At 37.2% G+C, this 102,500-nt stretch overlaps 10 protein-coding genes and 2 pseudogenes across 21 annotated transcripts in view; 6 read left to right on the forward strand and 6 right to left on the reverse strand.

Moving 5' to 3' along the window:
* Positions 1 to 1,649, reverse strand: part of si:ch73-242m19.1 — an 18,740-nt gene extending 17,091 nt beyond the window's left edge. For 3 of the 5 annotated variants that reach the window (XM_035532832.1, XM_035532829.1, XM_035532828.1), the window contains exons 1-5: positions 1,176 to 1,649; positions 998 to 1,070; positions 772 to 882; positions 322 to 435; positions 1 to 105 (exon numbers count right to left, since the gene is read on the reverse strand). The exon at positions 1 to 105 is cut by the window's left edge and continues 90 nt beyond it. In XM_035532832.1, coding sequence (XP_035388725.1) covers positions 1 to 105; positions 322 to 435; positions 772 to 882; positions 998 to 1,070; positions 1,176 to 1,330 — 558 coding nt within the window. In that variant the 5' untranslated portion in view covers positions 1,331 to 1,649. The remainder of the gene's footprint in view (positions 106 to 321; positions 436 to 771; positions 883 to 997; positions 1,071 to 1,175) is intronic. The other 2 variants (XM_035532830.1, XM_035532831.1) reach the window with 2 other exon arrangements.
* A 3,711-nt stretch (positions 1,650 to 5,360) lies between these two features.
* foxo3a (forkhead box O3A) lies at positions 5,361 to 15,639 on the reverse strand. The gene is made up of 3 exons (XM_026995571.2): positions 15,555 to 15,639; positions 14,272 to 14,949; positions 5,361 to 8,398 (listed from the first exon to the last, which is right to left on the reverse strand). Exons 2-3 carry the CDS (start codon positions 14,842 to 14,844, stop codon positions 7,055 to 7,057), a joined length of 1,917 nt encoding a protein of 638 aa, XP_026851372.2. The 5' UTR covers positions 14,845 to 14,949; positions 15,555 to 15,639; the 3' UTR covers positions 5,361 to 7,054.
* On the reverse strand, positions 15,142 to 20,485 carry afg1la (AFG1 like ATPase a). 2 transcript variants are annotated; one of them, XM_026995568.2, is made up of 13 exons: positions 20,371 to 20,485; positions 19,734 to 19,954; positions 19,471 to 19,522; positions 19,253 to 19,354; positions 18,938 to 19,068; positions 18,690 to 18,789; positions 18,485 to 18,543; positions 18,178 to 18,260; positions 17,873 to 17,943; positions 17,521 to 17,621; positions 17,291 to 17,431; positions 17,090 to 17,197; positions 15,142 to 16,940 (listed from the first exon to the last, which is right to left on the reverse strand). In XM_026995568.2, exons 1-13 carry the CDS (start codon positions 20,483 to 20,485, stop codon positions 16,812 to 16,814), a joined length of 1,413 nt encoding a protein of 470 aa, XP_026851369.1. In that variant the 3' UTR covers positions 15,142 to 16,811. The 2 variants fall into 2 exon arrangements, with proteins under 2 accessions (XP_026851369.1, XP_026851370.1); XM_026995569.2 differs by having other exon boundaries at positions 19,734 to 19,799; positions 20,371 to 20,456.
* Positions 20,486 to 25,661: 5,176 nt separating this feature from the next.
* Positions 25,662 to 32,360, forward strand: vsnl1b (visinin-like 1b). Its single transcript, XM_026995576.2, has 4 exons — positions 25,662 to 25,926; positions 27,680 to 27,847; positions 28,776 to 28,991; positions 30,380 to 32,360. Exons 2-4 carry the CDS (start codon positions 27,686 to 27,688, stop codon positions 30,575 to 30,577), a joined length of 576 nt encoding a protein of 191 aa, XP_026851377.1. The 5' UTR covers positions 25,662 to 25,926; positions 27,680 to 27,685; the 3' UTR covers positions 30,578 to 32,360.
* A 492-nt stretch (positions 32,361 to 32,852) lies between these two features.
* smc6 (structural maintenance of chromosomes 6) lies at positions 32,853 to 47,223 on the reverse strand. Of its 4 annotated transcripts, none has more exons than XM_026995574.2 (27): positions 47,172 to 47,223; positions 46,484 to 46,640; positions 46,267 to 46,384; positions 45,478 to 45,583; positions 45,256 to 45,392; positions 45,121 to 45,182; positions 44,925 to 45,005; positions 44,553 to 44,654; positions 44,344 to 44,463; positions 44,157 to 44,252; positions 43,299 to 43,445; positions 43,059 to 43,147; positions 42,203 to 42,370; positions 41,204 to 41,382; positions 40,548 to 40,749; positions 36,792 to 36,906; positions 36,440 to 36,603; positions 36,075 to 36,210; positions 35,623 to 35,703; positions 35,353 to 35,523; positions 35,117 to 35,254; positions 34,680 to 34,825; positions 34,451 to 34,576; positions 34,131 to 34,236; positions 33,384 to 33,536; positions 33,147 to 33,244; positions 32,853 to 33,061 (listed from the first exon to the last, which is right to left on the reverse strand). In XM_026995574.2, exons 2-27 carry the CDS (start codon positions 46,619 to 46,621, stop codon positions 32,983 to 32,985), a joined length of 3,258 nt encoding a protein of 1,085 aa, XP_026851375.2. In that variant the 5' UTR covers positions 46,622 to 46,640; positions 47,172 to 47,223; the 3' UTR covers positions 32,853 to 32,982. The 4 variants fall into 4 exon arrangements, with proteins under 4 accessions (XP_026851375.2, XP_026851373.2, XP_026851374.2 ...); XM_026995572.2 differs by having other exon boundaries at positions 32,853 to 33,064; XM_026995573.2 differs by having other exon boundaries at positions 32,853 to 33,064; positions 46,484 to 46,637; positions 47,172 to 47,220.
* Positions 47,224 to 59,058: 11,835 nt separating this feature from the next.
* On the forward strand, positions 59,059 to 61,820 carry LOC113567535 (annotated as a pseudogene).
* Positions 61,821 to 61,833: 13 nt separating this feature from the next.
* Positions 61,834 to 66,218, forward strand: LOC118242342 (annotated as a pseudogene).
* Positions 66,219 to 70,077: 3,859 nt separating this feature from the next.
* On the reverse strand, positions 70,078 to 77,802 carry adgrf3a (adhesion G protein-coupled receptor F3a). The gene is made up of 16 exons (XM_035532909.1): positions 77,726 to 77,802; positions 77,333 to 77,479; positions 77,077 to 77,180; positions 75,610 to 75,668; positions 75,320 to 75,444; positions 74,021 to 74,242; positions 73,643 to 73,873; positions 73,343 to 73,492; positions 72,916 to 73,112; positions 72,405 to 72,590; positions 72,215 to 72,281; positions 70,956 to 71,929; positions 70,806 to 70,847; positions 70,590 to 70,625; positions 70,337 to 70,417; positions 70,078 to 70,162 (listed from the first exon to the last, which is right to left on the reverse strand). The coding sequence occupies exons 1-15, from the start codon at positions 77,778 to 77,780 to the stop codon at positions 70,355 to 70,357; spliced, it is 2,658 nt and encodes an 885-aa protein (XP_035388802.1). The 5' UTR covers positions 77,781 to 77,802; the 3' UTR covers positions 70,078 to 70,162; positions 70,337 to 70,354.
* A 5,328-nt stretch (positions 77,803 to 83,130) lies between these two features.
* Positions 83,131 to 89,252, reverse strand: slc5a6b (solute carrier family 5 member 6). Its single transcript, XM_027002434.2, has 15 exons — positions 88,888 to 89,252; positions 88,579 to 88,644; positions 88,448 to 88,499; positions 88,208 to 88,275; positions 87,956 to 88,110; positions 87,682 to 87,822; positions 87,453 to 87,582; positions 87,231 to 87,319; positions 86,504 to 86,616; positions 86,242 to 86,312; positions 85,986 to 86,072; positions 85,723 to 85,907; positions 84,008 to 84,114; positions 83,750 to 83,868; positions 83,131 to 83,643 (listed from the first exon to the last, which is right to left on the reverse strand). Exons 1-15 carry the CDS (start codon positions 89,233 to 89,235, stop codon positions 83,512 to 83,514), a joined length of 1,863 nt encoding a protein of 620 aa, XP_026858235.2. The 5' UTR covers positions 89,236 to 89,252; the 3' UTR covers positions 83,131 to 83,511.
* Positions 89,253 to 89,310: 58 nt separating this feature from the next.
* Positions 89,311 to 93,058, forward strand: cenpo (centromere protein O). 3 transcript variants are annotated; one of them, XM_027002435.2, is made up of 6 exons: positions 89,311 to 89,359; positions 90,466 to 90,614; positions 90,730 to 90,865; positions 90,989 to 91,257; positions 91,418 to 91,574; positions 91,778 to 93,058. In XM_027002435.2, the coding sequence occupies exons 1-6, from the start codon at positions 89,311 to 89,313 to the stop codon at positions 91,885 to 91,887; spliced, it is 870 nt and encodes a 289-aa protein (XP_026858236.2). In that variant the 3' UTR covers positions 91,888 to 93,058. The 3 variants fall into 3 exon arrangements, with proteins under 3 accessions (XP_026858236.2, XP_026858238.2, XP_026858237.2); XM_027002437.2 differs by lacking the exon at positions 89,311 to 89,359 and adding an exon at positions 89,593 to 89,681; XM_027002436.2 differs by lacking the exon at positions 89,311 to 89,359 and adding an exon at positions 90,192 to 90,299.
* A 440-nt stretch (positions 93,059 to 93,498) lies between these two features.
* tp53i3 (tumor protein p53 inducible protein 3) lies at positions 93,499 to 96,481 on the forward strand. Its single transcript, XM_027002466.2, is given in 7 exon segments — positions 93,499 to 93,668; positions 94,263 to 94,403; positions 94,436 to 94,515; positions 94,517 to 94,668; positions 95,679 to 95,891; positions 96,033 to 96,229; positions 96,334 to 96,481. Coding segments are annotated over 5 exon segments (771 nt in total). The 5' UTR covers positions 93,499 to 93,668; positions 94,263 to 94,265; the 3' UTR covers positions 96,221 to 96,229; positions 96,334 to 96,481.
* A 1,946-nt stretch (positions 96,482 to 98,427) lies between these two features.
* The window catches only part of dnajc5gb (DnaJ (Hsp40) homolog, subfamily C, member 5 gamma b), a 4,442-nt gene continuing 369 nt past the window's right edge, over positions 98,428 to 102,500 (forward strand). The window contains exons 1-8 of one of the 2 annotated variants that reach the window (XM_027002468.2): positions 98,428 to 98,599; positions 98,922 to 98,994; positions 99,089 to 99,210; positions 99,293 to 99,506; positions 99,663 to 99,816; positions 100,140 to 100,193; positions 100,373 to 100,429; positions 100,841 to 102,500. The exon at positions 100,841 to 102,500 is cut by the window's right edge and continues 369 nt beyond it. In XM_027002468.2, the coding sequence (XP_026858269.1) occupies positions 99,098 to 99,210; positions 99,293 to 99,506; positions 99,663 to 99,816; positions 100,140 to 100,193; positions 100,373 to 100,429; positions 100,841 to 100,872 (624 nt within the window). In that variant the 5' untranslated portion in view covers positions 98,428 to 98,599; positions 98,922 to 98,994; positions 99,089 to 99,097 and the 3' untranslated portion in view covers positions 100,873 to 102,500. Of the gene's footprint in view, positions 98,600 to 98,921; positions 98,995 to 99,088; positions 99,211 to 99,292; positions 99,507 to 99,662; positions 99,817 to 100,139; positions 100,194 to 100,369; positions 100,430 to 100,840 lie in introns of both variants that reach the window. The other variant, XM_027002467.2, reaches the window with a different exon arrangement.

Here is a 102,500-nt window from a genome sequence, read left to right on the forward strand (position 1 = left end):
GACAGGCTGGGCAGCATGCATCAAAACCTTTTCTCTGGAAACAGCAAGTCTGTGAGCCCTCTGCACTGCATCCTCAAATTCATTCATCAAATGAGTCATGGTCTCCTACAAAAAGCCATGTTCACAGAATTACATTATATACAGAGTTTTGTCTAAAACATTAACAAATGTACTGTATTATTATGTATACTGACTATACATAATAAATGTATAAAAAAATGTACTATTTCTAATTTATTGTATTACTTGGTATACGAACTATATACAATTACGTGTACAGTTAGTAATGATGTATAAATTGTGTTACACTATGTGAATGACCTTATACTGAGGATATAACTGATCCAGGACAGTGGAATGCCGACCAAATCTCTTCCACCTCAGCATAAGCTGGTATTTACACATTGCCAGCTGATATGATCGATCTGTGAAGAACTGATACAAAACAGGAGTGTGACTAAGAAACAAAAGGCAAAAGACAATTCTTTTGATACTTTTTTTTGGAACAAAACAATTCTAGTGAGTGGTAGCAAATTCTCTGACAAATTATTTATCTTAGAAAAATAAATCACTTGGCATTACATCTTGACATTTGTCTACCTGGCACAATAAGAGAGGTAAGCTCTTAGGTATGTAATCATATGGTTTTCCTGCTTATAATAACAGACAAAAGCTCTCAGGTGTGCCCTAACTGACAAAGTGACAATGTTAAGCTCTTAAGGGCGCCCAACTTAGAGAACTAACAAAGCTAAGCTCTCAGGTGTGCCCTACCTGGTGCAGTAACAGAGGTAAGCTCTCAGGTGTGTACTCGAGTTGCAGGGAGCTCTCTAGCTCTCTCTGAATCACCTCTGCTTGTGACACTATGGGTTTTACAGCTGGAACCTACAGTAAACACTCAGTGTGCACATTATTAACACAAGGCAATAAAGAGTGAAGAAAGTAGACAACAAGCTATAACTAATACATTATTTCTTCTTTCTAAATGATTAAACCGCACTTGCAATCCCCTCTGCAGAACGCGTTGCCTCTCCATGCGAAAATAGACCACGCTTTTTGGAATATGAACAGAGCTATATAAAAAAGCGTGAAACATTAGATAAAACTATCCATGATTATCATATATTACCAAAAATATCCATCTATTCTCATTTTGGGAAAAGCTTTAGTTATCTCACCTGTAAGAATTTGTGGATGTTCCGTGCATAGTTTCATTATTTTCCGTTTCTCTCCTCAGTGCCTGAAGCAGTGAAGTCAACTCAGCCTCGAGCTGCTCCACCTTCGCCGTGGAAGACACTTTGTATACTCTGGGCCTGACCATGTCGTCGCACATTTGAGACTACTGTAGTATTTTAACTAGTTCTTCTCCTGTGTTTATTTTAACAAAAAGCGTGATGTCACGAGGTTTGATAAATCGTCAAAATACTCTGTGGTTTGCACTTGGACCGATCATTCCAATAAGAAGGCGGAGTGTTTTCATATTGTGTCCATGGAGACTTGACGGAGTTGAAATAGTACAATGCAGAGTAACAGACAACCTAACCCCTAACAATGAAAAACAAACACAGCACAGTACCGGATAAGCAGCTAAAATTCAATTTCTCATTCTGTTACTTGCCGTTTGAATAGACATATTTGCAAACGCGCCTGAATTTGACGTTGCACAATTAATATGTCATGTGCTTTCCCAATTATTTCTTTTCTTTATGCTTCTTTGATTTGCTGTACTGTTTTCGAACTGCAGAGGGCGATCAAAAGCTATTTGGTTTAAATTCCTCTGTTCTGTTCACATCCTAGATTTTGCTGACCAGATGAGATTTTAAGAAAAACATTAAGAGAAGGCTATGCAATGTTGTCCTTTGCCTACGCAATACTACAGCGCGGTTCTGGAGTTTCTTGACGACTGTACATTTTTATACACATAGCTCAAGAAGCTGTTAACATGCAAACGCATGAAGGTTAATTAGTTAATCATTTATGACATAACACTTTCTTTTCCTTCTCTCTTCTCTACATTGTAAGTATGTCTAGGTATCTTAATATTTAATGATTATAATCAGTTATTTTAGGAAGTGCTACATAGTGGCTCCATGTATACATGCAAACAAGGAAGAATATTTTGTAATGGCTGGTATGATATAAGCACTTTTTAATTATTTAAACGAAAATGTATCAGTCACTTTTCACCAGTATGGTTTTAAATAGCTCAACACCCCAATTTCACATGGAAACAGAACAACTGATTGGTTCCCAGCAAAGGTAGCCTATATCCAATGAGAAATCATCACCAAGGTGTCAAACCAATGCGTGCACAAAGACATATGGCACACTTTACATCTATTGTCACTGGGGGTAGGGACAGTCCCATCATTTTGTCCCCTATATATATATATATATATATATATATATATGTCAAATTGAAGGAGTCAAAATATCCTTGCATCTGGCATGTCTTCATGCAGATTTGACATTTATAAACCCTGACAGCTAATACTGATCTGAGATGACCTCTAAGGATGCTGCAGAAGGAAACTAATATGCATTACAAAGGATCTGAAATAACCCAAATATTGAAATTGCTGAAACAGAGCAGGTCACATACAGGCCGAAGACCAGAGTGGCAGGACAATAGACTGGAAGACACATAGGTCCTATTCGGCAGAGATAAGATAAACAGCAAGCTCACCTCAGCAATCTAATCAGCAATCCAATTTTCATTACATTCAGTGCACTCATATCCATAAATGTTGACAAAAGGAAAATCACCACTACACTATAAAGTTCAACATGATAATTTAGGACTGTCCAATTGTGTAACGAAGGCACAGATCAGTCAGTGGCACTCAAACTAGTAATTCAAGAGCTGTGAACTCTCAAACAGCAGTGCTCGCTGACTAAAAGGAAGAAAAACTGAACTTATCCTTTTCTGAGTCTTAACAGTGAATATGCATGCCAGCTCTTCTCTGCCTAATGCTAGATGTAGTTCTAGGTTAACTCAAAACTTCAGATACAAAAGAGAGTCTCTGTTCTTAATCATTTGGGACTTTCTAGAGAGCACAGATATAGGCTTTAATGAAGCAAAGCAGTTTCATTCATGTCTTACCTATAGTCAAAGGCAGCCAATCAAATCAACACTATTATGTGGATATTTATCACCCAAAGCCCACATCATAGTTAAAAAGCCTTTAATAAACAAGTTAATCACTCTTAGGACTGTCCAGAGATTCTGATTAAAACATTTAAACCGTCACAGAACAACAATGAGCAATCTCAACTGGACAGTCAGCCCTTTTGGATGTAAACAAAATGCATTTATAAAGTTACACACAGATTATTTTATTTAAAGTGGACTCACACACACCACTGTGTGTGTGTGTTTCCCCTTCCTGATTTTTTTTTTTTTTTTTTTTTGCATGTTTGTCACACTTAAATGTTTCAGATCAAACAAATTTAAATATTAGACAAAGATAACAAGTAAACAAAATGCAGTTTTTAAAAATGAAGGCTTAAGGGGGGAAAAAACCCAAACCTACATGGCCTTGTGCAAAGTAGTGAGTGCCCCCTAAACATAACTGGTTGGGCTACTTTTAGCAGCAACAACCGTAATCAAGCATTTGCGATAACCGGCAATGAGTCTTTTACAGCGCTGTGGAGGAATTTTGGCCCACTCAGCTTTTCAGTATTGTTGTAATTCAGCCACATTGGAGGGTTTTTGAGCATGAACCGTCTTTTTAAGGTCATGCCACAGCATCTCAATCAGATTCAGGTCAGGACTTTGACTAGGCCACTCAAGTCTTCATTTTGTTTGTTTTTCCTAAGCCATTCAGAGGTGGACTTGCTGGTGTTTTTTGGATCATCGTCCTGCTGCAGAACCCAAGTGCGGTTCAGCTTGAGGTCACGAACAGACGGCCAGATATTCTCCTTCAGGATTTTTTGGTAGACAGCAGAATTCATGGTTCCATTTACCACAGCAAGTCTTCCAGGTCCTGAAGCAGCAAAACAGCTCCAGACCATTACATTACCACCACATTTTACTGTTAGAATGATGTTCCTTTTCCAAAATACTGTGTTACTTTTACGCCAGATATAATGGGACAGACACCTTCCAGAAAGGTGTCTCATCAGTCCACAGAGTTATTTCCCAAAAGTCTTGGGGATCATCAAGATGTTTTCTGGCAAAACTGAGACAAGCCTTTATGTTCTTTTTGCTCAGTAGTGGTTTTCATCTTGGAACTCTGCCATGCAGGCCATTTTTGCCCAGTCTCTTTCTTATGGTGGAGTCATGAATACTGACCTTAACTGAGGCAACTGAGGCCTGCAATTCTTTGGCTGTTGTTATCTGGTCTTTTGTGACCTCTTGGATGAGTCCTCACTGCTCTCTTGGGGGTAATTTTGGGCAGCCTGCCACTCCTGGGAAGCCTCAACACTGTTCCATGTTTTCACCATTTGTGGATAATGGTTCTCACCGTGGTTCACTGGGGTCCCAAAGCTTTAGAAATAGCTTTATAACATTTTCCAGACTGATCAAGCTCAATTACTTTGTATCTCATTTGTTCCTGAATTTCTTTGAATCGCAGCATGCTGTCTAGCTTTTGAGGATCTGTTAGTCTACTTCACCTTGCAGGCAGGTTCTATTTAAGTGATTTCTTGCTTGAGAACAGGTGTGGCAGTAATCAGGTCTAGGTGTGGCTAGAGAAATTGAACTCAGCTTTCCAAAGATGTGATAAACCACAGTTAATTTATGTTATAATAAAAACCTTCATTTAAAAACTGCATTTTGTGTTTACTTGTGTTAGCTTTATCTAATATTTACATTTTTTTGATGATCTGAAACATTTAAGTGTGACAAACAGGCAAAAAAAAAAAGATCAGGAAGGGGGCAAACACTTTGTGTATATAGATAGATAGATAGATAGATACACATACACACACACATATATATATATATATATATATATATATATATATATATATATATGTCACACTTAAATGTTTCACATCATCAAACAAATAAATATTAGACAAAGATAACAAGTAAACACAAAATGCAGTTATTAAATGAAGTTTTATTAAGGGGGGAAAAAAATCCAAACCTACATGGCCCTGTGTGAAGAAGTGATTGCCCCCTAAAGCTAATAACTGGTTGGGTCACCATTAGCAGCAAAAACTGCAATCACATGTGCGTGTAATAAATATAAATGTATATAAAGTACAACTGTGGTGAAACACCACAAACAAGACTTTATTTTCACCAATTCAATCAAAGGATTATGACAAATACAAAACTGTATAGAACTATACAGCTTTTTAGTGCTTAAAAAACCCTCCATAATTAAGATACAAAAAGACAAGAACACAAAACAGTGCTGTACAAAGCTTTATTTACATGCACCATATCTTGTACTACCCAAGTTACTCAAAATGGCAATAGAGGGGTATTTCAGCCAACAATCAGTGTATCTATTAGTAAATATGTTAAATACAGCCAGTCATGGCAAACAGGGTATGTGACGCATTAAAATGTTCATTTACATTCATCTGAAGATCCTCTTGATGCGTAAAGTAAAATGAAATCAGGCTACATTTTCAACAGGTTATAATTAATGTGAAATAAATATCAGAGGAAATGACAAATACTTTGTATGGTTTTAATAGCACAACGGAATGTAAACAAGAACACCACTGTAACTCAATGTAAGCTTGTGTAACAGTGCTTGATGTGTTGGTGGAGTTGTGAGTCTGAAAATGGAATCAGACAAAGATGCATTCAACCATCACAATGCAACTGCATCAACATGTGACAGGGTTTCCTGAATGGCACTACCACTGAACATGCAAAAACACTAGCCTCACTGTTGGTGAACTGCTAATTTGATCACTTTGCATGTGTAACAAACTAGTTAAAATACAGTCTGTGTAAGCGTGCTTAAATTTCTTAACATATCGATTGTGACTATTATACTAAAATGGGTCACGTGAAGATCCTTGTTGCATATTGCCTTTAGAACAGAGACGATGCACTTTTTAAAGCACCACCCAGTGTGCAAATATATACAAAGGAACGGCTAAAAGGGTGCCAATGCAGCCTTGCAAGCTTATAAATGGTGTTTCTTCCAACTATTCGCAGTCGTGTAGTAGTCTTTGAGCTCTGAGATCTCACCTGTATAATTTCTTACTTGTGTAATAAATATGCTAAAACATTTCAACAGACATCACAAAAACTACTTTAAGATGGTCAAGTCTTTTAGATAAGCTCAGGATGGAAGTGATGAAATGGACAGACTCAAGTACTTTGAGCTGAATAAAACGCTGCATTAAAAAGTACATCAATGCAGTGCAGTAGAGGGAAAAAAAAACATAATACATCACATGAAATAGTTCAACAACTGGTCAAATTTCACTGCTCTGTGAAAGGAGTAAGGGACATCACAACGGTATTCATTTGTCACCTTTTCTGGTTCTGCAGAACAGACCAAAAAATATCACCCTGTTAATTCTGAAGGGAACAAAAAACATTCTCTAGAGTTTGGGTTGTAAAACAGGAGATCACTAACTGATGTCCAGTTTGGCAGAAGACACCTGTCTCTATTAATGTGAAGACAAAAAATGTGAACATCTCTTCCTAATCTATGGTTAAACGGTAATCTAAACTCAGCAGTGAGATTTACCTAGGCTGAGTTCATTTCTGAGTAGACTAAGGGAAGAAGAGGGTATTAAGGTCTTTATTCAAGAGAAAACATATTTCCAGTTGTGGTAAAGTCCTTCCTTATTTGTGTCTCCTTAAACCTTGTCCTTGACACTGAAGTCAAACAGCAAGCACTTCTAAGTTTCATAAAATTCCATCAAGTTGTCCATCACACACAGGCCTGGACCATGACGAATCACAATATATGGCTACTAAACCAGGACAACACCAAGTGCATGAGTTATTGAATTGATTTAAAATTATTCCAGTTTTCAAACAGCATTTCTACAGCATTCCCATACACTTCCCTTGCACAGGACAGTGTTTAAAGCTTTGTTCTGCCCTGCCACTGCATACCAGCTACTGAGGCAATCAGCCTGGTACCCAGCTTTGGGATGAGGTTTGTTTGGTACTTGAGAGACTCCCTGAATTCAGGTTTAGGTTCTGACTGGAGATGAGATGAGAATCAAAGGTGAACTCTAAGTCATCAGCATCCATCAAGTCATTCCGGATGATGGTGTCCATGTCACAATCAAGGCTACTGCTGAAAGCTTCAAGATCTAGATCGGTAGGGAAACTGAGTCTGTCCTGATTCACTGACTGAACACAGGGAACAATGCTATTGAGACCTGACAGCAAGGAATCCGAACAGCTGAGCTGCATAGATGTGGAGGGAGACTGCTGGAGACGCTGTTTGACTAAGCTTTGATAGTCTGAGTCACCTCCTGACCCCAAGACCCCGTTTGTTCTCCATCCTGCCAGCGAAACCTTCTTGAGTCCAACCTGGCCTCCAGGTCCAGCTTGGAGGGCACCGCGGCGGGAGCTCTGAGAGATGGAGGCACTGGCCTGAGACATCAGCGGGTCAGACTGGGTGAGTAGCACATCGCTGTGGCTGTGTGGCTCTGAGCCTAGCAGATCCTGGAGGCTTGACTTGCCGAAGTGGGAGCCGCAAGTGAACATGGCCGGCTTATTCTCCTGGATGGTCTGCATGGGTAACTGGCGCAGGCCTGTGACGGATGATGGGCTGAACATGGAGCCGGGGCTGTAGCTGCCTGATGGAACCCCAAGACTGCTGCTGGAGCAGCTAAAGGTAAACACGGGGCTCCCTTGAAGGCTGGCACTACCCTCATCCTGGCCTGGAGACTGCGACGCCGTCAAGCTGATGTTGTCAAGCAGGTCATCCATCATGTTGTCAGAGAGGCCATCATTAAGGTTCATAGTACCTGCAAGGTCGGCAAGACGAGGCAGCTCCGTCACACCCGTGGAAGGTGACATGCTGCTGGGATTGGAGTAGAGCATGGGAGAAAGGGGTGCGTCATCATCAGGAATCTCATCCACCTCAAGGTTGGCCAGGATAGGGGACAGGCGCCCGCTCAGTGTGCTGGCATTGGAGTTGGTGCGAGAACGAAAGTCAGTCCAGGCATCAAGCTCGTCGCTGCTGCGGGAGGTGGGACTCCCTGTCCACTTGGACAGGCTTGAGGAACTCTCTGAGTTCCCATCCTGAGCCACCTGGAGAGCAGCCTTCTTCTTGGCTGCACGGCCACGAGCATTCTTGAGGAGCTTGTTGCTGTTATCCATGGAAACAGCACGCCTACGCGGGACCTTCCCACCCTTACCGCCATCTGGGTTGACCATCCACCATGAGCTCTTCCCTGTGCCTTCATTCTGGACCCTGACAAACCGGCTGTGGAGGGACAGATTGTGCCGGATGGAGTTCTGCAAAAACACAAGAGGACAGCTGTTGATCTTTGTACTGAACCTTGAAGCCACAGCAACCTATGAATATGGAAGAAGGTATGGCAGATCTGTGTTTAGGCTTATTTTGTGAGTACAATGAGTATTATATTCTGAAGCCAGTATATTAAACACTGTCCAGGTTTTTGTTTTTTTTTTTGGGGGGGGGGGGGGGGGGGGGGGGTCGGTCAACGTTGCTTGTATGCCTTTTTAAAAACCACTTAAAATACCATAGCTAGAAATTTCATATACAAATGATGTATTATTTAATTTAAATGATTCAGTTTCTCATAAATTATAAATATTCCAAATAAAACAGCAAAAGATTAAGAACCTGAAAAATCAGGATGTCATGCGACACTGTAATAATATCAATTTATTGTACTACAAATAGTCAGTCATATTGTCCAACTCAGTTTTCATTCATATTTTTCAGGCACAGTAAAGAGAGAACACCGTAACATTGACAAATACAAATAAATAAGTAAATAAATAAATTTTACTGCCTGGGGTCACTGAATGTCACCTATATGATTAGTCAGTTGCTAAGCAGGAGTCCTTATGCAGAACAGGGACTGGAGATGATGAGACTCAAATGAGACTTCCTCTTCCATGCACTACCTTTCTTCTTTAATCAGTCAGAGCTTTCCTATACAATGGGGCTGAACTATTGAGGGAAAATATGGAATTCAAAATGTTCTGACAAACTGCAATTGTAATACATGTTCTACAAGATAAACTCCAGGCTCCAGGTGTTCAGGGTCCACATACTTCTAAATATCTACCAAGAATAAGTATAATCAGTTAAGGTAGGGGAATATTAATTAAAAGGTTGCTGGTTCAAGCCCCACCATCACCCAGTTAGCACTGTTTGGCCCCTGATCAAGGCCCTTAACCGTCAATTGCTCAAATTATGCTTGGTAACAATTCTAAGTTGCATTGGATAAAAGTGTCTGCTAAATTCCGTAAATGTATAAATCTGCATCATTCCTACACAATCAGATAAAGAAAAAGAGATGGTTAAAATTACACAGCTGCTGTTACTGTTTATTTAAGCAGCACTATTATAAAATTATTAGTTACTGCCATGACAGAAAAATCTTTTTCTTTGCATTTTTAAAAATGGTAATAACCTGATGAATCTTGTATCAATATTTTCAACATTGTTAAACAGATCCAACTGCCGTGATAACAGCACACAATTTGCATTGGCTCCACTGAGATATCGACCTAATACTTAACTTGATATCAGTTAATTTCTCAGGCCTACTCTAAAACACAGACCCACAATGTATGAATATCACAGTAGCTTATGATTTCTGGAGTTCTGCAGTCATGACTGCTGGCCTGGCTATGCTCATGTTTCTCAGATTGAATGAGCTGGCCTGGAGACTCCTCAACCACAGCCTCTGCTTCAAGCTAATTACTGGATTTTATCCAGAGAGAACTCAAACTCTCTGAGCAGAACAAACATTTTACTCTTAACCTGCATAAGCCATTTTCCGTTTTTACTTACTTAAGTAGGCCAAAAAGCCTGACTGGACTTAATCACTAAACTGGAGTTGCTACCTGTATGAATGGCATTCACAGATCAAGATGGATTGTTAAGTAATTCATTAAAAAAATACTGTCCTGTTTAAAATACATTGCTCATAAAAAAACTTGTGAAAAAAGTGAAAAATTAATCATATATTGGAACTCAATGAACGAAAGATTCAAGTTAAAAATCTTTACTGCTATAAATTGTGTACTTTGTTGAGAACAAAATGATGCAACAACGGTCACTGGAAACTAAAATCTTCAAGCCACTGAGAGCTGTAGTCAAAATTGAAAGTAATCAAAGTAAAAAGAATGGACCCTCCAAGGATATGCCTCCCCAGACCATCACTGACCCACCACCAAACTGGTCATGCTGGATGATGCTGCACTTCACCATAGTTTCCATATACTCTCGTGTCCGTCACATGTGTTCAGTGTAAAGCTGCTCTCATCAGTAAACAGAGTGGGGTATCTGTGGCCGATCTGTCAATTCTGGTGTTCTTTGGCGAATGCCTATTGAGCTGCATGGCGCTGGGATGGTCCCACTAGAGGATATTGGGTGTCCTCTAGGTCCCACTAGAGGACATCGTGCCCCCATTACACCCTCATGTAGTGTGTTTGACAGTTTGGTCAGAAACATGTACACCAGTAGCCTGCTGGAGGTCATTTTGTAGGGCTCTGGCAGATACCAGTCCTGCTGCTGGGTTAATGCCCTTCTATGGCCATGTCCAGCACTCCGTGTGTAATGTGTAATGGACCAGGTATCTTCTCCATGCTCTTCAGACTGTGCTGGAAGACACAGCATACCTTCTTGTGATGGCATCTATGGACGCCTCATCCTGGAGGAGCTGGACTACCTGTGCAACCTCAATGGTTTGCAGGTACTGCCTCATGCTACCAGTAATGGCACTAGCAAAACACAAAACTACAGTACTGTAGAGAAGAATCAGTCAGGAAGGATACAGAGGGAGTCTGTGGCCACAACCTGCAAACCCATTCCCTTTATGGAGGTTGTCTTGCTGTTGCCTCGCCAGTGCACCTGCTGTCACTTTCATTTGCACAAAACAGGTTAAACCGATTCAAAAACATGTAAATGAGGTAATAGTATGCAAAACCTGCTATCCTGGTTCTTCACCTACCACTGTACAGTTTTTGATTTTGATGAGGGAAAAAAAAAAAAAAAAAAAAAAAAAAAAAAAAAAACAACCCCAAATGGTGAACAAATCACTTACTCTGCAATAAAACTGAACAAATCAGCTAGAGATATGGTAAGAGTTGTAGAGCCACTTATCTTATGTTAATAGCATTATTCTCACTGTTCAAAAACAACCGAATATAAGGCCAGGGTTACATATTTTTCAATGTAACTTCAGAAACAGGTAGTGGAATTTTAGCTCAGGTCACTTACTGATGCTCCCACACGTGACACTGTATGTGAATGAAGTTTGAAGAAGATTGTTTTTTCACTATTAAAGACACCCAACAGGAAATAGTCAATTAATTTAAAGTAAATACAGCACAAAAAATGGCTGCTATAAATAAGCAAATCAGTATGGCTTTGAACACCTTCATAATGAAGTCTCCAGATGAGCCTATAAATAATAGGACAATACAGGCAAATGCTCACAAATGTACAACGCAGAAATCTTTCTGCTTTGTGATATTGTTCCTAAATGATTTTAACCAAACAATTTTGGTTTGAATACACATTAGAATTCGAAAATTGTGTGATCTGAGCAATTCTGAAAGAGGCAAGGTCATCAATGCTAGACTAGCTGGGACCATTTATTTCAAAAACTACCAACCTTGTGCGTTTTTCTCGTGAACTGGTTAAGAGTACTGAGAGTGGTGTGATCAAGGAAAAACATCCAACGAAAGGGGTTCTTGTGGACATAAACAACTCGATGAAAGGGGTCAGAGGAGGATGTCAAGAATCAGTTCTGACAAACAGGCGGTTCACAGCCAAGCAAACTGCAGCTGAATACATTGCTGGTGCACCACCTAATGCGTACAAACACAACCCGTCACTCCTTAGCATGGATATGCTATAACAGCAGATGATCAGTTCAAGTGCCATTGCTGTCTAGGAGAAACAGGAAGACAAAACTCCAGTGGACAAGTGCATCCTGTCAAACTATCCTAACAATTTCAACACCTAGGGTAATCTATGCATGACAAATTGCTGTGGTTCTGAAAACCAACGGGATACTACATGGGTGTTTCTAATAAAGTGGCCATTCAGTGTGGGTATATCTCTCTACACTGAATGGCCACTTTATTAGAGATACGCAAGTACATACATACACTTATAAATGTATGTACACGTGCATTTAACATACATACAAATACATACAAGTGGTTTAAAAAGGTGAGAGAACAGACCACCCGTCAAAAAATAAATATAAATAAATATAACTGCCAATTAGACAGACAGATGATATATTTACATTAGGTTTCTCATAGATACTTCACCTAAAATGAACTACAGAGGATTTATAACAGGCTGGGAAAATAAATTTCCAGACAGTTCATTCCTAGAGCAAAACTGACATTTAGATTTACATTGACTTCTTTAATAGGGTGGGACTCTCAGTTCATAAACACAAACACTGATATGACAGAATGTGGTGAAGTTCCTGTCGCATATTTTGTATTGTTGTCTCCCTTTTCATTCTGTTCATCAAAGACTAGTAGCTATAAATAAAATAGCTCCAATAATGGGCTGAAATCTCTAGCGCTTCCCTCCCCCATTCTCCTAAAGCCATGGCGCTGTCCCTTGTCTGCACAGCACCACTCAGAAAAGGGTTGGACTGCTGCCAGTTTACACAAAGCTAGATCTCAGAGTCAAACACCAAGCTCTTCACATTTTGCTACACACTGACCTACATAGTTTCCAGTCAGCTGATTGATTCTTATGCTGAAGCCACAAGCCAATAAGCAGTGGAGGTGGGGACAGAACAGCCAATCATAATGCTTGTACTGATTAAATCCTCAGGGCTTCCCCCCCCCCCCCCCTTTTCTCCTCACTTAGACACAAGCAAGCTCTGTGGCACATGCAGAGAACAAATACTGCATTAACTCGTAAGGCACACATCTCTGCAGCTGAGGCTCAGTTCTTTTACAATTACCTGAGATTGTTACATATAATCACTTTTACAAATCTAAGAAAATAACCAAAAACAAAAAATCTGTTTCATAGTTTCATATTGAGATATATATCCATCCAAAACATTGTCATATCTCTGCATGGACAAACAAATATCATATATAATCAGTAGAATTTAATCTGCTCTAATACATGCGTTTTCCTCTTTCCTACTGTCAAATCTGCAGCACTGCAAACTTATTTCCAGAGGTTTGTTTCCAATTCAAATGCAGAATTCATTAGACTCAATTCCATGTTACACAAGTTGCTTTTCCAGGCCATGATAATCCCCAAAATCTAACAAGAATCAGCATAGCAAGTAGAGTGAAAGCTCTTTGCACATTCATGTGCTTAACAGAAAAAACAAGGCCACCTACAAAACTTGTAAGTTTACACATATAATTGGTTATGATTGGACAGGCATTAACATTTAGATTCACATAAGGGACAATGGCATGTTGGATGCAAGGACGACTTCAGTTTCTGTGGCTCGTCCAGCAGATACGAGACTGACGCAATTTCCATAAAAACATTCCCATTTATATTTGCACACCCTTTTGTTGATTGATGCAAATTATGCATAGAAAACCTTAGGATGGTGACTTGCCTACCTACTTGATAAAAAGAACAGATTTATTTTGCACTGCAGAAGGCCACCTGAGGGATTAAAAAAAATCAGACACCTGCTGTTTAGGTATGCCTTTTAATCCTACACATCATAACTCTTCTCCTCAACCACTGCCCATACTGGTGAGGACATTTGTTGACTCTAGTAAATCTACATTTATGAGGCTTTTCCCTGTAAGCATACCTACCTTGTGTTGGTGCAAGATAGAGGTGTACTGGTCTGATCAAAGAAAACTGGGTGTGAGGAGGGTTTATCATTTGCAGCCTTGCTGTTTATCTGGTGATACTAAAATGTCCACTGGTGTATCGCTGACATCACCCATTTAATCAGTAAACACCACAACCACATTACTAATGTTTCCCATTACTAATGTTTCCCACTTTAGCACCTTTGATAGATCTCAGACAAATTATTAATCTCCTGTCTTAAACAACTACCCAACAATAATGATATTATTATTAATAAACAAAACTAAACATAAATATGTAAATGTTATTTACATATTTCACGTTAGGTATAATCTTCAGTGCTAATGTGTCTTACCTTCCACCCTGCAGAGCTGTTGCTGTCACCTTTGTCCTTGAAGTATGGCACAGATCTGACCATCCAGTCATAAATCTGGGCCAATGTCAACCTTTTCTCAGGCGAGCTCTCGATGGCTTGAGTGATGAGGTCTGCATAAGAGTAGTTGCCCCAAGCATTTCTGCGAGCAGACGATTTTCTGGGTTGCTGGGGTACAACATTGTTTGTGCTCAAGTCACTGCCTGCAGCGACCAGTGGCTGCGAAGTAATGGGAGAACCACGACTGTCTTTGCCATTTGAAACAGCGTTTAGTCCTACTACAGGAGGAGCACCACTGTGATTCTGCTCAAGCTTTGTGGAGCTGACTGCTTTCGATGTGGCTGTGGTGGCGCTGGCCACACGGCGGTCAGTGGCCTTCTCCTCCGCCTCTTCTTCGGGAATAATATCCGCCTCTGTCGGTTCAGGTTTTCCAGCACTGGATTCTGGTCGCGGTAGAGGCCAGGTGCAGGACCTTGGCCTTTTCTGGGGCTCGAAATCTGGATCTGTGTCAACGTCGGCTGCAGAAGCGTTCTCCTCGCAGAATGTGTCTGCCATCTTTTATCCAATGAAAGCTTTACGTGCTGGTCTTTGACACAATTCAGCAGTAGTTGGAGTATCGTTTTGCATTCCATTAATGGATGGATTCCTAAGTCAACATTTCTGTGCGGGACAGATCTAGGTTAACTTTCCTAACAGTCTGGCAAAACGCATACAAGAGAATTGGAGAACAACTTGACGCCTCATGCGCCTTTTAGAACTCCAAGCAGATAATGACTAAAGTTAATTTTTTATGGTCACCGGTTTTCTGTCATACGAGAATTTTTGCTTTCCACCGCTAGCTAGCTAGCTAGCTAGCCATATCCCAGCTCTCAGTATCGGGTGCTAGTACGATTAGCTTTTAATTCTGTAGGTTAGTTAGGTTCACTTTAAAGCGTTGAATTCAACTACAGGAGACCCGTGAGATACTACAGACTGATAAAGAATGCACAGAAGTGATGTAGTTGGCTGGCTATCTAGGATAGCTAGCTAACCTTTATCTAGTGTAGGTGCCGCATTTCAGTACTAACATTACGATATTAGCGACACCGAATAAAGTATTATATTGGTTACATTATCTCCAAATGCAGCTGCCATCCTGACAACGTGTTCAAGCCTTTTAGCTACTACCTAACAAGAAAGGAGAGAAGGCAGCTTATGAGCGCCCAAAAGCGGGGGCGAATTAATTTGTTGGGCAGTCTTTTAAACAGTTATCAAGCCATAATTACCTCTAATGTCTGCACGCGGTAAATAACAACGAACGAGTTCTTGATACATCGTTTCCTCGAATACATTTCCATTATCACAGTTCCGTTTGGAGCAAGACTTCGCGCCCCACATCCTGGGCGAGCCGATGCAACTGAAAAGCTTGGTTAATGCGCCGACTACCAAGTCCTCTGCAGTAACAAGACGGAGCCATCGAGCGAATAGCCCTCCCCCCCCGTATTCCATGGTTGGAATTGCCTCTTAAAGGCACCGCTTCGTGGAACCGGGCCAGCATAAGATGTCAGTCGAATACGCTGCCATCACAAACAGCACAGCGTTATATCTAAGGTCTTTGCTAAACTTACTCACCTTCCACTCTAAAAACAAATAATGTTTTAAATGCAGAGGTAGACAGCTGGAGGCAAATTTGTTCTGAACTAGTGTGAGAGAGGAAAATAACTCATCAAAATTCGATTTTCTCCCCACATACCTATTTAATATCTTTAGCTTCAGTCTAAACTGCAAGCAATAAAAATTAAATCAATTTTTAAAAATAAAATATTATTTAAAGCACTTTCATACAGGGAGGAAACCAGCACTTCCTGTACTTGGTTACAGTGCTGCTATATACACTGCACTTGTTATATAATGGGATATATTGTGGTCTGGGCCACCTTACCTATTTTAATACAATGGCAAGACAGTGTTTCCATCATAATGGCTGACATAACCACACATTTTCCAGACAGCCTGTGTGCTTCAGTTAAAGGGTCTGTTCTGATCTTGTGGCTCACATTAAACCAATAAACATGGAAATGACATGATTCTAAACACCTAGGAAAATTGCCAGAAATTAACATTTGTTTCTGACATATCCACTTAGTAATACAATAAAAAAACAACCTATGGGAGTAAAACAGTTAATTTTTAAAAAATAATTAAATTCAAATTGACATCTTAAATAGAACTGTTATCTATTGCCATTTTAAATATCTGTTATTTGCCCAATACACTGACTACTAGATCTATGAGTTGGTATTGGTAATATAAGAAAGCAATTTATATATTTAAATAATAATTTAAAAAAAATCTCTCTTTGTTAAAACACTTAATAGGCTGAAGTCTTACTCACACTCCCTCACTGGAATACATTTCTATACCACCAATAGAAATATGCCCACAAAGTGCAGCATAAAACTGTACAATTTTGGTTAAAATATTCATAGATATTTCACAGTGAATGCTGATTGAGGAGATCCATTTGTTGCATATGGCACTGGCTAGGAAGTGCTCCGATCACCATGCACCCAGTACTCCTCAGTCTGCATCTCAGAAAGGCGGGACACCGTCCTCTGGAAGGCAAATACTTCCTCCTCACCCGTGAAGATTGACAGTGAACTGGCTGCATCCTGAAGCAAACACAAAGCAATTAAACCACAACAGTCTTAAGCATGAGTAAAACAGTCTATGCTGCACTAGGAAATGTTGCATTAATGCTTTCAGGTTACTTCTAAAGAGGTAACTATAGTTTTCTGTGGTGAGCATTAAAGTTCCTTACCCTTTTTAAGCCCAGATCATCTATTAAAATGTGGCTCTCATCATTGTGGTGTCCTTCATTTATAAACAGCTTCTCCAGTGGCACCTCAGCCTGTAACACCACCCGCACCTGTAAAAGTAGATGACTGAACTGTATGGGGTTTGTTCAGAATATTTGTGAAGAGAAATAAGGTCAGGACAAGCAGATTCATCCATTGTTTACCTTATGGTCGTAGAGCGCATCAATGAGAGTTATGAAGCGCCTGGCCTGGGTCTTCTTATTCAAAGTGAGTAAAGGAATGTTCCGAATGAACACTGTATCAAACACTGTAGAGATTTCTAAGTAGTCACTGGCTCCTAAAGGCTAAAAGGCCAAACAAAAGTAGGCTCAGCAGAACCAAAAGGCAGAATTTCATTTGTGGGTAATAACTTAATTAGAACTGTATTACTCACTCTATCACACAGCTCCTCAAAGGTGCAGTCTGCAATCATCCCACATGCTTTGTTTAGCGTTAATGTCCTCCCATCTACCTTCAGAGACCTACAGCGAGTTACTGCATAAACATTTAATTTATTTACTTCAAATGCAGACATATTAACTTAAGAGGTCATGCACACATTATGTAATTTATGAAAGCAACAGCTACACATTCAAACAGCCCAAATTCTAAAAAATGCAAATTTAAGCTTGAGGCAGAAATACTTCTGCATGCATGGAATAGTCTCATCTTTCTCATTCATAATCATCTTAAACTAAAGACAAGAAACACACATCACACTTAAAAGATTCACTTTGTAAACTTACTGTCATTCTGTTTAAATGCCATTTCATCAAACAGCTTATCCAATTCAGCTTCTACATTGTCTTCACTTGAGCTAATTCAGACAACAAAATTTTGTTCAGAACCTATGGATCTAAGCACTGAAGGTATGCAAAAAACATTTCAAATTATGAAATTGAGGAGTTATGCTTAACTCACTGATGTTTCATGTTTATATGTGTTTTTACATAATACAGCTCAAAATATATTTGTTGGCTTTAGATAGGTGCACAGTCCTATAGACATAAATTACAAATAAAATTTTGGAGCCATATTTTTGATTTCTCACAAATAGAAGAGTTTTCCAGCTGCAGGTCGATTTCTTCTGCGGTAATCTATTCCAGAGTCTAGGCGAAGTGTTCGGCAATACTCCTGTTCAGGAAATGAAGGAGAGAACTTATCGCTCATAGCATTTGAAAGTCTTTAAACTTCATACATCTGCTAATGTCAAAGCAAACTCCAACAGCTAACGACATTTAGAAATTCCCTCAGTTGTTAAGTGTGTGAATATTGCATTGAGTAGAATCCCTCAGCTTTCATTTTTACTCTCTGGTATGAGTATTTAAATATCACAGAATTACTGAGCAAAGACTTACCTTAAGGACAGAGATGAAGGGAACAAAGTTCACCCTCTGTAATCCATTCTTGTACAGATCTGTAAAACAGGACTTTGCACTGAGCACATCTTAAAACCTCATCTGTTTTCATGTGCAACCATTGGCTATTGTTAAAAGAGGGCAAATTCTAAATTTATTAAGTAAATATTTTTAGCTTTTATGCTTTGATCCTTGCATTGCTTACCATCTGGATGCCTGTTAGATGTGGCTACTACTACAACACCACTGAGGAAGAGGTTTTCAAAGAGCTGCTTCAGAATCATAGCATCTGCGATGTCTGTGACCTACTCAGTGCAGAAAGTCAATCAAGTTTGTTCATCCATTAATGCAGGAATCCACCAATACAGGAAACGTTGCCTAAACCTGTGCTGATGAATGAGGGAGGTTGTATCAGCCATGGAAATATAAGGCTAAATGAAAACGTTTATTTACCTGAAACTCATCAAAACATAGCAGGGAGGCCTCCTCACTGATTTCCTCAGCAACTGGTGCAATAGGATCATAGGCCTTTGCCATTTTCCCTGCCTTTCTCTTGGGCATGCTCTGTTTTAGTCGATGGATACCTGACAATCAAAAACATTCTTTATTTTAGTAAGTTTAAATAAACAAATTATGTATCACTTGGATTAATGCAAGAATAATAAAATTTCCTTATTACTGAAAGAAGACTAAATGAATGCAAAAGCAGTCATTACAGATGTAGAATAATTCACAGAACAATAGTCTTTTTAATAAGAAGACACTTACGTTTATGTACATCCAACATAAATCCATGAAAGTGGACCCTCTTTTTCTTTGTTAGCTCTACATGACTGAAAAACATGTCCATCAGCATAGTTTTACCTGTTCCTGCAATATAAGCAGAAGTAACTCATCAAAGAATATGATTTTTTATTTAAAAAATCCTGAATAGGTACAGTAGTTACCAGTTGCTCCAGCTTGTATCACAGGCTTTTACAACTTACCTACATCCCCGTAAATGTAGCAACCTTTTGGAGGCTTTTGTCTGGAGAATACCTGTTAGAGGTTAAACAAAATCTTAATGATAAAAAAAATACATTTCTCAAAGGAAGATGAAATCTCCATTTAAAAATAAACAGCTCTCTTGACAGGCATAAAAACTTTCAATAATGTACTACTAGCCTGTTAAAATTAGTTGGTTTGTTATTTACTTATTTATTTTTTAATTAAAGCATTAATAAAATAATAGAGAAACAAGGGTTCTTACTTTTGAAAGGAAGAATGCAGGTTGGTTGTTATATCCTCTAAGCTTCTTCTGCATGCCATCCAACTCCTGTAAAGCATGTCTTTGCTGTTGGTCCTCTTGTAGCAACCCATTCCGAATTAGATTGTTGTACTGTTCCAAAGGTCCACTGAAACTACTGCTGCACGTATTGTTTCGTGTAATAGGATCTTCAATCGACTGGGATAGTACGTCAGATGCAAACGCTGTGTTTAAGTAGAGGGGTATCTTACAGATGTGTAGAGAGGCGGTGTGTTTGTGATGTGCATTGGGAAATCTTCAGAGAACAAATCCGTTTTATTAATTGAACATGTGGTTGATACATGTTGCAAAAACTCCTTCAATGAGGATTAATAGTTGACCTTTTGCATGAAGTGTTAGTGACAATAAGGAGTGCTTGGTCACACTGTTGTTACGAGAAAGTTAACGTCCCACGTTGTGGGACTGGTGAAGACACGCTTACTGACGCGTATATATACCATCAGGTAAACCTTGACACGATTACAAATGATGAAACCGGTATTTGATCACGTAGTCTGAGCCGAGTTTACTAAGGCCAGTAAAACAGGACTGCATGTTAGCAGAAAACATATATATGAAATGACTAAGTTACAATACTCACCTCGCCTGATAGTGTTGTCAATACTTGAAAGGCCTAATTGTGTCTTCTGTATGAGCTTATTCTGTAAAACGCAAGCAACCCTAACAGCCACCAAGGACGCTTTGCCGGCTGCCATCTTGGCATTCAGGATTTGAAAACTTTATTTGAAGCGTACAACAATTTGGGCGTGGTTTCGCTAAAGGTGTTCCCCCCCCCCCTCTCTCGTGTTCTCCCACACAATCATACATATATTTACATATTAGATTTCCAAATCAATTCCTACAATGTTAATACGCTTTTAAACTATAATATGCAACGCACATGTATACATTCACAATCACAATAATAATTGATTTATTGTATGTTTTATTGACTTTATGTTTAAAAATGCGATGTGTTCTAGATATCTGTTGCCATGACAACTGTAGTGCCTACAGGCGCAATCAAACATACACTTTAACAGACACACAGACAGACACATCATCATACATTTGCAGTTATGTTACATGGAATACATGTTGCTTGGATCTTCAACACCATAGTGAAGATACATGGGTTCTAAGGACATGTGGTCCAGAAACATATTTGCAGAGGACTGATATGTTCCTTCAACTAGGGGTTCTTTGTGATTTATTTTCCCCATGTACTTTGGGTACCAGGGTAAGAGGATTTAGATGTTTTCCATTGTACAGGATAACTGGAGGCTAACAGCTGCCAGAGTCTGTGGGTTTTAATGCATCATCATATTAAAATCTGTGTGTGAGAGATAATTCAACTGGGTCTGTGGTGTAGCTATGGCAAAGCAAGTAACCACCCCTCCCCAACTGCTGAATGCATTAATCTAATGGACATTTGTAGCCTGTGTGCTAAGCAGCAGTGTGGTCACCGTGTGCTACAGCCACAGAGAAATGCCTAGAGAGTATTTTCTGAAGGAGAGCTCCTCTTGGCAAACGTACATAACACAACAATCCAGTATGATCTAGGAGTTAAGGTTAAAGAAACCTTCACTCACTACATACAAACTGACAAGGGGGATTATTGTTTAAAAACAAAATAGAAATGTGATGTATTAAGTTTGTGATTGTAAATGTACCCTGTGGTCAGTTGCTTTACAAACACATTCATACTGTCCTGTTTTTTATTAACCTGCTTGTGCATATGTTGTGTTGAACTTTGTACAAGTCCACTTTGTGAGTACATGGTCTGATGGTATCATAACCAAAATTGCTCACATATGTTCAAAAAAGGCCTCATGTCTTTATTATTATTTTTGCAAAAATGTGATGCAGATGAAATGTACTTTGCATATGTCAGTATTGTCTTTTTTCTGGATTCATTTACATTTACATTATATTTACAACATTTAGCAGATGCTCTTACCCAGAGTCACTTACAAAAGTGCTTTGTCATTTATTCATAGAAAAATCCTAGTACAGTACAGTAGGTTAGAGTTCAACATACCAATGAACTATAATACTGTAGAATACAGGGATCAATGCTGATACCTAGAAGTACAAAATACACAAGGTCTGTCTTAAACAATGATAAGTGCAATAAACAATAAGAGCTAGAGTTTGTTAAACAACATAAACAATACTCTACAATAAGTACTAATTTAGTCATTCAATATGGGAGCAATGTCAGTTGTCCTTTAAATATTCTGCAAATAGATGGGTCTTCAGTGAGTAGTCTTGCAGCATCACTACAAAAGAGAGACAACATCATTTTCTATAGATGCGGACATAATCCACTCCTCAATATTACCAAGATGAAAATATAAATTTTGTAAGACTTTATAATGTTAGCTATGAAACAAAATGGTTCAACACAGTATCACACCCTAATGTGTAATTCACACGTTGGTCAAACTGGCAAGCTGTTTAGGTGTGATACGGGGTTGAGTGGTTACTTATTTTATTTATATCAGTATAATTAGACGTGTACTATGGATTTCATGAGGTGCAATGTTTTTTGGTTCTACAGTTAGTTCACTTCTGGTTGCACATTAACTGGCTACTTTTGCAAAGATGTACTGACATAAAATAATTGCTTAAGCGATTATTTAAAAGTATAATTATTATTTGCATTATTACATATAACTATATGTATTCAAGTGACCCATATGCATACTAATATATGTGTACAATTATAACATGTAGTATTGCTTACGCTCAATGATCATTTGGTCAGTCTGCTTTCTGTCAGTTCATATTTGGATATGAACTTCTTGATGTTCCCAATCTCAGCTAAAACAAAGGATGATGACTTTGGATCTGGGTTTTTCTCTATAATCCCTATAACCTGAGCTGGAACACCTGAGATCAGGATGCAACTACAGTCTATCATTCTGAAGACTGGCAACTCCAAAGGTACCTTGCAACAACAACAAAAAAAATCATGATATGGAAATCAGTCATTTCGTGCATTCAGTACACACAATGCCTCATGTTAGTTACTGATAACTAATTTTAATGCTCTTGATTTTGTCACTCGGTTTGTATTTGTATAAATAAGTAAACATTAATGAATATATATAAGTTCTACAGAAAGCAATATAAGGGAATGCTGGCAGTGATGGAATGTGTTTCCCCTCTCAATTCTTATCAAAGGTTGAAGGATAAGATATTGTGTGTAGTACAATGTCTTCAATTTTAATGCAGGTCAGAACAAAAACTAAGTTTTGAATAATCTTAATTTTGGTATGTGAGGTTTTCTACTTTTAAAACATTGATGGTTTAAGTGTATGCTTATGTTGGCTCAGTTCAATTCTTACTGTTTTATTCTAAGACTTAGTGCTTCTTTCTTTACAGCCAAGGGTTTTCTGCTAAACATCCATCAGTTCTCTCCCATTTCAATTCCTTGTGAGTCTACATATGGTAAACAGCATTGGCTATGTTTTTATGATTCTTGAGAAGGTATTAACCTCAATAGCACAGTACCATCATAGCAAGCCAACAGCATATTCCTAATACAGAAGTCAAAAATTAATGATCTCTCAATTTTTTAGACATTGTTTAAATCAAACTAGTAAAAATTAATACCAAAACATAAAATTGGTACGAATGTAGGTATTTGTTAATAGAGTAGGTATTTGGTGCTAGTGTATGTATTTGGTTTTTGCTTTTAAAAGTCCAAAGTCCACATTTTTCATGGGTTACTCACTGGAATACTTATGAATGATATCTAGTTTTAGGGATTAAACTGCATGTAGACATTATTTAACTCACTGTAACATTTACTGGTATTAAATTAATCTTATATAATTACTAATCTGAACTGTTTTCTGTCACGGTTAGTTCCTACCAGCTTGCATGTTCCATATTTTCCCTGTCGTGTGTATTTTAGCTCCATTCCATGGTTTCGTTTTCTCCGCCCCTGGTTTGATTGCTCACACCTGTCCCTCGTTTCTAGCCTTGTTAAATCCATGTATTTAAACCTTGTCGCGTGACCTGTGTCTGGGCTGTTCATTGTTTGTTTGAATGGCTGTCTGGAGGCACGTTTTGATTTTGCAAGCGCGTATCTGTATAGCCGCAAATTTGTACTCCGTGCCTCCTAGTCTGACTGTTTTTCCTAGCTTTCGTGTTTCCTAACCTTTGTTGTAGCCTGCTTCCCCTGTTTGCCTTCGCGTATTTTGTTTGTTTGATCATGTATCCTTGTACTCTCCGTGCTGGTTCTATGCCCCTGGACTACTCCAACGACTACGACTCTGGATTTGTCCCTAATAAGTCTCGCTCTTCTCCGCACATGCGTCCGCCTCCTTACTGCTCACAGTTACATTTTCCTCCAAATAAAGATTTTTAAATCATTTTAAATCATTTAAATCAACACTAATCATTAATTAAAATGGTACTTAAGATTGTTTAATCAGTGTATGGAAAACTAAGTATAGAGTTTACATAAGATCAGGTAATTTGTGCCAAAGTGCGAAAGTGACCAATGGTAGCAGAGAACGCATAACTCGGTGTGCAGTAGCTACCTTTCTTTCATAATTTCTGTCTCTTCCACTCTAACTCCTGAAGTCCCCATTGGATTATGTGATTCAGCCATAGCCAGTGCCAGTGTGGTTCACGGTGACAGTCTCATCAGTTCATCCGATCTATCTAAATCCTCCTGTGGGTTTTTATGATGCTATCCAGCAACCTCCAGTTCCCAGTGCTTTTAGTGGGCATGCCCCTGGTTTCTCAGAAGGGAATATGCATTGTAAAAATGGAAATGACCCTCCAAAAGTAATGCAATGAAAAGTGCTAAATATTATTCTATTTGTCAGTCAGATTTCTCTTTCTTTTCAGGAAACTTGGAGTACCTTAATTTTTAAGATTGGTATACAGATATCTGTACCTTGAACTGATAATGAAACCTACCATGGAACCACATGAACAGATTAACTCTAATCAAAATATAATAGGCCTTCCCCTAAAATAACAAAGTTAATCAACATCATTAGGTGTACATCAAATAAGTTCACTGTATAACAGTGATCTGATGCAAAAAAAAAAGTTAAGTAAAGGAATGTTCCCTTTGAGCATACTTTAATATGAAGTAATGTGAACATATTTTATGAATGACAGTATAGCAATTAATACCTCCTGTTAGTGATATTGAATTAAATAATGCTTAATAAAGGAAAATGTCTGTGGATTTTCAATTTTAAATGCCAGTATCTTTCTTGTGTAGGTGAATTTTACCCTGCTACATTTTACAAGTCTTCCTCAAATAGCAGTAATATTTCCGTGAGTGTTCACAGTGCTTCAAAATCAATCTAGAAGCAGTTTAAGATGTTTGCTGTGCAGAATAAATTGTGTACCTTGATGTTTGGTTTGGCAAATGAAAAATAACTGTGAAACGTTTACTCATATATATATATATATATATATATATATATATATATATATATATATATAATCTATTAGTGTTTAAAGCCTTAACAAGATCCACTGTGTGACTGTTTGACATTGACACTGACAGCAAACCAAACATTTGTTACGCATAATGTCATTTTAGTTGAATTATTATATATAACGGCTTAATAGGTTCAAAATACTAAATACTACTATAGGTTCTAAATACTAAATAATACTAAATAGGTACAATGTTTATGAACGCAATTACACTGCTTTTTTGAGAATATGACATTTTGTTACCATCCAGAACCCGCAAGTGATAAGTAATACCGCAATTTGTCTCCTCTGCAAATTGTGCCTTAATATTACGTGGTCATATAACAGTTAACGTGGTGTTTGCTGACATGAGGACTTGAGGAAAGGAAACATACAATTTGCGCAAACTCAAACAGCACGCTGAGGCTCGCGGACAAACTGTCGCCTAAGACGCCTGGTCGTTTCGTGATGCTCACTGTATGCCGCATGTCTGGCGTCGCATAGCACAGTCTTGTAAGACGGGAGAGGGATCGGCCCCTGCTGCGTGTCAGCCGGAATTACATTTATAGATTGTTAAGTATTCAATAAAGGCGGCGCATCTGAGGAAGTTGAGTCCGTGCTCACGCAAACCTTAAGGGTTCTGACCGTTTCATTTACCTCCACCATACGCTTCCATTAGCCTCTCCCAAATTACTGTAAGGTAAGAGGCAATTCTCTGTATGAGCTGTGGGGGAATTATCTGCATTCATTTTCTGATTGCAGTTATTTATGAGGAATGCGTTGTTTGTTCGAACGAAGTGATCGGATTTTCTGCTTAAGACGCAGTAAATGGATGAATGAATGAACGGGCGTGTGAATGAATGCGAATTTTCACATGTATGTACATGGCCTGATTTCAGCACACTGCATATATGTTCACTAGGGAGTCGATACGATGATGAATAAATTATGATTTATTATGAGCGCAGACATCGTGATATGCTACAATCGCACACGACTCAAATCGTCTCATATATTATCTGTTGTTCGTATGTGCCTTGTAGCATAGGACTGATTTTTTTTACATAGTATCAAACGTCAGCTGGGACTTTAGCAGGTGTCTTAGCCACAGTCTAGAAGCCCACGGTAATGTTTTGCGATGTCAGTCCAGCGCAGTGCCGTATGTGACAAATGTGATTGCGTCTTTCTTCTGCGGGGTATGTTAGAGAGCTGACAAATAAAAAAAGGAAAAAAAAGAAAATGGAAGACTGCATATATGTGATACATAGCTTGATCATGTTGACATACCTATATTGAATTCGGTATTACCGTAAATCACATCTTTTAATGTGTGACAGAGCTTTTTTAGAATTGTAGGCTATATAATACCTTAACGACACATACGACGCCTGCGTTAGTGGGTATTTAAAATCACCAAGCTTACACTTTTCTTTGGCCAGCCACAAGTAGTCAACTCCGTGTGTTTTTGAATTTATCATTTCCAATCTCTTAATGGTTTCCATTCTCAAGGTCATTCACTGAACGACTGGAGCTTGAAGGAGCTTTCAGAGCTGTTACATAACACGCTGAATTCGTAGTTGACGGCACAGGCTAATTAAATAGACAGTTTTGCGTCTCTTTAATTAGCCTTTTTTTTTTTTTTATCTTTGAAGGTTTTACTGCCATTCCTGTCGTGCACAATGCTCGTCCATGTGTTACATAATATTGCATGCATGATGGCCTGCAAATAACAGTCAAAATGAAATGAAACGATAACGAAGCTCGAAAGCCCTCTTTCCCAGCCCCCGCCCCATGCGTAAACAATGTAAGATACCTTTGTGTATGTTCATTAATAAATTCTGCAATGCAGTGTGAAATTTATCTATTCAGAATAGAATAGAAGGCTGTTTTTTAAACCGATTGTTGTGGCCCAACTCTGTAAATGATAGCGCTGGTCATCATGAGGCCACTATTATAGCCTATTTTCAGAAAAGGCACACAAAGCAAGTCTTTAAACCCAGCTGCATTAAGAGTGCATATTTAAATGTAATACTAATATTAATACTTACTACTACTACTACTAATAGTAGTAGTAGTATTTTTATTTATTTACTTATAAACAGGCCTGTCATAGAATGCACAATGTAGTAACTGCTGCCTATAGACTTTGTTTTGGCTGCCCTACATTTGCTTCTTACTCTGAACTCTTGCAGGGATGCAGGAACATTAGAAAAATGTCTGCAAACTAGTTTATTAATTATAATTCTCCTTGTGAGACTAATTCTGTAACATTTCTAATGTATTCAAGCATTCATTGAAACTTAGATAATATATTTTTGATTAATTGTGCATTGTGTTTCTAGTCAGTAGGCCTATTCTTAATAAAACATTACCAAACAGGCACAGAAGACTGTTTATTGTAATCCGTGAACAACTTTTACTCATGGGTGTAAAAATATTTCTATTTTCTGTAGGCAATCATGGGGAAACAGAACAGCAAGCTAACCCCTGAGGTAATGGAAGACCTGGTGAAGAACACAGAGTTTAACGAACACGAGCTTAAGCAGTGGTACAAGGGCTTCCTGAAAGATTGTCCCAGCGGTAAGCTAAACCTAGATGAGTTCCAGCAGCTATATGTCAAGGTGAGTAAATTCAAATGGTATTTAATCAAGCTCTTTTATTCCTTACATGACAGATTTTCTGGATGCTCTATTTACTCATGCGTGCTTGAGTTTGGAGCCAGCAATAATTTTAAACCAAAGGGAGTGATACCCACGATGTGGGCTGTCCTAATAAAATAGCAGCTCAGTTTATATGCTGGGAAAGTCCAACAAAGATTCAGCTGTAAACTAGAACACTACCCTTAAAGCATCATAGAAGCTCTTAGATACAGCTAAATAATAGACCATCAGTTAGATGTTCTTTTGCATCTCCTACCACATTGCGGGAAAATGAGATGTGTTTCTGATGGGATTACTCATGTCATGCTGCTTTGAGGTTTGTGTACTGAGACATTTAACCACGCAATGGCATTTTGGAAAATGACTTAATTTGTTTCTATGAAAAAGACTTGATTTGTTAGGTTTCCTATAGTTTTGATGTCTTCCAGATTGCAATAAATCTCCCATGTATAATGCAATTTTCTTTATTGACTGAGCAATGAGCTTTCCCTATAAGTTGTTCCTATATACTTTAATACCAGTGTAAATCATCTGTAACTCAATGAATTTGCAGTTGCAGCTGCCTAAAATTAGATGTACATTTACAGGGCTAGTTACTGTGCTTGATGTTCATTAGGGCAGTCTGTTCATGTGCATACCTTTCTGTGGTTGTAACTGTATTCTGTGTATTTAATAGCACAGTATTCCACTATCATGAATACATATGCATCAGTCTTGCTATCGATCTTCAGATCACTGTGGGCAAGTTCTACCAGGAAAAATACTGAGGATAAAGAGACAAGAAAAATAGTTTGCAGTAACCTGAGGCAAAGTTTTTTGTTATGAAATCTTTTGCCTTCAGCAAGTTTTAACTCAAAAATACTTAAATGTGTAAATGTGTTTCTTGCAGTTCTTCCCTTATGGTGATGCATCAAAATTTGCACAGCATGCCTTCAGAACCTTTGATAAGAATGGTGACGGGACTATTGACTTCAGAGAGTTCATTTGTGCCCTGTCCATCACATCACGGGGAAGCTTTGAGCAGAAGCTGAATTGGGCCTTCAACATGTATGACCTAGATGGAGATGGAAAAATCACCCGAGTAGAGATGCTGGAAATCATAGAGGTATGCAGACATTTTACAAAAAATAAAATAAAATGGTGCATCATCTAATACTTTTTTTCTATTGTAGTATTCTATTGTGTAGAGAGTGTGCAGCTAGTAAATTAGGGATTCTTCTCAACTCCCTGTTGGCAGTTATCAAACTTAAAAGGATTTTCAGCAACATATATTCAGTTTAGAAGTTATAATACATTCCGTCCAATTTCACGGACCAAGATGTGTTTTTTCAGTTGGTTTTGAAACTAATTTTTATCAGCAGGCAGCTGCCTTCAGAAGCATTTATTTGCAGTCACAGTAAAACACATTATTGTAATGTTTTATTGTAAGATATTAATCTGGAGATCTACTTTTGGTATTAGGCAACATGATGATCAAATATATAAATGTAACAAACATGCCACGTTGAAAAAAGAGAAGCAGTAAGAAAATCTATCAGTGTTTCCCAGTTCCAGTACAAGTACATCCCTAGCCATTTGTAGCATTACAGCATTATAGGATTTAAACATTCCTGGTCACAAGGTTTAGAAAGCCACTCCATCATCCATCATTTACATCAGCAACTTATTAACTTTATGTTGCATCAGAATGTTTTACAACTGCATGATAAATCGGCATAATTATTGAAGTGTTATGACTTGACCTCGTTCATTGTCACTGGAGTTGGCTTACTTTTGTTTAAGTGATGCTTTTAAATGATTGCTGACAGCCAAGTGCTTATTATAAGTTTCTAGAATACAGAAGGAAGGCATCAAGAGCAGCAGCTATTTGGAATTCGCTTTGTGCCAATGAAACCTTTCGCATGATTCTAGCTACAGTCTGGAAGTGAAAATACCTCTGGTGGTCCATCTGAGCTACTAGTTGCACAGAATTGCCAGGCATCTTAACATGGTTACAGGACAATGCTACCTGCTCGCTTTGCTACGTGAATATGTGGACGTTTTACTCTCCCCTGCACAAGAGAGGACATTTATACTCTCCCTGCACAGAAGGGGATGTTTATACTCTCGCCTGCACGGGAGGAGACGTTTATACTCGCCCCTGCACGGGAGGGGACGTTTACACTCTCGCCTGCACGAGGCACTCCCCTGCACCATCTGCGAAAATTGCCATTGGCATTCCTTCTCTATTCCTGGCCCAGAACAGAACACAGCTCAGCTCATATCCAAGAACAAGAAAAGGGAAAGGGTATTTTTTAAGAACTAGAAAAACTAGGAAAGGGTATATGTAATGCTAAGAATTTCAAATAATATTTTCAGTAATTGAATAAAACAAATCTAAAACTATAAATGTAAAAGCAATGCAATAGATAAAGATTGTATGGCTGCAACATGCCCCTTCTTTTTACTGCAGACTAAATATAAAGGTATAATTTTTCTTCCATTTTTTTAAAGGCTATTTACAAAATGGTTGGCACTGTGATAATGATGAAGATGAATGAGGACGGGCTGACACCAGAGCAAAGGGTGGATCGCATCTTTAGCAAGATGGATAAGAACAACGATGACCAAATAACACTGGATGAGTTTAAAGAGGCAGCAAAGAGCGACCCATCGATTGTACTGCTTTTGCAGTGTGACATGCAAAAGTGAGGGTGTGCCAGTGTGCACTGGACTCAGTATATTGTAATGTTTACTCATATTCAGCCAGTTCCACAAGATTAACACGAAATATATTTGGACCACTCAAATGAACTTGCTTCTTGTGGTTGATGAACAAACAAAAAACAAACAAAAAACAAAAGAAAACTAGTATGCATGAGAATGTCAAATGCTAAGAGTTAAGAATATACAGCACATTTAATTTCAAACCTGCAACAAAGTAAGGTGTGCAAAATGAGTCAGATTGTTTTCACTCTTTCATTCATTGGTAGTTGGTGAAGTGCTCCACAATAGGCTATTTCATTTTTAGCTACAAGACTTAAAGATCATATCACAATAGCTACTGTATTTCGTACGGTGGTTCAGGTATTAAAAGCAAAATGTCTCAATATAATGTAACAATTTCTATTAAAACAGTATGTTGAACTTTGATCTTTAAAATTCAAGGAGGGTAGAGGGGTTAATTTAGCCTACCTCCCAAATGTGCTTGTACTTGATGATAAATGTAAGTATTTGCATGCTTGTCCTAAGTGTAATGCCTAATCTCTCCTATCATTTCTTTTGGCAACCTTGACAAATAACATAAGGAGGCCTTATAAATGATAACAGGATCAGCCCATTAGATATCTTTCCTTGGGTGCATGTCCCCCGACTCTCCACCCCCCCCAAAATATTTACAATGTGTATTTGTAGAATTTATCTGTAAGGACAGCAATATGTTGTGGATATTGTCTTCGACAACTTTAGCTTTGCCTCTGCTATTGGTTTATTCTCTGCAGTGACAAAGGTTACAATACCCATTTCAGGTCCTTTAGTAACGTTGCAGTTGCAGACCAGTAAGTGAAACTGGCTCACAGGTTTTTCCAGCGATTGCCACACAACTGCCCAGCCACTTTTTCCGCCATTCCCTTTTTTTAAGTTATGTGTAAATCATGTCACTGTGCGCATGTTTGGATACCTGTAATTTTGTTTTAAATGGTAAAAATTCTGAGAAAGCAATTAAATCACGTTCTTTCTTTTCCTGGAGGGCTCTAATAATCAAGAAGCAATCCTCTAAAATATGTTTGGTATACAACCTCAGCCTAATGTGGTAAGTTTTTATTGAACTGTTTTTTTGTAAAATATTTCTACACAAGTTCTTGACATTTAATAACCACTGTTTATACAGTAATTTATGCATCTTTGAATGGAAAATGATGAGGGGTTTTGCAAGAGTTTTAAGCCACAACTTAATTTCACTACTTGAAGCAAATATTTGTTATTCACCACATACATTCTTAACAAAGGGATTCTTTGAGGGGTCATGGTAGAGAATTTTGTTTTGTCTGAACAAGGGTTAACAGAACTCTTTACAGCAGGATACATCCATTCCTTATGGTGTTTTACAGAACATCTATGGAGTGTTGTTTTCCTCACACCAATATTCCCTTCCGTTATAGGGGCAAATGAAAGAACCCCAGAATAGCGGCTATATTAACCCCATAGCATCAAGCCCGTGCATGTTCTACAAAGCTCAGGATGCTGTGAAGTATTTTTTTTTCGCTCCTAGGCCCTCCTTGTAGAAAATAATCCCAAACCTGCAGATGTATATCTCTGACATGTAAATATTTGTACCTAATATGGAAAAGAAATACCAAATTTAAATAAGTAATTTGACTGTGTAATATGATGTATGTGTTTTATTTGTGGCATGTCTTCAACTTGGTATGTAACGGTTGCACTGACAACATTGTGATTCAAATAAATAAACTGTCTGTGGGCTGTTTTCAGAAAACAGTGTGTGATTGATTGCGTGATGCTTGACAAAGAATGTAAATATATGTGACTGGTGCTATCTCAGTTTTCCTTCATATATAAATTGTTTTCCAGTATTCTATAAAGGTTTTATTCTGTTAAGAAAAAGGGAACCTGCTTTAAACAAACTGTAATTCTCCCTCATACCCTTGGAAACTTCAGATGAAAGAGTAAGAGGCAAATTGGAAACAATGTTTCTAGGGGATAAAAAAAAAGATGAGCTCCAGTAACAGTAGAGGAATATATATATATATATATATATATATATATATATATATATATATATATATATATATATATATATATATATATATATATATATATATATATATATATATCACACGAACGTACGCACGAACGCACACACACACACACACACACACACACACACACACACACACACACACACACACACACACACACACACACACACACACACACACACACGTAGCTTTAAGATATCAAACCTAGATTTCATAAACTTTGGTTTAATAATAGTTGCTGAGTTTTAAGAAATGGTTCTATGGAGCAGCTCCACAACTAGTAATACAAACAAATGTAATATATACAAAAACCAAAAACAAACTCCTTTTGACAGGGTCCTATAGCAAAACTTCCTCCTCTGTCTCTCTCTCTGGATCTTGAAGCTGGTGTACTTTAATATGAGGACTTTTGGGAAGACTGCTGAAAGAACATGCATTTTATATTAGCATTACAGATAATAGCATTACATGTTATTCCCATGAAGGTTCCTGAGTCTTCTTACCTGGTGGTCTGAGGTGTGATGAAGATGAACTGACGCAAATACTGGCGCTCAGAGAGCTCGAGAAGTAGGTCTAAGGAGATCCTACGATTGTGCATGTCCTTCATAGAAAACATAAAAGTGACAATGCGTTAACGTTGATGTCAATAAATCAGTATACAAATAACAGAATAAAAACATGCATGACGATGAAATTTGTCATCAATGTGCATAATTAATGTTTGACATTATTATGCTTACCATATAGACATCAAACTCATCCAGGCACCTAAAAGGTGACTCTGTGATCTCCCACAGGGACAGGATGAAGCACACTGTGGAAAAGGAGCGTTCTCCACCAGACAGAGATCGCATGTCACTGATGTTGTCATTCTCTTGACCTGGTGGTTTCACCTTAACCGGAAACATGAATTCAAAATACATTATACGTACTTCTCCATGTTTCACAACATACTATACAGAGGTGGGTGGCCATATGTGCGAAAGGCTGTTGTGGCTGAAGGTTTAGGTTCTGATAAAGCAGGAGTACACTTTTTCACTGGTTCAACCAGTTGATCTCAGTATTCAAACAGCTGATAATTGTTAATTATTCTTGTGTTGACTACGCTTTTGTGTGGTTGGAATGAAAACCTTCAATTACGTAGGTCTCTTGCAGATAAGGGTGCCCACACCTGTGCTACACTACAAATTTTTCCATGAGAATTACATGACATTCCACAGCATTGTCAAGCAATCTGCTACTTACAGTTCTTAAAGCAAACAATTTCTATAGGTTTGCCCTCCAACCAGGGTACATAATCAGTGTCTGTCTTTCTCTGAGATAGTCACATTCAAATGTTGTCATAAAGAGGCTTGACTTAATTATCGTGTAATATAGTGTAACTGAAATTACACTGGGTTCAGGTCCTCAGTTAATTAACTGGAATTGTGTCACAAGCCCAATTTGAATGAAAGGGTTGTATATATAAAAAGCAAAGAATAACCCACTGATATTGAGAGTGTTTCATTGTTGTGATCAAACATCATTGACCCACAGCAGTGCAGCTTGAAAAGAAAGTTGATGAAGTACCACTTGCATCTCACAGACAGGGATCTGCCATAAAAGCACACCAGAGGCCTTCTGTAAATTCTCTTTGCATTCAGTGATTAAATCATATTAAAGTATGTCAAGCATATTAAAAAAACTTTCCTTATCTTGTTTAATCATGCAGCCAAAACCATAGACCACACTGTCCACATTACTTAAAACATCTCAGAACATCACAGCATGCCTTAGGGTATTTATAACAATGTGCAACTCAGACTACCTTCGCAGTGTTTTATAACGAGCCTGCCTGTCAGTCATGATGTTGTCCAGACGATCAATAAACTTCTTCAGATCTCTCAGCTGGCTGGACTTGCTTTTGTAATTACTATGAGCCTCTGCATACTCCCTAAAAATAATAATGACTCACTCCAATTAATATATTTATTAGTTTTTTTGATTAATAGAAAGCAAGTCACTCAGTGGTGAAATGTTATGAGTGATGTTACAACCTGATCACTTGCTCCTGGTTGCCATGGCTGCTCTCCTGTGAGCGGATCTTCTGTCGCAGATGTGTTATCTCTGCGTCCAGGCTCTTGGCGCTCCGTTCTGGTCTCTGTGGGACAGGGCAGATTTCTCTGGCTTTCGCTTCAATGTCCTAATGAGAAAGAGGGGAACCAAAAGTTATACTGAGCAGAAGCAGTGTCTCTCAGCAACACTTGGAGTACAACTCCATATGCATTTCTCACTTTGCAGTCATTTAGTTCCTTTGAGGACTGCTGCATGCAGCTGTATTTAAATGTACATTTTCCAGTAATATTTCTACAAACCGCATATTTATTTTTTTAATATGCACATTTACTGCTTTTTAAAATACTTCTTAATAAATAAATAAATCTTAAGACCCACCATAAACGAACTGTAGGACAATGAGATTGCTTGTCATTACCTGTTTCTCCTCTTCTTTCTGGTCATGTTCAGCTTTCATGGCCTCAATATTGTCCTGATGTGCCTTGAGCTTATTTTCCAGAATCCTAAGGCTTCGACTGAATTTACTGCTCTCAGCTTCAGCTTTCACCTGCTCCTCCTGCTCATAACACAACCAAGGACTAATTCATTCACATAACTGGGTTAGAGGGGCACAGGTTGACTTGTTTTACCCACATTTCAGCCATTACTACCAACCTTTAACTGCTCCGTTTCATCTAAAAGTTGATCAATTTTGTTTCTCACATACTGGTGTTTCCGCTCAATTTCTGTGAGAGCATTATTGTGCCTTTCCAGTTCACTCTGTGCCTCCTTTACATTTTTTCTCTCCAACTCGATTTTCTGTTCATTTTCTTGAGCGTCTTCTTCCTATGGATTCCGGGGTTATGACAAGATGTATTCATTCAATTAGTTGATGATCAACAACAATAAATATGCTTGCATGAATGCAAATCATGGACCACACACCAGGGAACTGACGTCTTCCTCCTGTGACTCCTCGATGTTCTCCAGTTCTGTTATAGATGCTTTTACCCGAGTCATACTCTCCTGCATTGTGAAGATATGAGTGTCCGTAAGAATAAAACTGCAGCAATAAATGGTTTAAATGCTCATACCATAGCTTTTTTAAAAGGAACACTGAGGAAACATCTTTGCAGGACACATTAGCACAATAAGTCATATGAATAAGAGCTCTGAACATCAGAATGTTGATCCAAGACAACTTTGTAAGTGGTAACACTAAACTTCCTTAAAAGGAATTCAAGTGCTTATTACTACTTTGAAACACTTCTAGATTTTCATGCATTTATCCACCAAAATGTCCCCAGAAAGTAGTAACAGTGAAAGGACAGAATTTGTTAGCCTGGAGGAGAACAGCATTAGCTGAGATCTGAGGTCCTGGGCCCTGGGCCTTTTACCTGATTTCTTTTGCATGCTATGATAACACTGCGTAACTTCTCTTCCATGCTCTGAATGTCCTGCTTTACAGAGCTTAAGTGGCGCTGGAACCTGCAGAGCTGCGCCTGGTGATTCTCCACCTCCGTCTGAACAAGCCTGCCCAATTACAAAGCAAATATTTAAAGAATGGATGTCTATTTAATCCTAGGAGACATTCATAAATCAGGGTTTAAAATATTAAATGAGAGTAAAAACACATTTAGCTTATATTTAAAACACAACCACAGACATAATATGCATCATCACCGATTTACTCTTATCCATAGAAATGTTATTGGGTAAAATACAAAAAAGAGCATCTTACAACACTGATAATGATACTTGCCGAATTTCTGCCTGTGGATCCCCACCAAGGTATTTCACCATGACCTCTTTTTCGGGAGTGTAATTGCGGTTGGTATATATCTGATCGCCCTCTGCTGTGAAGGCCTCACGGCAGTTTCTGGGGGGCCTTTGTCCTTGCATGATTCTCCTTGCAACAGCGCTCTCCTTTGTTTTAAGATACAAGTAAAACTAATTTTAAGCAACTAACATGTTTTGGCTCTTTAAAAAAATTATATTCATGCATAGATGCAAAATATAACACTAGTTATAATTACTTCAAATTGATCAATAAATACATCAGTTTTAAAGTAATACTGTATGGCTGTGAAACCCAAAGTGTTTAACTGACTTACTCTGATGATAAGAATGCATTCAATGTTCCTCATATCTATAAGACAGTTAGTTATTACAGGGTTCTCAATGATGAGGGTGTCCAAAACTGATGGAAAGTCTGGGTGGTGCACACCTCTAACATCAAAAAATAGAAAAGAAAATACCAGTTATTATTTTCATGCATTATTCTGGATTGATAATTTATTGTTGAGCAGTAACTGACTTGTTACTGATTATTTTAAACCACATCTGTGCAGTACAAGTTCTGCTCCATTAATTCACACTTCACATGTAATGGGTATGTGAAGAAAAAAAAAATATTGGACAACTAATATGTGAAGTCATCTGAACTGAACAGTTGAAATAATCAGGCTGCATTTGGAGACAAGTATGCAAGTCACCAGGTACTAAAAAATTCTTTTTTATTTTCATTGAATGAAATATTAAAGAGGCAGTGCATCTAACAAAGAGGCTCCTCACATTAATATGAGACATCTGACTGAGTGTCTGAGATATTTGACATGGAGTGTCTCAATTCCTGAGGTGAGAAAATGTATTATAAAAAGTAGAAACATCCCCCTTTCAAAATCACACAGTATAGACCAATATCCCACCTACACACATTTCACACCCATGGACTCCCTCCCTCTGGTAAAACAGTGAGAAGCCCATTATGGTACATCCATCCTGTGAAATGCAACCCTGATCCTAAACTGTAGGAAATTTGTGGAGTTTCATTTTCACTAATCACTTTTACATATCTAATACATTACATTGCATGGCATCTATTGCTTTGCACTGTAGTTTTCCATGTAGGTATGAAATGAGAAACTGCTGTGCATCATTAAAAGTACAGGAAATGAGCTGTAGCTGCAGGAAGTACAGGAAATGAGTTTTAAATGATAAAGATCTCACAGCAAAAATACTGTCATGTTACTAGTCCATCCTCCATACAGGCTATCCACATTTTCAACATTTTTCTCTTTCACTCCTGCCAGTCTACACTTATCATTCCATGTTAACTCACATAGGCTTCCCAGTTCATGTAATAGATTTTCTTGAAAAAAGAAATTATATGAAAAACTTCTTTGCAAAACTGTGGCAGTACCTCCCCGCCAGCAGCCTCCATCTGGGGGCGGTGGTGTCCACGTGTACTTTTGTTTATATTGTGTATGTTGGATGTTTTGGTTTTCGGGTCATGTACACCCCACACAGGTGGTGCATACTAAGTCTCATTAACCGTGTCACCTGTGTGTCGTTATGTTGTTATTTTGTTCCTTTATAAGCTCTTTGTGTTTGTATAGCTGGTTGTAGGTGATTAACAATATGTTGGCTTTTTCTGCTTTTGTGTTTATGCATGTTTATGTGTAGCTTCTTTTCATTAAACTCTTAAGTTGGAGAGTTGAGTTTGCTTCCTTCCTTTTTGCACATTCTTCGCCCATGACAAAAATCATTTATCTCTACTACAAATACTTTTTTAGTTATGTATATTTGAACTTTGGCCTACTGGGCTAAATTTCATCACTTTTGCAATGCTTTCAAATGCTCATTCTAAGCCTCCCCAGTTGCTTGTTGTCAATATATTGATTTGGAATTTGTACTGAACATCCAAGAAACTCTTAGAATAATTTACAGTATGTATTCATGTACATATTTATTGCTGCATGGTTTACCATAATCAAACTAATAAACATAAATAATGTTTTATCCAAACTAAGAATCTTTAAATTTCAAAAATATCTCCAGTAGTTTTAATTTTCATACAAGTACATTTTTCTTTCTATTCAGTATTAATATAGTTCTGTCACATCTAGAAGTTATTTATTGCTGCATAAAAAACACAGATCTCACTAAACATAGCTTCAAAGTTGATAAACACTTTCTGAGATGTTTTGACTATATTTTTTCCCCCAAGAAGGATTATTCCAATTTCCTTGAAACGTTTTTATTATAATGTGTTAATATTCTTTGTTGATATACAAAAGATGTTATATTACTCTATTATTTAATCATTCTTTGTAAATGAGCATGTCTTATACTTGTCACAGTAGACAAAGCCAGAGCAACTCCATTGCTCCATGATCTGTCACATTAAACTGTTTAATTACAAAAATTTGGATTGCATTGCAAACTATACTAAATCTGTCCAAACCTGTTTTGGGTGGGGTTAGCCCAGACCTAAGCCTAATGCGACTAGTTAATGACGTGAGAAATTAGTTCAGTCGTACTAATTTACTTCCAAGATCTAACTTTCTTGACCCAAATGAAAAACAGCTCAGCTATCACACAAAGAAAACCCTGAAGAATGTAATATTACAGCCAGTGAAAACCAAAAATTATTCTAATTATTCTAATTAAAATTATTCTAAAATTATTGAATGATAAAGAACTAATATAACCTCTTTAACTCTTTATATACTGACAAAGAATAGTAACACTTTCCCCCAAAAAAGTTTCACCAAAATTGAAATAATCGTTCTTGGGAAAATATACACTCTGTGGTAGTCCATGGTATCTGCAGCACCAAATAATTTGACAGAACTACATTAATTCTACACAGAAAGAAAAATTGGTTTTATGTAAGTGAAAACTAGTGAAGATATTAATTTAGGAAAATTTGTCTTTGTTTTGGTAAAAAAAATATTTATGTTTATTAATTTGATTACTGTAAAATATTCAGTATTAAATATTTACATGAATACATACTGTAAAGTATTCTTAAGGTAATATGGCTTTGTAACGGCATTCCCTGCCATTATCCTCTTTTATGCGGCAATGGTTTTGCACGTGGCTTTTTTAATGTTTTGTCTTTTGTTGCACGTTTTTCTCCGTGTTCATTTGTTGGGGTGTGTTGTGTCTCTGCAACCACATCATTCCAGAATACTTGTTCCAGCTTCCCCTTGTGAGGCAGCTAGGAGGTAGAGACCAGAACACTTCTTGAGGGAGAAGAGCCACTATGAAATCCTTTAGTAGCCTTCCTGGATTACTTAAAGCTGGGGGTTTTGAACCCCCTTGGATCTGGGAAGGGGTCCCCCCTAGAATTTTCTTGAGGGGGAGGGAGTGGCGGGGGGTTAGTGGGCCCCTGGGCCCTGCTCCCCAAGGGCCAACCAATCCATCCCTGACTGTTGTGTGAGCAGGCCTGTTGACTAGTGTGTCTCTGCAGGCAGGAGCATGGTGGAGGTTACCCGTTTGATAGAAGAGCCTCGCTGACGAAAGGGGTTGCCATCTCTGCACCATCAACTAGTGCTCCATTAACAGAGAGGGACAACACTGCCACACGTCCAGTGATGGGGTCCCAGCCGGTAAAAGGGGGTGCTGTCTGTGCACCCGATCAACGTGGGCCCACGTCGTAACAAAACGGGGCAGCAGGCTATTTGAATAATCACGGGTGAAGCACCCAACAGACTGCACCCCTGATGGTTACTCTAAGTGGATAAAACTAGAAAAGGAACTCAAACCCTGTCCCAGTGGTGAGGTACGAAAGAGTAGAGAACTAGAGCACCCTGCTTGTCCTGCTTTGCCACTGATTTAGAGAGAGCTGTATGGATAACAATTTCTGTAGAAAATGAGGTGATGGCATGGGACTAGGGGTGAGAAAATCCCTTCTGAGCAAAAAAGCCAAATGGGAACAAAGCCCACTAGACTAGTGTGATGCAGGTATTGAACCACCTTTACATTACTATTCTTAAAAAAATCCATGACATGAACTGGTAGGTCTAGGGGAGCTGGTATGGAATAACCCTGTGGTAAACTCAGACAAGAAGTGATATGCTTACCGGCTTTGTACATTGTAAACACGGTCTGTGAATGGACACACAATGATCTGGGGACGGCTGCCTTTGGGAAAGTGCTGGGACATAAGCTCCTGCAGGACTTTTTCATCCTTGTAATTGTCACAGCAAAAGGTTTTCATGAAACTCCGCAAGCAACTTTCCACAGCCACAGCTAAACTTGGATCCTTAAGGTTGATGCATGCACCTGAGAATGAAAACAAATTCAAAATTAATTAATTTGGGTTTTTGTCACTCAAACAGAGGCACAAAGGGAATGTTACACATCCCCCCCCAAAAAAAAGTCACACATAAAACAGAAAAAAAACCTCCATCATAAAAATACACTGACCACCAACTTTAGACTTACACATATATCTATTAGACAAACACCTTGTTGAGTGTATAATCAGAGATTATAGCCCATGAGTTGCTATGTGCAACTTGTGTTAACACCTCTTCATTGACAGCTGAACAGTCCAACACCTCATTTGTTATTTAAACAAATATTTTCTAGAAAACATACTCCAAACTGATGGGTACAGCAATTATATCAGGAAGAATATCTCATACATGTCAGAAAGAAAAATAAATTTGGAAAGGGAGAAAAAGACTATAACTGTACACACAACCCAGTGGACAGTAATAAATAAGGGAGTCACCTATTGGTCCCACTGGTTTCTTAATGAAGCGCCCCTGGGCATGTGCTCTGTCAACAGACTCCAACAGTTCCGGCATATGATCCCCAAAACGCCTCAGTCTGTTGGAGGTACTGGCTTGAAGCTGGTTCTTTCTCTTAAGTTTAGACTCCAGAGAGACCTGGATATTCTTTTCTTCCATGCTAAAATTTGAAACAGCAAAATCATTATTTATACAATTATGCTTTATTTATGTGTGGTACCGAAAGCACTCATCACTTATATGTTATGTGGCAATAAAAGTATCTATCTATAACAACTACAAACTTCAACTCCAAAAGGAGAGATATACAAAATAACATACTGAATATGAATATACAAAAGCACTGGGACAGTGAAATCATACACTTCACAGAAAATATTTAGATAGTACATTCGATATTTGTATTTGTACACATGAAACAATCAATAAAAATTTATATATACATATATATATATATATATATATATACATATATATATATATATATATATATATATATATATATATATATATATATATATATATATATATATATATATATATACACATATATACACACACACACACACATATATACACACACGCACACACACGCACACACACGCACACACACGCACGCACACGCACGCACGCACGCGCGCGCACACGCACACACACGCACACACACGCACGCACACGCACGCACACGCACGCACACACACGCACACACACGCACACACACACACACACACACACACACACACACACACACACACACACACACACACACACACACACACACACACACACACACACACACACACACACGCATGACACTATTGCCACCATGTCTCACTCTGGATAAGAGCATCTGCTAAATGCCATAAATGTAAATGTAAATGTCTTAGGAGGCTATGTGTTCCATTACACTTGGTACTTTTTACAGTGTGTTTTTTCAAGTCACTAGTCATAGCCATCTTGTGGAATAAGTCAAGGCTGACCTTAGCTTGTCGTATTCTTCCCTTCCTTTGAAGAGGGCCTGCTGTTTCTCCTTTATTTCCTGATTGAGAGCTGTAGACTCACTCTCAAATTTTTCCAGCTGTTTCTTCAGAGCAGTTGTTTTCTTAAGCTGCTGTGTATGCTCCACCTCGTGATTCCTTCTGCCATTACTGGCAAAAACAATCAGAAACGATCAATTATAAAGGCACAACATTGCATGATAGAATGATAACACTACCCATCATTGGGCAAGGATCTACAGAAAATAACATAGAAAGTAGACATTTTTACACCTAACATACTACATTTTTTGAATTTATTTTGTTGGTATGTTTTGAATGGGTTTTTTTTTTTGATGTGTCAGTCTTGAAGGTACTCATGTTTATTTTTTTTTGCTTTATCATAATGTGCTACAAAGTTTTGTTTTTCTCCCAGATTTTGTATAAATGGTTCAATTGAGCCCTTGCAACAAAAAACCATACATGTCCATTTACTGTTTTTCCACATTCTACAAAATAAAAGCAATAATATAAAGCATTATTGCAAGTTTTATTTTTAAATGCCCATATGAATGAAGTAAGGTAAGCCTAAATAAAGAATACTTAGCATTTTAATTTAATTTTAATGTAAAAGTTACACAAAATCAAAAACTAAAATAACTGATTACACAGAAAGGTGAAATGGCTGATATGTGGTTTTTCCTTGCAAGGGTTCATCAGTTTTGTAAATGTTTGTATGTGGATACTAAACTGAAATGACCAGATTAGCAAAAGACAATTATGATGTAAAAATTACAATGTTTCACAACATTGTGTCAAATATTAATGTCAGAGTTTTGCACCTGACAGTATAACTTACCTGTTACTTATCTTGTGAATTCTCTCTTGGAGAAGACACTGTTCCTTTTCTAATTGTTTCAGTTTATTCTCTGCACGGAAATACACTACCTGAAAAAAAAAAATCTAATCTCTAAACATCTCCAGGTGCAAGTATGCATGTGTCTGCTCTGATACAGCAACTACACATCACCCATAAAACTTTGAATGTAACAGGTAGCTGGAAAACAAAGTTACAATGTAAACTGGGACAATATCTTACTTCCTGGATCTTCTGAGCTTTGCTCTTCAGCTTGTTCTCTTCTTTCATCTTGCGACTCTCTTCTGCTAAACATTCCTCCTCTTCCTTCACCTTTCCGATTTTCTCCTGGATATCCTGCAATCTCTTTTCAGCAAGAGTAACTTTGGTCTGGAAGAGGATGCACAGATCCTTTCAGAAAGAGTCTAGAAATAGCTGTGTAAAAGGTCCAACATGCTCTGTCATTTATTGTACTTATACAATAAACCACAGAAAATAAAATAAACTACAGAATGACTGCTCTGCAGTTTATTTGATAGCTTTTTTACAGCTCCATATGGATACTGAAACATTTTACATTGGTAGAGATAAAATTGATTCCTCTTTAAAGTAGATGTTTTATTTGACTGACAACAAGAAGATTGATATTACATGTTTTCAATGAGCACATTTAAATTAACTGTTGCATATTAATGTCTTTGAACATCTATTTATGAACACTGCAATAGATTCAGATGTGCACTTTCAACCAGTAAACCTTCTGTGAAGCAAAGCAATTTGTTTACATTTGTAATAGTTAAAGATGTTTGGTTGTATTTGAATAATGAACATTTTGCCATTGGAAATTTTTATATATACCTGTAATATTGAAAAATAGATTGAGGTAATAACTAAATTAATTAATTGTTTATTAAAAGTTAATTGCTAATATTTAATTTGGTCAGTATAATCAGGTGCCCAACTGTTATCCTGAGTTTATCTTCTTCATGGAAGATAAGAACATTTGTGGATGAACATAATCAAAGATAGCGATGCAGAGACACCAGTAATTAGTAATGACAAATGCACAGGAAAAAGCAATGATAGTTATTCAATATGTACCTGATAGAGCAGAAGCTCATCTTCATGGCTGGTATCACTCTGTTCTTTTTCAATTTGTTCTTTCAACTGTTGAACTTGCCACTCTTTTTCTCTCACCTGTTAGAAGAAAAGGTCTTACTAAAAAAAAAAGGTTATTGCGTGTAGAGTCTACAGTGACAACAAGGGAACAAGTAATGGAAAAGCATACCAGGCACCACACCATCATTTTCTTCAAATCTTCCAGATTCTGCCTCATATTGTCAAGTAAAGATAAACTTTCATACTTTTCTTTCTTTTGTAAAAACAACTGCCTGAGATCTTTGAGACACTGAAAATACAATGAACAAAAATTAATAAAATAAATGAGCTACAGATTTACAAATATAGTACAATTGTCTTAGAAAAAGGATAGATCACCTCCTCCTGTTTCTCCACTTGGTCTCGGGTGCCAGCTTTGGTCTGCTTGATGTGAATGTAGTCTCTCTTCATCTGCTCAAGCAGAGTAGCCTTCATGAAAAACTTTAACCAGAAGGAAGGGAAACAGAGACTCTGTTAACAAATTTGATTCAATAAGTCTTACTGTAAAGTAAGCCAGATAACCAATAAACTTAATGAAACATCTAATTTTACTGAGGTTAGTCATACATAATGATTTAGATGTCCAATTGTGAATGTGATAAAAGATGTAAATATGAAATAACCAGTAACCTACATGCTGTAAATCATTCAACTATCTCCTTTTTTGTCTGCATATTGTGCACATACGGAAAACTCTCACTAAATGATCACCTTGTATTTATCAGCTTCACTTTTTGAATGCAGGAACTGCTTACTCATTTCCTGATTTAGGATTGAGACCGGATTGTCAACCTGTAGGTAGAAGAAAAAGGACGGTCTAAAATATGAATATAACAAATACAAAATTAATTAACTTAGCTGAAATGAACTCTAATTCTGCACAACCCCCCACCCCCCCAAACATTACCTGTATATTAAAATGATCCAATATTGCAGTTAATTCCTCTTTCTTAGTGGATATAATTTGCCCTGCAAGCAGAGGAAATCTGATCTTATTTTTATTAAGATGAGCATGTGGGACAGTGAATGAACTGAATATTACCAGTTTTGCTTTTTATTTTGCATGTCCTGCAGCCATCACTTGTGATTCTCTGCTCAATGCATATGGAGTCTCTGTATATGTCCCCTTTATATGCATCACTACCTCTGTTTTTCAATTTTACTGTGACTTCTGCAGAGCTGAACACAAAATAGCAAGAATACACAGTATTATACATCTTATTTAAGCAAGGTTTGCAAACCTCAATTTTTTAATTAAACTGACCTCTCCCCATATTTTACAAAACTCTTCAAAGATGCTCCTCGGTTGGTTGTAGTTGCTTTTCCACCAAGACCCACAATGAGAGCTGTGAGGATAGCACTCTTCCCACCTATTGTTGACAAAAATCATATCAAAATCAATCATATTTACCTGACACTCTTGTACAGTGTCTTACATATATTTATCAGTATAACAGTGTGTGGGAATCAAACCCATGACATGCATGTTGCTAGCATCTTGCTCTACCAGCTTTACACTGTAACACTAACACAGTTACTGTTACACTAATACTGTGCAGCCAACAATCTTTAGAACCAAAGTAAAACCTTTCACTGATAATCCATAAAGGAGCCAAGGAATAGTGCTATGTAGTTCTCGCCCCTCTTAGTAAACTTAACAATAAGGGGGGAGGGGGTTACCTCATTTCATGTTTAATACAACTGGAGATTTAGTGTCTTAAGTGCAATAATAATCCAGAGTACACATAACAATCCACTGGGGAAACAAGAGTCAGTGGATCATTGATGTGTTTATTTCTCTAGTGCACCATGAAAGCTCTCAATATGCAGCCTCGTGGTTATGAATGTGAAGTTTCTACTGTGCCACTAAAACAACATGAAAACACTTCCTAAATTTGTTCCATATTACTGATATCACTGATGTGCTAACATGATTCTTCTAAAGCAGAATGGCTGCTCATGGTTATTTCCAGAATCAAATCATTCTGAGTGCACATAAAACGATAAATCAATGTAATAAAATGCAGTAAACAGAAATTCTGCTCATTCTTACTTCCATTGTTTCCAACAATGAAGTTCACATTTGGTCCAAACTGAAAAGGGCCCAGCAAAAGATGACTCATGAAATTCTTCAAAGTGATACTTTCAATTACACCAATATCCCCAGCGTTCTGGGTGAAAAAAAAAAAGTTACTTCAGCACAGAATACTATAGCATTCAGAACTGTGCAATTCTGTTAATCAATCAACTTAATAATTTAATTCTCAGACGGAGGGAGAAGACGAATGATCCTGACGAAGTCTCCCCTCGTCGTCAGCGTCATCATCCTCCACGTGTGTTGTGCCCTCTGTCTTACGGGTTTTACTGGGTTTCGCAGCATTCTGTACATTGGACTTCCTCTTATTCATTGTACAAATATGGTGACTTCTAGAGAGAAAGGGCAGCTTGTTAAGATCTATATCACTCAGTTAAGTCATGCGGGAAAGAAGTCTTCATGTAAGCGAACTTCCTTGTTAACTTTGCTTAAACTCGATGTAAGGGTCTGAGCTGAACTTATTAATTAGTTAGCTATCCTAGATTGTCAGCTCCCGCTGTCAAGACAAGAGCTGAAATCTAGACTGTCGACGTACCAAAAAAGTCTATATCCTACGATGCCTAGTGAACCAGACACGGAACGTTTTTTTTCATTTAGCTATCGAAATGATTAAGTAAATACAGTAAACTTAAAAGTAAAGAGCCAACAGAAATTCGATAGCTAGCTTGCTAACTTAGCTTCAACACTAGATGCGTCGTTATGGCCAAAGACAACACAATTCGTAACCTGCAACCAGTCTCTGACAAGAGTAAGCTTTGTGCCAAATATAGTACTAGACAGCTATGCCACTTATGCATTGATGGAAAAAAAAAAGCTACTATTAGAAAATTACCGAATTGCACAAAATATTAAACTCCACTTACTTTATTTCCCTCTATCTGGAAAAGGACTGTTAAGCTTTATTGTGGCTTCCTGGTTAGTAACTGAGGTTGTAGGTGTGGCTAAAGCAACAGTCCAACTAACTGATCTGGTCGATTCGATTTTCACAGTTGCGCGATCACGATTCTCTAATCTTCACAAGAGCAACTATTCTCGATATTGTTTTATCTTCTCTCTCTCACATGCATAGCTAATGTAATCCAGACTCTTTGCCGAATCAGAAGCAGCAGATGACCAAATATGTTGAGAAATTAACGATAAATAAGTTCAGTACAGAGAGAATTCTGCACTACTATTGTATTTCATTTAAGTAATCTCCAGGAAATCCATAAAATACTCGTTGTAATACTGTAAAGTGATATCTTGATTCCAGGCAGACGTGGGAAGAGTAGCCAAATCTGTACTCAAATAAAAATGGTTTTAGTAAAAGTCCTCATTTAAATTATTACTTAAAGGCCCTGCACAGTATTTTGCCTCCTTACTCAAATGTTATATTAGCAAATTAGTTATATTAGAAGTATATAATTACCTTCATACTTCTGCTTCGGACATTTATTTGGCACTGCAGAGTGTATAAAATAACCCATTTTTTATACTGCCCCTTAACTACCGTTTAGGAACTACACTTTATTTGGTGTTATCGTTTACATAATAGATACCACTCATTGACTAAAGCAAATCATAAGCTACCTTATATTGTATATTCATGAACATTGAAATAAACTGACCCTCCCATACTTCACTCACTCCGCATCGCTCGAGTAACAGAGATGGCACCTGCATATAAATTCTGTTTTTGGATGCAAGTGGGAGAAAAGTTAGTCTTTACATTTTATTCTATGAAACAAACGGCTCAGATTTCTATCTGGGTTTAATTGCCACCAAATACAAGAGCCTGTAGCTGGCAATTCATTGTGAATTCATTTGAAAATTCGGCTCAGTATAGCTCCGGATTTGCCAGCCAATTAAAGCTTAAAGCAACAGGTTTCCAGACAATTACAGGAGGCAATGTGGATGATAAGTTGGTAAGTCTTTATTTTTAATTAATAGTCATAGCTTCTACACTTTAACACGTTAGTCAACAATGTAGCAAACAATGAGAATATAACAAAATGTAATCATATCTTCACTGCCAGCCTCCATGGACCCACTGCAGTTTGCATACCGCCACAACTGATGCAACTGATGATGCAACTGCACATCTGCTCCACACCACACTGACCCACCTGGACAAAGGGAGGGGTAATTATGTTAAAATGCTGTTTGTCTACTACAGTTCAGCATTTAACACTATCATCCCCTCCCTACTCACTACTAAGTTGGAGGATCTAGGACTGCATACATCCCTGTGCGACTGTATCTCCAAATTCCTAACAGACAGACCACAATCAGTACAGTTGGGCAACTGTGTCTCATCCACCTTCACCCTCAGCACTGGAGCTCCTCAGGGTTGTGTCCTAAGCCCCCTGCTCTACTCACTGTACACCTACGACTGCACAGCCACTTCCAGCTCCACCATCATTGTCAAGTTTGCTGACGACACCGTCGTCATGGGCCTGATCTTGGACAATGATGCCTACCTGGAGGAGATTAAACACCTGGAAAAGTGGTGCCAGGAAAATAATCTCCTCCTAAACGTCAGCAAGACAAAGGAGCTAATCGTGGATTGCAGCAAGAAGCAGGAGCGGCACTACCAACCTGTGAGGATCAGTGGAACCACGGTGGAGAGAGTAGATAGTTTCAGGTACCTTGGTGTTCAGATCTCACAGGACCTGTCCTGGTCCCGCCATACCAACTCCTTGACAAAGAAGGCTTGTCAGCGTCTTTACCACCTCAGACGCCTAAGAGACTTCAGACTGCCCTCCAAGGTACTGCGGAACTTCTACACCTGCACTATCGAGAGCATCCTCACGGGGAACATCACAGTCTGGTTTGGGAACAGCACCAAGCAGGACAGACAAGCACTCCAACGGGTGGTGCGTTCAGCAGAGCGCATCACTCATACGGAACTTCCTGACCTGCAGACCATCTAATACAAGCAGTGCCAGACCAAGGCCAGGAGAATTGTGAAGGACCCCACCCATCCCAAAAACAGGCTCTTCTCTCTGTTGAGGTCAGGGAAGCGCTTTCGCTCCCTGAAGACCAAGACAAAGAGACTGAAAAGGAGCTTCTTCCCACAGGCCATTCGGGCCCTGAATCAGGGAAACTGATAAACTGTGGGGACCACCAACACCATGTAACATGTAATTGTAAATATGTTCAATTGTAAGATGGAACTGTACATTGTGTACATACATATATACATATCCATACATACATTGTGTATATAAACATAATATACATATATTGTACATAGATTGTTAATATATTTTGTATATATATAGATATATATTTCTCTATGCACCCCGTTTTTTGTTTTTTTTTCCTCAGTCTGGACAGAGAACTCTCAAACCATTTCACTGCGAGTTATACTGTGTATGACTATATATGTGACAAATAAACCAAACTTGAAACTTGAAAATATGCAGGCTAACATTTGCTAATTTTATGTAATTTAGCTCAGCTACAAATGTATTTTTATAATGTTGTATTATACGACACACTGACATTTTTGAAACTGCCAATAGTCATTGACTTTCCCACATTTATCTCCCACTGTACTTAGTCAAAACCTGTTACGTTTGACACTGAGGCTGTCAGCAGAGTAGTAAAAGACATCGGAGAAAAAAGGAAAATTCAAAACACCCCTTTTTAGGGGAAAGATTTATAACATTCTTTGTGGAAATATTTATTTTTCAAAGTTTTTAACAAACAACTGTGCAAGGCCTTTAACTAAGTAAGTAAGAAAGTACTTAGCAAAAGACCACTCAAGAAGCAAGTTACTTAATCTCATTTAATAACACTGGGCAACAAAATGTGTATGTGTGTGTATATGTATATGTATATATATATATATATATATATATATATATATATATATATATATATATATATATATATATATATATATATATGAAATAGTTGGACCTTATAGTAGTTTTATGCTGAATTTGAATATATTTAAAAAATAATTTTTCTATTAGGTGCCATGTTTGCCCCGCCCTAGCATCACAGTTCTCATGGCAACACCTCTGTTTAGTTACTTCCAGGTTTTGTTTCCTTGTACTTCCTTGTTTTGGTTTGTGTCGGTTCTGCAACCTGGTTAGTATCTCCACCTGTTATTGTAATCACCTGTATCTTGTTTTCCCTTGTTACTCTGTGTATATAAGCCCTGTGTGTTCAGTTTGTTTTTGTGAAGTCTTGTCAACTTGGTTATGTTTCTGAGTAGTTGTTATTGTGTCTGTTTCCCTGGTTATTTGGATTTCTGCATTTTCTTTTTGATTACCCTGTCTGTTTGGTTGCTTCGTGGACAGCTTTTTTGGATTTACTACCTTGGCTTGTACTTTGGATTACATCTGTGGAATTCCTGTGTTCTCTAATAAAGCTGCTATCACCTTACTGCGAGGGATTTTATCTCTGCACATGCTCAGAGCATTACATTAGTCATGGTTTTTGCATTTACATTTTACAAAAAGTATATTATTTATGCATTAATAAGGCTGTTATTACACTTAAGGCATGCACAAACATACTTCTAAAATGTACGTTTATGATTTTCTCCTATATTTGGCTTCAGAAACATCCCTTTTCAGTTTCCAGCATTAGGCAGCTGCATGAGCAACAAGAACAAGAACAAGAAATATGGATGATGGAGAAATTTTGAAAATAAATTTGGATTCAGTATGCAATAATACACAGGTGGGTTTTTTTTCATGGTAAAATCTTTTGTTAACTAGTGTAATAAAAACAGAACTACAAAATTGGCTGGATTTAAGTAGCACATAGAAACACTGACATCAGTATGTCCAAAACATAATTTCACATCCAAATAATTGTAATAAAACATGCTGACAACTTAAAAGGATGTGCCATCTTCTCATTTAAGATACTCGTAATTCCTTTAAAAACAACTTAAATAATGTTACAAGCTACTGAATGTGGTTATGATAACACTATAGTTACTGCAACTGCAGTTTTAAGATAATTCTTTAACGATTTGTACTTGTTCACTTTAACACTAGATATCTGAAATTGTACACATAGCACAATGATCATTCAGGATTCAAATTAAAGTAGACACTTGGGACAAGACATCCATTCACATCCAGGCTTATTTGTCCATCATTTAGGTTCCATTTGAGCTCATCTAATACAGAAGAAAATATTTAATAATAATAAAATATATAATAAAATGCCTTTGATTTTTTGGGTGTATAGTGTGTCTTTTGATGCTGAAGATTTAGTTTCACTCATTCTCTACATTTCCTGATTCACCAGGATCTTGTCTAATAAATTGAACGGTTTTGAGCATATACATGAAATGACTAAGTAGCTATACAGTATTTTCCACTAGGTGTCCTAGACATCTCCAAAGTGTCCAAAAACCTTTCCAAATGTCCACAAAGTCATCAGTCACTATACATCAAGTTTGCCTGTTTCTTTTTGCTAAAACATCACTGTAAGTTACTTTAGTAAGTTCCACATCAATATTAGCTTCATAGCATCATTGTTATTAGGGGAAAATACTGTAGCTAATACTGTAAATGCTGGGGAAAATACTGTAAATGCTGTAATATTGTAAATAAATAGTATACTTTCTTATTTATACTTACATTTTGTAGCAGGATTACGGATTTTTCCAGCAGTGAATGGAACATCAAAGCTAGTCCATGCTAGCAGCCAAGCTAGTCCATGCTAGCAGCACCCAAACAACTCCATATAAACCTCAGCTAAAATAAGCTTCTTCCTTTCCATAATGTCCAAAAGTATTGGCGATCAAATCATTCTTATGGTTGTACAAGTTTCGCCAAACAGCGTCAAACCCATGCGCTATGCTAACAACGCTGAAGCAAGGTTGACAGTATGCAACCTTGCCTAATAAGGCAGAGTGAGGGGTCTACGTTTTCGTTTAAGCATCCTCTATTTGATGAAACAGCTGCCAATCATGCCGCTTGCCCTGGAAACACTTGGGAAGTAACTGATAATCACACCCCTCCCCTTCCCCCTTTATACATTGGTAAGAATTGCTGTCACTCCAAGACAATGGCGCTGCAATGGCTAATAGAAATCAATAAAAAATAGAAAAGGTGGGTCTAATGCTCTATTCAAGTACACCTTTACGTCAGTAACGTGCATTTTGAGGTAACTAAAGACTTGTGTATTTTGTGTTATCTTAGAAAGTGTTTTTACGCAAAGAAGTGAGCACGCAATTAAAGAACTTTATTAACACGCTATATACCATATAAACATGTCACGCAGTTGCTTTGATGGTAATTGAATTTTCTACGACAAAATCTGAAGTTATATTTTTGAAAACTCCATGGGGTGGCTATGAATCTGTTAAAGTGAATCTGGGAATGTATCAGCTCCACGAATAAGATAAGAATGTGTTAAAGGTAACCAACCTCAGTCTTTATAATGGCGTAAAACGTTTTCCAGTTGAAAGAATCTCACAACATGGAGCATGCATGCTGGACGCCATGACTTAGATCAGCTGTTGCATTTGTTAGACTACCTTTTTCTTTTGCTTTCATCTGGCTAGCCATTGTTTTGCTTCTGCAAATGTTCTCTAAGACTATGATGCACCCTCTTTTAAAACAACTCTTAAAGTATGATTTAGTTATTATTTAGTTATTATTTTACTGTATATTGAGCCCACTTTTAAACTAATTATTAAAGTACGTTTCTTTCTGGTTTGTCAGTGATAAAACAGATAAAATGACAGATTTTAAGAGGGATAAGTAGCAAATTGTGACATTTCCGAGGCAGGAGCGATGCGAGAGTGGAGAGCAAACAAAGCTTTATTTAAGCGAACAAACCGAAACTAAAGACGGTAGTAGCGTGAGAATCTCAGGAAGCTTTGTACCGTCATCCTAGCTCTCGGCTTTCAGTACCGTGAAAGCGAAGCGCTAGACTTAGGAACCTGAGGGAAACTAAATAAATGGCAAAAACAAGTTCCAGGTGAGGAGGATAACTACTAAAGCGGTGACTGAGACCGGGGAAAAGTATGAGTTTCGTGACACAAAAGCAATGAATGTGTCGGCAATTTGTCATATCACAGTACTCTATCAGAATTTTTAAAATAATATTTTAGTGTTTCGTAAATTTGGTCATTTTAATTATTAGGAGTAGTCTAGACCTACATGCAGATGTCCACTGGGAAAATCTGTCAAATGTGTTTTGATGGCGTTTGTAATTATATTTTATCATGGCGTCAAATGAAGGGATTAAAAACATTTTTAAAGTGTTCTCATTTTAACATAAAAATACAAAACCCTACCTAAATTCACCTTTAGGTCAAATTTAGATCTCCCAATACAATATATAAATGTAAATTGACCACTTTCACCAGTGGCAGCTTATATTTTTTCTCTCCAAACATCTATTTAATGTCCTGTGGGAAATCATATTTGTACTATAAAAGTCTTATAATGGCCATATCATTTTTATGCATATTTTCAAACTCCAAACTGTATAAACTTGAATGCTTATTGGATTTACGCATATCAGATGATGTGTATTTGTGTACCAAGGGAGGGTGTAGCCTAAGGAGATCAACACCACATATCAAGGTGTGCATAATTATTAGGCATCTTTTTTTCCTTGGGCACAATGGGCCAAAAAAGAGATTTAACTGATTCTGAAAATTCAGAAATTGTAAAAAGTCTTTCAAAGGGATGCAGTACTCTTAAAATTGCTAAGATATTGGGGCTTGAGTACAGAACTATCTCGAACGTTTTGTTCCAAATAGTCAACAGAGTCGCAAGAAACATGTTGAGAAAAAAGATGCAAATTAACTGCCAAAGATTTGAGAAGAATCAAACGTGAAGCATCCAGGAAGCCATTATCCTCCAGTGCTGTCATATTCCTGAACTGCAACCTAGCTGGAGTGCCCAGAAGTACAAGGTATTCAGTACTCAGAGACATGGCCAGGGTAAGTAAGGCTAAAACCCAGCGACCACAGAATAAGACACATAAGGTGAAATGTCCAGACTGGGCCAAGAAATATCTGAAGACAGATTTTTGAAAGGCTTTATGGACCGATGATATGAGAGTGGCTGGATCAGTAATGGATCAGCACAGAGCTCCATTTCAACTCAGAGACAGCAAGGTGGAGGTGGGGTACTGCTATGGGCTGGTATTACTAACCCTATTGAGGACTTGTGAGCCCTTCTTAAACAGGAGATTTACGGTGTAGGAAAACAGTACAGCTCTCTGAACAGTGTCTTGGAAGCTGTGGTTGCTGCAGTACAAAAAGTTGATCGTCAACAGATTAAGAAACTGACAGACTCATAAAGAAGGCTTATGACTGTTATTGAAAAGAAGGGTGGCTATATTGGTACAAATGTTTATTTATACATTTTGAGTTGTTTATTATTCTCACTTTAACAGATGAAAATAAAACAAGTGAGATGGGAAAATGTCCGTTTTTAATTTAGTTGCGTAATAATTCTGCACAGTAATAGTTGCCCAATAATTATGCACACACAGATATTCTCTTAAGAAAGCCAAAACCTCACTTTTACTTTCTTAAATATTTCAGTTTGTAGTTTATGAACATTTTGGATTGACAGAGAGCACTGTAGTTGTTCAATAATAAAATGAATCCACAAAAATACAACTAGCCTAATAATTGTTGACACAGTGTAGAGCCCCTTGCAAAGGAATGCGATTATAAAAATACCACAGGAACACAGAGAGAATGATGCTCTGGTAAACAAAGCATTATGTATTCCCTTCCCATTAGTATCACTTCAGATTCAAATGCATAAGACACAAGGACCTCTCCTTGTGTATAATTAAGCATTTGTTCTTTTGTAACCTTAATAAGATGCCTGTTTGGGAGGAGTAGGCCCAGAAAACAGCATAAAAGAAGAGGCACTTTCCACTCAATAAACTTGCCAAGTATACAAGAAGTGTCTCCTCTTTCTTCAGAAACAGTTCATAAACATTAAACAGGAGAGATATTTAAATAAACACCTAGATGCTGTGATGGCATTGAGTATTGCATTTCAAAAACAATACAACTTATAATGCTAAAGGTAAATGAGAACCTACAGGTGAAAGTGACAAAAGTTGCTATTTCTGTTCATGCTAGTTCTCTAAAATAATCTAAATTTGATTCACACAGTGGTCTACGGGTTACTGAAGAGATGAGAGCAAAAGAGTTAACATAATTATTAATTTTCCATGATTTGAACCGACAACATTAATATGTTTTCATTAGTTGTGTGTGAGCACAACAGCTCGTACTCTGAATATCTTAGACTTTGGTATAGGTGTATATGCAAGCAGGAGAAAAACTTGCAAAGCTATAGTTTTTAACCAATGGTAAGAAATTTTTGGAGTTGATTAGTTAAAAATTTTACAATTATCTATAAATAGCAAGCACTTATATTAATAAATATATATTTATTGGCAAGCATAAATGTCAACTGTTTTTTTTTGTTTGTTTTTTTTTGTATGTGTGTGTTTTAGTCATCTAAACTACAACTACATCAATTCTACATAAGACATACAGTGCCATCTGCTGGACAACCGCTCTGTTAGACAACCTTATCCAGCGTGTACAACAGCGCATACTAGATGCCCATGTTTCAACACTTTTGTGCAGAAAAAAGGTGGAAGCAGACAAATGCATAGATTACTTCTGTTGATCACAGATCCTGAAGGGTGTGATTTTCTGTTACACATACAAACACACAAACTTGTAACTTTGGCTATTTCTGACACTTCTCTCCAGGTCCTTTTTAGAGATCCCTCTTATCGCTATTCCACAGTGACAATTCCCAGTCTCAGTCCTTGTGATATATGGTCCCAGATTTCATGTACATGTGCTCTAACACATCAGATAATTACCAAGCCATTTATAGGCTAAAGCAAGTAAGCGAAGAGCAGGGCTCTCCATTGCTGTGGATGAAGGCTACTGGTCTAAAACTGACACTGATGTGCAGTAATCAATTTTTCCTCCATTGCAATAGGACCTTGCTCACAAGTGTTAGGTTACACATTATATTCGTTAGGTTAACAGTCTTTTTTCATAGAGGAAATTATATAGCCTATATCCATTTATAATTACTTAAGAAAGCCAAGAGATGCTCAAACAACAGATGTTGGCGCCTGATTCCATCCCTGACAGTTTCAATTTGTTTCACAGATATCTGTTTTTACATCTTACCTTTTGCTTTCCCTATGTAGTGTGGAAAACAGGAGACAATTTCATTACAGCAGGCTAATATTTCACCCAATCCAAATCTCCAGTCTTCTCCACAGTTGCAAATTCAGACTCGCATGTTCCCGAGAGAGTCCACAAGGCCGGAGGCCTGTCTAATTCTGGTTTTATCTAGGCCATAATAGGTCTAATGCACACTTTTTGCCAACTGCCAGAGAGTGCGCTTGGGATGCAGACAACAGAAGACCATAACCCAGTCCCAAATACTACACTTGCAGTCCTGTAGTCCACAAATGTGCATGTGTGTGACGATCACAAAGAGGGTGTCCCATTTCTCTTCTTGGTTATTAAAGTGCTCACAAATGCCCCCTATATGCACTTACTGTGTCATTCGTCAAGGACTGCAATGATGTGAGCTCAGAAGTGGCCTTTTACCAAAACTGTGGACAGCAAGGTTTAGGGTGCCATTTAGGACTTACCCAAACATGGATGTAATGACATAAACAAAAGAGGAATTATTTTGATCACAGATTTTTATTTATATTTACTTAAGTAGCATGTTACATGTGGATTGTTTAATTGTAGTTGTTTTAGCTATTATACTATTATACCCTTATACTATTTGAACACTTGCATGCCCACAAGCATGTTCTCAATGAATGAGGGTGAATGGAATTAACAAAAATGTTTTTTCCTTAATGATATCCTTGATTACACTAATCTCACCTGTGACATCCTTAAAATTAGTACCAGTCTCAGTAGATAAACACAAATTTCTGGTCCTTGTCTTTCTGAATTGCTCAGTATGACAAAAGTGAGAGGGTAATGTAAACCTACAATAGTAGCCTATGAGGCATTCCACCACAGCTGATCTCATTTCAGACAGTCTTTTTATAGCTTGCTGCAATAGGCGTGGTTTGGGTATGAAACATTTAATATGAGATAAATGATTCACAAAAGGAAACCCTGACAAATTGTCTAGTAGACCAAAAAAGTCTACTCATCCACTAAGTGGATGGTGTACATTGATCACAATTCAACTGGTGTACATTGAACACAATTTTATCACTTCAACACAGCTTCCAAAACAAACAAGCAAATCATGGGCAAAATGTACCCTTAATTTAGTACTGCCAGGACAGCAGTGAACTGGCATCAGCAACAAAAAACCCCCCACATATATCAGCCATTTACCATTTTTGTATTATCAGTTATTTTAGTTTTTCATTTTCATTTTCATTATGCGTTAATTAGATTTATCTTCATTCATGTGGGCATTTAAAAATAAAACTTGTAATAATGATTTCTAAAGGACATGTATGGACATGTTTCATTGCAAGGGCTCGAATATTAAATGGTCATATAGCTCTGTGTAAGACAATCTTCGAGGACAACAGAGCCAGAGTACAACATGCATTGTGTTAGCTTAGTGGCTTTCCACCAGTCCACCTTAGTCGGGTCTCTTGTTTTGTGTGCAAACTCAACAGGAGTCTAAGAACTGTACAAGGCACCAGGCACCAAACCAACTAACAGAGGGAGACCTAGATTTTTGTTCTAGGTGATGTTCACCAAATACAGCTGCCAAATCAGCTTGTTCTTGTTCTTCCACACACCAGGCTGAGTACTCTCACACCCAGAATAAACCATTTCACATATGAGCTGGCACATCACACACAAAAGCTGAAAAACGTACCTAACGTTTTCTGCCGCAGTACACAATACTTCCTGTCAGAATATATGACAAATCATTTGTAAATTCGTCCAAGAACTCAAACACACTTCCAAGTTTACTTGTTCTGCAGTATACTGACATCAAATGGCGCTCTGGTGTAACCGCAAAGAAGTAAGCAAAGAAGAGGCCAAAACTGCAGCATATCTTTAAACAAATGAAGGCCAATGTTGAACTGCAGTTTTGGTTTGTTGATACCTACAGGCAAAAGAATAGCTCCCCAGACAATTCACAATCTAAAGAGCCATCTCTGCTCTAAACCAAAATAGTAGTACTGAATTTCATTTCAGTGCAATGTAACGTTGATCATACGTCTTCAGTTTTGTAATATATTACGATAAAAGACTTTCCATTATCATAAACTGCCACAACTCGTGTTATCAGAAAGGCATCCACAAATTTGTCCGAGTTATTCGTGTCGTTATAGGGACACAATAATAACAAGCTTTTGTTAAACCTAGCGTGGTGGGAAAATAAGGCAGCGACATGATGGCAAGCCTTATCTATCTGTTCTGCAGCAAAATATCGTGTCTGTTATTGTAAAGGTATTTCCTGTTGATTGTGGAATTTGGGATTTTGTCAGAGAAAAAAAAAATCAGACCATTGTCTGCAAAGTTCTTCAGACTACCTGTTGTCACTTACGCATGTTCCCTGTATGGTATAATGGACAAAGGCAGTGTCTGGACAGCACTGTCAGTCCCAATTCTGCTCTCAGCCCTTCGACGCCTTGAATGCTTAGACTCCTTCTAACCGCCCATTCGACAGCGCTTATGGAGAGAATTAAAACGATTCGGCACTGCGAGTTTCCGTAGTGACATGGGATTTACCGCGCACTGCTGACGTAATCAAAGTGGTAGCGGGTCTTGTATGTTATGGTGCTTATAAACTGTGAAGGCTGACATGGTTTTCAGATGCGTTTTGCTAGTGAAACTTTGGCCTGGCTATATGGATACAAATGGGTGAGTGAGACCGTTTATTAAAATATTTTGTAGAGTTCATCCAAATGTAGAGTAGGCTTATGCTTTGTTTAATCTTATAGTGAGATCTGTCTAGAATCCAAAACAAATACTGATGCTGAGACCTTAATCAGCTCGATGAGATGACTCTGAGTAGCGCCAGAGTTTTAAATAAAGCCTCTAGCTCCCTTTAACCGCTCTGAGTGAGTTAGGCTACATATTAGGTTATCACGTCTTATAAACTAAATTGTTCAGAGTTTCCGACAGTTCCAGTAATTCTCATTCTTACTAATTGTCTTCAAAACATTCATTTTATTTATTCAATTTTTCAGTAAGGACATGTTTTTAGAAATATTTGAACTCCCTTTCTTCAAAAACGTACCCACAATTTAAGACCCAAGGCCAAGTGTCCTATTTTCATAGATAGATCTAGTTAAAAAGAAGAGAAGATTATAATGGGAAATAATACATAAATATAGCTAATCTGATTAGGTATCAAATTACTAATTTTCCATGGAATGCATTTTAAATAATGTGATCTCTCTTTTTTTAATCCTCCCCAGATTCTTCCTGGCACTTACTTTTTGCACAAAAAAATGTTTTTAATTAATGTGCTGCCAAGAGCGGGATCAAATGTTACTTTCACATCACAAGGGTAAATTTGCATCGGAAATGTGGCTTAGTGGTCTTTGGAGGAAATTTCAACCCTGGACAACTGATAAGGAAATATATGGGCAAATGAAAAAATTAATTCAGAACCCTAAATACATAGATTGTGATTTTGAAGGTGGCTCTAGTGATCGATGTCTTGCTGAAGAAAATGTAATCTTGCACCAATCAAGGACACTATCAAGATGTTGGGATACAAGCAGTATTTTCCTAATAGATGATGGTAGAATCCTTTGGGCATCAAACAGTATTTTGGCATGGGGTAAAAGCAGCTTTTTCAGTCTGCCATCCTTGATAGAATTGTTTATCATGTCCAGCGTGTCAGCGTGTCTCTTGAAAACAGATGGTCTCCAACTGCCTTTGAATTTCCCAAGTCTCTGTGTTCTACAACTATCTCTGGATGAGTTCAAGATGTGATGATGCCTTAAAGAGTAAGCCTTCCTAATATTCACTGTGTATTCAAGCAAATGTATGAATTAGGACTTGCTAAAAGAATACCAGCTGAGAAGTTTAAAGTCCTTGTGACTGATTATCTGCAGTTGCAGAGAAACATTGCTTCACTTACAAGATCTGGTTTTACACTGACATATTAAACTGAGAATTCAGTCAACAGTAATGCTGAGAAATTGCACCAATATTTGTACACAAAATTGCTGCCTGGAACCATTGAAACTGTAGAAGTCACACAAGTACTTCATCCAATGAGAGTTTTCTGCAGACTGCACATCTGCTACTGTAATGGCAAGGCCACTGTGATGGGTCTCCGTGTGCCAACAAAGGGACTGATGGCAAGTCTTATCGATCTGTTCTGCAGCAAAACATCGCGTCTTATATTGTAAAGGTATTTCCTGTTGATTGTGGAATTGAGGATTTTGTCAGAGAAGAAAATATCAGACCATTGTCTGCAAAGTTCTTCAGACTACCTGTTGTCACTTACGCATGTTGCCTGTATGGTGTAATGGACAAAAGCAGTGTCTGGACAGCAGGTCTGTCCGGATAGAGAGACTGAAATCATTTTTGTTGAATCAAGTATTTGTTGGAACATTTGAGCAGCAGAACTTGTCTAAAGATAGTATATAGGCCTATGTCCCACTCTTTGGAAATGACAATTTAAACATTAACAACAGTTTTTGTATACAAGATAATTATATGTTTGTGCCTGATAAAGCTGGAGAAAAGATTTATAGAAGAGTGCAATCTGAAGCAGCGCATCTTCTTGATGAACATTTGTGTACAATCGGAACTGTAGCTGAAGTTAATGTTTCATATGTGGAAAGCCACCAGAAATTTTGATGCCAGTTGGCAGGTAGTGTATCAAGTCTAATGATATTAATGCATGATATCCAAAGATACTATTCATAGAGCCAGTTCTGGCTGCCCATAGGATCAGTTTGTGTAGCATGTCATCCAGCTAATAGGATGTGGTACATGGCATAAATAGTACGTCATCACCTGACCTCCCATGTTAATGTGCGTCTTATTGATTATTGGCAACAGTTGGTAGAGAGATTGCAAAATTTGTGGCCTATTGATTCAGTATTTCTCAAGTTGAAGTCCAAAGCTTTCCAGTGCAGCTTGTTCAACAGGTTGAACTCTCCAAATCCTAAAAGTAAAGCTCTGAATGATGACTTCCTCTCAGAGTTCTTGGGGTTAACCTCCCCCAAATGTTTCTGCAACATTGCTTTGAAATGCACTATATGTGCAGTTACATATGACTCCGAAGGTACAGTGGTCAATATGGTAGATATTGAATCACCATCTCAGAATTCATTCACTTTGCTGGCTCAAAAAGTACTGAGCAACTCACCATTGAAACATCCAGTGTTGTGAATAACATGTGTTATCTCAATACCCAGTATCAAGGTAGTTACAAAAGAGAAATTTGGATAATGTGTTAAAGGTGTGGACCACTTCTACGGTCAACTTGAATAGAATGCTGCCATGGTCAAAAAACTGACAGAAGGCATTCAAATGTTTTGTGGGATGGCACAAGTACCAGATATCCATTTTCACCTCATATGATGTGTCTTGAAAGATACAATTATGGCCAGTGGCACAGAGGACAGATCGAATCTAAAAATCCAATAATTACTGTGTACTTTGTAGATTATGGTGATGTCCTTACTTTAGAAGAATATGATGTGTTACCTTTCCCTACTCAGTCCACTGCAGCCATGTCCATCCCATTGCAGGCTGTTGAGTTTAGACTTTTCAATGTAACATTACAGGTATCCAATGAGCTTGATGGCTGGTTTGAAAATTATGCCCCTGATGGTACATGCACTGTGAAGTGGACATCACAGCCTGCTCTTGCAATTAAATCTAAGGTTCCCCAACACCTCTCACAGAAAGTCCCCTTATAAAGATGCTCTGGATTACCAATCCCTGTCGTGTGGACTGGACCTTCACCCCTGGGACACCTCATCACACCCACTCTGAGAGGCTTTGTTTGACAAATACTAGAACACCTTTTGCTCCGCTAAAGGGCTACTTCTTTCACTTATCAGGTCTCCACACCACTTTGTAAAGGTTTATTATCCTGCCAGGACACATGGCCCAAACTTTATGACCCCAGCCCTGAAATGGGGGGCAACAATGTCATAAAACACCTAATGTGGATGATTCACAAACTGGAATACTTGGATCAAGGGAAACTTATAAAAGAACATGTTCCTGAAAGAATACTGGAATTTAATGTTCACCTTGTGAAAGGTCTTCCCGCAAGGATCACAACGAGACCCGGATCATGTATGGAAGATGATTTTTAATTTCTCCATTTGTGTTTTCCCTTTCTTTTAACAAGGTGATATTTAAGATGGATTGTATGGACAATGGATGCAGACTTCTATCTCCCTTAGTAATCAACTGTTTTAAGTTGTATACTTAAAAACAGTTGATTACAGTTGTATATAATTGTGTACAGTTGTATATAATTCTAATACATTTGTATATAATTGTGTGCTTTTGTATACAATTGTATATAATTGTGTTCTTTTTAATACTTCATTATCAGAATGTCTACACTCTTATCTAAAGATGTGGACCAAATGGCTCAGATGGATTAAGGTAACTGATCCCACCTGTTTTAGTTAAAAACATATGTCTCATAACCAAATAACATCACCTATTTGTTTTATTCCCCTTCTTTCTATTCTTTTTGATTAAAGTTCTTTTCTTTTTTATTTTACCCGCCAAAGCTGGAGATGAGACAAAGAGGCATGAATATGCATAAGTGAACCTGAGAACGATTTATCCCCTCCCCGAGTAAGGGATATAAATACCAACACTCAGGAACAAAGAGTTAAGGAGTGGAACACATAAGAAGTTAAGAATAAGGAGTTTTAGGTGTTAGTTTGTGTTAGTTTGTCTTAAGCAGATTAATTTGTTTTCCACTATTCCTTCAAGATAGTCGCATTTTTGTTTTACATCGTTAAAGTTAGAATTAATCTTTTTTTCTGCCAATAGTAATTGGTACTAATTAGCTCACCTTTAGGTTTCTACAAACTACATCCAGTATGCACTCTCGCTTTGACACCAGCGAAGTCAAGGAACCATTCATCTCAACTCTTTACTCTCGATGAAGCTCAGACTCACAGATTCGGGACAACCTTTGGTACGGGGTCATTAGCAGCACACTGGAATATTCAGGATCAGGTGTATTTCCAGCCTACCACAGCCACACCTAAACCTCAGTGATCCCTTTTGCATGGATGGATCGGTCAAATTGACGATTGTCCTGGGAAAGTGACGTAAAAACTACATTCGTTCCATTCATATGCTATCTCAAGGTGTCTATATCAAGTTGCATTTCCTCGAGATAATCCTGTTCAGGTTAATATGTCCTGCCCTCGTTAGTCAATAAAATAATAGGAATGGGAATCTTCTCCTCTTTTAGGCAATCCTCCGGTAGTGACAGTCCACGGTAGTGACGTTCACCGCCAGCTCTGTTCTGGGATAGGCTAGTCCTAGTTAACACCCTAGCTAAACAGTCCTCTGATCCCAGTTATTGTCTTTGTAGTTGGGTTATTATTATTATATTATTATTATTTTCCCCCTTTCTTTCCTAACTCAGTTATCACTCGTTAGGCATTCTGTGTGCCTGAGCCAAGTCCGTCATAGTAGGCTATAGCCCTTTCACAACGTCAATAATGTGTTTACTCATTGTTCAATAAACTTCCAATTTATTCAACAAGTTCTTTGTCATTGCAAATACACTGCCTGGCCTAAAAAAAAGGTCACCACCTGGATTTAACTAAGCAAATAGGTAAGATCTTCTCATAATAATTACTGCATGGATGATTATGTTTCAGCTGGCAACAAGTTATTTAAACCTAACTGATGCAGTAAGTAGCTTCTCATTTGTTAAACAACCATGTCGAAAGACACATCCTGTGGTCATGGAAAAGATGTTAATCTGTTTCAGAAGGGTCAAATTATTGGCATGCATCAAGCAGAGAAAACATCTAAGGAGATTACTGAAACTATTAAAATTGGGTTAAGAACTGTCTAACGCATTATTAAAAAGTGGAAGGACAGTGGGGAAACATCTTTGAGGAAGGAATGTGGTCAGAAAAAAATCTTGAATGATCGGGAGATGTAATCACTTAAACGTGCGGTGAGATCAAATCGTAGAAAAAGAACAGTAGAACTCGGTTATGTTTAATAGTGAAAGTAAGAGCATTTCCACATGCACAATGAGAAGGGAACTCAAGGGATTGGGACTAAACAGCTGTATAGCCTTAAGAAAACCACTTGTCAGTGAGGCAAAAAAAAAAATTTGCTAGTGAGCATAAAGATTGGACCCTGGAACAATAGAAGAAGGTCATGTGGTCTGATGAGTCCAGATTTACACTATTCCAGAGTGATGAGCGCATCAGTGTAAGAAGAGTGGCGACTGAAGTGATGAACCCATCATGCCTAGCGCCTACCAAACAAGCCTGTTGGGGCAGTGCTATGATCTGGGGTTGCTGCAGGTGGTCAGGTCTAGGTTCAGCAATGTTATGTGCCCAAAGAATGAGGTCAGATGACTACCTGAATATACTGAACGACAAGGTTATTCCATCAATGGATTTTATCTTCCCTGATGGCATGGGCATATTCCAATATGACAATGCCAGGATTCATCAGGCTCAAATTGTGAAAGAGTGGTTCACGGAGCATGAGACATCATTTTCACACATGGATTGGGCACCACAGAGTCCAGACCTGAACTCTAGTGAGAATCTTTGAGATGTGCTGGAGAAGACTCTGCGCAGTGGTCCAAATCTCCCATCATCAATACAAGATCTTGGGGAAAAATTAATGCAACTCTGGACAAAAATAAATGTTGTGACATTGCAGAAGCTTGTGGAAATTATGCCACAGCGATTGCATGTCATAATAAAAGCTAAAGGTGGTCCAATAAAATATTAGTGTGTGTGACCTTTTTTTTGGCCAGGCAGTGTATATTTGAAACAATGGTATTCGGACACTGCACAAGATATGAACTAATTTAAAAATGAGACTGATATAACGTTAATAAGCCTTCGTTAATCATTTTCTCAAGTTCCCCAGGTACAGCTTTCACTGTTCTCTTTTTGTAGATCATGGTGAGAGAAAAAGAGAATGGACAAAAGAACAAACAGAAAAATTAAAAAATGCCACCTGTTACAAATGGACAGAAAAAACTGCTTTGCAATCAGGGAGAGTGCATCTGTTTGGCAGGTTAGTGTTGAGAATCAGGGCATAATGTTGGAAGAGAAAATAAAAATAGAGTGTACTCTTGAAGTACATTTTTGCACCATCTCACCAATTCTGCTTACAACATGTCCATTCAAAAGAGTACAAGAAGCCAATAGAGGCATATCTATTACAGGACCTAATTATTTCGGGTGCCAGTATGTGGACTCAGAAAAGCTTGACAAAATATCTGTGATTGCTCAAGAAATTGGAAAATCTAAGCAAACAAATTTGCTTTAGATAGATCATTGGAGCCCCGGAGACCCTTGTATAGCGCTTTTCTCAGATGACAAGGTATGGTACTGTGCCCAGGTTCTTAATACAGCTACCATCTCCTTGTCATTACTTTTTTGTAGATTGTGGAAATGAAACTGACCAAACTTCAGTCAAAGTATACCTTAGGCCATTGGAAACTCCACCTCAGGCATTTCTATGTGAGTTGGAAGGATTTACTCCTGCAGATGGATTCTGGAATGATGATGATGATAAGCCTCTTACAATTATTGTTCAAAATGTGAAGGTATCCTCAGACCACCCCAGCTGTCTTTGGTTTAATGTTTAAGTTGAGTCTGAAATAGGTCTTATAAATGACTTCATGAGAGATTACTGGAATTGTTCCATCTCTGAAGTCTGTGGAAAAAATACAAGCCCAGATGGATGCAAGAAAGAGAGAGAGATTTCAAATTAAATTCACAACGGTATTCCTCATGGAAATAGCTATATGATTTTTCAGAAGGTATCACAAAATGAAGCAGATTTACACTGACTTAATGAAAAGTCACAATCAGAAACTGCTGTGAGCCATACCAATCAGTGTGACTTCAAAAAACGGTTCTTTGAAACCAGGAGTCCAACTGTTATTAAAAGCAGCTGCGACATTCCAAGTGGTTTGGATACATTGATGTGGGTACGCAAAGTTACAGACCTCCCCCTACAAACCTAGAACAACTTCACACTTCGTAAGTTTTGAAAATGAAAACTCTAGTTTCACTCACAGAACAACTGAATTCCTTTTCTGCATCAGAGTGACTAAGTCCAGATCACCTCTATTCACCATGGAAGTTTGGTTAAAGCCATTTTTCCTGATGACAACTCATGGTATCGTTAATTAAGGATACAAATGGAAAAGATAAAATCTTTGTTGAATTCATAGACTTTGGAAATGAGGCCACTGTATCTCCAATGAATGTGTGCAAGCTTGATGAGCAGTTTATGCAATTCTCAAGATTCGGCATTCATTGCCATCTTAATAAAGATCATGTCAGAATTCAAGAGGGAGTTGACCAAAGGCAATGTCTGTTTTGTGATGAGAAACTGTATTGTAAGTTCATCCAAGAGAACAATAATATTTGGGAAGTCAAAATTGCTGAGAAACATTTTGCATAGCCAGATACAAAGTCTTTCTCTTGAAGAAATTTCTCTAGGGATGATTTCAGTTTCAGTTAGCTACAACTTCCATCTCCAAATCTGGTGCTCTCTCAAGTTACAATATCCACAGAGATCTTTTCATTGCCATTCAACAAACCAAAGCTCTATGCAAAGCAATAAGTCTCCTGATCCTGATGGATTCCCTGTTGAGTTAAATAAGAGATTCAGATGGCTGGCTCCTGTTCTTTTAGCAGTTTACAATGAATCCTTGTGAGCTGGGGCTTTCCCCTCAATCCTGACCGAAGTATCTATATCACAAAGGGACAAAGACTCTACTCTGTGCGCTAAGACCCTTGTCTCTTTTAAATATTAAGATGAAAATTTTGGCCAAAGATTTGGCATTACATCTGAATAATGTTATTCCTCATGTAATTTTACAGGACCAAAATGGCTTTGTTAAGGACGGTCAGTTTTTAAAAAAATAGACTTTTAAAATACACTTTTAAATGTTATTTTTACAAAACACTTTTCCTGAGTAACAGAGGTTGTCATCTCTTTGGACATGACAAAGGCATTCGATCAAGTCAAGTGGAATTACCTCCTTGTAGTGTTACAAAGATTTTGATTTGGGGACAAATTTATATCCTGGACAAAATACACTTCGCCTCAATCCAGTATTTATACTAATGGTGTCAGATCAGATTATATTCCTCTGTCCCATGGGACCAGACAGGGATGTCCATTATTTCCTTTGCTGTTTGCCCTTGACATCGAACTCCTGTCAAAAAATCTCTACCCTCTTTCCAAGGAATCACCCATTCTATATCATTTATTTTGCCTAGCTTTGATGGATAGAACCTTTAGAACATGGAAAGGGAGAGGTATTAAGTCTTCATGACCTCTATAAAGACAGTACCTTTTGTAGTTTTGCTCAGCTGTCTGCTGACTTTAATCTGCCCTCTTCACGTTTGCTTCATACCCCCAGTTAGACACTTTGCGTTTTCTTCCTTTTCAAATTATATCAGTTTTCCCACTGGACAGTCTTGGGGTGACCTTTTGGAACTAGATCGTTCCCAAAAAAATTATTCACATTTAGGATATATTCACGGTATATAGCCTTGGATATATGTTCTTTGAATAAGATTAAGAGAACCTGGGAATATGAGTTAGGTATTGTTTCTACTGAACAATGCTGGGACAAAGCGATAAGCATAATACGATCCAGTGCACCTTGTACCAGACTTCAGCTGATACAGTTCATAGTACTACATAGAGTTCACTAGTCCAAGTCTCAGCTATCCAAATTCTATCTTAATGTAATCTATGATCACTGTGATAAATGCTCTGTCTCACTATATGTACTCTGATTTATTTTGGGATAATGTTGAGTGTTTTATGCATTACCATCAACTCATTCTACTCTATTGCTATATTCTGTGTCTCCACTGGAACTAGAGTTCATTTGGATATTCTGGCTTTCAGCGCTCTATTGGTGAGACACCATATTTACCTACTTTTGGAAATCTACAAAACCACCTTCAGTCTCAGTGTGGATTCGAGTTGCTATGTATTCCTTAGATTAGATAATGTAATATTCAGGGTGACAGTGCTGCAATTTATTCCAAGTGGAATTCTTTCTTTTTTCAGTTTTTTCACTGTTAGTGCCCATTTGGGTGTGTGTGCATGTGTAAATGTGAGCTGTGTTTGGGGCTATGAAAAGGGGTCTAATGTAAAAATCTTGAGGAGGTCTATAAATTATGCCCCCTTTGATTGGGGCTTTTAACATCATTCATTAATATTGTTTGCTGCCTTTTTACTAATTTAATCTCTTTGTCAAATTCCTCAAAGAAATCTATATAGTATTACATCCTGCAAACACATTTGATGTGTCTACTTAAATTCACAACTTTACCAAATTAAGCCAATGATTAGCTTATTAAACTCTGAATGAAATTTCATAGATGATTACTATCACCTTTCAACTTTGATCACTGCTGTTCGTCTCACTGAAATGAATATAGATACATTTTTTTGACACAATTTCATGATATGAATCAACAGAATTACCACATAGCTTTCAAAATTGATGTAGCATTCTTGCATATGTATGTTTAAGGCATTGATGGAATCTGACCAGTGAAAATGCTTCCTTACATTTCTAAGTTCATTCTGTTGCTGCCTGCACTGCCATCATATATGATATTGTATTTTTGCCTGCCCCCTTTTTTAGATATTCTGCCTGGATTGTTTGTGTTTGCTCTTCTGGTTTTTTGACTGTTGATTCTTTATGATTTGGATTCTCCCATTACATTCTTGTTTGATCATAATTCTGGATTCTTCTACTCTTGGATTAAGAATAAAGACACCTACTATTTCATTTCCGCAAGTGTCTGATTTTGATCACCACTTAACAGTTACAGATCACATACAGTTCTTAGTTTATATATTTTTATTTATTTATTGTTTACCCTATTAGTATTATAAATTGTAACATTGTAGTTAGTCTTGCAATCTTACAAAAAGCCTCTGAAAATAAAACAAATGATCATTTGCTTATTATAGTTGTAAGATGTAAACTGTAGGCCTACATGTTGTAACAGCTATGCAATTAGGCTACATTGCATGTTTTTTTATTTTTTTTTATTTTGTTGTCGGAAATTGTGTGTAATATTATTTGAGTCACAAGATGCCCTCTGCTTGTGGTTTAAATTTGGTTACCATTGGTTATTGTGGCATTTGACATGTTACCACAAATGGAGAGAAAAGTGGAAGATACAGTAATTTGACTAGGCTATAATAGTAGGTAACTATTATTAAATATAAAATAAGACTATATTTATATGTGCTGCTAAATAAATCAACATTTACTTACTTATTTATTTATTTATTTATTTATTTATTTATTTTTGTAGCCAACATGATGTTACAGATTACATTGTGTAGTCTCAAGGCAATAATGAATAAAATGTGATCAATTAGCTTGGAAAATTATTTTATTTTCCATTATTTTAATTATTGTAATTATTATAAGCTCAGCAATCTAATAAAAAGCCAAGTATAATCTTTTAATGCCATTCTCAACATTCACATAATTCAAATAATTGCATGTTTGATTTTTGTTTTACCTTAAAAAAGCAATAAAGAAAATGAATAAGCAGAAGATTTTTTTCCTTTTTTTGTGCTACTACAGGCAAACTTGTGCAGTCCTTCCATGTATTTTGGCTTCTGTATATAACAAATTTCAGGTCTCAGTAAGAACAGCTCCTGTAAAGTAAAATACAGCAGCCGTTCACATCTAGATGAAAAAGCAGTATTACTTTACACTACATAGATTTTAAAATGTAAATTGGTTTGTACATTAACATTGATGAAAAATGTCCAAGAATTTATAGGTTTAGAGTGTATCTATTGTCAGAAGATCAAAATGATGAATGTTACCTTGTCAGAGTGATCTGGTCATTTCTTTTTAGTTGCTGATGTTATCCTTGTTGAGCTCTCACTTTTATATTGTGCATTTTTCTGAAAGGATAATCATTCAGTAACTTCAGATAAATCTGAAAAACCTTCTGACTCTAGTCTTTGCTGAAATTGTAATCATTCAGTTAGTTCAGCTAAATACTTCTGATAAATTGTCTGGCTGTAGTCTACCTTATAAACACTAAAAATCAATTGTGCCTTTTGTCTAGTTTACCTGTTGTTTAAAACGATTGAGCAGTGCATCTCGAACCTTTGGAGAAAATAAAATTAATTTTTAATGTGCCACATGACAATAGACCATTTGTGACAAAGTGATTTCTTCAGAGTTCAAAAACTAGAAACTCCATAATTGATTAATCATTGGAAAAAAAAGAAGAACCTTGTCTCCTAACACACTAAGAAATTAGTGCATATTTACAGATTAACTTACCCTTTTCTCTCCAAGACATCCCGTAAGAAATATGAAGAAACCCTGCATTTAAATTGAGTTAGAGATTTTTAAAAAAATTTGTTACAGCTAGACATCAAAATGAGAATTATGATTGAGAAAATAATGTAGAATTAAAATGTTAATTCATACCTGGAATGAATTAAAAAGGATAAAACCGTAATTCACAATCTGAGCAAAAGGTGTGGATGTAAAGTCAATTACTAGCACAAAAAGCCCAAGGGCCCATGTTATTCCAAGGGCAGGGGTTAGGAAAACAACTGTTTTAATGATACTTCTTGCAACTTCCTTTTCGTCATGTGTTTTTCCCTCTGATACAGTAGGTTTTAAGATCCTGCTGATAACCACAACCATGGTGAACATGTTCACAATCACAATTATACCAACAGGAATAACAAATGCATGGATTGACCCCTGTAAAGGAGCACTATACATTAACCAGCAAAGTTTAGGGTCATAGTATAAATCAGCAGCACCATTGTCATAAGATATGATGGTAACTGTTACAATAATTAAAGGACAGACATAGCCCAGAGAAAAAGATAATCCCAAATACACTTTCTTTCTCAGGTTAACAAAAACAAATATTAATTGGTGTAAGAGCCCCATGCTCATACACAATGTCCAGAAAAACATAGCCAGGAAGCAGAAATGCTGCATAACTGTAAGAACTAAACACCACTGCTTGGTTGTAGAGGTAAAAGAAACAACTAGTAAACAGCAGTGTGCTATCAACAAGCAAAGCATAATATTTACTAAAACAGTGTGCCTGAAGTGTGAAATATCTGACTTTACCACAGTATTCCATACCAAACACTCTATTATTAAACACAGAGTAAGTGAACTGATTGAGAACCCCAGACCTATATATGTTAAATCACTTGCATATGTTATATTTATAGGAACTACAGCCATTAGAATAGTAAATGCACTGTTATGGGCGCAATCACAGAAACCTGGATTATTTGCACCACCCCATATACAATTAGTGTCAGACCACTGAGATGTATTGTTATTTAAGTACACACAGTACATTTTGTGGTTTCGCGGTCTGCGTACTGAGAATGACATTTTCATGGTAGATTTATTTCCATTCACAGGAATGACTGATATTATAATATTATTTACAATGACATTTCCATTGTTAAAATTAGAAGGTAAATTGTAGTTTAGATTCTTCATCCCCGTTTGTATAACTGTGTTGGAGGTTTCTATGATGCTAGTGTTGAATGCTGTATAGCATGGATTATTTGGAACAGTTTGGTTATTACATAATACTATTTGCACATTTTCTTCTTGAAAATGTAATATTTCCATTGCTGATACATTTATATTTGATTGATGTATTACTTCTTCAAAAGACTTCAAATAATTAATAGCCAAAATTTTGCTCCCATTGTAATGCCAGTAGTCTTTTAGACTCTCATTTAAAAGATTGCTCGAACCTTTCACCAATTGCTGGAAGAAACAAAAGATAATAATATTTTTATTATGATTACTATGTGATTTAGAAGAGTCTGTAATTGCATTATATTACTAAAACATCACTGATTCAGTTTGCAAAGAACTGCCATTACTTACAGGGAAGATAGAGCTATCCCATTTAGATTTCTGGATGGAAGAAGCATTGGTCATGGTTCCCATCACCGCCACAGATGCATTAATATTAGCAAATGTGCTGAAGGTTGGTTTTTCAGTTGATTGCCTCAAACGAGTGAAAATATCATTTGCATTCATTTCAACAATCCCTTGTCCTCTCTGGAGGTTCTGATATTTATTAAGAAGCAGAGATATTTTAGGGTTATTGAGAGAGGAAGCTCTGTTAGACTTTTACAAATTCACACATAATTGTGTTTCATGCATTCTGTCTGGCAATCTATTTATGCATGTGAGTTACGAATAACATAATCTCAAGAACATCTTTAATTTATATGTTTTCCTGCTCAGAACATACTGACTGAAGCCCAAAAAATAGCCTGTCACATGGTCCAGTGCTAAACTGGGCTGAACTTTTTAAAACTTGGGAAATTCAAAATGGTTTTTATTAGTTAATGGTTACTTGTAAATAAAATCCCTTTAAAAAGATTGATACCTGAGCATCATGTAGAAGACTTTGTAGGTCTGTGTTCACACACCGAACTATTGCAGTTTCCCATGCAGTTTCTCCATTGCTTTGTGAACATTTTCTGGTTTGTACTCCAACAGTATCAATACCACATAACATTGTGGCAGTGAAATTAACTATTACTTCTTTCCAATCACCATCTTGTTTACAAACAGGTGAATTATCTGGTCCAAAATATTAGAAAATTATGTGATGTGAGTTACTTTTCGGTGTCTCTGTCTAAAACAAATCTAGCTAATTCAGAAAATATGTGTAAACTTCAACAGTCTATAGTGAAGACAATGCTATCTTTTTAAAAAAGAGCTTTCTGCTCTTGCAATACATGGCTAATTGACAAAATTGTGTTAATTATGTTGTATTTATTATATTTATTGATATTTGATTAAAAACCTACCATAAATTATAGGAATATTTATAGTGGCATTTTGTATCTGATTTAGACTGTTTTTAAATTCACATGTAACATATATGTTTTCAGATCGCTTATCACAAAAGATGTTTGCTGTGGCTTCATATGAAATTTGATTATTCTGTATTTTAGTTCCTGTAGGGACATAAAACATACTAAATATAAATACAGTAGACCTAATTATACACTACTAACAGAACAAGAAATAATTACTAATCCATTAAACTTTAATTCTGAAGTGTGAGCTGAACTGTGTCTACACAGTGTAATATTTATGAAGCTTACCTTCTTGTTTATATGAGATGGTTGAATTCCATGTAATGGCATAGTTTTCTGTACTGTTAGAAATTATGCACAGAACTGTAACATGTACTGGTAAGACAGCACCTTTACAGCTTGGACATGGAGGATCACTGATGATGGTGATTTGGGGAATAAGTGCTACATTCAAAAGTAGAATGCCTCTATGTGTTATGGAAGTAGAATTTTTAGAATTGTAGTCACATATAAATGTTCCTGTATTCAAAGGAACAGAAATTGTTGTATTACCTAATGTGATAATTAAAATAAATTGACCTGCCATTGAGCAAGAAAATTAGGACATTTTAAATGTACAATCTTGCTGTGATGTCACGGTGATCAATCCAACTACCAGAAACATACCTTTCCATACTTCTGAAGCACTAGTAATAAAAACTGTGCTGTTTATGGAACCTGGAACAACTGTAGCTTCAGTCCCATTAGTGATGTCTACTTTCTGTTTCCCATTTTGTTGAAAGGTCCAATTGCATTTTCCTAGTGCCTCTGGTGGCTGACATGTTATGCTAACAGAACTGCCATAAGGAATTTTTTCCTGGGATTGGTTCTTGTAGCTTTTTATAAGTCCTGTAAAATAGGTAATGTGTGAGGTTTCATTAGATCAAATTTGTTATGGGATCACAATTTAATGAAAAGCTCTAGATGTGATGGAACACTGCAATTGTGAACGGACTTCTGCATGAACCCATAGGATTAATCTGCAGTTACAGTTATTGCACCCCCTGCCTTGATTTCTTAGAAAAATATTCACATATCAGTGTCATAAAGGTATACTTCAATTTAGCATATTTATCATTAATTTTACATCATTTAGCTGACACTTTTATCCAAAGCAACTTACAATTATGACTGAGTACAATTGATGGTTAAGGGCCTTGCTCAGGGGCCCAACAGTAGCAACTGGGCAGTGATGCAGCTTGAACGAACAATCCTCTGATTACAAGTCAAGTACCTTAACTACTGAGCTACCACTGCACATTTATTCACTGTTCTAGCTTTTGAAATGATTATGTAGTTCTCTAAAACCAACTGAAACCTTTGGCCTGAAGAGTTCCTAAGAAAGGACCAGGATTTCTAAGGAATCTGCAGGTGATCTGCATGGAGTAGAAATTTTGGATGCCTTGCCATGAGTTCTTTGTTTTTAGCAAACATTTTGGTGACAGACCCAATTCTATCATCTTAGCAGGGAAAATATAACAAAAAATATTGAATAAAATCATTCTTCTGTTATTCTCTAGTGACTAAAATAAGGTTTAAAAAATTGTATCACCTGTGTCTTGTTTAGTTCTCATTATACCATGTATTTAAACCTTGTGTTTTTCCTTGTTAGTTTGCTGTTCATTTGTGAATCCATGCCTCTATTGTGTTTGTGCTTCCTGTGTTTATTGTTCTAGTCATGTTCCATGTAGTGCATTTTTATTTAGTCTGTTGAGCTATTTTCCTGGTTTCATGTTTTGCTTTCTGTTTGTTTTATCATGTCATACAACTTTTTGTGTTGTTAATTTTACACTGGACTGTTCTATCTACTCTGATTTTGGCTTTGCCCCTAATAAATCTCATTCTTCTCAGTAAGTGTGTCTGCCTTGCGTCTGCTCCAAATTACATTCCTAAATAGTGAAAATATGAAATAAAGTTCAAACTTACCTGTCGTTACAATATTAAAAGTGCCTTTGAGGGTAACTTCTGCACCAGTAACTATATTTTCAAGAGCAGTCACATCAACTGGACCCATTATGTTCATCACAAAATTGACGATGACACTACCCTGGCTTGAAAAATTTTTTTTTACTTTGAATCTTTTATATCAAGAACATTGAAGGTTTTACATTTTCATGCAGAAAATAAGATAGTATGTATATGGACAGTGACTATTGTTGTTTTTAATGTATGAAACAAACATGTAGACAATTTCTGGGGCTGTTTATCATGATTACCTGAATCCAGTGACGTTCAATGAGTCAAACCATTCCAGAGAACTGAAGCAAGATTCCAGCTAAAAGAGATGAAATATTATAGTCTGTGACAGTGTGTGAGACATAAAAAAAAAATTTGTGAAAAAATGTTAAGCTCCCATCTCAAAGCTGGCAAGAAAAGTGTGAAAGATAGTAACAGGGTGTTGTTTACCTTAAAATTAAATACATAAATCAATAGGTTTTTATACAACAGAGGACAGATTAAAAAAGGGGTAGCAGTGCTAGTTCAAAAGGTGTATCTTAAAAAAGACTCCAAAGCTGTAGTTTAAAAAGACTAAAGTTAATACTAACTAAAATTGAGCCAGTGGTATGCAGTTACATTATTTGGGTCAACTGTGGAATATACTGTTTTAGCAACTTTTTAGAACACTATTCTACAGGTGAGCAGCTACCTAATATTTTGCCTCATGTTTGAAAATTTAATGATGAAGGGCAATTTTGTGCTTTGTGTAAAAAGATTAATCCTTTGAATAGATTTGCTGGATGTAACTTAGACGTTCAAGAAGTAGTGATATTGTTTCTCTGAAGTCATGGAGGGATGAAAGAAAAATAGAAGGGTTATACAGGTGATTTTTTTCAGGTTTAAATGCAGTTGAAGGACAAACAAAATAAGAGTGTTTTGGATCACTTCACATTTGTTTTGCTTGAATGTACCAATGGTTTTAGAGACTGAATCAGACTGAAACCACAGAGTGAAAAAGTGAAAGGTTTATGAATGGATATATGAGGATAGTCAATTCTGTGAGTTGTATACTATACCTTTCTGTAGGCATGTGGAATATGAAAAAAACTTGAAACTGATTTATTACATTTTAACATTTACATTTTCGGCATTTAGAAAATGCTCTTATCCAGAGCGACTTACAAAAGTGCTTTGTCATTTACTTGTAGAATGTATTATAGCCAGTGCAGTAGGTTAGAGTTCAAGTTACCACTGAACTGGAATACTGTTGAAATACAGGGATCAGTGCTGATACCTAGACTTACCTGATACCTTAACTTCTTGTGGTTTATGATCTTATCACAGTATGTTATAAATGTAAAGAATTGGTGGTGATGAGCTTATGATAAAAATATAATAACAATAACAATAAGTTACACTTTATATACACATTTTATATACCCAAGGTTGCCGTACAAGGTAAATCCACAAAAAAAGAAGCTGCATTAAGCAGGGCAGTTGAAATGCTGAGAAAAAAAGAACTAATATGGAGTTAAGATGTGTAGGGCTTTATATGTAAGTAAGATGAGTTTAAACTTAATGTGCTGTGTGACTGAGAGCCACCATAGCTGAAAAAAAAACAGCAGAAATGTGAACAGGTTTTATCAGAAAAAAAAAAAGAATGAAATACAATAGTCAAAGTGGGAAAAGATTCTGTGTCAGACATGCTAAGCCATATAGCCATTTGTCTGTAGCACAATACACACCTGTTGAGTGTAATTTGTTCTATGGTTTTGATATTGTATATTTTCCCAATCAAAATACTCCAAAGAATATGACGCATTTACAGTAAGTGATCCGTTGATAAAAACTGGAGAAAGACAGATGACATTTTTAGTGTTTACATTTTTATAAATATAACTACATACATGCATGAATGATATTTAGGATACATAAATGAAAAGCAATTTTTATTTCTGTATCATAGCAAAACACAGTTCACATGCTGAGAGAGGGTATTACCTCTGTTGACAGGGACACACATAGCTGTAGCATTTGGAGGGTTAAATGTGCAGTTTTGTTGATTGCAGCATGAGTGCTCCTGGCATACTGCATCACTCCAGGTGTTATTCACTGTGCAGTTACAGCTACCGTGGTCTAAATCACAGTCTGCAGTTGGACAAAAAAGTTACTGCACCTTAGCTCCATGAAGCACTGGACTGCAGGGATAATTAAGAATTAGAATTGATCTCAGCTGGCAAAAAAGAATGCATATAGATTTTGTGTTTATAACTTCCTTAAAAAACAACATACATAGATTGAGATTGTGTGTTTATAACTTAATTAAAAATGATGCTGTACGTTCCTCTTCTTTCCTTGTTTATGTGATCTTTTTGATCCTGGTCATTTAATTACCTGTTGTAATAGTCATGAATTTTAATATTGAGTCAGCGATAGTCATGTTTTGCATATTTATAAGCAGGCCATTGAATTTATCATATGCATCTCTCTCTATTTGAAGTGCTGCATAGTAAACTTTTGTTGAATTCCCTAAAAGACAACACAACAACATGGAAGTCATTTAAATGTATTGTATATTTTAATGTTCTTTTGTGCTATATAGTTATTGTAATGGTTAGAAAAAGTCATTACCTTTTGAATAAGCCTAAGAATAAAAATGGCACACATTAGTAACAGTTGCAGCTCATGAAAACAACAATATTGATATCATAATCAGATGATTATAACACGTTATGTGGTGTTATAGGTATTCCTGCAATCTGGATTAATTCATACATTCTTGGGCCACATGTATAAGGCTGGTCACTGCAACTGCTTGAACTACTCATGTTAACTGGCTCTTAAAATCCAAACATGTGTGAGGACTCTACTACTCAGCTTTGCAAATGCCCTACTAATGACAGGTAATTGACAAACATTGAAAACATTCCAAATGTAATGAAAGCTGATGTTTTAAAAAATGAAAACTGTGGCTCCTCACTATGTGTAAACATATTTTCTAAAATAATCTAACTAACTCTCATACAGTTAATTCTGGAAAGGAAGATAAACCAACCTTGAAAAGCAGTCCCAGTAAGAAGAGAGTCAACACTGTAGAGAATTTCATTTTTTGGCTTCAATGTCTAAGACAGAGAAGACCACAGTCATTGATGAGAGAAGATATGTTGAGCACAAAAAGAGTAATGCAGTTATGAATTGAGAGAAGATATGTAGAGCACAAATAGAGTAACGCATTTATGAATTGGCTGACAACTGTAATAGTTACATAATTTACATATCCTCTTTTATCATTATATATGCACTGCAACCAGGGTATTTTTATGAGTTAAAGTATATGCAAATTAATTGAGGAACCCTTCAGAGATTGAGCCTTATTAGTGCCATAGTGTTTACCTACTCGATTATATTTAATGCCACTCTAAAATTTTCATTTTTGGAAGCTTATTGGAGTCTTTGGTATTTTATTATAGGAGTATTTTTTTTACATTGAAATACACAACCTCATTGTCTACTGATGATTTACTCATCTACTCATATTTTCCAAATCTCTATTAAAAAGCAATGACATGACATATATTTTACTTTAAAGTCATGTTTCCAAATACTTAGTAGCAATTTTGGGTCCATCATCTTAATGCTGCATTGACCCGAACAAAAAGTATCACTCATTATAAGCCTGTTTTTCATTCTTTCCTTCATAAACAATCAGTGGAAATATAGCTTTGAAATATTAATGGTTGGGTCTTATGTCTAGATTTCTAGATTACATCTAGATTAAATACTTTCCTTTAACATCTGAATTAAATAGTTGGTCACTAAAATCTAAAAATGCAGAATAAACTTTAAATATGCCCTTACCGTTATTAAATAATCTTTTTCTTCTTAAAAAAGAATTCAGAACTACATTGGTATTCACAAGAAACCCTTCTGTCCTACACCACAGGATCCAAGTATCAAAACATTCAATATAAAATTTATTTTACCAGTTTCATAAAACCCTAAGGAAAATTGAAATCTCTGTCTCAATAATTTGGTGACTGACGGCTGACTATTTCTCTCTTATTCCTTGCAACAGTATTCTCAGTGTGGTAGGCTAGCTGCACTCTGCTCTAGAAGGCAAATACAGTAGTCACTTCCTCAAATAGGCTCTGCACAGAGTAAAGAGTTGTATGGCCCATAAACCTATTTGCATTGCACATTACACATAAGGTAATAACAGTAACTTGGTGTTGCCTTAATTTGACTTTCAAAAATACCCTCCAAAGCCTTCATCAAATCATCAGATCGTTAATTTTGCATTGCAAACAAACTTCCCCCTTCTAGTAATGATAATTTCAACTATCAACACACTTTTATACACAGATAGTTAGTTCATTTAAATGTATAACTTAGCTAAATGTGTAACAACTAAATGTGTAACTTAGATCCTAAATATCTCAATCGTCTACCCCAAAGTTTAACCAGCTATATACTGAACAAATCTCTTCATCCACAGCAGATCACATAAACTGCTAAACTCTGCAGTGGTAATATAAGATATAAGATCACTTTAGGGCAAAGTTCCATAGTCATAAAAGCACATAGTTTGTACACTTCCATCTAAGGCACATAGAACCAAATGCTATATAATTTTGAAAGTTCTTTCTTTCAACACTTATGCTCCCTACACTAAAGCAGGGCAAACTGAACTCAAATTGTATGCTACCTGCCATTTACCACAGAAATAGCTTTTTAAAGACATGATATACTGTACATTTGTTCTATATTCACTTTTAAATATTTGTTTTTAAATATCTGAATATTTATATACATGTTTTCCAAAGGATTAGAACATTTCAGACAGAAGTCGTCATCAACCTTTCAACCAAAGTTTATATAAATAAACATCTTCACTCTCCCAGACTAATGGATGTATAAGTAGACTTTCTGTTATCTGGTCACAGCAGAATAGAATGAATTATTAAGGTCTTTTATGTCCTGTTACTTTAATTGAGGCAAGCAAATGTAAACACGTTTGCTGATTAACTTCATTAAAAATGGGTAAAAATGTAATTTAATTATTAATTCTATAAAAATAAACCCATATGCTAAATGTGTTTATGACTACAGCACTAGTCTTGCCTGAATAATAGCTGTGAGTTGAGTTCTTTTCTTCACTTCACTTTTCTTCACAGTTCTTTTCTTCACTAATCATGGAGAGCATATCCTGTTCTGATGCAATGGTTGGCTTGCTACAATCATCTTCACCATCAAATCTTTTTCCCAAACACTTTATAAATTTTATAACAACTTACACAGAGATCTGAAGCAGAGGCATAACCTCTAGAACAATCCCATTCCAACCATACCCAGGCACATGCACACGCACACACACACACACACACACACACACACACACACACACATAAAACAAATTGTCAAATTGATTTTTATGAGTTACAGAAACTAAGACACTTGTACACCCTTTTCTCAATCAGCCAGAACATACCTAATTAATTTACAGAAACTGGCTCCTCTACTATACTTTAATGTTTAAAGAGGTATCATAACATCCTTCACCCAGCACTTATGGGTGTTTTGGAGACTTCAGGTGCTAAAATAAATCTAGGCTAGAAGAAATTATAATGATATAATCCTGTTTTGAGGGACAGTCTACTCTTTTGCTGCTGGAAGCACACCGAGAACTGCCACAATGGGGTCTGGCTCCACCTCAGCTCCATGCACATAGGAAGGTGATTCAAATATTTTGTCTGTTCCTAAAATATTTTGCATGACTAGAATATGTGGCCATTCAAAGCAAATTTCTCATTAGATTAGTGCAAGCTGTGTACTACTATCTGAAAAGATGCACATTACATTTGTTTAATCTTGGGGACAACTAATTAAAGCAACTGGAGAATTAAACAAACATGGTGCTTCTCCCATGGTGGCCCACAATGGACCTGCACAATCAAATATTTAACAAAAATGTCTGTAGCTTCTTGGCTTGATTTTCTAATGTACAGTTTCTGTCTGACTCAGATTGGGCTTGATGTCACTTTTTCCCTGCTATAGACAGTATATCTATACTGAGGCAAAACAAAGAGAAGTCTAAAGCTAAAGCTCCTTCAGTCTGCTCATCAGCACAGATTTATATTACACCGAACTGAAGGAATCTTCCATTGCTTTTCTTTTCAATGGACATTCTAAGTTTCATAACTTGTTCATCCTTTTTTTCCACTGTGTCCAGTAAAATTTTCAAAAGCTCAAAGACATTCATTTGGAGATAAAAAAAACCCTATACCTTCCTGGCCTATCTGATACTCATACTGATACTTATCAGTGGACTATCATCAGTTATAGTTTATCCAGCATTATTCGAAGAGGAAAGGGTTTGAGTGTTTGTCAATTGAAGAGGCATGATTAATGTATTATTCATATCAATATTAATATGAACATTGCTTATAAAATATTTTTGGTAATTGTTATTGTAATAGCCCCCCCCCCCCCCCCCCCCCCCAAAAAAAACGAACTCCCACTCATTTACACAAACAAATTAGTTTAGAGAATATTTAAAAATATTTTTCATATTTAATAAAGATATGATCTCCTGTAGCTGTAGACTACATCTACAGTTCACATTATTCTATGTCTATTTCCTTGACATATTACAATATGATCTCTCAAGTGGCCTTTACAGTTTGCTTGGTTGCATATGTTGATCTTATATTTCTGTGTGTTTTGCTGCTTTTTATTGTCTCTGTATTATCTTTACTCTTGGCCTCACCCTAAACCAGTTTGATACTTGGAAAGATGCAATAGAGACATATCACATCACATACTAAAAGCAACTTTGGTATTTGTCATATTATCAGAAGACTGCCTACCATCGTGCCTCCTTTTGTCAGATGTTTTTGTTAAATAAATACAGAAGATTACCTGAAGAGTGAAGTGCTAGGTGTACCCCCAAACAGTAGATGGTATTTTAGTGTTTATAGGTTTGGGGTTCAAAAATTAGGTTTTAAATTTAGCAGTTTGGTAAAACAGCCACAGTGTTGTGAAAAGATTTGCCTATGTTGCCTATTTATTTTTATGAGTGCAAATAAAACAGCAGCAGTAGTCTGACAGTACTTTTGATATGGATGAATACAGTAGAAAGTACTTTCTTTAGTTTTATACATTAGAGAGGTATGGGACTTTTAGATTCAGCATTTTCCTTTTCCAATTCATATTTCAGCAGTTTCACTATTTGGCAGGAAGATACACTACCCTTGTTTGGTGAATCAACTTTAACTGTCTAGACTGTATCAGATCCCATTTCTCACGCACTCATAGCACCTCCAATTACAACTGTATGAAGAATACAGTCAGCTCATAGTTTTCAGGGAATACTTAAACATTTCATTACATGTTGCTGCTGTTTTTTTTTCTTCCATTAATCTGCATGTTGCTGGTGTTTCCTGGGACGCTCCCAAGGTAACTGACACAGCAAGAATCTGCAAGGTAACAGCACAAAAAATTACTATTTTGAACTGAACCACCAACAGTTAGACAAATCTGAGTCAGTAGTAGAGGAAGGTTTAAATTGGGAGATTTAATGGCTAGTCTAAAACACATATTTTATTGCCGTGCCACCAAATTAATATGAAGGACCGCTTTTAATAAATAGGAGGAAATAAATTATGCAAACTTTTAATGTTTCTATGGATCTGGCCACCATAACAATAATGGAACCAGTTCCAGAGACGGCCATGCAATCAAAAGCCACAGCACAATTTTAGCCACATTTCCCAGTTGATGTAGCATACTTATTTTTTTCATTCACCGCATCATCTTTTGTCCATAAAACTGCTTTTAAGGGCTTCTGACTCACCGCCATAGTTTATTGGCCCACTGTAATATGGTTTTCCTTTCTACTTTTTCATGTTGAGAGGCTTATGCTTTTGAAGACAACTAAGAAGCAAGGTGTTCAGTTTTGGGTGATTTTAATTAGTTTTACATTTTCTCCAAACAAGCACTATCTTGGACAGCCTGGGATCTCTCCTTATAACTTGCAAATTAAATGAGAAAATAATTTCTGTTCATAAAGCAGTTTTAATACAGTACCATAATTCTGCAGAATTGTCCACACACAATTATACCATCATAAATCCAATACCACTACACCCCTACTAACAAATGATATGATTTTTGATTATATGTCACACTGATGTTTCCTGCTCCAAATAAGCAACCTGAGATAATGGTTGAAAGGTCTTTCTCTCTTCCTCCTTTGCAGTGTTTCTCTCTGTTCGGACAGGACCATTTGTTTGTTCCTGGCATGTACCAATTTGCTGGAAAGACAGAAATACACAGTGCAATCAGTACTTGCAAAACAGAACAATGTATGTCAATATAATATTGCAACATTGCATTTGATGGAAGATGTGTCCATTTTACCCTCTGCTCTCGGGAGCCAACACAAGATTTGGGCCTCAAAAGCTTTTGCATTAAATCCTGTGCCTTATCCATTAGAGGATAGACTGTACCTGCTACCAACTCTCCTTGTTTCATTGGACCTAATGAAGCACAGACATGTTAGAAAGCTTTATTTTTTATGCCACTCCAAAAGTACATAAAAGCTTTCTACTAAAGATAAAATTATCATGTAGCATTTTTGATGCAAAAAATGGACCTATACAAATTAATATGCCAAACCTGTGATGAGACTAACAATAAGTCCAATAAGAATCACAACGGAGGAATTGAGTGCACTGTACCACATGTATGAAAGTGAATAGAGAGCATATAAGCCCACAGGTTTACTGAAAGCAGAAAAATAAAGAAAAACAGAATGAGACAAAAAAGTACTTTGTAATTCAGAAAACAGAAGAATATAATACAAAAATGGATTTTCTCACCAAAGAACAAATAGAGATATACATTATTTCTAAAAATGTAAACAGTTTAATACATTATTTTCAAGTTAAGAAAAAGATAGTGTCTTTTCTGCTAGACTCTTGCTCATCACTTACTCTTTTTCCACTACCTCAAGTGATGAACGGTCAGAGTGCTGGCACCCAGCCCGAGGGACACGCCCACACACACTCCCTATACCTGCCCCATTCCAAGTAACCTGATTATTGAACATGAGCACCTGTGCTTTTCCCTTTTGTTCTTTCTCCTGTTTAATCCCACAGGTCCTCGAGTGTTACATATTGATCATCCATACAGTGCCAAAGAGGAGTTATAGCCTGCTCTTCAGCCTCTCTGTCCTTCAAATCATTACTACTAGCATGTTTTGCTTTTTTTTTTACTGTCTATCCATTGTGCTCTTTCCTTGCTGTTCTTCAATACGGAGAATAAAGAAATTCCTTATTCACACTCGTGTCTCACTCCCTCCCTGTCACCATCACTAGAACACTATGTGATATAATGGAAGTCAACTGACTTAGCCCATGTCAAGGCAGTAGCATTCCAAAAAAGGCTTATGGTATACCAAAAAAAGTATTCCTTATCAATGTTAATAAGAAGAAGCAGAAAAAGAAGAAGAAGAAAAAGCCTTCAATCAGGCAGTAAACAGAAGGCCAAGCATTAAAAAAGTACCATGATAAAGGATTCAAAACAAGGTGCTCTCACACAAGTTCTTGCAAACAATGGGCATAAACATATAAAAATGTTGAACATCCAGATGCGTTTTCTACATAGTCATGACTACATCAATCAAGAAACAGAAGCATCCAAACTTTATGAAGCCAGAAAGACGTTGATAAAACCTGTAAGGTCAACATTGTCAATGACTGAAAAATGGGAAAATAAGTATCCATCAACATTTTCCAGAACAATGGAAAATGCATAAACATATTGCGTAAACATATCAATCACAATGTCTGCCTATATATTGCAATAAAGCACCAAAATCATCTAAGAAATAAAAGGTGGAACATATTGCCATGGTCAGATAAGTAAAAAAAATATAACTTTTTGGTTTAATTGGTAAGCTTTATGATTGCCATAGATCACACAAATCATGTTTCAGTTAGAACCACTCCTGTAATGAAACCCCTGAGAGTCAGCAACTTGCTACCCAGTTGTTGCTCAGCAGTAGGGACTGGAAGGTTTGAAGCTTCAGTATGAATAGACTAAAATTCCTGTAAATATTACCAGAAATCTTTGTAAAACATTACATGAAAGGCACAAAGCAAAAACTCCCTTGGAATGAATCTCACTGAGAATGGTGGAGGAACTTAAAGGAGCTCGAACATTTATGTCAAGAGCAATGGCTAAAAACCATGTACGAAGCTGAACTTATGACCCCTCACCCCAGCCACAACATGGTGTCTCTTTCACTCAAATAACCCGTGAATGAATCTCAATGATATTTCAAGAGTAAAGGGAAAGCTGGTTCCCAGGGTGGTATGTCAGCAGATTACCTTGGTTCATCAGTGATGGGAGCCAAGGCAGTAGTCACTGTGGCCATGATGGCATTCTCTGTTGCTGCCATATCAGTGCAGTTATTTGGCCTTACAGTGGTGATGCTTGGTATCTGTGTTACAAATCCACCAATACCAACCCAAAAGGCCAGGACCAGACCAGCAACCAGCCCCGTCACAGCACCCTGCAAGAAAAACAAAGATATTTATTTCTGCAAGGCTGCTTATTGGTAAGTACAAGATATTCTGCCAGTGATACTTACAGTGCTATTGGCCAAAGGGAAAAATATCCCTAGACAGAAGACACCCAGTAAGGGACCTCCTACCATCCCAAAGATACTCAGTGCTGCCTTGAAATGAGCAATGTAGAATGTATGTAGAATGTACAGGGAAAGCTGGATGACTGAAATAAGTTTCATTATATTTCAGTGCATTATTTACTATTTATTTGTTACAGAAGATATTTAATTTGGTTAAAGAAGTACATCTAATTAGCTAACTGTGGCAAAAAACACTTACCTGCAAAACTGAACCGTTCATCAAATGGATAACATAGGCCATAACAAGACAGACAAGGCCATATGCAAAGGCTAAAATGGGAATATAATCAAAATTATTATATGCATGCTAGATAAGTTATAAATACTCTTGAAGTAATCTATTAGGCTTTGATGTTCTGAACAATGTATTACAAAATGAGGCATTTCCTGTGTAAAACCTCAATTCTATTACAAATGATCAAAATATTAGGTAAACAAAATAGCTATGTATATTGACTCACTAAGTATCTTGGACAGTAGAGTGGCTCTAGTCTCCACCATAGAGGGATAATGTGGTTTGATCAGATCCTCCATTGTTACTGTAGCCAAGGAACTGAAGGCTGATGATATTGTGCTTTAGGAAAAGAATGGCATTCGCAAATGAATGCAAATATATAATATGGCATTCTACTGAACAATTTAATCTCATTCTTTAAATTGATGTTGATTTGGAAGAAATTAGCCAGTGTAGTCAGGGCACTTCCAACCTGTATAATAAATGAAATAGTTGCCCCTCTGACTTGGCAACTTTATGATAAGTAACTGAATGGTGCTCTTAAGAACAGAAAAATGAAAAAGGAAAAACAAATATAATCAGAGGGGTTAAAGCTCAAAATACTGGGCTTTTATTGTTCAGACACCCACCATTTTTAAGAGACGCATTCACTTCCTTAGCCTAATGTCAGTAGCTAACCTTACCACTGATTTGGTGCTGACTCAGTTTGCCACACTACACAGTGGCTTGGAAATATTGGCCATATTCCTCCAAATGCTTTTCACATTTACAAGCACATTTACTAGGTACCAGAAATATATTTCAATCTGGATTATCAATTATTTGTGGCATGGCTTCTCATATATACTTTTTTCCTGAGGTGATTAGGGCTCCAAATTCACCAGGAAAATTACCATACAGATATGTTAAAGTCCTACAGAAAGCTTCTTTAAAATGGAATAGTTTGGTCATACCTTAGAGAGGCACTGAACAAGCATGCAACAAACAAACCAGGTAGTCCAGAGAAGTCCTGCAGCATGTCCATAATGAAATATAGGACCATCTGCAGTGTAACAATCACATGAATGTTACAAGAGCAAAACAAATGGAACATGAACATGAACATTACAAATAGAACATGGATATTGTCTCTACAGTGCCATACATTCCTGTGTGTAATATTCTGTGATGCTGACCTGGTCTTTGGAAGTGATGTACTGGTTGTCTAAAGGGCTGTTGTCACTGTAACATGCAAACATAACAAGCCCCATTACACAGCTGAGACCCAATGCAATCTGAAGACAGGGAAACACCATGTAGCATGACCTGCAAGACAGTGTAAAGGCCTTTGTTCAGCTTTGATACTACTTTTATGACCAATATAACCAGTTGGAACATTGCATTTACAGTTTATAGAAGACTTACATCACGGCCTCTTTCTCTGTGCGAGAACTGAGGTACCTCTGCACCTGTGTCTGGTTCACCCCATACAGAGACAGCATCAGAAATACTCCACCAAGCGCTAACGTCCAGAATGTGTGCCTCACAGTGGGGTCTGGATTTAGGCTTTCAGAACACACAGATACAGTCAAAGAACCCATCACATACGGAAAATGTTTAAACAGAATGATCCTACAAATGTTTACTAGTAAACATCGGTCAAACATTTCCTTGCATTGAATGAAGAAAGGTTCCTCACTCGATGCCTGAGATGCGATTGCCCTCTATGACTTTCCTCCAGATGTGCGAGAGGCCGCCAGCCTGCTGCACACCCACTATGATGACAGCCAGCTGACCAGCGAACATCACCACTGTCTGAAACACATCTGTCCAGATCACTGCCTTCAGTCCTCCCTGCAAGATAACAAGAAACCACTGAAGGGAAAGTCACCATGGTTTCACTAGTACAAAAATGTAAAAACTTGAAAATAATAATAAACATTTTGTTTACCAAAGCTGTGTATATTGTGCATACTAGTCCAGTTGCCAATACTGCACCCCATAAGTGAAAGCCAGTAACTAAAGGTAGAATTGGAGGACATAAAACTATGTAAAGATGTACAGTATTATAAATAAGGAATATATGAATATGTAGAAATATTGAATATTTTATAGTTCACATGCCCTTGTCTGGTAATGATAATAGGATAACTTTCTTTTGTCATTTCATACTAAATTCAAAGAGCCTTACCTGCATTAAGTGCAAGGGCAGGGGTATAAATGCCAACACCCATGTAAATGATCTGCATGGAAATGAAGGGACCTTAAGCAAATCTAAAGTGTTTATCTTTAGGCACCATAAACCTCTAAACTGGAACTTACCATCTGAAAAATAAAGGTAATTGTTCCACAGATTCGCACTGCTTTACAGAAACGCAGTTCCAGATACTGAAATGCAGACATGACAAAAATTGATTAAAATGTTTTGGTACATTTATAACCTGCTAATGATATTCAGAGATACATGATATTCTTTTAACTGTTTGGAGATGCTCAAAGTGTCTTCACATATTTATAACCCACAGAAGGCCTATATTTCTATAATAAAATGTATTAGACAATTAGTAATGATTAACAGGCATTGGTTAATAAAGGCTAATTGGTTAGAATTATCAGTTAATAATGGCATACCTGGTAAGCACTAGTGAGATGCAGTCTGTAGAATACTGGAATGAAAATGTGTGCTGGGATAAGGAGTCCCAGAATGTAGGAGCAACCTATAAACCAGTACTGTGTACCATTGGTGAAAACTTCTGCTGGTGTGCCAACTATAGCAACCGCTGACTGGAAGGTGGCCATGAGGGACAGGGAAAGAGGCAGGCACTTCATGCTCTGGTCAGCCAGCAGGAATTCTCTTGTGGTTCTCTGCTGTCTTCCAGAGAGGGCATAGTATAGTCCTATGGCCATGGAAGCCACAAGTAGGAGAACAAACAGCACAAAGTCAATGGTACTGAAGTACTTCTGCTCAGTCACGTCCATTTCGGTGACGTCACGGCAGTCTGGAGAAACAAGCTCTCACTCTAGTAGCAGGTTTGCATTGTTTATTTGTCATCCATGTGGACTGATGAGTACCTGCAACTTCAAGAACAGTTACCAGTTAACAGTTAAGAACAGTTACCATTTATTATAATAATGAGTAATTCATAATAAACAAAATATTACATAAGAATTATATATATATATATATATATATATATATATATATATATATATATATATATATATATATAAAATTTGCAACATAATGTGATGGAGGCTATAATTATCATCACTACCATTAATTGGACATTTACGCGAACATATCTCAGTTAAAGGGACAATCTTTAAATGCAGGTGTTAAATGGCCAGTATAGACCGAAGACTCCAAGGGTTAGCTTCAGATTCGTATATAGAGGTCATTGAGATGTTGACGTTACGGTCTTAAGGTAAAAAGTAGGTTTAATAATCTCTACGATTATTGTAACATCGCTTACGAGTGTAGGATGTAGAGGCAACACTTCCTCGTTTACATGTATCTTATAAAAGGAATATCGTAGGTTTTACAACACATGTCGCCACTTAAGACACCGAGAAAATCGGTAGATAGCTAGCTAGCTGGTTAAATCTATAGTTGTTTTATTAGCTAGTTTGGTTTACCTACATAACACTACAGGATCCCCTAGACACACACACACTCGTTAGACAGATTAATGCTCGGCGTCAGGCTGCTTTGATTACCTTCGTTGTAATATGATTGCGCTAACTATTCTATAAAGTGCTCGTAACGACGACTCCCTTTTCTATTTAATGAGAATTCATGTGAACTCTTTAGAGCACAGTAGCCTGTGTCCATACTCATTAACGATCGATAAAATCATGAGCTGTGATAAATCGTGAAGTATATTCTCTGCGTAAATGGTATGACGTGCTGATGCTCTTGGGTATGTTGTTTTAGTTTAACGTCGTCTGTAGCTATGAGCTCACATCCGGGTTTTTGTTGTGGAAAGCGCCAGTTTTGAAGATTTTTTAAAACTTTGATCAAATGGAAAACGTGAGACAGCAAGGTAACTTCACGGTACTGGTGTTGCACCAGTAGCGTCATAATATGTTTATGTTGTAATAAATCAAAAGCTTGGATTAGCTAGCTAACGAGGTATGACTGTCCAGATATGTTTGTGTCTTTCCCCTGAAATCCTTTAGTTAAGTAACGTCACATTCTTGTTACCTCAGGTGTGCTTGACCACTTGATGATGTTAGAGAGGGCTGGAACAAGAAGAACGGAAAGGCCTCAGCATAGTCGTTTGGAGGAACTTCGTAATGCTATAGCAACACTTCATGTGAAAAGAGACCGACTTCGCATTGAAACAGTAGCGGTAAAGGTAAGCAGCTAGTTAGCTAAGAATGAAGATAATTTATGTGCAGTCGGGTATGTTCTTATTTTGAAACTGACACTTTTTGTTATTATACAAATGACTTATGATCTTGCAATTTTAGAATCTAAAACAAAAAATGGACCAAGGGATGCCATTGGAAGATCATGATTATGGTGACTTATTGCAACTTGAGAAAGCTCTGCTAACGTCCAGGCATATGAAGCTCAAAGATCTTCAAAGTGCCCATTCTCTCATCGGTAAAAAAAACAACAAAAAAAAAAAACGTATTTGTATAGGTGTTGTCTATTACAATTTTAATCATGGGCATGTATTACAAATGCATTCTTTGTTTATATAATTCTTTTTATGACCCTTTTTAGCTGGGTATGACCTGATGGAGTGTAACCAAGGCAAAAGTGTGTGTGTGTCATTACACACTGCCTTTGAAGGAGTGTATGTAGAGACATATAACATGGAAGTGGATCTCACTCGCACAGTGCAGATCAGTCGTCACAATATACCTCCATATGTCCCACTGGAGATGATAGCCAAGCAGACTCTCCAGACTGACTTTAAAGGCTTCCTTCAAACCTTAAGCCTTCACCTCAATGCTTTAGCTGGTCGCAAACAGCAGATTTCCCTCATCATGGTATGATGTGTACGACCAATCACGGTTCTTCATGTAGATTTTTACTGAATTAAGCCTCAAATATTTACTAAACATTTTAAACTGCATATATTCATGTACTGTGGTCATGTGCTATGTTTGTGTTCAAATTCCTTTGTCTTTTTTGTTTATTGGGCTACAGGAGCTTGGTACAGTAAAAGTGATTGAGAGAAATCAACTGTGCAACTTTCTCATCCTCATGTGCAAAGCCCAAGAGGAGAGTGAAACAGTTCTGTGCACACTGGAGTATGGTGACCTCACCCGATACCTGCCCACCCGTGTCACTATTGAGAGTGAAAGTAAGATTTTCTGTGTATTGCTTTGATGAACGTGCTTGATACTGAATCAAATGTGGTTTGATAGCTATCAAAGAATAAAAAATAAATATGCCACCTTTTTAGATGCATTATGTATTCTACATTACATAATGTGCAATAATATTTACACTTTGAAGGTTACCATATTTTATATTTCTGTTTTGTTTTCATTTAAATTTTTATAGATACAACACTTGTAGAGTCCCAACAATGGAGGAAAAACCGGTTGTTGCTCCTGGAGTTTCCAGTCCATTGTGCTCTTTTAACCATGAGGAAAATGGGAAGCATTGCATAAATAAAACAGCAACACAGTTTGTTTAAAAAAACAAAAAAACAAATTGTGTTCATTTACACAATCAGCCTTTTAAAATGTTTAACATTTAGCTCAATTTCCAGAAATAAAAAAAGACACTTATTTGCAGGTCGCTGTTGCTCTTGACGCCTGAGGACAAAGGGAGTATGTGTTGAGCTAGAGTCATTAGCGGTGTGGCTGAATAGCAAAACAGAAGTGAGAGTCTGCAGAAATGAGGCAACTCAGAAATGGGTTCTAATATTTTCCGAATTACTTGCTGAGCATTTCTATAATAACCTTTCACAAGTAAACCTAGAATAGAAAGGTTCAGGAAGCTAGCAAAGAATGTTTACATACTGCATTAGTGTGCATGCAGCCTCAGATTGTTTCTAGAGTCCTAAGAAAAATCTGCATTTTCTTTTGAAGCTTTTCTCTGTGAAATTGTTTTAGTCTTTCCTTATTTTGTCTGTCTTGCTTTTCTTGGATTTCAAGCTCTTTCTGAGAAATGCTATCAATTAAGGCAATTTCTTTCAATTGTAGAATGGAAAATGGCTCCGTGTTATAACCCTTCCTTCTGTATCCTGTCTTAAGAGAGACGTAGGTGTGTTGCTGCAGGGCTGAATATGCTGATTTTGAGGACCTTGTTCCAGATTCCTGATCCCTTTCACATGAAAGGGATTTAGCTGAAAAAGTTCCTCTAACTGCAGGAGCAGATCTTGAGTAACGAATATTATGCAGATTATTTGTTGTCATTTTTGCTTCTGAGATAGTTCTCATTGCATTATTAATAGTTGCATAAGGTTCACAGACTCTCAAATGCAGCAACTTTTTTTGATCCTTCAATATAAGTTCTCTCTCTTGATAAAGTAATTTGAGGCTTAGTCTGTACTTTCTGTGAATTTCGTCCAGTTTCCACTGTAGATAAGTGTCCTCCTTGTGATTCATTAACCGCACATCCATGTATAGCAAAGACTTGGGTTGTTTAAAGCTTTCCTTTGTAGTCATTATGATCTATTTTCCTGATTTAAAAAAAATCAAAAGTGGATTGGTTGTAAGAGCTACACTGAAGGCAGTGTGTGTTGTAATGTATAATGTATGTCAAGTAAAGTCTAAATTCTGTTAAAGATGTTATTAGTAGATGGCTACAATTGTTAATAAATAAAATGGAAATGTACATACCTGAATTTTCATCTTTTTTTTTTTTTTTTAAACACTATTTCAGATGCCTTGTTTCAGATGCTGCACAGGAACAGACTGAAGGGTGTCTGCTGCTATGACACTTGTAAACATTGTGATACAGTCTAACCAGTTTCTTGCAGTATTCATTTGTCATTGTGTTTGGCAAGACAGGTTTTTAACATTAAATGTATTGAGATGTTAAATCATTGCACTTGTGTCGAGAGAGAGAGAGAGAGAGAGAGAGAAACACAAAAACACGAAAACGAGTAAACAAGGCTAAGATGCTCTAGGACCTCCAGATCCAGAGAGAAAGAAGTAGTGGTGAGCCAAGCAGCAGACCTTTGGCCTGTAACTCCTAAACTAGAGGAGTGGCTGCAGCATGTCCCAGAAAAGACAATCTCAGTGCAGTTATAGCAACAGCCAAAAATACTGCGCTGCTCCCTCAAACTCCAAGGCCTCGGGTAGATGGCGTTCTAAGTGCCCAGATGAATCTCCATTTTGCTTTACTATCATGCCAGTATGAATCACTAGAAGAAAGAAAACTATAACTATTATGTCCTGGAATTCAAGGCTAAATCTGACAAGTGAAGGATTTGATTTCATTGGTAAGTTTTATGCATAACCAAGCAGCTATCTAGTTATTTACTGACTGACCATGGAATCTATAATATAAAACGTCTACGGAACATTTTGGGAATTTGGCTGGTAAAAAGTATTTTCACATCTCTTAAATAAAACTATTAATTTACATAAATTTAAAAATACATTTCATAAGCCTAAAGCTTTTGGTTTAACTCACGGTGATTGGTTACAAAATTCTTCAAACCTAAATAAAATTGCTGTTAGCAATGTACGCTTTATAGAAGTCTGAATTATATCTAAATAATTTTGTGCCGCATTTTAGTGGACTTCGCTTTGGAATAGTTTTAACTGAAAGCATCAACTGCGCGTACATTTTACGCAGCCTCTTGATTTCCGTAACTTCCAACGTAGGTATGAACGATTGGCTTGTGCGTAAAACTTGTTTTTTGTATTGTATTTAGGCTTAAATATTGCCGTGCTGTTTTCCAAAGAAAATTACAGTTAGTTATGGTTTAGCATCTAGATGGGAAAGTAAGTTGCCCTGATCAGGTGTAAATAACATAATTATTTACTTAATGTAGTCCTGTGTGAGTTTAGTCTTTATCTTCTCTTGTCAGTCAATGCGGGCCATAGGCATCAAAGACCCAGGTGGACCAGAGAAGCTGTATATAGGAGATGTCCCCAGACCTGAACCTAAAGATGGTGAAGTCCTCATTAACGTCCATGCAACAGCTTTAAACAGGGCTGACCTGTTGCAGGTAAATGCACATCTATGTACATCTATGCAGAGAGTGAAATTCTTGGTCTGGTAGCTATTGGAGTAATCTCTGGACTTGGTCCTCAAGTCAGCAGAACTTTTAGGCTGGGAGATAGTAATGGCTTTGCTTTCTGGAGGTGGTTATGTACAGTACGCAGCTGTGCCTGAAGAACTGCTCATGCCAGTCCCTATGCATCTCACACTCTGTGAAGCTGCTGCAATTCCAGAGGCATGGCTCACTGCCTACCAACTTCTACACTTCATAGGTACCAGCTTCTGGGATTGCTTAACATAACTATAAAGGAATTTTAGGTTGCTTCAATCTTTGAATGTATATATGCAAATTAGAAAATGTAATGAGAAGCCAGCAGGACCTGCTGCCACTATTAGAAAGTGTTTCCTAAATGAACCCGATTGTCTGCTCGTTTTCATACATGATATCTCTCAAGATTCTATATCAAACCTGTATTAAGAGTCCATGAAGGAATCACATGGATATTTTTTTAGCCTCATGCTTTGTGTATTTGTGGTATGTCTAACATTGTATTTATTACATTTGAAAATATTTTATCTCTTTTCCCCAATATACATATAATAAACCAGACATGCATTTGTTTCTGACATTTAATATATGTTCTGTAGGGGGATAAGAATATTTCAGAATTTAATTCAGTTCTTTGAGAATTTGACTATATCACACAATAAGCACCTAAATGTTGTTTCCATTTAATGAAAAAAGATGTCATGAAATGCCTCCTTGGTTTCATCAAGGTCTAGACCTATCTGTTCAAGCCACAAGCAAATATAGTTGACCATTTTTCAATCATGTCTCAACCATGTTATTCTGAAATAAGATTAGTGCATTTAGCTAGGTTTCAAATTAGACTTTCACATCAGTGAAGTGGCAGACATCTTTTAAAAAGTTCAAAGAGAATTTTAAGCAGTTTAATATAAACCTACTCCAGAAACATGACATCTGATCAGCTTTGATAAACAGAAAATGTATAGTTCTTTTTATATGTATAGACAGTTACAATGTGCATATTTTCAATAAGTAACAAAATGTCAAACTGTAATTTATATCCATAACTGAAAGTGCTGCTTCCTTACTGCACCTTCTTCTCCCTAGTGCTGTATTCATAGCTGTATCAAAGCCCTAAGATTCCATATAAAACTGCTGAGACTCATTTTTAGTTAGATTGTGTTGACTCTAGAACAGGGTATAATGGCTTGTGCTAAATTGATTTGTTAGTTACAGTGCTCTGCTTCTTCTCAGGCCAGGTTAAGCCAGGAGAAATGGTGTTAATTCATGCTGGAGTAAGTGGCGTCAGCATGGCAGCCATTCAGCTTGCTTGTCTGAGCTGTCCTGTTCCAATCGTGACTGCTGGAAGCCTGGAAAAATTAAAGATGGCATTACAACTGCATGCAGCTGCAGGGTTCAATTACAAGGTGGTTGATTTCTCTGAGAAGATCCTGCAGTTCACTGAAGGTAATTAAAGTGTGTGTTGCAGTCTTTTGAAGCACTTCAGGAATGTGTATGTACAGTAATGCTTCTGTGAAGTGGAATTTTTTTATTCAAAATGATTTGGCAAAAGTATATTTATCAGTTATAGTAGTCTGTTCCTGACAGGAAAGGGAGCTGATATCATCCTGGACTGCATAGGTGGAACTTCTTGGGAGAAAACTGTGCATAGCTTCGCTATGGATGGAAGATGGGTGTTGTATGGTACAATGGGTGGAAGACCAGTGGAGGGGGACCTGCTTGGCAAGCTTTTGTTTAAGCGAGGACACATTCTCAGCAGTCTTCTCAGATCCTAAAGTCTACAAGTAAGATTGAAGATGTGAAGCTTATATTTATACATTTAAAAGGTTATATTTATGTGGAAGTGGTAATTAAATAACATCACATTTGAATTTTCTCCTTTTTATAGTATAAAGCTGAACTGGTTAGGAGCTTCAGTAAACAGGTTTTGCCACACTTTCAGTCACGAGGCCTGTTATCGACAGGATATTCAACATGGATGACATTTCTGAAGCACACAGACACAGAGGCCAATAAAAATATTGGAAAAATTGTGATCAAGACTTCTGAAAGTTTATATATGTCTATACAGTGCCTCCAAGTAGTATTCAACCCCCTGCAGATTTTGCAGGTTTACACATTTGGAGTTAACTTAGTATTGTGAAATTTGGACTGTAGATGGGCCTGGACATGAGAAATGCACTGCAGCAAAAAAAAAGAATGTTATACCTCTGTTTGTTTATTTATTTATTTTTATTTTGCTGTTTACCAGAGGATCAATTATTATTCAACACCTCAAACTACCAGAATTCTGTTTGGTCCCCTCAAATATGAAGAAGTAATTGAGGTATTAAGAACAACGATCTTCACATGCTTGGATTAATATTCTGTTTTTTCCTCAGCTTTTCTGACTATAAAAGCCCCTCCCCAAACAAGTGAAGAGCACTCATACATGGTCAACATGGGAAAGACTAAGGAGCATTCCAAGGCCATCAGAGACAAAAATGTGGAGGGTCACAAGGCTGGCAAGGGGTACAAAACCCTTTCCAAGGAGTTGGACCTACCTGTCTCCACCGTTGGGAGCATCATCCGGAAGTGGAAGGCTTATGGAACTACTGTTAACCATGCATGGCTTGGAAAGCCTTTCAAAGTCTCCTCAAGGACAACAAGGAGGGAGCTCCGGGAAGATCTCATGGCGGTGGGGACATTGGTTTCAATAAATACCATAAGTAACGTACTCCAACGCAGTGGTCTCCATTCCAGGCGAGCCCGCAAGGTACCTTTACTTTCAAAGCATTATGTCAAGGCCCGTCTAAAGTTTGCTCAAGATCACTTGGAGGACTCTGAGGCAGACTAGTTCAAGGTTCTCTGGTCTGATGAAACCAAGCTCAAGGTCTTTGGTGCCAACCACACCTGGGGTGTTTGGCAAGAGGATGGCACCGCATACAACCGCAAGAATACCATCCCTACAGTCAAGCATGGTGGTGGCAACATCATGCTGTGGGGCTGCTTCTCAGTCAAGGGGCCCAGCCATCTGGTCCGCATCCAAGGAAAGATGGATAGCACAGTCTACCTGATTTTGGCCAAAAACCTCTGCTCCTCCTTCATGGATCTTAAGATGGGTTGTCATTTCATCTTCCAACAGGACAAAGACACCAACACATGTGCAAGAAAACCACTGCCTGGTTTAAGAGGGAAAAGATCAAGGTGTTGCAGTGGCCTAGTCAGTCTCCTGACCTTAACCCAATTGAAAACATGTGGAAGGAGCTCAAGATCAAAGTCCACAAGGTAGAGATGCCTAAAGAACCTAGACAATTTGGAGAAGATCTGCATGGAGGAGTGGGCCAAGATAACTCCAGAGACCTGTGCTGACCTGATCAGGTCTTATAAAAAAATGATTAAGAACTGTAATTGCAAACAAAGGTTATTCCACAAAATATTTAACCTAGGGGTTGAATACTTATTGACCCTATTTTTTAATGTTTTAAAATGTATTATAATTTAATTGAGCAACTTGTACTTTTTGTTTGTAATATTTAGGCATCTGTTAGGGTTATGCTACTCTTGTTTAAAGTTTGAAGGCTCTAAATTATTTGCAAAATCTACTTGGAGGCATTGTATCTCATTAAGCTTGTATATCATATATGCATAAGCATTTTACATGAATGCAATAAAGATCAAGGGTCAAATTCATACTGCTTAGAGTAGAAACATTTCTACCTTGAAAATGTTACAGAAATTTGTAATTGCTGAATGTGTACCCTACTACTGTGGAAATCTTTCTCTCATTATTCATATAAAGAGAAAACGCCAGCATTCTGAATACGTTTGACTGTAGCGATTTAAATCCCCCGCGTAGCCTAAATTGTTTCATTAGTAGTGGACTACAGACACGGCAGGTAAATGACAGGCATGGGGTCACGTTTCCTCAAATTGTCAACTGATTGCAGAAAGAAATTATGTAACACATTTCACCTTTGTGATCTTCACCGCGCGCTCGCTAAATTTTGATGTGGACTCCGGAACGAGAGAGACACTTCCTGGTACAACCCTTGAAAGTCGCTTTTCAATTGCGTCTTTGAAGTTTAGCTAGTTGAGTGCCTTTGAGGAAACAGCACGAAGTTCAGAACTTAAAAGATTTCGGGTTCAGACCAGTTTGATTAGCTCTGCTCAAGGTGGGTAGATTACTTCGTCTGGTACTTTGCATGACTAAACTCGCATTTCCTCTTCATAGCTTATCATTTACGCCTAAACTCTAAATGTCGCATCCTGGGATATCGTTTTGCCGGGTATCAAAAGTAGCATAGTCCTTACATTATAGTCTGGAAAACAGCTGTTATCGTTAAGAGAAACTACGCGCTAATGGGCCATATTACATGGTGACACAAGAAGTAGCTATACCTCTTCACGTACTTTGTTTAATATTCAACTTATCTTCATTTTTATTGACTACCATCTACTGGTCAAATGTTTCTCACCTGACGCGTCTGTCGCTAGACTGCCAACATTTTTATCGAACTGCTTCTCTGCGATTTAAAAAAACGGTCTACACCAGGACATATGAACACAGGTAAGGGTTGCTTTTCATGTTTAATCATACAGATGAACACTTAAACTATGTTATGTGGTCATTGATTTTTCTCAATGCGTTGTGTTCTGAGCAGAATTCAACAATGACAGATTCAAGAAGATCGCAGCGCAAAATATCCACAACTGGAGACAGCTTATACAAAACATTAGGCTTGGAGAAGGGAGCTTCAGCTGAGGACATTAAAAAAGCTTACAGGTATACAATGAACCTTAAAGTTCAGCACACTTACAAAATTACATCTCTAACTTGTAAAATGTAACATCATCTCTGCATTTAGGAAACTTGCACTCCGATATCACCCAGACAAGAACCCAGATAACCCTCAAGCTGCAGAAAAGTTCAAAGAAATAAACAATGCCAACTCCATTCTTAACGATGAGAACAAACGACAAATTTATGATCAGTATGGATCCATGGGCCTCTATGTTGCTGACCAGTTTGGGGAAGAGAGTGTTAAATACCACTTCCTCATGTCAAAGTGCTGGTTCAAGGTGAGCAGTAGTGGTTCTATCCCTGCCAGTTCATGTTTGAATTCTCATGAGCCTAAAAAAAATGCTAACACAGTAGAAATCCAAATGTATATGGACCTGTTGGTTTGACCATGTTATCAACTTCAGAATAACTTCTTCATTCACCCTCCCTTTCAGACCCTTTTCATTTGTGCTATGATCTTCACCTGCTGCTGCTGTTTCTGCTGCTGCTGTTTCTGCTGTGGGAAGTGTGGGAAGGATGAAGAGGAGGAGGAGTATTATGTCGACCCAGAGCAGCTGGAAGCACAAATGTTCGAGGAGCAAAACAGAGGTGAATCATGCCTTAAACAATAGGATTATTGTTTGAGTACTAATTGATTTTGTATTAAAATAACTGGAAGACCGAATGCTTCTAAGTATGCCTTTTATTTTTGTTATGGGAGTGGTTTTCAGCTTCAATCCTAAAGCTCCCCTCCACAGGACACTTTCATCTCTCCTGTGTTCTATCTCATCTGTTTGAATTCTGATTATATCCCTGCTTTATGGTCTGTGCTTTAGCCCTTAAATAAATCTCAGCATGAGGCTCCCCTGGTGTTATCTTAAACTAGCACCCCTTTTTTTTTTTTTTTTAAGAACATTTATTTTGCCTTGTAGGCAGTGAACCCATAATAGGACAACCGATTCCCTCTGCAGCTCCAAGAAATGCAGGTAAATCTTCAACTTGCTTCACTGCCTGTTTTTACTGAACACTTGCTGGTGTATAAATCTCACAATCGTTTCATATACTGCTGAAGGTTTTAGTAACGGTACATTTTTATTATGTATAAAATGTTATGATTTAAAATGTTCTCTCTGTGCTCTCATTTTATTCTACTGTTTTACAGCAGATGGAAATGTAATCATTGGCATGCCCGTCACTAGTTCAAACATCAACTCAGAAACAGGTGAATTTCAACTGCAGAACATGTGCACAATGATGCAGCATGATATTGCTCAACATATCACATTCCCAGTGATATCTCTGTTACATTAAGGTTTGTTATAGCTCTATATTTGGACATGGTGTTTAAAGCCTTTACTGAGTACAAGGATGCAAAGTTTCCAGGTATATTCACTGATGCTAAATAACCATCAGTTCTTATATGGAAAAGAACATCAGTGAGTTTCTGTGTTATTGTCACTTCAGAAGAGCTTTAGTCACTAATGCAGTTCTGTAGCACACAAATATCAGTGCCTGTGACCATGTGGTTATGGAGGTGAGACACATTTTACTGCTACAGCTCATACAACTTTCAAAAGTTCCTCTCATTGGTGTGACTGTGTCCTTGATTAAATTGTTACATTTCTTCCACTAGGTGGAGGCACAGCCATAATCATACAGCCATAATCACACAGCCAGCTGCTTCAAGGAGCATGGTTGGCCTTTCACCTGTGAACAGAACTCATGACTAAGAAGACTCGCTTGTCTCAATTTTTGCTCTACCATCAGTAAGGTGGAAACTTCAAACTCAGCACAGTGCTTGTGGAAATGGCCCCTAACCAGTCAGTCAGTGTGCATGATGTAGTAAAGGTAATTTGTCAGTCTAGAATGTGACATACATGTAAATGAAACAAAAATGTATACTTTTACTGTTGTGACAGTTCTTCAACAGACATTTATTTAAAGTGACTGAGAGACAAAGGTGTTGGACCAGTTGCTTTCTGATAACATAAATATGCTGTCTTCCCTACTGTATATGAGGGGGGGGGGAAATCCATTGTAATGACATTCATTTTAGCATCTCAACAGTAACATAGATTCTGATGTGATTTCTTTGCCCTTTTTTTTTCCTTTCAAAATATTTTGACTCTGGTTTATATTTATTATGGACTGATATACCTTTTTGTTAAATTGCATAAACCTTGTTAGGAACTTATGGATTAGAGCTGTTTTAGTGCATTTGAATTGGTAATTGTGAAAATCTGCCTGAAAATGTACTGTGAAACAATATTGGTATTTCCATGCACATATGTTTTATGTAAGTTGTATTTTTCTAAGAATTAACTGCCAATTTGCATCAAATTTGTGTCTGGATTGATGAGATACTAGAACATTATGGCCTTGTTCATACAGTATTTTTAAATAGGTTTTGTGGGTATTGTAGTGTCAAGTCAGTTGTAAAACTTTCATGGCTCAGGGATCTCTGACTTTGTTGATTTATATATGACAAACAATAGCATATAAAAATGTTTCACACATACAAAGAGGCTTTTGCAATACTGCTTTAGTGACCATTTTTTTGTTTGTATATTTAAATATTTTTCAGCTGAATTAGAAAGTGATTAAAATACATTTTATTTTTTTAAATCATATCTTGTGATAATTTTTTTTAAGGTGAACTTAAAAACTGATTTTCTGTATATCTTTTGCTCTTCTGTGTGAATGTTTGTTTGTTTTTGACAATCCATTAGGACTTTAATGTTAAGCTGGAAGAATCATAAAGTATGTTTTGCTTGTAGCTGAATCTATCAATAATTACATGGTGTCACCTTGGCAATATGCTACAACATGGCTTTCTTTTGTCTGGGTTGTCTTTCAGAAATTACATGTCCTGATAATCTTTATACATTGTAGCATCATGATCAACCATATTTCACTGCTGACACAATATGGCAAGAGGAGGGTAAAGATCCTTCTCAGCAACAGTGTTGGTTTGTTTTGGGGTTTTTCACCCATTAAGAGCTGCTCACAGCAAGCGTAACCAGTTTCTGGTGGCAGGCTAGACCATTTTCCATCTTTACATTTTATATATATTAAAAGCTAATTGGAAATATTGAGCTCAGGGTAAGGAGTCATTGTCTGGCTATCCATTGGTGTTTATTCAGACATATTGTATAATGAAACTCAGCAGTTTCCATGATAAACTGGTTTGCATGGTTTGAAAAGCACTTGATTTATCAGGGAGGGAAATACCCAAGAAGAGAAAGCTGAGTAAGTTGTTCAATGTCAAATTCAGAGTTATTTTCCAATATTTG

This window comes from Electrophorus electricus, chromosome 13 (assembly GCF_013358815.1).
Source record: "Electrophorus electricus isolate fEleEle1 chromosome 13, fEleEle1.pri, whole genome shotgun sequence".
NCBI classification, from domain to species: Eukaryota; Metazoa; Chordata; class Actinopteri; order Gymnotiformes; family Gymnotidae; genus Electrophorus; species Electrophorus electricus.

What these genes read in the sequence shown, in the direction of transcription:
- foxo3a (XM_026995571.2), bottom strand. Translation starts at nt 14,844, where the DNA reads ATGGCAGACACATTCTGCGAGGAGAACGCTTCTGCAGCCGACGTTGAC. An exon ending in ACAGCTCTGCAGGGTGGAAG is followed by an intron (nt 8,399 to 14,271) that starts GTAAGACACATT and finishes GTGTTTTTGCAG; the next exon opens with AACTCCATCCGGCACAATCT.
- vsnl1b (XM_026995576.2), top strand. Translation starts at nt 27,686, where the DNA reads ATGGGGAAACAGAACAGCAAGCTAACCCCTGAGGTAATGGAAGACCTG. An exon ending in TCCAGCAGCTATATGTCAAG is followed by an intron (nt 27,848 to 28,775) that starts GTGAGTAAATTC and finishes TGTTTCTTGCAG; the next exon opens with TTCTTCCCTTATGGTGATGC. An exon ending in AGATGCTGGAAATCATAGAG is followed by an intron (nt 28,992 to 30,379) that starts GTATGCAGACAT and finishes ATTTTTTTAAAG; the next exon opens with GCTATTTACAAAATGGTTGG.
- adgrf3a (XM_035532909.1), bottom strand. Translation starts at nt 77,780, where the DNA reads ATGCAAAACATGACTATCGCTGACTCAATATTAAAATTCATGACTATT. An exon ending in TGCTTCAGAAGTATGGAAAG is followed by an intron (nt 73,874 to 74,020) that starts GTATGTTTCTGG and finishes CTTTGAATACAG; the next exon opens with GAACATTTATATGTGACTAC. An exon ending in CATCTCATATAAACAAGAAG is followed by an intron (nt 73,493 to 73,642) that starts GTAAGCTTCATA and finishes ATGTCCCTACAG; the next exon opens with GAACTAAAATACAGAATAAT.
- cenpo (XM_027002435.2), top strand. Translation starts at nt 89,311, where the DNA reads ATGTGGACTGATGAGTACCTGCAACTTCAAGAACAGTTACCAGTTAAC. An exon ending in AGAACAGTTACCAGTTAACA is followed by an intron (nt 89,360 to 90,465) that starts GTTAAGAACAGT and finishes TTGTTACCTCAG; the next exon opens with GTGTGCTTGACCACTTGATG. An exon ending in TGTCACTATTGAGAGTGAAA is followed by an intron (nt 91,575 to 91,777) that starts GTAAGATTTTCT and finishes AAATTTTTATAG; the next exon opens with ATACAACACTTGTAGAGTCC.
- slc5a6b (XM_027002434.2), bottom strand. Translation starts at nt 89,235, where the DNA reads ATGGACGTGACTGAGCAGAAGTACTTCAGTACCATTGACTTTGTGCTG. An exon ending in CCCATCACTGATGAACCAAG is followed by an intron (nt 84,115 to 85,722) that starts GTAATCTGCTGA and finishes TTCTGCTTTCAG; the next exon opens with TAAACCTGTGGGCTTATATG. An exon ending in TTGGCTCCCGAGAGCAGAGG is followed by an intron (nt 83,644 to 83,749) that starts GTAAAATGGACA and finishes CTGTCTTTCCAG; the next exon opens with CAAATTGGTACATGCCAGGA.
- smc6 (XM_026995572.2), bottom strand. Translation starts at nt 46,621, where the DNA reads ATGAATAAGAGGAAGTCCAATGTACAGAATGCTGCGAAACCCAGTAAA. An exon ending in ATCATTCGTCTTCTCCCTCC is followed by an intron (nt 46,385 to 46,483) that starts GTCTGAGAATTA and finishes TTTTTCACCCAG; the next exon opens with AACGCTGGGGATATTGGTGT. An exon ending in TAGCATGCAAAAGAAATCAG is followed by an intron (nt 35,704 to 36,074) that starts GTAAAAGGCCCA and finishes TTCACAATGCAG; the next exon opens with GAGAGTATGACTCGGGTAAA.
- afg1la (XM_026995568.2), bottom strand. Translation starts at nt 20,485, where the DNA reads ATGGCAGCCGGCAAAGCGTCCTTGGTGGCTGTTAGGGTTGCTTGCGTT. An exon ending in TGACAACACTATCAGGCGAG is followed by an intron (nt 19,955 to 20,370) that starts GTGAGTATTGTA and finishes ACTTAAACACAG; the next exon opens with CGTTTGCATCTGACGTACTA. An exon ending in TATGTTGGATGTACATAAAC is followed by an intron (nt 19,069 to 19,252) that starts GTAAGTGTCTTC and finishes TTTGATTGTCAG; the next exon opens with GTATCCATCGACTAAAACAG.